General features: G+C 40.8%; 4 protein-coding genes across 8 annotated transcripts; 1 reads left to right on the top strand and 3 right to left on the bottom strand.

Annotated features, from left to right (window-relative positions):
• Window positions 1-48,952: 48,952 nt before the first annotated feature.
• On the bottom strand, window positions 48,953-84,211 carry opa1 (OPA1 mitochondrial dynamin like GTPase). Of its 4 annotated transcripts, XM_068320034.1 has the most exons (31): window positions 84,041-84,211; window positions 82,787-83,111; window positions 81,833-81,929; window positions 81,610-81,717; window positions 79,584-79,634; window positions 78,070-78,149; window positions 76,739-76,900; window positions 74,762-74,815; window positions 74,465-74,569; window positions 74,035-74,121; window positions 73,736-73,849; window positions 73,545-73,625; window positions 73,382-73,456; window positions 73,228-73,299; window positions 72,832-72,931; window positions 72,608-72,738; window positions 72,352-72,424; window positions 72,092-72,164; window positions 71,877-71,992; window positions 70,906-70,970; window positions 70,600-70,676; window positions 68,732-68,897; window positions 68,154-68,306; window positions 66,730-66,838; window positions 66,119-66,198; window positions 65,684-65,824; window positions 65,384-65,500; window positions 65,178-65,271; window positions 64,444-64,554; window positions 50,785-50,858; window positions 48,953-50,641 (listed from the first exon to the last, which is right to left on the bottom strand). In XM_068320034.1, exons 1-30 carry the CDS (start codon window positions 84,067-84,069, stop codon window positions 50,794-50,796), a joined length of 3,111 nt encoding a protein of 1,036 aa, XP_068176135.1. In that variant the 5' UTR covers window positions 84,070-84,211; the 3' UTR covers window positions 48,953-50,641; window positions 50,785-50,793. The 4 variants fall into 4 exon arrangements, with proteins under 4 accessions (XP_068176135.1, XP_068176137.1, XP_068176136.1 ...); XM_068320036.1 differs by lacking the exon at window positions 76,739-76,900; XM_068320035.1 differs by lacking the exon at window positions 79,584-79,634.
• Window positions 84,212-88,722: 4,511 nt separating this feature from the next.
• Window positions 88,723-123,800, bottom strand: atp13a3 (ATPase 13A3). 2 transcript variants are annotated; one of them, XM_068318920.1, is made up of 34 exons: window positions 123,630-123,800; window positions 114,055-114,134; window positions 109,540-109,626; window positions 109,280-109,453; window positions 108,923-109,126; window positions 108,473-108,543; window positions 108,150-108,233; window positions 107,828-107,897; window positions 106,854-106,988; window positions 106,150-106,222; window positions 104,590-104,721; window positions 104,294-104,476; window positions 103,823-103,980; window positions 102,638-102,826; window positions 102,213-102,274; window positions 101,806-101,956; window positions 101,463-101,582; window positions 101,242-101,259; window positions 100,766-100,919; window positions 100,500-100,620; window positions 99,484-99,608; window positions 98,713-98,873; window positions 98,243-98,371; window positions 98,042-98,121; window positions 97,795-97,837; window positions 97,574-97,683; window positions 96,954-97,050; window positions 96,778-96,850; window positions 96,440-96,617; window positions 96,158-96,333; window positions 95,993-96,072; window positions 95,751-95,831; window positions 95,012-95,104; window positions 88,723-93,081 (listed from the first exon to the last, which is right to left on the bottom strand). In XM_068318920.1, exons 3-34 carry the CDS (start codon window positions 109,618-109,620, stop codon window positions 92,884-92,886), a joined length of 3,804 nt encoding a protein of 1,267 aa, XP_068175021.1. In that variant the 5' UTR covers window positions 109,621-109,626; window positions 114,055-114,134; window positions 123,630-123,800; the 3' UTR covers window positions 88,723-92,883. The 2 variants fall into 2 exon arrangements, with proteins under 2 accessions (XP_068175021.1, XP_068175022.1); XM_068318921.1 differs by lacking the exon at window positions 95,012-95,104.
• Window positions 123,801-131,606: 7,806 nt separating this feature from the next.
• On the bottom strand, window positions 131,607-139,426 carry lsg1 (large 60S subunit nuclear export GTPase 1). Its single transcript, XM_068319108.1, has 14 exons — window positions 139,221-139,426; window positions 138,851-138,977; window positions 137,663-137,783; window positions 137,478-137,564; window positions 137,259-137,345; window positions 137,102-137,162; window positions 136,579-136,755; window positions 136,037-136,384; window positions 135,699-135,800; window positions 135,446-135,589; window positions 134,913-135,036; window positions 134,610-134,689; window positions 134,174-134,344; window positions 131,607-134,090 (listed from the first exon to the last, which is right to left on the bottom strand). The coding sequence occupies exons 1-14, from the start codon at window positions 139,311-139,313 to the stop codon at window positions 133,911-133,913; spliced, it is 1,902 nt and encodes a 633-aa protein (XP_068175209.1). The 5' UTR covers window positions 139,314-139,426; the 3' UTR covers window positions 131,607-133,910.
• A 1,291-nt stretch (window positions 139,427-140,717) lies between these two features.
• fam43a (family with sequence similarity 43 member A) lies at window positions 140,718-142,652 on the top strand. Its single transcript, XM_068319460.1, has one exon. It carries the CDS (start codon window positions 140,936-140,938, stop codon window positions 141,974-141,976), a length of 1,041 nt encoding a protein of 346 aa, XP_068175561.1. The 5' UTR covers window positions 140,718-140,935; the 3' UTR covers window positions 141,977-142,652.
• The last annotated feature ends 1,527 nt before the right edge of the window (window positions 142,653-144,179 follow it).

Below are 144,179 nucleotides of genomic sequence, written 5' to 3'. Positions count from 1 at the left end.
AGCCACATGACCAGAACACATTGCCTTTGGTCACCACTGACCTAAAACTCATCCGGGAGCATGGCCAGGGAAACAAATCATAAACTAACCACATGGGTCACAGGACTCATCATCTCATGGCACATTATCACAGATGTTATCTCTCACAAACCTGGCTGTCATGTTACCATGAAATGCGGGTCAGCTGAGGAACCGTGTGAGGTGGCTGAATAGACAGTGGTTCAAATGAAGGGTTCTGTTGCTACAGCATGGAGTTTCCATAGACATTGTGTACCACTGGGTTTAAGAAATGTAAATGTTTCTCACTTTCAGGCTGAAAACAGTGGCTTGACTCACATTTTCACACTAAAAACAGTTGCACCATCTTCTTTATCGAGTCATCATTCACCTTAATAAGGTCACTGCAAAGATAAGTGGCTGTTTGTGCCTGTGCACCGACCCAAATTTTATAACTTACATCTCACACTAGAAAAGATTTAAGAGGATGATAGCAAAAGTTCCAAACAGTCAGGTGACCATTTCCATATGAATGCATGGTCAGCTGAGAAGCACTGGGTGAAATAACAAGACTTGTGAAGGGACAACCACATGACCAGCATCACCAGCAATACTAAAGACGTCTTACAGCAGGAGAAAGCCGTGAGTGTCACATGTTCTCCATGTCTTATTTACCCAGGAGTAACTCGCTTCAGTGATTTCAATACAAACCTTAGTGGAAGTATTCAAATGCAGTAACGAATCATAATGATCATCAGAAGCCACATACAAAGATACTTCAGGCTAGTGGTTCCTTTTTTTTTTTTAATGTCTGGTAATGTACAGTATAGAGATGTTTGGTTGTTGGATTATAAGAAGACTATAAGTTATAAATTAAAGCAAACTAAGGAGAATTGTACTCTATGATCAATAACATAATAAAGTGTTTTTTATGATGACATTTTATAGTAATTGTATAAAAACCACGACTTTAACAGTCATACATTGTGTCATCGTGTTGGGTTGAGTCGTACTAAAAATTAATTATTTCTCTCTCTACTGGGAACTGCATGAAAACACTGAATAGCTCCCTTGGGATCGATATTACATGAGCAGCAATCATGATATACTTCAGCTTTGAGTGCTGGTGCTCTCCCAGTGATAGCTCTAAGTCCATAACTCTCACTTCAGACGTGTTCCTGAGAACTTGAAAAATACTCTATTCTGCTGGAAACGCTGTCATTAGTAATCTATTTCCTTTTATTACAGATTGTTTAGACATTGATAACTTGTATCCCGATTTTCATGGCCAACATTGATAGACACTCTGACTACCCCCAGGCTGTATTTCAGCTCATATATGATTTACATGTAAACGGAGGTGCCAAATATTAATATATGTATTTCCTTTTTACGGTGTAAGGCAATAAAAAGCAGGAAACAATGACTTTAGTGATGCCTTAAAATACATCATGAAACAATGTTCTGTGAATGGAGTCATTTCCTCAGAGGAGCAATAAGGATGTGGATAACAATAAATAAATGAACTCATTCACTGTGAACATTTGGTTATCAGAAAAGTCCAGTTTTTCATAGTTTTAGAAATATTCTATAAATATGCTGATCCTGTTGATTAACAGAGTAAGGGCTGAAATCTATAGTTTAACATTAATGTACCTGCAGGTTTTTTTGTGCTCATTCCACAATTCTGATGCTAGCAGCAGCGTCGTCCACTGAGGATGGCATTCTCATGTCTCAGTCAGTGTGCTGTTCACTGGGTCTAGCAGCTGCCCTCAGACATGACCACCCTGGTATGGCTTTCTCACTCTTGACACGTTCCACCAAAGAAGTTTTCACAAAAATTGTTCTATCAAAAGTGAACCATCTCCAGACATTCCCGAGACGTCACAATAATGCCTCCGGTCATTGCTATTACTGATGTGACGGCAATCAATAATATATCTGTGAAGATAAATAGATATTAATACAATATAATTAATAAGGCAGTTGAATATTTTACAAGATTATATGTCATTTGAGACAAAGCTTCAACTTTATCACAATGTTACGCATTGTGTCATCTGTTGATCAACCAGCTGAACAATTCATTATAATATGTAAATGAGCCATGTCTTGATTAAAGCTCACACCAGACCAGTAGCTAAATCTATGCAAACATCAATGTAAAAATATTTGTTGGGACATGTTAGCATGAGTTTCAGTCAAGCCTTTAAAGCACAAACTCCAACAGCCAATCAAACATCAAACAAACTCCTCTCACATCCACCAACCTAAGTCTAAGTATTGGAAAGGGGTTGACTGTCTCCATCCCAACTCGCCTTACACCAAAGACCTCTGCCTCTTATTGTGAGTGGCAGAGAATCCAGCGTGTTGACAGAAAGGATGTAGAAGGCAACACCTCAGGGAGCAGACTGGCTCATGTCCCACATCTGTCCTGCACACAGGGGCTGCCAACACACCAGGAGGATCCAAGTCGTTCTCAAGTGGGCTGAGGGCAAGCCGAGGTCTCTGCGCCGGCACAGAAAGTGATTAAACGCCAGAATTAGGAGGACAGCGTTACCTTCGAAACAGAGACAGAAACCTTTCCATCTGGGGCAATCTGAAAGGGTGAGATTAGGTGCTTTGTGTGCCTATGTGTGTGTGTGTATGTGTGTGCGTGCGTGCGTGTGTTTGTGTGTGTGTGTGTGTGTGTGTGTGGCAATGTTACAGCCTGTCACCGCTTTGCTGATTCCAACAGTCAAAAGACCTTGGATGAGAAAAGAGCCTGTTAATAGGTGGCAGTTGTTGTGATCCCGTATCTGTTCTCTGTACTGGATTATATTGGGGTAAATTAACATGCAAATATCTGCTAAATCCACCTTTGTCTGAGGCTGAACAGACCTTTCACAGCTCTGTGTAATAGCCAGTCAGAAAGGAGTAGAACCCACATGAAACTGATAACACTGATCCGCCGACAACATTTACAAACTACACATTCAACAACAAAGATTCTGAATAACTTTTTCATGATAATTCTCACAGTTTGTGCTGAATTCTTTCATATTCAAGACTTTGCAGTCTCAGCGTATTAAATTCCAGCACTCTGTTTACCGAGCGAGTCTTCTTTCTCACTTTGATATTGAAATTAATAAAATCACAAACGCAGAAACAAAACGGGTATAACCTCTCATTTTATCTTTAAAGATTTCACCACCCACTCAAAGGAGATCCAAAAAGGCGTTTGGCTGAGGGGGCTCCTCTGTTGACCATATCACTGAGAAGAAAGATAAAATATCTCCGTTTTCCATCCTTTAACTTAATGATGCCTTCTTATTATGTAGCCGTGCCTCTCAGGGATACGCCTGCTTCTCAGCCTTTGAAACTAGTTGCATTGTTTCAAGCAAGGTTCGTGCTAAGGTTATGGGTAATTGCAAAAGCTGTTTTACATTTCAATCGGTGGTATAATCTCCAAGTCCTCATCTTTCCAAACACAAAAACAGTGATATCCCCTCTACTTCAGCCATTTAGATCTGATAATGAAGGGTTCAGCCTTAAATTTGCCATTAGCTGCTCCACCGTTTTCTTGCTAAGGTTTACCTGGTGTGTTTGATAGATACAAATGGACATCCTCAGATTCTGATGGTTTATGGCTTTTACTGGCGATTTACGTCAATGCTCTTTCTTTCTTGTTGCTTTACCGTCTGAAGAAGTTGCATCAGCTAATATTTTTTTGTTCACCATTTCCAAGATGCCCTTTCCACATTATGACACCTTGTGAAACTTCCGAAAGAACAAGACTTGTCTGTGTGTGTGTTTTTTTTGTCAGTCCCCTCATATGATGTTAATCTGACACAAGGGTTTCTCTGTGAAGCTGACCACTGCTTACGAACTGGAACTGTCTTGACATGGTCCTCAAAGCTGAAGGTCCCTGAGGTAAATCGGATGGTCCCCCCGTTACTAATGTTAGAAGTTTTATTCATGTCTGGAGGAGGGAGATCCTTTTTGACATTCCTAGAGAAAGAAGACACAACACAAATCTTCTTCCTCCTCTGGAGTTTATCAGAAAGTTTCCTTACAATAACGACTTACCCCTATGTCAAGCCGCAATAAAAACCCTCTGTGATACAACTAGGGACCTGGATGAATTTGCATGGATACAATGTATAGTGGGCACAGTGGTCTGACCGCCACACTTTACAGTCCATCAGGCCTGACCAGCAGGGCAACTACTCTTCTTAAAAACCCACCTCTTTACATTTCTATGGGGTAACTCATTAGCTATGTGGAATTACCTCTTTCTTACTGCTCTCGCCTCTTTGTCCAAGAGTCAGTCTTTGTCTTTTCTAAATGATCCCACACAAGGCCCATTTTCTGGTTAATACATATTTACAGCTATGTAAGCTTTTTGTGGGGATCCTGTAGTTTTATTTTGCAGGCCATTACACCAGACACCATAAAACCATTACCAAGCTGTTTGGGGGTAATTGTTTGACCATATAGGGGGTTCAGCATTTGTGGCCAGATGGCTAGACAACACATGTTGGGGATTCACAAGGCCAACCTGAAAGGTTCGCTAAACCTGATTGAGCACATTTTTGTTGAAACTTTAGTTACCCAATGGAAAATAATTTTCTACAGAATATGACGTTTCAGGTTTTCCCACTTCGCTGAAGTTATAAAAGGAATTAAAGGTTTTATATTTGGTATATAATCATGAATCTTAAAAAGTACCATGTCAAATTTCAAGCGGTAGTGTACTATATTTCTTAAAAATTAAGAAGTTTATATATTAAAAATGACTTTTTTAGCTGGTTGTGCATGTTGATGTATGTTTACAGTAACCTCTTTGGGGGTAGGGTCATCCGATGTCCTGAGTGAATTAAAGAGGCCAGCTGTGATACTGCCTCAAAGGAACATGGAGGCAGACAAAAGAGGGGGATCCCTGCTCTACCCCAAAAGACAAAAGAGACGGAGACAAGCTCCTGAAACCACACAATCATCTCACCATCTACAATAGCCTAGCTCCTGTAAGAAGCAGGATCAGGGGGATTGGCAAGGGCTAAGCCAGCCGTGGCTACAGGTTTCAGTGCAAGCCATTAATTCCACTCTGCTTAACACACAATTAATTTCACTCTGAAGCAGCAGCTCAAAGCTTCGCAATAAAATGAGGGTTGATTCCAAAAGCAAGATTAAAAGGTGAGGCAGTGAAGACTTCACTAAGAAGAGCCCTGAGCAGATTGTCATTGACCAAAGAACTGAGAACAGCAGTGGTCACTCACATGGAGTAAATGGTGTAGTAAGTTGGAGTCAAATGCTGAGGCGCTTTAGTTAATGTTTCCCTCATCTGCGGCCATTATTTGCTACTGAAGCACAACGGTCTGCCAGACTATGCCTGCAGAGCAATTTTTCAACACATGCTGACTTCTTTAGTCTTTTCTTTTTGTTGACATTGCATGGAACAATCCTAAGGACTAAATCAGGATTTGGATATTATTAACATCCCAACAACTAAATCAAACAATGAAGTTAACCAAGCTGAAAAAGGTGCCCCTGCTGACTTTTCCATTTCAGTTAATGTGACCAGACTTAATGCTCCTATGGGCTTAGTTCAGCCACAAAAGTAGCCAAACCAACGGGGAAGGCTAATTGTTGGTGAACTAAAGCACCTGCCGGACCCCAAGGGAACTCAGGAACTAGTTCTTTCCCAAAGAAGAGCCCATGGTACCGGATGAGAACCCTGGAGTGCAGACATCCTCTTGGATCCCCTCGTCTTGTGCCCTAATGACTGCCCTGCAGGGCAGCATGACCGCTGTGTGAGGATTCTCAAGTCCCCAAAAATCTGGTTACTCCCATAACCTTATGAAGATGGAGTCTGGATGAGTCTTTCCATGAACATTTTATTGTTATAAGAAGATAAATGGTTGTTGTTTTTACTTCTAGTTTCAAACCTACAAAGTCAAATCAGCTTGTTTTATTATTTATAGGACAAATATTCAGTTTATTTTCCCTGTCTCTGAGGGAAACAAACTGAAAATTGCATGAAGAAACATTTAAATACACTTTTAGCCTTATGGAGACATTTACTGATTATGGTATATTATTCACATTTGAGGTGTGTCAGAGTCTTGATATGGTTAAATACCAGAGTAGCTTTCACTGAATAAGAAGTCTGATAATTTTCAAACCTGTCAAAATATAAAATTGGCAAAACATTTAAAGACAGGGTCTTTTGGTACAACCAGAAAATTTCCAGTTCTCTTTAGATATCTACATTTGTTTGAATTATGGGTAATATTACCCCCTATTAGGGTTAACTAAATTCATTGCAATAGAAATGAAGTCAGTTAAAACTGACTACATTTACTTTTTTCTTGAAAGAAATTAATTTAGTGTTTAGTGTTATTTCTAAACATGTTAGAGATAAGACACATATTTCAAGTGTTAATGCTTTAATTCAACCACAAAGGTAGTTGAATGAAAGCATTTACCTATTTACATGTTAACACTATAACATGTAAACAGGTTAAACAAGTAGCATTCTTTATAAAATCAAGTTACACATTCTGGTTTTCTTGCCATAATGATACATTGGAGGATTACTTTTTTTCCTAAATGTTATTATTGTATGATGCTTCTTTCATTATTTGATGATATGGATTTTCCTCAAAAAGTTTAAAACTTCTGCCAACAAATTTTCCCTATCAAACTATTCTTGGGAACACCTCACTATTATTCAGATATAAAGGGTTTTGAAGATGGATCAATGAAAACACATCATCCATAAACCTAAGCTCAGCGAGAGTGATGACCTGGACATCATTAGTATATTTTACAGTATCCAATTTCAGATCATGACGGTCTTCCTAAAATATCTCTTAAGCTGTTGCAGCCCTGCCATGGGCAACATGCGTGCTTGAACATTCATCCATCTCCATAAAATGGCACATGCACGACGGCTGACGGCTCAGCCCGTGGCCCAGGGCTGGAGAAGAAAGATGTGACCTAGGTTGAGTTGATGACTAATGCCCCACAACCAATCGATTGGCCAGCAAGGGTCAGAGATAAGAAGCTAGACCCGTTGGCCAGATGAAGCTGGTGACCTCTTCACCATCCATCTCTGTCCTCATCTGGTTCTGCTGAATGTTTGTCGCTGAGTTCTTCCATTAAAATCTCCTCTGTTGACAAAGCAGGCAGATGCTATCAGTTTGTCTGTCCAGCTTGGTCTATTAGGCCAAAATACCACGCCCATCTCTCCCTCTCCCCCTCTCTCTTCCGTTTTCTGTGCAGCTTGGAGACCCTGGGCCAACGCAAAAGACATAGACCACATTGTGTCAGTGTCAGAACCCCAAATTAAAGTTCTCAAGAGATGAGTAATGGGATCTACTGGCCCATATTGAAACTGCTTTGAAGACAACCCTGGGGCTTTGAAAATGACACAATGGTTAATTTTATAGTGAGGTCTCACTTTGGAATTTGAACTCCACATTTGTGTTCTGCCATTGGAATATTGATGGCCTTTATAAATTTAATTCACAAAATAGCAAAATTAAGGCAAACGTATAAATAAGAACCAATAAAACATACAATTATTTTTGAGAGAATAGCAGTTTCATAAAAAACTGTCATGTTGTGTTAAGAACTAACTCACTACAATCTTAGGAACTAATGTTTTAACATTGTGCATCATAAACCCAGTTCACACAGCAACAGTTTTGATGAAAATGTAGAAGGTTTTCCAAAAATAATTTCTGTGTTTACATATGTGGAAAGACTTTACATATAGTTTCACAAAACTTCAAATGTCTTGTCATATGTATCCCAGGCCAGTAGTTGGTGGTGCATCCTTACACAAGATCAAAAGTGGGCAATCCATCCGGATTACAACAGTAGAAGGTTCCAGATAGAGACAGGAACAGTTTTGTAAATAAATAAATTAGAAACATAAATGTCTTGTATTTTTTTTAGAGATTGATTGATGTTTCAAAAATGTTTAGGCATTTTACTAAATGCCTTCTCATCAAATAGTCTATAAATGACCGAATCGTGATGAGGTCAGGTTAGTCAGTGGTCTAAAACGATTCGAACCCTATGTGATGGTCAATGGCCAAATTATATTACATATGAACAACCACATGACATCACTGAACACAACACACAGCTGCTTTCAGGACAATTAGAACTGGTGACAACATCCTGTTTTATTAATTATTCATTACATTATATCAGAGATATTCGAGCATCTGGATGTATAAATCCAATGTATTAATATATTTTCTCTCAATTCAGGTGAGCTACATTCAGTTGCTATTCTTTCTCACGCTTATCTGTGACACAATCACTCCCGGCTGAAATTCACTCACCGTTCCTGTAAGCCCTCACATACTCAACCCACTCCCCAAACAAGTAATTTGCCTAAGCTGCCTGTCAGTCGGGCACATTTGTTTGCCCAGAGTTTAACTCTGCGGGGCATGGAGGATGCTAATTGTTTTGGACTGGAGGGAGTTCCTCAGGTGTGTGGTTGTTGAGGGGGAGGCACCTGTATTGAATACACTGCTATGCCTTCAGTTGACACAGAGCAAGGCAGGTAATCACAGACACACCTCTTCTCTTGATAGGCAAACAGCAGTTTGAGCTTCACGGGGTTTGGATCCTGCGGAGTCTTTCTTAACTGGTCCAGTGGTAGTAATTATACCACCAGTGTGAACCTCATGCCCTTAACAAAACAGAGGTGGAGATAGTAAGAAACATGAGTTTGGGCCTACCTGCTAATTGATAAGACCCAATAGTGTATGTCATATGTAAATTAAATACTGCATCACTCCTGTATTAAAACAAACTAAACAAAATAACATTTGCATTAACCATCATTAAAGAGGTTTAGGTATTGCCTTAATTCGACTGAAACTAGTAAGTGGGGTTTCACTTATAAACTTATAACATAATGCAGAAAGTTGCCTTGAACCCCTTTTAAAAGACTCAGAATAGTAGAATCTGAAGCACAATATAGATGTCAGGCCAAAACCAAAAAAATGCATCTGTGACGTAATACCAAATGGGCAATTTTCTAACATTGTAGATGGACAGAAGCCAGCGTTGGAACTGTTATGTTCAGCAGGCGTTGGAGTGGACAGCGTGGAGAATTCCCAGTCTTCCATCATTCTGATAGCTGTGTCCAATTGCATTATGCCTGAACAGCAGGTAGCCCTAGCTGCCGGGGTCGCAGCCTCACCCCATTGGAAAGGGGCTTTGGCCAAGGTTAACGGGTCAGATCCCTGTCCGGACACAGGCTTGGCTCCCGGCCAACGGGTCAGGCTGGTCAGTGGTGGTCAGTCGAATGATTTATAGAGTCACGGGATGGAGAGAATGTGAAGTTGTTGCACTTTAAACCGCCCTCTTAAAATGTCCCAGAAGGCTCAGAATGCGTTCATGCTTTGCTTCTCCCCTACTACAAACACTTGAATATTATGACTTGAGTTTCCAACTCTTTTTTTGTACATTTGATTTTGCAAATCAGATGACATTGAGTCATCTTTTATTGTTTGCCTGCATATGTTTCCCCTGAAACCTTCCGCTAATGAACAAAACCTGGGCTAGCTCACATCTTCAAATGTGGTTTCAAAACTATCTGGTGCCAAAAGTAAAGGATGAGCTTGATCTGTCATCCTGTTGCAAACTGTTTATCGTTTGCCAACCTATTTAAGTGATTCCATCAAACTGGGACACTTCAGAAGTTTAGAGCCTCATAAGTTTTCTTGTTATGGAAGGCAGACAAGCACTGATTGGCCTGGAGCATGTTTTGTTCTTGTTAGGGTATTGTGAACAGATGGACTTCATACCCACTTGCCCAAATCAAAGTTGCCATTTGTTTTTCATGTTGGATAATTTTAGGGCTGCATAGACAATGTGTACAAAGTCTTTCTTTAATAGTGATCTCACAGGAAAGACACAAGAAAGACATTTTGCTGTCCAGGATTTGCTGGGGACTCACGTTGGCCTCGCTTAGCTAAGAGTCTGTACTGGAGGAGATTGTTCAGAAAAGCAATATTGAAAAGTTGCAAAGCTATCAGCAGAAACAACAAGATTTTATTTTTGTTGACACGCAAAATTAAAGTTTGCAATTAAAAGACATCAAGGGAAAACAGCTGGTTGGTTCATATTGGAAACAATGTCAAGAAACTAAAAAAATTCTGTGTGCCCACAAAGACATATTATCAGCTGATAATTCTCACATTCAGTGAGTCATAAACTATTCCAGGGCTGAAGGAATGGCCCAGCATGAGGTTTATTTTGGCGGGACACAATTAAAGGTCAGCCAGTAATCCACAGAAATGTCTGTATTCTTTGGGCAGAATCACCAGCTGCTATTTGCACGTGGGTGGACAGTTTGTCTCCTCTGGCCTGCAGAGCTGAGACCTATGGCCACGACACCTCGGCGCCCTTTCAGCTAATTGTTTGTGGGTTGCTTTTAAATTTATTGACAGTCCTAGTGATATAGTGCTTCTATTGTGTCCTTAGCCTTTTGTGGGCAGCATTAACTGCGACTCCCGCTTCTCTGCTCTTGTGCAGTATGGATGACCGGGGGGCAGAGAGCAGCGTGATGCCCAGCGGGAGTGCCCTCTACGTGGGCAGGAGAGGAGACCTTTACAGGTGCCATAGCACTTCTCTTAGCAACGCCCTGCTGCTGAAATTTGTTGTCCCCCTATGTGTGCCTTTCTTGGAGTGTAAGCTGTGAGACCCCTGATGGGAGATTTGTTGATATGATAACTCAATTAGCCTCCAGGATGGATGACATGGTGGCAGAGAGCAAATCTACAACTCCCAGGGAGGTACTGACTCTTCTCCTTAACCTCTCCTCAGGAGACCAGCATTCTGCACAAGCCAGGCATGTGGCTCCACATAACCCTTGTTGAGCCTCCAGGACTCAGTCTCCCATGCACAATGGTAGAGCTCTTCATCCAAGCAAAGAATCCCGAATCCTTTCATAATTTAAGCAATAAGACAGAAAAAAGGTTTAATGACTTCAGACAAGTGAGAACTCACTAATGAAGAGCACAGAATGTGAAAGTTCCTTATTATGTGGTTTTATTTGAGGAATTATCAATCAAGCTGGACTCTCTCTCTCTCGTACATCTTATTTCCCAATTAAGTCTAAAATTGGTTGATGATCGCTCTAAATTGGAACCAGATATCAGCATACAGCTTAAGTAGGAGTTTGGGGATAAAGTTATGGATTCTGTAAAATGGTAATTAATTTTAAGTCATCAAAGCATGGCTATTTAGGCCACTGGGCAAGGGATATGGATTGAATCCCAGGTAGTCAGACAGGGATTATCTAGACTCTAAGGTACACTAATGTGCTTTCAACACCGCCTCATTTCCGAAATAATCTCAGCTCACTGGTGTTAACCGAGATTGCATTATAAACTCTTTTTACCCAGTGTTTAAGTTCGAGAATCCTCCAGGATTTAAATCAAAAGAGCCTTTTTCCCTCGATGAGACAGCTAAAAGCTTTGGCATATCCATGCAGGTGTAGAAGGGTCAATCAGTAGCCACTGGAGAGTTAATTAGAGGTAAAATATATTATAATGAAAAGACCTCGATTCGTTAACACATTCCAACACATTCAACTCGTACACAATTCTGTTTGATGATGTGTTGCTTATATTCTTCTACCCAACTCTGTAACTACAGTACTATAGACCAGTTCATGAATGGGGGGACCCATGCAGACACAAAGGCAAACACAAGGAAGGGACAGTTCAGGGTTTTTAATATTCAGGGTTTTTAAAGGTAATCTGTCAATCTGTAGGCAGAGATGAAACAGAACAGCAGTTTGTTTCAAGGAAACAATGGTTATACTGGGCAAGGCTCAGTTACAGAAAAGGCAGAGAAAAGCCAGCTAAAATTGGTTCATTACACAGGTTGGTGAGAACAACAAACAATGCAAAACATTCAGCAGTCCGAAGCAGGCAATGCAGAAAGGAAACAAAAAGAAGTCTACATATACTACCTGTAAGTATAGTAGTAGTACTGTAAGTATAGTTGTACACTACCTGTAAGTGTAGTCGTACACTAGCTGTACGTATAGTTGTACACTACCTGTAAGTATAGCAGTACACTACCTATAAGTATAGCAGTACACTACCTATAAGTATAGCCGTGCACTACCTGTAAGTATAGCAGTACGCTACCTGTAAGTATAGCAGTACACTACCTGTAAGTATAGCAGTACACTTCCTGTAAGTATAGCAGTACACTATCTGTAAGTATAGCAGTACACTACCTGTAAGTATAGCAGTACACTACCTGTAAGTATAGCAGTACACTACCTGTAAGTATAGCAGTACACTACCTATAAGTATAGCAGTACACTACCTATAAGTATAGCCGTGCACTACCTGTAAGTATAGCAGTACGCTACCTGTAAGTATAGCAGTACACTTCCTGTAAGTATAGCAGTACACTATCTGTAAGTATAGCAGTACACTACCTGTAAGTATAGCAGTACACTACCTGTAAGTATAGCAGTACACTACCTGTAAGTATAGCAGTACACTACCTGTAAGTATAGCAGTACACTACCTGTAAGTATAGCAGTACACTACCTGTAAGTATAGCAGTACACTACCTGTAAGTATAGCAGTACACTACCTGTAAGTATAGCAGTACACTACCTGTAAGTATAGCAGTACACTACCTGTAAGTATAGCAGTACACTACCTGTAAGTATAGCAGTACGCTACCTGTAAGTATAGCAGTACACTACCTGTAAGTATAGCAGTACACTACCTGTAAGTATAGCAGTACACTACCTGTAAGTATAGCAGTACGCTACCCATGATTAAATTAACTGAAGATTTTAGATGGAGCAGAGGAACAATGAATGAACAAATGAGACAGAGACAAAAAGAATTGAAAACAGATGACAAGCAGAACAGGGGAATTACATGGGGAAAATACATAATTGGTGATAAAGACAGGAAGTATAACCATATATAGATAAAAGGAAGAAATAAACTCTGAAATAAAAACAGTAAACAGACTAAGCCCAAAACCATAAAATACATTAGACAATAAACTTTAAAAAATAAAAGAGAACATCAAACTAAGACTTAGAGAGCATGATGGACACTCAGACTTAACCCACAAAATCTCTGGACCTCAAAATTAAACAGGCATTAAAGTAAAATTTCCCACTCATTCTCTGTTTCCCTACATCCAAGAATTCCGAAACAAAAAAGAAAAAGTCATCCCTTTGTCTTCAAGTAACAGCGGCTAAGCTGTCCTCATGGCAGACAAGTCATGAGTAAAAGCTACGTATGTGACGTTGCAAACACACAGATCTGGCATCAATACAGCATTCTGCAGAGGTCTTCACACATGCACATTGAAGACAGACACACACACAGACACACACGCTGCTCCCTCCCTCCGTTCAAGCCACAAAGCCAGGCAGTGGTTCAGACAGGAAGTCGCACATGTGTATCATATTAGGCAGGTCTTCCCAGCCGGCAGGTCCATAGGTGATATTAGATCTACAGCTGGTCCACTCCCTCCTCTCTTAGACTGATATTTCACACATCCCTTCACCCGTCTCCAGTCACAGGTGGGAATGCATTCACACATAGCAACAACAAAAGAGCCTGTTGTGATGAGTATGTGTGGGGTTTTTTTACCCACAGAGGAACTGCAGACAGGGAAAGCCATTCAGTGCCGCCCTCCGGGTCACGGCTGAGACGTGGAGGGGCTGACCCGACACGGCCCACTTCAAAGCCCCAACGAACACAACCCGGAGCAGGAGAGCTCAGGTGAGCCTCAATGTTTAGGGAAAGTAAGTAGAGTTTTTCTCTCTTTTTTTTTTGTATCCATGGTAGAGAGGAGCTGGAGAATGTTGCTGTATGCCAGCGTGTCACCCCTGAGGAGCTGCAGGAAGTAGCAGCGTGATGCGTAACATCTGTCCATGTCTGTAGGGATCATGGGAGGAAACAGCAAACTAAAATATCCTTGAAGACCTTTTTTTTAAAGAAACTTCTTCTGAGTACGAGCGTCTCAAACATCACAGCGATATCTCACACCTGAGCCTGAAATACTGGACTTCTGTGTTCGACATTCATCTGGAAACTGACAGGATCTGCAAATCTGTTTTTGTGTTTGTCTATTTTGTTTGGAGTTTTTTTTTAGTTGGGTTCATTGTTAAGCACAAATGAAAACAATTTGGAATAATTTAAATGAAAACTGTGTTTAAAGATAATCTTTTCACAAATTGTTAAGAACTCATGTCCAGTAGTTATGTCCTTTTCACCATCATGTGTTTCACAGAGCACTGTTCTTCAAGCAAACACAACTTTGTTTCAGTCTCCCCTCATCACTCATTCCCTGTGTGAAACATTTTACTGCAGAGAAGTTGAGAATAAAGAAATTAAAAAAAATTATCAAATTCTATTAAGATTAAATTGTACTGTAGATTAAATTACTGTACTACCACAATGCTAAGCACAGCAGGTAAGGGAAAATAATAATAATTTAACAACGGAATATTGCTAGATGGTGACATATCCTGACATAAATATATTATCTTTTCACAGTTTTTTTCTTGAGTACTGTATATACATCAAAAGGGAACATCAAATAGTTAATTTCATTTCATTTTTAAATTCATTTAATTTATAGAAGAACAAATTATTTTCATCAGGGCCTTAAAGCGTTTTTCTCATAGATAGGTGACCCACTCTGTCCCTGTATAATTAGAAGTCTCTGTTAATGAAGAAAGCAAGCAGCTCATCGAGACAAAAAACAAGGAATTGATTTTTGTCACTCTGTTCTAAATGGAGCTGCACATCAGACAATGAATGACTGGTGTTCTTATCAGAGCCCCCAAGTAAGTTGGCGGTCCCGATGAGGTCAACAGAGATTATTGGAAATTCAGTTCAGTACCATAAAATGCTTTTACACATATAACAACTAAATAATAAAAACAATCTATAACAACTTGACCCAAAACATAAACTGGGAATTATTTTTAAAGTTGAAAAACTCGAGTAACAGTAGAACACAAATGCATTTGTCTATAGTATGCAGGCAGATTGCTGCCCTAAACAAACACTACTTGGTGTATCGCCTGCGCTGTGATGCATTATTCACAACACATTCATTTCACATAAGTATGAATGGCGCTCTAGCCGCCCTCCTAGTCCTCATTAGAACACTTGCTGTCATTTTCACACACAGTAAACCACACTTCAGCTTGTGGTGTCGTAAGTGACGCAGGGAGGGATGTCGTCAATTAACTGCGGTCCTTTAAAAGATGAGAGGAGTCAAAAATACCGTTTTCCCAGAGCAGCATCTCATCTGAGATCCAGACACTCTTGAAGTTAGAAAACAAAACTCAGGACTGCCAACGACATTAAAAGCTTTCTGCCAGGGTTCTAATATTACTGGGATTAGATCATCACACAAATTAAGAAATTATACTGTTACAACAAAACATGAACTGATTTGGGATGATGATATATAAATGACTTACTCATGTCAAAAATGCAAGTTCTTTTCTAACAAATGTCTCAAAACTCATCCAGTTGTTGGATCTGAAACATTTAAGTGCCTCTCTGAGGAGCTGGTGTGAAAAGAAGGACAAATTAATTGCTCTACTAGAGAGTAAAATATACAGCAATTCCTGGATGTTACAATATTTTCATTACCTTGACAGGAAATTTATTGAAATAAAAGGGTTATGGCATCATTATCCTCTAATTGTTCTAATCTCCTAGGTTTATTACCTTAATGGAAAGTAAAGGCATTAACACTTAAAACAGATTGCTGACCTTCTCCGACTGTAGCCCTCACCCTAAATCTTTCTTAAACTTCAATGATCAGATTTTTTTAGCACTTCCATGACTCAAACTCACAACTCTCCTGTCACAAACATCTATCTTTGACACATGTGTACTTCAAAGCCTGAGTATTACCAACACATGCTGGTTTGTCCGATGTTTAATGTGGTCAAGACCAATCGTAACTTGTGCACATTACACACTGTGATATTTCAATCACAATTCATTCAAACGTTAGATATAGGAAACCAAAACCACAACATGGAGAATGAGGCTGTTGAGTTTGTGGATGCAGCGCTCTGGCAGTGAACATCAGGGATGACTTCATCCCTTTTCATCTCGCAGCAATGAGTGACTATATTAACAAATAGTTTACAGACGTCAACACCGATGAGTAGGTCAGACTCATTTGACCACGTGATCGTTAGCGTGTGCAAGCTTCTCCCGCTACTGACGGCGACTGATAGGTCTCATTTCCAACCTGTGTTTGGAAGCCATTTGTATCCCAGGCATGCAAAATTCAAAGTGCAATTCAGTGACATGCGAGGACGTGAAAGCCTCGGCCACACATAAACTAAACCATCTTCCCACTCTGCCATGTCTCCATTGCGATCCCTTTTTGTTAATGCAACCCGAATGAGCCATTTCAAAGTATGTAGAATAATCCCGCTATTCCTATCATCTATCAAAGCCATTTCAGAAATGGGCTGGCTCTTCTTTAATGTTCACATGGAACATGAATTACCTAATCACTCACAGACAATAACACATTTCTCTCTGCTGCTATAAGAAGCCCCCCTCCCCCCCCAAAAGTTCTGATCGGAGCCTTCACACACATGCACACGCACCACTCGCCAAACAAGAAAGTGTGCAACACGCTAGATGGTTAACTCAAAGAGGAATGTTTCCAATCATTATGAAGAAGAAAAAGAAAATATAATCATCTCTACTTTACATCAAACAAGTCAAACTGAGGAAATTCATGGGCCAACTCTTACATGAGCACATGAAACTGTTTTCTTTAACCAAAGGGTGTCTTTGCTGTGGGTGAATCCCAAATGAGGGGGGTCAGACAAGTTAAGGCTTGTCCTAAAATGGACACATGTTCTCCATTGTCAAGCCGACTTCTTTCCCAGCCGGAAGATCAATGCAACCTGTCAGAAGTCACCCACTTGCTGTCAGGCCTCAGAGTGATGCTTTAGGGGAACTGGGGGTTAGAGAAGGGGGAGGACAGCAAATCATGTAGAGGAATCTCATATGGGGTGTCTGCATTTTTGCATTTTAATTTCAGAGGAGGTGGGGGGTAATGGTTAAGAATTGGGCTCCTCTGCGTGTGTCCCGATCAGTCCTGCATGTCACAGCATCAGAATGGAGGAAGACGAGCAGACAGATGTGATACATACCTCATGTTGTAATCTGCTGCTTGTTACTGCCTTGTTACTGGATTATACTTTGTAATCAAATAAATTCAGAAATAAGGAGAATCAGATTATATCTATAAAACACGAAGAAGTGAAACAACCAGACCTGAAAACACACTTAAATAAATTTGTACTAACACCTTTCTTTAAAAATAATAACTTCCACCAGGGCACAAGAAACACCCGAAAAACACCTGGACTTCTGTCAGTAAAGCTACTGAAGGATTGCAGTGCTGACTCCAATGACCATCAGCCTGGCTGTCAATCATCCAGGCTGTGATCTAACAGCCATATGTGATGAGCTCAGCGATTTAGTGCAGCAGGTCTGATGGACAGCTGTCTCTCCTCAAGTCTAAGCTGCAGCACCTGCTTTGTCTGTCAACCCTGCTGACACGTGGCCCTCTTTGTGGTCCATGCAGCCCCCCCCCCTCCCCCCAATCCATGCCGAAAGGGGCCTCATCACGTAAAAGCACCCGGGGGCCTTTACCAAAGGTGTCGACTGACCGACAGGCTTGTGAGGAAGGGGTGTGGGAGGTCGTTGTTGATGAAAGAAGGATGGAATTTGAAATGTTGATTCCTGCAGAGGTGACGCAGAGGTCAAAAGGAGGAGGTGTGTTAAGGTAAGGCCTTGGGCAGGAGCCAGGAAACTACAGGTAAACAGCTCCACGCCGACTTCCACAGCACGGGTGGGGTGAGTGGGATGGGAGAGATAAGCAGAACAGCTAATCATCTGTCAACTTTACGGCCCGTAACAGATGAGCAAAGCTGTAGCAGGGGGGGGAGGCTCGCCGGGCAGAATGGCCTGATTGGCAGGTGGAGGGGGGGCAGTGGGCGGGCAGCTGTCAATCAGACACACAAGCAAGGCCTGGGGTTCACCTGTGCACCTCTCTGCAGGACAGCCTGGTGGGTAAAGCAGGAAGCGGGTGCTGCTGTTTTGCATGTGAAAGGAAGGCAGATCCCTAATTTAGATGAACTGAGAGATTGCAGAGCAGGTCAGTGAATCAAAGACAGAGTTTTGTTGTTGTTGTTGTTGCTTTCTTCCACATGTGGCTTATTTTATCGCCGATATTAACACCTTGAGAAGCAAACACTACTATCACTAGAAACAGACTGTTTTTATTCATCTAGGTGATGGTAACCCCAGCCTGTTAAAACAGACAATGCCTATTGGATAAGAGGTGAAACATCTTCAAACCCTAAACAGAAGCCCAGTTACAGTATTTTCCGCACTATAAGGTGCACTGGATTATAAGGCGCACCTTCAATGAATGGCTTATCTAAAAAAAAATCATATATAAAGTGCACTTAGATTACAAAGAGCACCAGATTATAAGGCACACTGGATTATAAAAAGCATCTGAGAACTCCTCTTCAATTAATTGTCTGTTTTAAAACTTTTTTTAAATATATATATATATAAGGCACATTGGATTATGAGGCACACTGTCGGGTTTTGAGAAAATTAAAGGCTTTTAGGTACACCTTATAGTGCGGAAAATACTGTACTTGAAATTCAACTTCAAGGATGAACATAAAGCCCATCTCTGACACAAATCAGTTATTTAACAATTATTTTAACTTATTCATTATCAATGAACCAGCCACAGCCCCTAACATCCAAACCTACAGGTTGACACCTAGACAGACAGTTTAGCGTACTGTAAACTCATATTACACACCCAAAGTTATATATTTCAAGTAAATATTAGATATTGCTCTTATCCGTGTTTTCTCCCTGTGGTGTTTTCACCAGACCGGTGTCGCTGTTCACGTGAAACAAAGAAACTCATTCACTAACCGCTGAGCAAGAGTGAACGACTGTACAGCAGGAGTAGGTGTGAGAACATGAACCCCACCTATCCTGTCCGTCTGTCCTCCCCCACAGATGAAGCAGCTGTTGAATGGTAAACTGTGCTGTACAGCTCCCTCCTCAGTCAGAGCACTTTCCCCCATTGTTAGGATGAAAAGTGCCGCGGCAGTGGTGGCCCCCGTCCTCAGGAGCAATGCCTGGCTGGAGCTTATTTTGGTTGGGCTTGCCCAAATAAACATACCCAGACCTCGCCATCGCAGCTGTGGGCCTTCCCCTGTCCGACCTCCCGTCCTGTGACTTCTCCATGCTCAGAAAAAGAGGGAGAAAACAAGTGAGGGAGGAAGAGAAAACTTGCCTGAGCCAGAGCTTTCAGAGGTTAGACGGGCCAAATGCTGCTTATTATCAGAGGCAGGTCTTTCCCACGCCTGCAGGCATCATGCATGCAACCATCAATGTGCCCACTTGCCAGAAAGTGTTTCGCTAACTCATCTACAGACATCTTCCCACAAAGGTAGGGGGTGGTGCGGTTTTGGATTCTCACTGTTGGATAGAAGGTTTATTCAGCAAGTTTCTGTGCAAAGACTGTGAAGTTTGAGAGCAGAAAAGTGACTGGAATGCATAATGCCTTTCTTCTTTTAACCCCCTGCTCTCAGGATGGTGGAGAGTGTGAATTTGAAGTTTGACAGCTGAGCAAATTGGACTAATGGGCTGAGCATTCTGGGATGAAGGTCATTGCGCCTGTTCTTACAGCCCCGCTTATGGGAATAAGAATACAAACACCTGGACAAAAACATCCCAGAGCTAGATTTTTATTCCAATTAGATGAGAGAACTAGAAAAATTATACAGTCAAGAAGACCCAAGGCAAGCGAGTAATTGTGCATCTATCTATCTATCTATCTATCTATCTATCTATCTATCTATCTATCTATCTATCTATCTATCTATCTATCTATCTATCTATCTATCTATCTATCTATCTATCTATCTATCTATCTATCTATCTATCTATCTATCTATCTATCTATCTATCTATCTATCTATCTATCTATATGTATACACACATACACCTACACACACGAAAATAACTCCCATAGCCACCCACTGAAATCCTCCCACATACACACACCCACACACACCCTCCACCTCCTACATGTGTCAATCCACTCAAACACCCACTCTTATCCATCCATCAACACTAATGAATGCTCAGTAACACACACACACACACACACACACACACACACACACACACACACACACACACACACACACACACACACACACACTCTTTACCCCCCGCTGTGCTCTGGCTGCACTGTCAGCCTGATGCAGAGCTGAGTCAGCGGTCACCCATTGGGTTGTGTGTTTGGAAGGCTGCAGCGTCTCTAGGAAAACTGTGGCCTCTAGAGGGGACAGATGGGCAGAGAGGGGCTCCTGGGAAGGCAGCCATCCCCAGAATGTGGGGGCATCCTTAGGGGGTCATGTCAGGGTCTAAAAGGCCTTTAAATGCCCCCACTAACACCCACGGAGAGCATATAGAGCAGGGCTATTGTCACTGAAGACTGGGCCTTCCTCCTACCCCTCCTCCTCCCACTCATTATGAGTGGGTGTATCACCACCTACAAACACACCTGCAGGAATGCACGGAAATGAATATGCACCATGTCACCAAATGGACCGACATCTGTGATGTGGAGACACAGCTTTGCTCATTGAATATGAATGTCACAGCTCTAAAATTCCCACTGTAGACATGAGTTCTCAGTCATTCTGCTGCAAAAAAACCCCAACCAAAACATGTGTGTTGCATACCTGCCAGGCACCATTGATTTGAATTCATGTCAGACTGCACCCTTCTTCTACCTAGACAGCCTCAGTTTAGCCCTGTAGAATCACAGCAAATAATTGAATCCAGAAATAAAAAAAAAATTCACCAATGAAGCAGAAAGACAGCAAGGAGCTGGGGAGAAAGGTGAGACTGGGCATTAAATCTCTGGTCCCTTAGTCTGTCAGCACCAGCGTTGCCACAGGCAAAAAATTACACAGCAGCTCCTGATAGGCGGCCGTTACGGAGTGGGGTCCGTGAGAGACACCTGTGTAAGACTAGCTGGCACTGTCCTTGCTGACATTTGTAGGTTATTATTATTTACAGCACAAGGTTCAAAGTCAGATAAAACGAGTCCAATAACCAGACCCACTTCCCTTGCTCATAATTACATTAAATACAATCATTTAGATTGTTAGAGTACGACTGTGGCTGTTTTCCACTGATGAGTGATAGATTTAAGAAGAAGGAGCAACAGGAGGTGAGGAGCAGAGAGATAAAACTTTGTTTGCCATGGACTCCGGGGTTGGTGGTGGGCCTGATGGCACCGTGTCAGTGTCATTAAGTGGGTGTGTGTTCAGGAACGATTTCAGCCCAGACGGACGTGACACACACATATTCAAACGCTTTCCGAGAGGCCACCCACGCCTGACACCATGAGAGTGCCAGGTCCTGACACATGGAGCGTGGTGAAGTGACAAGATTGTCAAGAGACAGATTAGTGCCTCCTTGCCACATGTCAGTCACCATCTCTCACAATCACGTCTCACTCTCTCCGTTTTTTTCTTCCTCCTGCCAAACTCTCTTCCCCCATTCGAACGTGTAAATTTCACCGTTTTAGCTTCAGATTAACACAGTGCAACCTCAGTGCAAAAACTCAGCATGTTCAAGTGTTAAAGGGTTTGACAAAATCTGACCCTCTCTGAAATGTTATTCCTCTCTAGATGGGAGGAAGCGCTATCACAAATAATTACACCTTTAGTCCCGACTATCAAAGTACACAAAAGGCACACTTACGCAGGCGTCTTTAACAAGATGAGGACAGCAGGAGGTTTACAGAAATAAACCAGAGTATGTAGTGAAATCACAGCTGAAGGAGGGTCAAAGTGTGCCAGATTTCAGGGGGAACCCATAAAAAGTCACAATATGGTTTTCTCATTTGGACGAAGGAGGCAAAAACGTGGCTGAGATATCGCACAAGTGCCATTTCACCAAGATTTATTGTAACTCAATCCCTGTTCATGTGTGGGTATTCGTGGCTCCTGTTAAATCAGCACTTTGCAAAACCTGCACTGATGAAACCGAAATAATGAAGGTTGTTCCTACAAGAGAGGAGTTTACTGTTTTCCATTGTGAAAAGCAAGAAAAGAGAGTAATCATTCATTCGATTGGATTTCCTCTGTCCTCGTGACACAGATTCATGCACAGATATTGTAGCTCACAGATCACATGATGACTGGTATGTTACACAGGGATCATTTCACCTGCACCATCCGATCAGGAGTTACCGCCTTCTTCGTGTCACCAGTTTAAAGACTCTTTGCATCATCATCATCATCATCATCATCATCATCATCATCCAGCATTTGCACAATTATGCCGGGAGAACATAACAAGTTTTACTGAGAAGATTTTTTTTTTTTTACCTTTTAGTTTAATTTAAGTTGACTGTACACACAACAACATTGTGACATTTTCTCGTGGGCATGAATCCAAAAACAGAAGGACTGAAAACACTGCATGCCAGTCCAGAAACTGCCAGTGTACCGTTTCAAAATCATCAAGACAGAATCACATGTCTGTATGCAAACACTCGTTAGACAAAGCAGTCAGTAAATAACCTAGAAAATACACGGATGCACGCTCAAACCTTTGTCTCGACAGCCAACGAAGTAAGGTTGTTACTCAGAGTTACCCTGAGTGATAAAAAAATCAAACTTTTAAGAAAATATTGATTGTCTGTGTCTACACTTCTCACAATAATTGGGCTTTTCCAGGTTAGATAGCAAAAGCCCCAAAACATGTCATGTCATTCCATGAAAGTCCAAACCACAATAAAAGGCTACTGTTTGAAGCAAAAAGAAAAAAGTTGTTGGGTAAATGATCCCCATTGATATCTATCTCCTTGGCCATCTAGGAGACCTCAGCTCCTAAACGAACACACCAAATGGGATAATCCCTTGTCAACATGTTGCTGATCCTGGATTGGGTTGCCCCCGAGCCCTATCTCCCCTCTGCTCCCTCCTTCCTTCGTGGCCAGCATTCCCTCAGGCCAACATGGACGCTGACAAAGCCCTAATCCATCACCTCCTGTCAGGAGGGGATGCACTGTAACACCCCCCCCCCCACATTTATGGGCCAGCATTTGCCTAATCCACTGGACCAGGGCTCCATGAGAATAGAGCAGCCACATGGCTTCACCGCAGTTCTCTTTACTCATTTCATCTGAGTCAACACACTCCCCTAAGGACGAACCACAGAAAAAAGGAGGCACACCGTGAAGCCTCTGCACCTATCCTGAACATCTTTGCACTTATCAGCAGCGGAGGTGGTGAGGCGGTGCGTCTTTCGAGCAGGCCTCTGGTGTGGTAATGTAATCCCTGAAGCAAACACAGGCCTGCTGACTTCTGAAAGGATGGAGCTGGCTGTGGATGCCCCCCCCCAAAAAACGTACACAGCCTTCTTACTGTGCTCACACCGCATGCTCACCTAACGGCAATCATAGGTAATGATAGTTGGAGGGACACATTTACTGTCAAAGTAATGAGTCAGCAACTATATTAGCAAATAGCTAAAAGGGTTCTCAAACAGGCCTCTACAAATAAAGAAGGGACTGGAGTTTGACTAGTGTGCAAGAAAAACACGTTACTTTACTCGTGTGTGAGCTGAGCACAACAAACCCACAACTAACGCTAACGCAAACCCTCAACAATCGCACCCCACCCCCCATTTGAATGTTATAATTTTCTGATTCAATGCATCCACAGACATCAGGGTAGTGGGGGTTGTCATTGCCTAACTTACAAGCAGTACCTGACACTGTGGGGGGACAAAAGAGGACATTTTTATCCTCCTAATGATACCGCTGTTGTTTCTACACCTAATAGAACCACAGATATTCTCTAATAAATATAGGATGCATTAAAAATATGCAGCGCCGCTCTAACATACAAAACTCAGCCACACATTAGCCGACGGTAACCACAGGCTAAACATCTCTTCTCACAAGGGAGCAGTCGGTCTGATTGGTGTCAGTTCTGAGTGAGGAGTACAAAGGCTCATGGGACTATTGGTGGTTATGTTAAATAATGATGTTGTACTTGTTTTAGTGAAGTTGTGTTAATGTTTTAAATGTGGTGCGTGGAACTTTAATAAATAAATGATTGAATAAGAATATGAATAAGAGAATCATGAAATAGAAAATACATTTGAAATATAAAAAGAATGAAGTACCCCATCTGTCTGTCTGTCTGTTGACGGAAGTGAAAAAATGATCCAGATTTTACATCTATACTGTCATCCACCTCACTGACACTTGCCAAAGATCCACTGTCATACAAATGTCATCAAAACCAGACAAATTTTCAAACATCTCCTGGACATCAAAAAGTGAAAAAATGTAAATAAAATGATATTTAATTTCACCACATAAAACAGTTACTTACAGTTACAGATGTTTTTATTTTGTACACATGATCGTAGCTGCTGACGGAGACTGACTGCTGTCATGAGGAAGGATCATCTCTCCTGCCTCCTGCCTTCATGCAGCGCTACAGTCACCTTTCAGAATCAACACTACCCTCTAGTGGTAGAGATCTGAACAGCACCCACTGATCCGCTCCACACCGGTGCTGGATCGATTTTGAACCGATGCATACCAGAATTGCAGACTCATACTACACACAATATAAACGAAAACTGTATCTTAAAGTAAAATAAATATTTTATTCTGTGAATAAATGAAAAAGTTAGTCCTATTCTACGGTTTAAGACAAGACAAAAGGCAATGGAAATCACAATTCATGCGTATTTGCCTCAGAAAGGTATACATGTTGCATTTAAACATATAAAAAAGTAATAATCTACAGTGTATATATATAACCCATTATCTGGAAATAGTACCAAGTAGTGAAACCTAAATTAAAATGTAAATATGTTTAAACACATTCAGGAAACCAGATACATATCAATGAAGGTCATGTAAATTAAAAGCCAGAAATTAATCTGGGGTCCCGGGTTCATCCCAACAGCATCCAATGTGCTTTCTAGTGTCTTTGTATAAATTTATTATGTAAGTTTAATATTTTTGAAAAGTTTGTTTTGATCCATGTTGAAATGTTTAGTATGCAGGACAAGATGTCACACCAATAAACAGTGTATAACTATGTGAAACCCAATGACATATATACCTGAAAGTACGTGTAAAGGAGAGAGTTCACTTTCTTCTTTACAGACACTGCAAATAACTGTAAATAAATTCAAACACTGCTTTTAGTGTTTGAAGTTATTTAAATTGATAAAGAGATTGTGAAGTACAATTCTTGTCAATTTAATAATGAGATTGACCCAAAAAAAATTCTTGGACTGAATTTTCCATGTGAAGAGTAGAAACAATCTTTCTAAAATAATGCTGACTTTATTGTTTTCTTTACTCATTTTTACATTCAAAGTGTCATGAATCCCCCAATGTGGAGCTTTCTGTGATTAATTGTTGACCAGAGGTCCATAATCGGACAAACTTCTCTCCTTTGTGTTGCCTGGATCCATCATTCCTGTCAGGTCTTCACATGAGATCAGATTCCAGCACTGGTCTGGAGAACCAGGAGCGGTGGACATCATGCAGGGTGACAGACAGAAAATTAAATGAAGATGGCTTGGTTAAGAAAAATGATCAGAAAGGTCAAAGAGAGAGTTAAGGAGAGTTTGATGACCAGAATGCAGTTTTATTTAATTTAAAATAGGGGGAATTTTTCAATAACTGACAATCTTGACTTAAATTCTGTATACTATCAGAACAGCACTCAGCAGAAGCAGTAAAAAATTACATGCATTTTTATCCTCACAATAACACAGGAGCAGCATGTCCAAACAATGAAAGAACATGCAGTCACATAGGATCCAAATATCCAAATATGTCTGAAACTATCAGCAGGTTCCAGTCAGTGTTAAAAACATCAAATCTGCAGTGAGAAAAATCAGAATATGAACAAGTTTGAAAATCATGTGACAAAAATAAACACAGATATGGTATAAATTAATTTTCCACAACAAAGAATAGAACCTGTGTCATAATATGTATGACCGCTCTTTTGCAGACTGGTTATTGACCATGAATTATCGGATATTACTGAAATGCATTGGGTGAATTCTAAACAAGGTGTAAGTCAGCAGGTTTTCTCAGCGCATTTGATAAAAGGTGACAAATATAAAGTGAGCTATACGTGCAATACTTGTGGTTTGGTTCAAACCAAGAGTGAAGTGTGTTTTATGGCATATATTTGCCAAACCAATGTTACAGGTATGTTTCAAATACATTTACAGCCAACAACTGACCAGGTCGCGAAAAGGTTTCCGTTCTTGTTTTATTTTGACCAACTAAAACCCACTGACAGAAATGACTGAATTGGCAACAAATTGACCCCAAGTTCTAGTGAATGCATTGCTGACACACAGACAAACAGTGAGAGCAAACACACCTGAGCCTGGAGGTGTGGAAGCCACGTGCAGAAGGAATTGAACCAGGTCTTATTTTCCCCAAGTACTGACTGCTTGGATGGTTCGTCCATTCTCTGTTTTCCATGCTTGAGTTACCTTCCCCAATCCCAGTGGGTCTCCCTTTATACTCAGCCTGCGTGATGAGCACATGTCCCCAAGGGCCCATCTGCACAGAGTTTCGCATTCTCTGCAACACATATTGTCTGGCCTGAGATGAACAGACAAGGTGTCCTGACAGGAAAGAGGGAGTTACTCCGCCTGAAGGGAAAGAGGGAGCTGGTGGTGGGATATTTCAGGATCTCTTGGGGCTTTGTTGGCAGCCCATACAGCTTTGTTATCAGCTCCAGTTGGGAATTAGGGGATATTCAAGGGGAATCCTGGGCTGAGGGTGGGGTGGGATAGACGGAACAGTAAAATATAAAACTGAAATGTGGATTTGATTTGAGCTTGTGCGTTGGGGGCTTTTATAGTTTTATAGTTTACATGAGGATTGTTTTACATTTCATTGTGAAATACGCTTCTCATTCCAGCAGGATGTCAGTTTGAATAATCGTCTTTTGTTTCAGTGCTAATGCTGATGTATCAGGTGAAGCAAAAGGAGGCAAGGGGCAAAGAGGCAGCCACACTTGGTTTCCAAACTACCTCAACTGGCTCCTCTTGGAGTCGATCAATGACGTGATTCAGAGAAGCCTTATTTTTATTCCAAGTCATATTTGTTTCACTCATTGCTCAAAGCTCGTGATCATGCAACAGAGTCAACTCAACTCAACTCAACTTTTGAGTAGAAATATGGTGTAACTCAAAAGTTGAGATTTAGTTTATAGCTTTGCTCTCTGTGTTGCTGTGGATGGGAGAGTGAGCCATCCAAGTGTCATTGTGCAAGACGTAAATCTCAATTTTATATCACTACATCATATCAAGATTTGCATAGTAGCTCAAGCAGAGCATGTGTGAACTAGCAATAAGAAGATAAGTGTTAAGTAATGTTTAAATGCAATCATGGTTTAGAGTAAAACCTGGATCTAAAACTGCTTGTTAGGTTTGGTGCATTTTCAACCCGACTTCTTCTTCTGGTGAAAAGACTTTTAAGACTTTCATCCTGGCGCTGTATCAAAGACGTCAGTGTCATCATTGATTCAAGCAAAATAGAACGATATGAGGTCATATTCAGTGGAACATGGAAATCTGTGAACACAAAAGATAAAAAAAAACAAAAAACCTTCCACATTAACACCATTGTCAAATCTGGGTAGAGAGGGAAAGGTTTGAACGTGGGCGACCCTTCAGCGACACCTCCGTACCCTTCAGGGAGTTGAACGCCCGCTGTGTCGACACATCGCGGCCTGCCGGCGCTGCTGCTCCTGTGGTGTCAGTCGCTTGTTTTGCAGCGGTGCTCTCAGCCCCTCAGCTGCCTCTTCTGCCCCGCGTCTCCTCTGCTGATGAATAGACACCAGCTACATTAAGCCCCTCTGCCCCACAGCACTTTCACCTGCCGAGTAAAAGCTGCCTGGATAATGCGGGATCACCTTGCACTGCCTGCAGTTGCATTGAACACACAGTCCAACAGATAAGCTGCTCCCTCTTCACAAGAGTGTGTGTGTGCGTGTGTGTGTGTGTGTGTGTGTGTGTGTGTGTGTGTGTGTGTGTGTGTGTGTGTGTGTGTGTGTAGCAGTGTTTAGTGGGGCTTGTGTATGCATGTGCTAATAAATGTTGTGGTTATTTCTTGGATTTCTCCTTGTAGGTGCAGCTTAATCTGAGGACAGCCCCATCTTCACATGAATGGAGTCCTGTGTGCTTTTCACTGTTGTTCAGAAGAATTTTCACATTACGAAACTTGCTCCACTGCCCTAAAATTACTTCACAGACTAAGCTGCTCTCGTCCTCACTTTAATCTACGCTTTAAAGTCGCTAATCATTATTATGGCACTCCCAGGCTCAATAAAGGCAATAGAGACACAAAGCCTCTCTCAGCAAGCTAGCACAACACTTTAGGACAGCTTCCACTCTGGCTTTTGTAAGGTTCTGGATTATAGATTCATTTTTGCTGGACGTGTGGTCAAATTCATTCCTGGGAAAAGCTCTCAGTATCCCCCTCTTTTATCTCAGTCTCATTTTCAGGGTATCTAATGGTCATAATCGAGGCGGCCATGCTGGGCGTGTGTTTGAAGGAGCGTTCAAAGAGCCCCTAATCCCCTCATACACAGTTTGTAGTGGCGACCCCCCAACACAGGAGGTGCCGAACACTGAGAGGGAGGGAGAGGGATGGATTGTAATTTTTGTTCCTACAAATACAAAGTCTCAATCTTACAAAGACACAAATACTCTGGTTGGAATCCTGGTATTATTAGTATAACAGCAGACAGACACTTCAATACACAAGGAAATCCAAGAACTATTGGAAACTTTTTTAAAAACAATTGTTATCAATACTTCAAACATAAAGAAATGATTGACTTATTTATTAATTATTTTCCACTAAAACCAGTAGAAATTTCCAACAGATGCTACAGACATTCCAATATGTGCCGAAGGATCTTGTTTTTAGGATTTTTTTGTTTTTAAATCAGTTTCTATCAAAGTACTCAAATTGTCTTGACTCCCCAGTGGCAGAAATGAAATATTTGAGGTGAATTATATTAAATCCAAGACCGTAACTATTAATGTAAATTCACTACATTTAGATCGACAGAGGCTGCGGCATCTTGCTGTCCAGGAGTCACGTGTGGTGCGTTTCTGTGTCCCGGAGAGCACTCCTCCACCAGAGAGACAGATGTAAAAGTCAGGAGTAGAGATGCTTTCTGAAGCAGCTGATGGTGAAAGAGTAGATGCTTTCACGCTGAGAGGAGAGGAGAGGAGAGGAGAGGAGAGGAGAGGAGAGGAGAGGAGAGGAGAGGAGAGGAGAGGAGAGGAGAGGAGAGGAGAGGAGAGGAGAGGAGAGGAGAGGAGAGGAGAGGACATCCTCCATCACTCCCATGTCTTCCTGTCCTGTGAGGCTGGTGGTTTCTGGTTCAGTGGCCTGGGACAAGCCCACCATTAACTACAGGGCAGTGCAGAGGGCACGAGGGACAAAGGGCCCAACACACTCGCCCTGCCCTCAGACAAGGCCTGAAACAAATGTTACAGGGCTGGCGCAGAAGGGAATCATCCGGCCGGTGTCACTGAATACATTTACCTACCTCAGAGCCTTTTCAGGCCGATGCTTTGTTTTAGCCCGAGACGGGGGGGTGGGGTGGGGGGTCATGAATGGAGCAGCGAGAGAAGGAGGAGGGGGATGTGTGTCTGTGTGTGTGTGTGTGTGTGTGTGTGTGGGTTTGTGAGAAAACACACAGGAAGGGAGGTAGGGAAGTGAACGAATGAAATCAACGAAAGAAGCTCCAGGTTTCCACAGTGACGGCCTGAGCTCCAAAAACACCACAGGGTTTGTAAGGGATGGGAGGAGGTGTCTGCGTGTGTGTGTGTGTGTGTGTGTGTGTGTGTGTGTGTGTGTGTGTGTGTGTGTGTGTGTGTGTGTGTGTGTGTGTGTCCTTCCCGATAAGGATGCCAGGAGGTCTTGTTGATTGTTGTGTTTTGTTTTTCTTTTGGCCTCCCACTCCCCTTTCTCCTCCTTTGTCTCTCCTGCCCTTCCCGGGGTCTTTTTAGGCTAATTGGAGACCTGGAGAGCAGAGCAAACGCCGGACAAGACCTTCTCTAAGCCCCTCGACTCCAGTTTGGTAAAATAATTAACAGCAAAGGAGAAGCATTCGGTCAACAGGAGTGGAAGTGGTTGTTCTGAGTGGCCGACTGTTGTTAAGCTTAAAGTGTTTGACTTCGGTTGGGATTCCTCACAAATACCAGAGTACGAACTGGAGTGGCGCAGAAGATACCTATCAGGAATTAGTTTAAGCTGCACTTTCAAGCTTTGAGTTGGTTTTAAGAGGTTGTTGGATCGTAAATTGATGACATGAGGAAGTTTCATTTCAAAAGATGCTTATGTATAATTGCTAGGTGAGTTACCTTGAAAACACAGCACACCGTATGTTTTACGGTTTATAAGTTAATTATTATTATAAGTTAGTTTTGCTAGTTATCATTTTGTGGGAAATGATTTTCACACGAGCTAAAACTAACCTGAGAACCCTCAACTCTCAGCTGACTAATACACAATACACCGTATTGTGTAGCAGCAGATTTTCATTCATTCTGTTAAATTCTGTCATCTTCACTGTGACTGTCTTACTGACAGGCAGTAGCCTAACATTGATATTCTGTTTACTAAATGATACAATACAAAGAAAATCAGCAAACATATACGAAGTATTTCAAGCAGATGTTTGCTACTTTTTTCTTAGTTTAAATCAAGTATTAAACTTTATAATGATTAATTTTTTTTGTGGTAACAGTTTCAGCTGAAATATTGTCGTTCGCTATTTCTTTGGTTGGCAGCTTTTAAATTAAAAATCTAACCGCCTAAATTTGATTTTAAAAAAGATGATCACACTGAAATGCAGTGAGGAGAAGAAATCATTTAAGACCATTTAAAACTCTTCTGATGCAAGTTATGCACAAAGCATCCATTGACTGCACACCTCCCCCATTTGAAACTCTTAAACAACTCCCCCCACCCCCCAACAAAAAGTAATTAGTGTGTCATTTTCCCCATAATTCCTTCAGCTAATCTCCCCCAATCCACTGGGTTTGATTCAGTCATCTTTTCTCTCATATTCTAATCCATTTTGCCTTTGAGTTTTTGTGTTGATGGCGGCGCGCCGCCTCGCTCACAAAGACCAGTCACTGAGTTGTGACATTAAAGGCATTGTTGAGCGGGCCTCGGCCCAGCAGCCCCCTTATATGGGCTCACCGTGGAAGGAAGTGCATGTTTTCATCCGTGTTGTCATGGGGATGAACACAGACACACACACACACAAGCACACAAGTGACTACCTCCCCCTTCATCGGCCTCTCATCACGTTGATTTTAGATGACATAAATTCACTCTTTTGCGCGGGACATGCTGGCTCATCTCCCACCATGTAGCGGCTTTCAGCACCTGAACTTTAAAATACGAACCAAGAAGCCGTGTGCGTCCATCACACGGGGGTTTGGGGTGGGGTGAACGCTTTATGAAGGAATGGCCTGGGGAGGAGAGGAAGGTCTTATGTATAACTCAGGTTGTGCCACCACACACTGCCAGCACGATTCATCAGGCTTTCAAGGGATTCACAGATGAGAAACAGAGCTGACTGCACTTTACCGTTGAACATGACCCCAGGAAATCACAGGCTGTAACCCCACACACACATACTATTTATCATTTATCAACTGTACATGAGAACATGTGCATATGCTAGTGTTCACTGAGCACACACACATGTCTGTGTGGATGTGGACATGGGAAAATGTTGAAACAAACATGTGCTACATGTGTAGCTTTAGTTGCATGATTGGATGTATGATGTATGAATTAAACATGTTGTCTGAAGTGAACCATGCTTTTTAATTTAGAGAATATATATAGAGTAAATCCCAGTGTCGCCGGCTAAACATGGGGTTATTTTCTCATCTCTTTTAACCTACTTATTTGGTACTTAGTATTTTTCCATCATTACAGGGTGGAACCTTCTTTTGAGATACCTTAAATAATGGATACTTGGTATATAACAGAAATCGTTTGTGTAGTGTATTCTCCTATCAGATGTAACTTTTAAGAGCAACCGTTACAATAATTGATAATGATCAATTTTAATTTTGCAGAATTGGAAAAAACATTTGTAAAAGTTGACTTGCTTTTGTTCAGACTGTGAAGTAGTGCAAGTTAAGTGGTTTTAAGTTAAACACCAGAAGAAGATGCGAGCTAGTGTAATGAGGCGGAGTCTAATTGAGTGAGTGATGCTGTCTGGTGACTACTGGGGAGCAGCTGGCAGCTGCTGCTCCACAACATCCTCCACTCCGATGGGACTGCAACCAAAACTTACATATCCGCTAGTTTGTGTGTGGATAAGAATGTGCATAACATGCTTTAAATTGATAACATGCAGTAGGATGTCACATTGATGATACACTACTTTTCAAACCAATAGAACTTGAGTGAATCCCCTTTTCAGATCATCAAATACAGATGTTTAATGAAATCCACTGTCTTCTTAGGCAGGAGAAGCAAGAAGTAATCTTTTTAAAACTGATTTGACAATGATTATTAAATTGTTTTCAAATTAGTTTCAATGAATCTGAAAGATCTTAAAACCTATTCATAAGATTGATGATGATGATGACGATGACGATGATGGTGAGGATGATGATGATGATGACGATGACGATGATGGTGAGGATGATGATGATGATGATGATGATGATGATGATGATGATGATGATGATGATGATGATGCTGATGATGGTGAGGATGATGATGATGATGATGATGATGATGATGATGATGATGATGATGGTGAGGATGATGATGATGATGATGATGATGATGTTGTTGATGATGATGGTGCTGATGATGATGATGATGATGATGATGATGATGATGATGATGATGATGGTGATGATGATGATGATGATGATGATGATGATGATGGTGCTGCTGCTGATGATGATGATGACCATACATTCTTCATACCCATATGTTAAAACAGGGCTCCTATGCAGGCTAACTGAGTTGTCTGTGAGGCGTTTATTCACTGCTAACGGAGCCAAGTCCTCCATCTTCAATCCTTCCTGAAAGTCGACATAGGTCCAGACGTGAACGCACACACACTGCAGCACACACACTACAATAGTGCACTGAGGGGATGTCTAGCACGCAGCATCCTGTTCCAGATGAATGGCTCTTGTTTAAAGGGCGGTTTGGCCCCTCTCTGGCCTGGCTACCTGTGTGGGATCTGAGTGCCTCCCTGACTGACTAGTGCCCTCAGGTTTTTGTGATTTATTTTGTGAATGTCTCTCCCTTCTTTCCCTCCTCCTCACACAGTCTTACCTCTTTTTCTTTTCTTCTCAAGTGACCTGCACAGGGTGCCCTGGGAACCTGGCTCGCTCCCCAGCCACCACCACACACTGAGCCCCCTTTTTTCCAGGACAGAACCCTTGAAGGAACCATTATTAACCGCTGCGTGACGCCCAACTGGGCACTCACTGCTATGCATTATGTAGTATGTTGGTCAATGACATCTGGAGGAGACGACACACACATATGCACACACACACTAATCTGTGTGAATACAAGACAAAATAAATATGAATCAATCAAATTAAAATAAAAATATTATGATTGTATAGTAATTTCATTTAGCATTGTCTGTGTAAAATAAAGATATCACTAACTATTAGAAAAGACAAACGAAAGACAAACAAAATTAACTGAATTTTCTACAACCCTCTAAAAACCCCATAAACAACCCCTTAAAGCTGAAAGGTAGCTTTACTAACTGTGTGAGATCCTTAGACACACACCTGCTGGCACTGCTGCTGTTACACCATGTTTTTTTATACAGTGTAACTCGGTAATCTGTGGGGTTTTTTTGAGCAATATCAACCTTTACTGTAACATGGACGGCTCATTCAAACTGAATCAGCAGTCTGCTGTCTCTACATCCTGTGTGCAGTGTCAGTGTGTTTGTGTGTCTGTGTGTGTCTACATGTGTCTGTGTGCCGCCTGTGTGTCTGCGTCTGTTTGTGTGTGTGTGTGTGTGTGTGTGTGTGTGTGTGTGTGTGTGTGTGTGTGTGTGTGCGTGTGTGCCTGTGTGCCTGTGCATGACTGTGTGCGCATGTAGGGAATGTGGCACATGCAGCAATGCCCCCCTGAGGATCCTCTCTCATTACCCAGAGGTCACAGCCCACGCCTGGCCACTTCCTGCCTGACCTCCCTCAGGAGAGCAGAGCATGCTGGGCCGTGGAGCACACGTGCTGGTAACAAACAATCCTACTTCCTGTCCCAGCTTGGGTTGGAGGCAGAGAGAGAAATAAAGAGAGACAGAGAGAGGCAGCGAGAGAGTCCTGGCTTCCATCTACCACTCGCTGTGCTCACTTCCTGCTCTCTCACGCTGTCTCCATCTTTTGCTCTTATTCATTGGCCTCCTGACTATTCACCCCGGCCCAGCCCCAGCACTGGGAACAAAATACTCACTGGCCATTTTGTTCCAAACTTCCTCCCACCCTCATCCGTATAAAGACACGAGTCCTATGAGCCAGAATCAAGTTTGAATAAGGAGTGTTTTATATCCAAGATTTTCTCAGTGTTCTGGAGGACGTTTGTGAATTGAGGACTGTTACATCTGTAGACCTACTTGTGCAATATTTTATAAGGGACATATAAAAGCTAACTCAATGATAGGAGAAAACACATTCTTATTAGAAATATATCCAATTTTGGTTATTTTTTTGGTTAGTGGAGATTAACTAGTCCTTTTTCAATCAAAAATGATAGTTGAGTGTCTTGTTAAAAAATGCTGTTAGAAGTTGAAATAGGAATTTTCTATATGAAAATGGGGTCCTGATTCACAAGACTAAGACAAATGATGTGATGTGATTGAATCTATATTAATTTTATTTCTTCATCAGTGCCGCTGTTGTAGAACGTGTTTGTTGTCATCATGTTTTATTCTTTATGCTGTTGTTTCTCTTATCCATAAGCCAATAGATGTCATTTCAGAACTCAGAATCTAGTTTGGATGTCTTAAGCTGTATTCAGGAGGCAACTAATGAGGTCTTTTCAACATGACAAAAGTCTTTTCACACTTCCACGCATGAAATCTTATATCTAATAATAGATAGATTTCACATATGCTCGCTTTGCCACCCAAACTTAAGATCTATAGCATCTGTCTCTTTATAAGTGTTAGCCAACACAGGGTATTAAGCATCCGGGAAGGATCTTTTATAAAAAAGCTGGGTGAAATGAAGACTAATGCTCTGAATAGCATCTGAGGACATCTTATTGATGCCAGATGGGCTTTGTGAGCTCCACATTGGCCCCAAGGAAGCAGAGTTGCACAAACATTATTTTTTACCAGCGCTTATCCATTGTTGGTCGTCTGTCACTGTTTCACCAGCATCGTTCCAAATTAGACTGTATCGGCAGGGGTGGCTCAATCCCCTCACTTTAATATCTTCTATGCATCCTTTGCTTGACCACAGACCCTTTCTGTCATTGGTCAGCAGCGTCCACAATGACCCTCCGGGAGACTGACCCCTGACTCACCATAGGGGGCCTAGTCATGCCAGCGGTTGCAGGCATCGCGCTGGTGTAGAGGCCGGGTCCACAGTTGTCCTTTCTGGATCCTGACCGTGACCTGGTACCCTGCCACAGGGTCAGCCTGAGATCTCAGAAGACTGGGGGTCTCCTGCAGAGAGCAGGGGATGAGCGACTATTCAGCAAGGCTGATCCCGGAGCTGTGTCCGGCTCAGTGCTGACCACCAGGGACTGAACAGGTCAGCCTGGGCCAGACTCCTGCTGGTAGCCACAGATTAGTGAAAGCAGCAGCGCTCATTAGGGAAGGCATTCTGTTTTGGACATATGTGTGAAAAGTCCCAATTAGCTGGAAGGAGGTTGAAGAGGAGAGTGAAGTTCAATGTATATTACTGATCACATTCCTGGTGTTTACTCCCACAGTTTACGAGCAGGATGGTGACACAGTGACAGCAAAATTTGGGAGGGGATGTTAAGTAGCATTTACGCCTGTTCAAGTTGGGACAGTTTAATGCAACTCACTGTTCTTGTTATAGCGAAGGGATGAGAGGCTACTGTTGTTCTGCCCTGAATAAATACAACAAAGACAGGATGTTGCATTGGGTGTGTGTCGACATGTAGGAAGCAGCCACTAGTAGCTAGCTGACAAGATGCTAAAAGCGTCCTTGTGGAGATCCTTACCCTAAAGATGAGATCCAGCCATCCATCCATCTATCCATCCATCCATCCATTCATCCATCCATCCATCCATCCATCCATACATCAATCCATCCATCCATACATCCATCTTTCTCTGTCAACATTGTGTGACTGAGCTCCGGCTTGGAGAGGAAGCCTCTGTCAAGTTAGGACTCTTATCACAACTATGTCATCCCCTCCAGTTCCCATCATCCATCAGGGGGGCAACCACCTGGATGACTGCTGACCCTCACTACAACCTGACTGGACAGGCAGTAAAGAGGACACACAGGAGTGGAGGAGATAAGAACTGATAACAAGCGTTAGCACATTCTTGCATGTTAGCCTGTTTGGCTCTGGACAAATAAAATAGGTTTATGAAGTCTATCGTAGTTTTTTTCACGTTACATACAATTTGCTTTTTCATATCCTAAATAACTGCTGTTAAACATATTAAAACACTTAATTCAAGCGTGTCAGATTTAACCAGGAAGCCAATGCTGCTCTAGAGTTCAAGTCAAACTGATCTCCTTTACATTGCCTTGGATTGTATTTTCACGACCCATGAAGTGTGGAAAACCCTCAGATTCTCCTCAGGGACTCATCTCATCCTATAAACCTCCTCCCATTCTATTTGTTTTGCCTGCATTAGTATCCCGGAGGGCCGAATTATGGATCAACAGAGGAACATCCATCTCCATCTTGCCTTAGCCTCCTGCTCGCGCTAAAATAAGTGGCCAATTAACTTGGCGGCGACCGTGTGTGCTTGTCCCCACCGGAGTGTAGATTAATGACAGGCCAGCGCTTTCCCTCCCCAGGCCCATTTATCAGAACCAGCAACTAGGTCACATGATGATTAAACAGCCGGACCGCCACAGCCTCCTGGGGCCCGGGTCCCACCATCGCTGTAGGCTCCAATTGGATTTAATTGCTCGCCTTCCTCTTGGCTGAGAGAGGAAAAAGAAGCAACGCGTTTGGCAGGTCCCATTAGCCTGTGAAGCCATGAGAGCTGATGAGTCTGGGGTGTCTTACATCCTCTGATTGTGTGTTTGAATGAAGTGGACTTGTAGTCCACTTCATTAAAACATATCCACTTAGGTGTAGTTGGACTTTCCTTAGACTCGGTGCGATGTCACCCATCTGCTATCAAACACTGGACAGCCTGTAATGAGTCGGTGCAGGACAGGGAGGGAGACAGGGGGTCCCATTATTCAAAGGGAATTTCACTTTTATCAAATTTAGTCTCACTTTTGTAGTTTGGGTCATCATTTCCACCAGTAATAATATCACTTTAGTGCACAATGTAATTGCTAATAAATGGGAATATACCAAGAAATGCAGTTAGAAGAATATTTCAGTCCCAGTGTTAGCTACTCCAACCTCAACCTAAAAAAAGAAACCTCACAAACTATAAATATATTATCTTTACTGTCTGCAAATGTCCACCAGAGTAGACTGATTTGACTGATAAAATAAATGGATGAAACCCTTTGTTTGACTGGCTTTGACTGGATTTTGAGAGATTTTATTCTCCTGATGTCATAGCGTAATGTAAGTTCAAAGTTATCATTTACAAGCTGTCACAGAGCTTTCATCTCATCAGCTAATAGGGCTTACTAAGTCGTTATTACAGGGCCGGGGCAATTCCAGTCAAATGGTAACAGGTGGATTTATAAGGGATGGGGGTGTTCAGAAGAACGGTCCGACAGATGAAAAAGAGGGAAAGAGCAGGAGAGTTGAAATTATATTTTAGTGCCTACCTCTATCGAGGATCTGATCTTTTTCATAGCATCGCTTTCTTTTCTTTCTTTTTTTTTTTTTTTTTACATTTGTCAGTTAACAGGAAGATACAAAAAACACCTGATAGATTTTGATGAGATTGGGCGAAAGGGAAAAGCTAACATTACTCATATTTTCCACTTTTTAAAGACCTTTATGATCAACTACAGGTGGGGTCAGCAGAGTGAACTAGCGAGCGCCGTCCAGAGGAATGTAACATTTAGTTTTGGAAACGGTGTGGATGTGTTTCCATTATCTTTTACATTTTCAAACCCTAAGGGAACCTTTATGATAGGGAACATGTCTTGACTTGGGCAGAGGGTTAATACTTTCTAGGTCCATGTATGAAACTGTCTAAACATGCTGAGAAGCCATGCCTTTGTCTTGAAAGCACTGTGTAGATTTTTGTGTGCTTTAGCTTTGCTTCCTTAACTACACCATCACCAAAAAAAGTTAAGTCTCTTTAAGTCCCATACGGAGTCCAACACACTCCTGACAACTTGTAAACACTGCACGTTTGTCAAAAGAGGATCTACTACCACTCATTAAAATAATGATTATTCACTCTGTGGTCGTCTGGAATGTGTCTCCTTGAGATTCCTGTGTTTACCTCCACAGAACTTCATCTCCCATTGATTAGCACAAAGATGCTGACGACGCGAGTCTGGCAGGCACTTATAATGCAATTAAATGTGTGTGTGTGTGTGTGTGTGTGTGTGTGCGTGCGTGCCTGTCTGTGCATGTGTGTGCTTTTGAACTCATCCGACACATAGAAAAAACTTTGAAAATGGAGAAAAGGAGCTGTGAAATTCAGGGAGAACCGTTAAAGTACCAACAAGCTGGTAACCAGTGTTTACTGTTTACTCACACTCTCACACTTGTTAAGTTATATAATAACTTCATTTTAACAGCCAAATATGTAAACATTTCTGAAAATTAAAATTATAGGCAGATGTTTGAAATATGTTTTTCTGTTGCTGGATGTGTTACACCAAAAGTGTCCACTACACTCAGAATTGGGTCATGATCAATTTGGAACAAGTTGACTTGATGCTTTAACTCACTGATCAAGCTGAAGGAAGAAGATTATGATTCATAATAATAATTTTCAAAACCAATCTGGTCTCCATATATGGATGAATTTACTTTGTAATGTTTAGCTGATGCGTCTAGATCCATGCCACCCCCGGGTTGTGTGCTGTCCATCAGAGCTGCCCAGAGAGTTAGGGGTGGCTGGATGGGTAGCGGAGCGTCGCGGTCAGCCTGACCCTGTCCTGCCCCGGCCTTTCAGCACCGGGCCTTTCAGACACAACTGGACAATAAAGACTGCTCTCCAACCTCTGATTGGTCTCTGAGCCGATTAGGAACCAGACCTGCCAGAGGGACGGGGCCATGGCCTGACACCACCCATACCAAACTACACTCCCCACGCCTTAGTGGACCTCCAAAGGGGCCACCAGGGGCCAAGGTCAGCGGCCAGGCTGACCTCTGGTCTCCCGCCATGTTTGGACACGTCCACATACAATATGAGGCCCAAGACAGCTGATTTGAATATGAGGGTCGATGAAAGAGGGCAAGAGGGCTCCGGACTGTTGCAAGCAGTATTTTTTTGTGTGATTTCTGTGTATGCTGTTGGCATGGCGACCTGGTCAGTGACTGTCAGATCACTGGACCTTTCCTGAAACCCTCTCCCTGCCCCCAGATATGCAGCTCTTGTCTCAGGACTCTTTGTTGGAGGTCAGGAGGGAAGAATTACACCAGGGATGATCCCGTATTACTGGGCCTGCCCGCCTTTCAGGTTGGGTTTACTTTTGTTGACTAGATCTGGTTTTATCCTCCTCCCAGTGTAGCCACCAGGGAGCTGATCCCTTTGATGTCCTCATATGATGACCACCACGTTGCAACAACTCTAATTTCTTGCTAAATTTTCCCCTAAAAAACTAGAGGAGCAAGATAGAATATGGTGCAAATATGCAGCACTAATATGTAGCCCAGAGGAAATACCTGTTAGGAGATGAGGAGTTTAAATACAATAGAGAGGTTATTTTACAAAAACACTCGCAAAATGTACTTTAAAGCTCAAATGATCAATAATTAATTTTATAGCACGTTTACCAGCATCAAGTTCACGTCCGCCGTAAGGAGGTGGGGGTGAACTCATACCCAAAACTGAAAAAAGAAATTCAATGTAAACTTGTGTTGTGTTGTGTCAGATACAAGTTGTAGAGACAAATAAAGACACACAAAGATTTCACATTAGTGCTGCTAAATAGACTCTTCTGTACACCGCCTTTGTTTATTGACGCTGGAAAAACAGACAGCAGCGTAAACGCTTCTCTGTTGACTTTGTTGCTTTAACTGTGATCTTCTCCTTCTCTCCATCGTTCCCTCGTCATTTCATTCTCTCGTCTTCGCCCTCAATTATTGTACATTTTGAAATTTTTAACCACCTCCCCACCAATACCACCACCATGAAATTTTGTCACATAAAGACAAACTTGTGCTCTGCTCCCCATCCTCTTAGCGCCCCCTGCATCTTGCAGCTGCCCTGTCCATTTGGACTGTATTAACCTGCGACCCACATCTAACCCCTCACCTCCCAGCTGTGTGTGTGTGTGTGTGTGTGTGTGTGTGTGTGTGTGTGTGTGTGTGTGTGTGTGTGTGTGTGTGCACGCGTGTGCGTGCGTGTGCGCAGGCATATGTGAAGGCAGACACCTTGTGTTTGACTGGTTGTTCATACCCTTTTTTTCTCTCCCCGTTGCAGAGCCATAGGGCGTGTGGGTGTGTATGTCATTATCAATGCGTGTGTGTGTGTGTGTGTGTGTGTGTGTGTGTGTGTGTGTGTGTGTGTGTGTGTGTGTGTGTGTGTGTGTGTGTGTGTGTGTGTGTTGGCGTATGTGCGATGATTGAGGATGGCCGGGGGTCTCGCTCTGACGCTCCTATGTGTACTCATTCAGTACAGGGGTCGTGTGTCAGGGGTCAAAGGGGTCTGTGGGGGGAGGAGGGGATGTTTTGTGCTGCTAGGTGGGGGTGTTGGGGTGGGATGGGGTAGGGCACATGCCCCAAGGTAGGCAGAAAGTCTTAATTGGTCTCTGGAGTCTTTGGGGAACACATGTGTGCAATGGGCATTTAAATAAGTAAAGAAATCCGCTGTACCTTTGTGGAGGAGGATGATGATGATGATGATGATGATGATGATGATGATGATGATGATGATGATGATGATGATGATGATGATGATGAATGTGTAGAGTGCTGTCTACAGGTGAACAGCTGATGCATTCAACTCCAAGGTAGAAGGAGAGCTCAGAGAAATAAATGTATTTAAAACTTGATGCTCTTGACGTTTTAAATGCTTTTTAAATTTGTTCTACCAAAACACTGTAATGATATCTTGGAAAAAGAAATCTTAAACAAACAACAACAAAAAAAGCTTGTTAATAAATATTTCTTCTTTCCATTTGTTGTACGCACACATACGTGTGTGTGTGTGTGTGTGTGTGTGTGTGTGTGTGTGTGTGTGTGTGTGTGTGTGTGTGTGTGTGTGTGTGTGTCTGCATGCATCTATGGCTCTGTTTGCTCAGGGACAGTCGGTCTTCTGGCCTGGGACACCATTATCCACCTTTGAATGTCCTCTTATTTACCTTCCTCCTCTTGAAGGACGGCGGTGTCCGGCGGATGAAAGGCTGCAGCGTGTTTCCCTCCAGGCTGGAGAGAGGATGACGACGGCTACAGTCACTGAGTGTTGGCAGAGCAAACATCTGAGAGTACCACATCACACACAACAGACACACAAAGACGTACGCGAGCAAACACACACGCATACACGCACACACACACACACACACACACACACACACACAAGGAAACAAACGTGCTGAGCCTTAAAGCATATGATGACAGTTAAATATTTTATAGGATTAAACAATTCAATAACTGCCATAATACACATCATTTTTATGATACATAAATTCATGTATATACAGTACATGTAAATGGTGTATACATTCAATTATACAATTATTATAGTTACGTTATAGCAGTCCATTACAGTTCATGTTGATAACAATGGCATCTGTAAAACAAAGCAGAATGCAATGGGTTCTAATCTGAACCTGGAAAGCCAAGGCGGCTCAGTTTACACCACCATTAAACGAGTTGTTCTAAAAAAATAGCAACATTTGCTTTCGAAGTAAAACAACTCAGGACAGAAACAAGTTATATTAAAATATTCATGTAGTCTGTAATCCTATTTCTTTATATTTGTGAATGACCCAGGCTTAGCCTAGATTTAAAAGTGAAGATTAAAGACGTACAGAGAATTTGGAAGAAGAAATATATTTATTTTTAGGGATAGGTTTAGGGTTCACCGAACTGATAAGTGATTGCTCACAAGATGATTGTGATCACGTCGTCTACACGAAGATGGATGGATGGATGGATGGATGCATGGATGGATGGATGGATGCATGGATGGGTGGATGGATGGATGTTTCAAACCATATACAGTGCGCCCTCGCACATTCACGCATCAACGCTCGCGACTTCACCTCATTGCGGATTTTTAGTAGGTAGTCATGTGATACCGTACGCGTATTCTATTGTCTGACGGCATCCGGAAGTACTCGAGTTCCCTGAGTTTCGGACTTACGTGAGACACAATAGTGCTTTAATCAGTCAATAAGAGTGTGGGAAAAGATAATACAGGTAGAAGGTGGTTTAAAAAGTGTGGGGATTCATAAACGTTTAAATTACCGTAAATAATTATATAACTAGTTTGTCATTCTATCTCGGAATTCGTTAATCACATGTGGTTCCTGGAACGCATTAACCTCGAGGAACGAGGGCGCACTGTTTGATGTTTTCTCATGACCTAAGGAGGCATAAAGGGTAGAGGGATGTTTTTCGGTCTGTCACACTGTTTCTACAGCAGTTCCGGATCACAATTCGGAACTCAGTTCCGAATTGTGATGAAACAGAGCAATGACATAAACCACAGTTAATCCCGGGTGGATAATCCTCATTGCCAGTGGTCACATTTCAAGTCCCGAGACAGATGCTTGCTCTTGTCCTGGCCTGTTTCTGCTCTTGTCCACCGCTGGTGAAGCTGTTCTTTAGCAACAGTCCAACACTCACTGGGCAGCAGAGAGACCCTGACTGACTGGTTCAATATTTGCTGGTCCAGAGAGGAGGCGTGTGGAGGCTGCAGGAGGTCAGGAGGTCGCTGGGGCGAAGCGTTGGGCTTTTAGGCCGGCCACAACTGACCTGCAGGTGAATAAACAGAGGCTGCAGCGAATGGGGGGAGCACAATGATGTCATCATATGAGATGGATTTCACTTTAAAAGTTAAGTTTGCAATAAGTTTGAATGAAGGATTCCACAAAAGATTACAAACTTTTTTTTGTTTTGTTTTTAGACAGGGGTTTGTGACCAGCATTACTCAAACAGTGTTTGCAATGATGGGAAGATGCAGAATCAGATTTTTTTTAAAAGCCATACTGATTGATGACTTCAGCTTTATTTCAAGTTTTCATTCAGTTATCCAAAGCTGTTTAAGTCAATCCAAAAGACTTCTTCAGTTCTGAAGAAGTCCTTTGGATGACAGACGAAATGTCCTCAAGAACTTTCTTAACGTCCAGTGGATCGACTCAAACAGCTTTTGATAACCATGAACTGGACAACTGAGAACCTACACAGACATTTTTTCATTCAGCTCTTCTTTCGTCTTCACCCCTCTGTGTCCATACATGCATCCGTAGCTCAAAACAAGATCTTTGCTCATGTTTTGTGCGCTTCTTTCATTTTAACATCTTTCTACATCCTGTTTCCGTCTCCTTTTATAAACAAAGCTATGCTTACAACAGCACTATGTTAAGCTTGTCTCAATCTAATGCGATGTCAGACGGGTTGAGATGGAGGCGTTGTGGGAAAGCACGTACTATTCATTCCTAAGCCTGTTTTACTGTTGAACACTGAGAACACAAGTAAAATGGGCTCATTTGAAAATTCAGATCTTATTAAAAGTATCAGCTCAGCCAAGCCAGATCAGGATTTCCCTAAAAGAACAAGAGCTGACAAACACGATTGTTTTACCAGGCTCTGCCTGCTGCTGACGTGACGGAGCACTGTCTTTAACATTCACACTCTGGCTCACTGTGTGTTTACTTTTGGTTTTACCGCCTGCTAAGATACTATTGATAGCCAGTCAAGTAATGTCACCCGACCATTTTTGGTCCGGCCTCACTGCGGCACTTAGACGATGAAAGACGATCCTCAGCGTCCTCCATCCAGCAACAAGTGCAGCCCCCTGTCAGCGCCACCCGGCAGGAGGAGACAGATCAGCCTGACTGACATGAGCAGTGTGGACAGATACAATTTCATCCTGGCAACACAGCCAGGATCTGGCAACCTCTCTCCATGTTTACCTAAAGGCTAAGGCAGCTGAGCCCAGACCTCACCTGCTGGCCTCACTGGTTTCCATGAATGCTCACATAATCCTACTAAGTCTATGCAAACTCAGAGCCTCCTCACTAATACTCAACTGAGAAACGTTTTTACGACGAGCGTTTTTACCCTGGCAACTCCATCCTGCAGAGGAGAGTTCCCACCTTGTCGTCCACGTTCACACACAATCCTTCAGTTTCCTGTTCAGCTATTAAGCGCTATGCCGACTCTCTGGTTGATAGCAGTCACACTGCAGATCCACCTGCTGTTTTCTGATATTGGTAAGTTCATCTGAATGTAAATACACACTAATTATTATATTTAATGTCATCTTTCACAGCAGTGATGTGTTCAGTCATATAGTATAAACAGAACAAATGTCTTAAATCATATAGAGGATGGAGATGACTGTTTCAAAGCTCCAAAGGAGGTCACACCACACACAAAGTGAGGCTGTGTTGTCACAGTTTTTGGAAAAACAGATACATCAAGAAATTTTCAAAAGACATGCTGAATAAATTTTGAAATGTTTGCGTTTTCAAGGAATAGAAGTTTATCTGTTTGTTTACACAAGAACCCTTGTGGCGTAAATGGACCCTCCAGCTTGGAGCTTTGGACACAAGACCTACTGACAAGCCCACAATAGGTCTAATAACAGGTTTATCAAATTGAAAATGTTTTCTACAGTGGATACACTGTATGGGAAACCTGATTTTGGGGTTTTCTAAGTAACTAATTTAAACATTTAATAAATTAGGATCAAATTCAATAACTTTTAATGAAGATTTCTGAAGATTTCCAATATGAGGGTGAATTGTAAGCAGCGATGTGATGACAGTCTGACTTTTGTGTTCTTGCTCTTGATGTGGGAGCCGGGGTGACCCTGTGAGGCAATGGACACCCGGAATCTTTTGGTATTAGTAGGAAAATATACAATCACCATCAGGGTTTTATATATGGAGGCAGTTTCCTTCACAAAGGGCTGATTCATTTATGAAGTCCCGTGCCGTGAGACCATGAGGTCATTTTATGTATTCTTTCAGGGTGAACGTCAGACTCCAATGGTGAGAACAGGCAGTAGTTCTCTACCCGGCCACCCCTGTGGAAAAACACACACACACACATCCACACACACAAAGAGATACAGGATTCACACGGCTAAGTCTCCTTCAATTCCTAACGTTTGAGGACTGAGTAATTTATAACTTTCACAAACTAAGAACAGGGCTCTGTGTGTGCGTGCGTGTGCTTGTGTGTGTGTGTGTGTGTGTGTGTGTGTGTGTGTGTGTGTGTGTGTGTTGGCATATGACAAGAAGGGTCACTGACCTTTGTGACTTGGCTAAAATCCCCATGGGTCTAATTCAGCGTTGGAATAGACCCCACAGAGGAATGGGAAGATGCCTCCACCATAATGAACACAAAGGACAATTGTGACGCTATTCTCTGCAGGGCAGAAAGCAGCGGGCCCCGGGGACAGTAGAAGGTTTTGTTGGAGAAACGGAGAAGGAAGCCTGTTGCTTCAACAAGCCTCTGATAAGATTCATCAGCGGTGACTCAACGGAGGTGGTTTGTCTCCCAGGGTGCAAAGCGCTAGATTTACATCCCCTGTATTTATCTGTGCTTGTTTACTGAAGTGTTGATAAGTCACTCTCAGGCCAAATCAGTGTGTCTGATGTGTTGTAGTGTCTAATATTAAAGTGTTTCGTAAGCGCTGACAGTCAGTCTATTCTCTTATAGTGTATCGATCCAGATCAAGTGCTCTGTGGGTTAACGCCACACATGAAAACAGACCAGTGTATCCTGGGGCTTCTATTGTCCACACATACCAAAAGCAGGAAAATAACAACAAAGGAATTAGATGTGCTATGCATGCATGCCAAATAATATTTATAACGGAAAGCGAGGGAAAGAATTGTTTACAAATCTATGCTATAGTAATCAAACTGTAAAAACATTATCTTATTAGTCTTAAACAACTTCCTCTGAGCATCTCCAGTATTTCTGTACAACACTAAGCATTCATTACTAAATTCACAACAGTATAAAGTAAATAAAGAAATAATAGACTGTTGTATGTTATTTAACAAATGTATACCTATTGAAGAGTAAGAAGAAGAAGTATACTTTATTAATTACGTAGTCACTCAGGTATACATGTTTTTGTGTAATGCAAGTGTTTCAACATGACACATAAATATTGTTTCGAGTCAAATCCTGCTAAACTTGGACTGCTACATAACTTTAATTCCACGCTTTTATCAGGAGTGGAATTAAAGGTATTTGGCACAGCGGGATCACAAAATATGACACAACTGTTTTTTAGTTTTTTTCTTTAATTTTAAATAAGCAAATGGAACAACAACTGCATTGTATGACTTTCTGATTAAGCTTCAAAGATTATGATCACATCCCACGAAGCGGTGATGTGTTGTAATTGCCAGTGTGTGTGTGTGTGTGTGTGTGTGTGTGTGTGTGTGTGTGTGTGTGTGTGTGTGTCTGCCTGTCCGTCCGTTAGTCCACCAAATACTGTATCTTTCTTGACAACCGTTGCAGACATAAAGATGAAACAAAAAACACATTACTCGGGCTGCAGAGGGGATGAAAATGAGATGATGACCTTGACCTTGAGAAAACTAGGTCAAGGTCAAATTTCAACTTTTGTACGCTCAGGAACCGGATAAGACGAGGGAGAAGGCCAGTGTGAGTAAGACCATAGCTCAAAGCTAGTGCTTTGATCTATGACAGTAGGCCAGGATAAAATTTTGAATTCAGGGGTGTCGAGGGATGTTGTAGTCTCTGACTGCCTTGGTTCTAGTTCTTCTTATGTTTCTCTTTATGACAGGAGAAAAATAAGAGTTTTTGTTTTAATTAATACCAAATATCCAGTTGAGGATGCTTTAAAGGAACTGTGCCGGTCCACGTGGCCAATATGAGTGAGGATTTCATCATCTGACAACCGTCTACATCGATTTGGTCGTTTCAATTTCAGCTTTCACACAACATCAGCTGACAAGAACAATGCCTGCATCTCTAACAAGGGGGCAAACAAAGGGTGACACCGCTGCTACTGCACAAGATTGTCCGTTCTCACAATTTGTTGCCACTGATAAGACTTCGTCAATGTTTTCATCATATACCAACCTGCCACACCCCCTGCCAAAAAATACTCCGAATTTGTCTGTGTGATGAGGTGGGGGATTAAAAAAAAAAACAAGCAACAAGATCAGCCCTTTCTTTTACTTAAGAAAGACTAGAAATGAAGCTTTGTGTAAGTCTGCTGCTGTGGCATATTTGAAAGGTCTGGCCTGGCTGCTTTTGTGTCACCAGCATAAAGGGGATTGAGGGAAAACACAAACTGAACCACTGTGCCGTTGTGGCGCTGGCTATTAGTCAACGTGACGGCCTTTGCAGATGCTAATAGTGTGTAATGTGTCCCTGTTGGCCCTCCCTCCTCCCAGAACGCAGCTATCTGATGGCACAAAGGCCTTCAGCTGGAGATTGACTTTTCCACCATTCTTTTGACGGCTGCTACAAAGTCATTCAACGTCTTTCACTCCGTTTAAGAAAATGAGGGGGGTAAAGTTGGCGCGCGGCAGCTATCTCCATGTATAAAGCTTCAGGTGCCCCCACTCCCTGCGCCTGCATCCATTCCCCTCTGCTGTGCTGCACTGACAGCAGTGTGGAGATATGAACTAACAACCAGGCTCTTGTGAAAGAAGAGAGGATGCCCAGGAGTGGAGGACCTCTGGACTCTGCCTTATTAATCAGTCAGGCCCTCGGCTGCCTGCCTGACTCTCCCTTAGCTGCCGCCTCAGGCTGCAACATGTCTGTAGCCCGCTCTAGATGAGATAACCGCCGGCAGAGTTAAATACTCCCAGGGTTTACCAAGACCTGGGGCAGAGGCCTCATCACATCAACACGTAGGTCACTGTATCCACAAGCGAGCGGCTGTATGATAAGAACGAATCATTCAATGTAAACAACTCTCCAAGGATGAGAGGAAATAATGCATCAAAGCTTTCTAGATTTTTATCACAGCAACTATTAAATGGATTGGCATGAAACATTTGTGCATTCACTCACTGGAATGCTGAAGTTAGAGTTAATTTAATTGTGAATTTAGTGGAAAAACAACTTGAAAATGACATGACCAGCTATTCTGACTGGATTCAACATAACCCCAAAAGCTGATCTTTTTCCTTCAGTGCGTTCTTTTTTGCCACCCCTGGTGCCCTACCCACTCTCAGAATCAAATGAGGGAGTGGGGTTGTGTGGTGTCACCTGTATAAAATGGACACGGAGATGGGACTAGATGAGATGAGATTTTTTTTATTTTTGTCAACTTTATTTTCACTTATCCTTTTCAACACAAATGCAATAAATAAAACACATCTGATGGGGTTCATCATGCAAACATTACTTTCTACAACATAAAACATTTTTTTGAACCATCTCACCAATTTTTATGAAGTGTCTCACTTCATGTGCTGTACATGATAGTATCTCAGTGACTTCCCATGAACTTTATCTGTACAGAATGCACGGCATACTCTAGTTTTATACCCTCATATAAGTGAATATATCAATGCAGCAGTCTCACTCCTCCGTTGGCCAAACAGGAGACTAGTTTTCAAGCTAGTGAGCGGCTTTGGTGATGATGAGCACAAAGAGAGCCGACATAAGATTCATGAAGACGAGAATGACAAGGAAGGATGAATTGTGAACTGATCAAAGCATTATTTTTAATTTCTTTACTATTATTTTTATTGCACAGTTACCCTGCAATCACCTACATACCACGGTTTCTTGTTTTGCTTTGTCTGTAATCTAATAATTCAACCACTTGAGAATTTGAATGATCACAGATGAGAGGAACTGGATCTTACCTTTCTGCAGACGACTAACTGACCCGCCAAGTTAACAACACTCCAGTGAACCAGAACCATCAGTCCTAGTGTGGACAGAACGTACATTAAACAAAAAACCCATCTCCTTCTGTGTAACTGGTAATGAACTGGACACTAGACTGGGAAAGATACTGGAGCAGATACTGCAATGGCTCTCTTTTGAAATGTTTTTCATAACCTGATGATTCAATAATAAAGCTCTTATTTATTAAACATCGCAATATCAGTTAAAATTCCAGCTCTTGTGTGTATGTTCATCTACATTTTGGACCTTTAATTTTTTTTATATTCTACTATAAGCTGTTTATTAAATGGGGGATGAAATGTTAATGTGCAATGACATTAAGTGCATACACCTCGAAACGTAAAAAAAACAGAATGTGTTATGTGCAATTAACAAAAATGTCCTAATTTCAGTAAGATCAAAATAATAAAAAATAAATCTATACATCTTTCCAACAGCTTCACAACTGACTGTATTCTGTTGAAGACCAGTTGATCTGTTGTGTTGATGAGAAGGAAGTTGCATTCTAAATCATCTCATTTAGGGATACACGTGAAGGACAAAGCTGCAGTTTGGAGAGAATATTTGAGTGCTTGGAATCTTAAGAGCCAGGAAAAGGAACTAAGTAAATGTTTAATGGAAGCAAATTCTTGTTTTCCAGGTAGGTATCATGGCATAATGTACGAGCACCAGGCAAAATGAAGGAGGAATTTCTAACCCATTTCACACTTCCAGTGGTCTTTCTTTGATTAGAGATGAGTGAAGACACACACTGTCTTATAACCACATGTACACAGACACAAAAGCTGGGAAAAATAAAAAAAAAACTGAAGGATGAGCATCACACACAATTCTCATTTGTTGAAAATTAGTGCTCAGATGACAAAAAAAAAAAAAAGCTTGAGAAGTGTTCTCCTTCTCGTTCATATGTTCAGGTCCGCGTCTTCATCAGCATGAAAGGAGGACAGGCAGCCAAGATCAGGGCAATAAAATCAGGGGAGTAGTGGAACGCAGCTCATTTATAGACTTTGTTGTCTCTGCTCAGTGCGTTCCTCTATTTGGATCCATATATTTACGGTCTTTAGTTCTGTAAATAAATGGGAAGACAGAACAACAGATCAGTTTTTCCCATCAACAGCACATTTTTAGTATCTACATTTATTGTAATCCAATGAGCATTCAGTGGTTTCAGTATAAGGATGGGGTTGTTATCAGTACACAGACAAATACCTTGTTCTGTTATTTTTCCTTGTGAAGAGCTTCGATGAAAGCTTCAAGTTTTTCCTGGATCTCACGAACTTTCTCTGCATAAAAGCACACAAAGCACAATGGTTAGACAGATCCCCCATTAACAGGAGACTATGTACAAGACTTTGAACACAACACTGTACTGAGAATCGAATGGGTACATTTTTTTGAAGACAAAGTTATGAAGTGGTTGCTCTCAAGTAAAATTCTTCTTAATTGTATGTGAGATCAATTATTAAACTAAAAAGAGAAATTAAATTCAAAAAAATGTAAATTCCAAAAATATCTGTGTCTATAGTAGAAGGAAGATGTGTCAATTACACTGGGTGAAAATATGTTGAGTTACGTCACAGAATTTTCATGTGGGACCAATCCTCCTCACAGTCTAAACTCCAAGTATAGCCACAGGATAAAAACAAAACAAATAAAACAATTAATAAAAATTCCTGATTGGGAAAAGTTACCACTCCATTTTGCTGTGTGTAGAAAGTACCATAAAAAAGGACCAGAAATTCTAAGTGTTGACAGGGGGCCAAACCCTTTCCTATGTTCCTGTCCGCACTTTGTTTGTGGACAGACATAACAACTGACCAGCTGATCAACAGGAAATTGGAAACCATTTTAATTACTGTAGGCTTCAATCAAGTCATTCATTTATTTCTCTTTTACAGAAATGATGATTTGTAACTTTTCACTTTGGATTATTAACTGCAGAGCAAGTATAGTTATTTAACTGAACATTAATCACCTTGAGGGTTAAACAATAACTTCAATCATTTTTTTAAATTTAAAGCCAAAAGTGAGGATTTACAACTTTTATGTTATAAACCATTGTGAAGCCATTCAAATGAAAGATATTTGAGGATGTCAGCTTGTCCTCTGGGAAACTGTGATGGGCCTTTTTAAAAAAATAAAAAATAAAAAATAAAAGTCTGATTTTTAATCAGACTAGATCATTAATCAGACTAGATAATTTTGGAATTTACAGTCATTGGAAATACCAGCAGTGAAGACAATCGTTAGTTGCAGCCCTTATAAGATGAATGTCAAGAGGGTTTTGGACTGTTCTAAAACCGCAATATCCCTAAAGTCAGCTTAAATATCAAATATTTTTTACAGTCCTTGATTTTTCTATCATTCCTGTTATGTAAAGCATGTATTGTCTAGATCTCTGAAAATCTTTGATTTTCATTTACACGCTATAAAAACATGAATAACTAGAAGAAGTAACATTTTAGCAACAAGTGGGTGGGCAACAAGTCATAAGTCTGCTATTTAAAGATCAAAACAATTAAACAATATTCCCAGCCCTTCCTTAATTGTGCAGGAATTTCCCACACCAGATGGTCCCCTCTGACAGTGAGAGCCAAACCTCAAGGCAGACCTCCATCACACATGTGATGGTAAAGGCTCTCCCAGTTATCATAGACCACATCAAAGCTCTGGTTCTCCCCTGTTCAAGGTATGTACCTCACGGGCACATGGATAATGGACAGGAGGGGATACCATAACTCCAACTTTTCACATGAAAGCGGGGGATCGACTGGAAGTCAGTCACCTCTTTTCATTATTACACTTCTATTGTCCAGAGACTGCATAAGACAAGCGATCCTTCCACCCAACATGTACTGTCACACGAGATGAGCGAGCAATCTAAAGCAGTCCTAATCGCTGATTAAACAGTGGCTGAAGGAAGTCTGCGGGGCAACAGAGAGCAAAGGAAGCTGCAGCTCCCAATGCCAGCTGCACCTCCAGCTTCCCTGTCAACCTCACTAATCTGTCTGGATTTTCCCCAAGCACAAACTCAAACACCGACTGAAAAACAAACTCACAGTGCTCTGATTTGATCAGCCGCACGAGGCAACCTATTGTCGATTGTTTCTCTATGAGCTGGCCCAATGATAACAGATTTAAAAAGACCAGCTCATTTTCAGGATGATAAATCACTGGTTTTGGACCTCTAAGCAAGTGTCCCAAGTGTCCATTTCAGGTCAGAACAAAGGTGATAACTGTGCGTGCTTTGGAGTGAAACTAAATATGGTACTCAGAGGCATGTGTGCAACCCCCTTTCATGAGAGCACTGCTGCTGAGGTATCCTTTTCCTGATGGATGAAAAGCACCTAGTTGTGAGAGTTGCAGGCACACCCCCTGAAATGTCTTGAAACACTTGCAGAACTGGATAACACAAGAAGTCCACACACATAGTACAGGTAGGCAGGTCTGGGAAATAGTAACTGACATTGGCCACACAGACACACAGACCATTATATATTGAAAACATGCAAAAGTCGCCGACTCATGTCACCTCCACCTCTTTTCACCTTCCACACATTCGCTGCTGGCAGATGGAAAAAATGAGGATAAAAAATCCCCAGCCTTTGATACTCTTAACACACTCAGGCAAAATGGCAGGGTGTTAGGTGGAGATTACAACACCTAATGGAGGCATTAAGGGGGCCTGTCGAGAAGCATGCTGACAAGTCACTGCAGCAGGTGTGAGTTTGAATGAAATGTAACACTGTGGTATGCCATTCCAGCACACATCCCACCGCAGGGGAAGCCTCAAAGGCAACTGAGAGTTCAGGCATGTGGGCTGTGTGCCCTGGACAACACAACTCAATCCAAGCCAATCAGAGCAGGATTACCAACATCTGTCCAACCTGAAGAAAGACAGACGTGATGAATGAGGGGGTGAGGTTTTTGTTGGTGTGCGGAAAGGAGGGTACTGACTGTCAGAGCATCCAAACATGGGAAAACCCCTGGCTCAAGCTTCAAAGTATCTAACCGCATTTAGATGTGGCTGATAAGGTGTGTTGTGGAGCCTTGGTGTTTCAGATGCAGGCCGCTTAGCACAGGTCAAACCTTAAGACTCCTGCCAGCTGTCAGGCAGAGAAAACAAGCTCAGCTAAATCACTGGAGGCAGCATCGGGCTAGAGTTCGATTGGAAGGCTTGTGATGAGAAAACACAGATTTGATCCTCCGCTCTGACGAAGAAAGCCCATGATAGGTGGCTGAGCAGCACTCATCTTTGACACCTGCTGCTGAGGCGACTGCAACCCATCTTTAGAACTTTGACGATACACAGCCATGTGGTTTCACTGAGCAGCTTTTGTAAAGTGTAGTAATTTTCTACCAAAGCAACCATAAAAAGTCCCACATGTGCCTGAGAAGGCTTGAAAGTCAGGCTGCATTTACAATCACTAGCACTGGAAGAAAATATGGGGAAAATGCATGTTTCAATACAGAAAGAAAATGCAGGGTTGTCTGGTAAAAAATCAGACTGTTTAGCTACCTGTACAGTTAGATTTTGACAATAATATTTTAGCTAGGAGGCAGCATATATATAAATTATTGCCTTATAGTGTACGACTTAATGATTTTAAAATGAGTCCTCAGCAGCTTTTGTGAACAAATCCTTTCAAAAAAGCCAATATTCTGTCGACAAAAACTGTGAGAAACAGATATTTATTTCCCCAAGCACCATCTGCTTGCCACCAAGAGCAGCAACTTAAAAAAAAGGCCACAACAAGGCTTTATTTTCACAGTTTAGTGGAAATGCAACTAAAAAACAGTGGACGGAGTCACCATTGCCCATTCCTTACAGAGCAGCAATGGGAGTAACAATCTAAAACTCCATTTAGGCTCATGTTTACCTAAGAGATGAGCCCCAAAACACAGTCATTCAACCGCTCACCCCTTTATCTGGTCATGAATATTCCTATAATCCTCTGGCCTCCATCCCAGAGGCCCCTTCTTCACCCCTTCTTGGGTGTTGCATGGGTTGGTGAGGGTGGAGGAACTCTCGCCCATTGAGAAAGAGCGGAGGGAGCCTTTTCCCTCCTCTCCCTTTCAAGGCCTTCTTTCGGCTGATCTCCACATGAAATGATATTTCACTCACTCTCACTCTGAGCCCCCTAAGCCTGCAGTGGCCGAAGCACTGACAGAAGGAGAGTTGAGCCACAAAGCCTTTAATTGACCTGTATTTAAACTGTAAAACTGCCTGGCCTCACTGGACGAGTAACCAATGCAGATGAGATGGAGAAAAGTGAAGAGAGATCTTTAAGGAAAGAGTGTCTGTTTTGAAAAAGTGGCAACAGAAAGATTTCAGGCTAAATAGTTTGGTGTCACTCTTGGCGCTAGCACACTGTTCTTACGATTTTCTGTCGACAATCAGTTAGCATTTCATAGCACTAGAGAGGGGAAGGGGTTTTGGTTCCTGTCTCAACTTGTCATCATTCACCAGGAAAAATGTTATATTGCATGACTGCCAGGGTCATACTGTAGGTGGAGACACAGAATGTTAGAATATTCCCCTGTTTCTTTCTCTGAAAGTCGATCTAATAATGTAACAAACAGAAAACCCTTTCCTCGGCATGTAGGGTGCTTGATTTGTCACTAAACCTGGATTGTCATGCTATAAAAACTGGGCCCTGTGAGACATGGGCCAAGGGAGAGTGGAGATGTCAACGGCTGAAACGCCATGTTGCTGACAGAACAATGAATCAGCTTCACGTATCAAACCTTATATTTAGAAAACAGATGCAGGAGAGAGAGCAGACCAGTCTGGGAACAGACGTACGTAGGTTTGAACAGGTCAAAGCTCAGGGTCAGCCAAAGGGCAGACTAAACAAAAACAAAAATTCAGGGGGAGATCCTTTCAAGAAGCTCTTGCTGGGCTATATAGCACAGTTTTACGAACAAGTGCCGTTTTTTTTTTGCCTTTGAAATGACAGACACTGCAGAAAGGGGTTATAAAGATGAGGACTGGATATGGATTTAGCTCTAGGCCTGATGGATCTACCTGAGAGAAGAACTACAACAATTATTGTAAATGATTCTGACAAAAGAGGGGAGAAGACAGACAGAAGTAATCATCACTTTCACAACCAATACCAATTCTTTTTTTTTGAGACAATACTTCTAAATTTGACTACGACATGATCGAAATCAAACAAATTTAGGTTTTTGTAGGAAGCCCAGAGTTGAGGGTCAGTGGCCATCAATCTTGAGTAGCCACTAGGGCCTGAGGATGTGATGTTGACAGGTCTGCTTTAAACTGAGATCCTGTCATAATCTCTCAGAGAATTGCCCGTCTGCTGATTCAGGCAAAGGTGGGTGGACTGAGTTAATAAATACTGAACTTAGATAAGCAGACAAAACAAACACACTCTTGAGTTTCAAAATGCATCACATTCATTCAGACCTGTTGATACCTGGGTCTAACTGGAAGGGATTGGTTCTTAATCACCTTCTCTCAGTTCCTCCTTGACACGGCGCTGACCCCAAACCAGCCGATCAAACAAGACGACAGAGAAGAGATAAGAGAGGTCATTTCTCCTCTTCCTTGAGCTCCCCTGAAGTAAATACGTGTTTCCAGCTGTTACAGACCCCACACAACAATCACCACTATAGAAGACAAAGTAAATGCACCTGGAATTCCTTTGGGTTCTTAAAAAAAACGCCTAATCAGGCCCATAGGCAGGAATCTCTGGGCAGCAAGCATATGTCACCCAAAGGCAGACGAAGTTATACTGGTAGCAAAGAAAAAGTCACTGACAAAGTTAATGCTCTTACAGAGATGACAAAACACTTCATTGTGTTGTCAACAAACTTGTTTGAAAAGTAGAACATTTTTGTATATGGCCATAGATTCTCTAACCACTCGAGAAAGTTCTTTATGCAGATGTTTTGGGGGAAGTATACAGACCATACCTCATTGTCTACGTACTGTACTTCTATGCTTTCTTATTACCTCATCCAAAACAGTGTCTCATGTCAGGTCTTTGTAAGTGTTTGCATGTTCTGAGTGACAAGAGGATGAGCAGGAATGGGCCCCTGATGGACACACCACATTGGAAACGTGAAAAGAAGGTTTGCTTAAGTTCGATTCCTAGAACAAAGCTTCTCCTCTGCTAAATTTTCCCACACTTGCTTGTTTTTATTCCCCCATACAGAATGAAAAATGGCTTCACGTCCTCAAGTATTTATTTCTTTATGACCTCGTCCATTTCTGCATCTTGACTAGTTGTCATCTGAAGCATGCAGTTCCCTTTTCTTGTTTTATTAGTTGACTGAATTTACTTCCTGCATTTGTACTGTATGGAGGATAATGAAAAGCAGTCATACCAGCTATAAATGGTTCATCAGCACCTAAACCTGATTATCAACACTAAATAGAATTTGGACAAATCGTTTACATTCAGATGGAGTTTAGACACTGAGTTAATTTCAAATGAAACAGTTTTAGCAATGTAATACTGTATGTTTTGCTTAACTTATGGTGTTTTTAACTTATGACAAAATATTAAATTATTCATAAAAACACAGAGGACCCAAAAAGAAAAAATAGAAAGAAGCCATAGAAGGAGAAAAGACATGTTTGAAGGAGTGATGTGGAATTAATGAAGTAAGAGTGTACAGTATACAAGGAAAGTAGTGCCCTCATTTGAGAAAAATCTCACTCACAGAATGAGTCTAAATTCAACTGGAAGTGAAAAAATACAAAAATTGCTGAAGGCATTGCTTCAGTACCTGGTTGTTGTAGGTAAAAAGTTTGGTTCCTGTATCCATCTACTCTTTCCTTGATAAATCACAAAGAAAACATGAACCAGCTGTGAGTTCTGTGCAAGAGCGAACCAGGCACATGTGAACACGACACCTTCAGATATGTCATCCCTCACAGAGGAGCACAACTCACTGAGCCCTCACTAATCTCTCTGGAGGAAGCTTCTCTGAGGAGGAGAAGGGGAGAAGATGAAAGGAAACGAAGTGAGTGTGAAGCTGAGAGGGCATTCCGGTGAGCAAGCCCAGGCAACCAGAGGTTTATTGTATTCTGCTTCCAGATGAGAGAAAGAGAAAGGGAAAGGAGACAGTGACTGCATGTGCAAACACGCAGACACTTCACACATCCTCACTGATCTCCAGAGAATCTTCTGATGACACCTTCAAATCCTTACCCAGTTTCAACACAAAGACATAATTTACTGCATGCTGTTTTGTTTTCTTTTGGTCACAACCCCACACTGAAGAAGAAGGTCTGTGGTGACCAGGTGTTCATGTGAAGCATCAGGACACTGTTCTGCTGTATAATGTGGACAAATGAAGCCAGCAGAGAGAATGGTCCTCCTTGCAAGCTATGACACTTTGATTAGACTTATTATATAAGGGTTGCTAATAATAACTGCCTTAGCGTTCATTCATTCTTTCATTCATTTTCTGTAGCTCTTTGTGGGGTTGCTGAGGCCTATCCCAGCGGACTTCTGGACACAAGGCTGGGAGACGCTCCAGGCGCAGTGCCGGAGCATCATGGAACCACACAAAAGACGAACAATCACTCATGCACATACACACACGGACAATTTAGAACTGACCAATTCACCCAAGATGCATGATTTTGAAGGTGGGAGGAAGCCGGAGAACCCAGAGAGAACCCGTGCAGACACGGGGGGAACATACAAAATGCAGCACAGAACAAGACTCGAATACAGAACCATCTTACTGTGAGGTGACAGCAGTACCCACCTGAATGATTTACAAGTAACTGCTTTTGTTGCTATGAAAAGTAGAGGGAATACTCAAGAACCAAGAAACTGCCACAAGCACAAGTCTCACAAGCACACACACATGCGCATGAATGCACACACGAACTAAGGTAACAGCTGATGTAAAAAAAAGTGTCAATAGGGACCAAAGTTTATGTATGTCTGAATGTACCGAACACAAACATATCATCAGCCTGACAAAGCAGATAAAAACCTGGGAACCACCTGATTCTAGGTGCTAACAGCCCATAAATTCATCGATGAGGAGGTGGGATCAGAAAAAAGACAACAACCCACATGTAGAAGTGAATGCCATGCATCACCGGCAGTCAGAGAAACATATCTCATAGTGTTGATATACAAAATGGCTCAAAAAGCTGTAAACTTTGAAGTCAACAAAATTATGTTCCACAAAAGCTCCCTTGAAAAGGGTTTCTATTCATTATAAACTATAAAATTGAGCAAAATGGCGCAGTCATGTTTACGAGCATCAAGTGTTAGAAGCTCATAATGTGAAATGTGGCATCCAAGACTTCACTGGATGCAGAGCATTTCTCAACTCAAGCTGCACGATACAGAACAGCACGCTCAAAAACAAACTTTTTTTGCCAGGGGTAATGAAGCAGTTAAGTGACGTCCCAGTGGTCTCCTAAGAGGCGTGAGCTCCAACATTAGTCCTGGGCTTTGCTCCAGAGGCGGCACTGTGCCATACAGCTGGTCTGGCACATGCTGACAAACACGCACACACTTCTTTGCTATGTACATTGTCCTCCTCATTAACAGCACGTTCACGCTCTAACTCACTGATGCACACACCTGACCTGTATTTGTAATCTGAGCAATTCTGAACATGCCTGCAAGTAGAGGCAAATTGAGCTTAAAAACAGTCTGGCCCCTGGGAGCACATTTCTGCCTTTGTTAAGTGTGTTTATCCTTTCTCCCGCCTCCTATCAGGTCCCTCTCTTCCCTCCTTTTCCCATAGTTTGGGTATAGATAACCAGTTCCAGTTGACAGCTGAGTCCAAATTCAATTCCCAATGACATGCCTCCAGTCTAACCAATTTTTTAAAAATTAATAATGGCATCATTTATTGACAAACAACATCAAAATTGTGAGTTAAAGTTGTTGGGAATTCAAGAATATAGAGCTATGGCAGAGACAGATAAATGGCCTGAAAGTATGGTTTGATTTTGATGAAAATAAAAACGCTGGATACATTAATGTTGGAAATATCAGAAATATTCTCAAACATCTACACAACTTCAGCTCCAAGAATGTAGTGGAACTCTACACAGGATATCCTATCCATATTCCTTACAGTCATCAACAGAACGCTGAAAGTATTTTATAACTACACTTGACTAAATGCTAAATGTGTGTGTAAGCCTACTTTCTGATCAATACGCAGAATCAATAACGAAACAGATGTCATTAAAATATTATCACTTTCCATTCCTGTGCAAGGGTACGGGTGAGCGGCATATGGGCCCCCACTGTGTTGTTTCCTTTAAATATTGCCCCCATCTTTCAAACAGAGCGAAGGGAGAGGGACGGGGTCGGCTGACAGGCTCTCACAAAGGCGGTGAAACAACAGTGATCCAGAAAGATTTTGAAAAGAAAGTAAGCTGGATCAAGTAGCCTGAGGAATTAGCAGGCTGATCTGTGAGGTCAGGTAATAGTTTGACACGAGGCGATCTGAGCTGCTGTACCTAAAAGGCTGAAGTGTGAGTGAATGATGCTGGTGTAGATGGTAGGCATACACGCCAGCTGGAACAGCAGGACATGTTGTTATAGAATGTCTCCGACCGCGTGTCATCTCTCCACTACCTGAGAAATTTTATTGTGCATTTTGTGACAACATGATTGGTGAGAATTGTGGAACAGTTCCTGTTACACATCGCATTGCTGGAAAGAGGTGGTAGAAGCTCCCTTTAAGCTCCCTAATTTAAATTGATATGAATATTTTATGTTTAATGCTGAACTTTCAAAACCAGTGCTTTGACTGACAAACCATTTGTGTTCATTCCAAATTATTACATTATGAAATTAAATCCCAATTAATACATTATGAAATGTATTCAACTAAGGCCCAAATGTATTTGTAATTGTGTGTATTTTGAATGTTCAAAATTCCTGACGATTAAGAAAGCACATGATTATGCAACATCATACTGCAGTCACAAAACATGGCATAACATAAGGGTGTCAAGAATTAAGGGACAATTTAGAATTTAGAGTAGCACGAGAGGAAAACGTTTGCTTTGAGCCGTATCACATGAAGCATCCACTGGCCAGCAGTCTAGACTGATGGAGCCACATACCCACATCCACAGGTCTAGGCTGTCTTAAACAGAAAGGGTTGTGCAAATCATCTGAAAGCCAGTGACTCATTTCCTCCACTTACCCTCTGACTCAATCTGAACTTTGGAAAATACATTGTCTGTTTAGGAAAGGAAGAAAAATATATCAACATAATGATAGGTTGGAGGCAAATTTGAGGAAAATTGCAATATTGAAGTGAGAGGTCAAACGAATTAGTTCATTTGTTTTTAAAAGTTTCTGTCAGGACACAACTAGAAAAAGACTACTTCAGAAAGAGCAACATAAAGAATAATTTGAGACAATAGTATCCAGGAAGTAAATGATCAAGAATGTCACAGCTGTTAGGTTTAACAGAGTTAAACCTATGTGTCTATTCTTTATATTTTGCTTAATTCTCAATATAACGAATCACAAGCACAATACTGTGCATATATTTTTATGTCTATAAATAAATAAGTAAAATATACAAACTATTACTTCTGATGACAAAACAATCTACTTGACAATTATCATAGTGAATATGATGAATAAACTGAGCTTTAAAAGAGGATAACATGTTATCATGGTGTGTACAGGTGTGGATCCGCTCGATACATCCCACGACAAATTTCAACCATGTTCCCACATTTACCAGCGAGTCTTTGGAGGTGGAAATTGGGAATGTCATGTCCCTTTGGGAAAGTTTGGGATAGACTTGCCTTATAGGATTTGCAAGGCCAGGCAGGTCTGGGCATTCCTGAGTGTGTGTGGGAAGGACAGAGGAGTGTTTATGTGTTCTCTTGTCTCTCTCTGGAGAGAATTTGACTCCACTGAAGAGGAATTAAAAACAGTCCCCTGAAAATTCAATTCATTTTCATTCTCCTGTTTTTAATAGCTGTTGCTATCCCTCTTTCTCCTCTTTCTGAAACCAGTTCTTTGTAGAATCAGTGAATAGACTTGCAGATTTGTGTCCTTGATACCCAATCCAGCATTCCAGGATGCAGCAGAGAAATTTCCGATATTGGAATCTGAGGCTGTACGTACAACTGAACTTTCCTGTTGAATTTATGGGTGCACATGATTGTTTACATTAGAAGTAATGGAAGGAAACAATCACTGAAGGAGTGTGTTTGTTTTCTCAGGGTGATAACGTAGTTCAATCACACCTACCACACATTGACAGATGGAACAACCAAACTCTCTGTCATACGCCTCTTGGCCTTCACAACATGCGTACTTGTCAGACGGCTAATAAGAAGTGAGCAACACTGTTTTGCTGCACTTTTACCAGTTTTAATACACGTAGAAAAGGAAGCACAGTGTTAACTTTGAATATCTGAAGGTCAGCGACGACCATAAAATACATCCAATAATAATCAGAGGTAGCCCCCTCACACCCCTTCCACTGAAAAGCTGTGCTTTTTGTCAGGATGCTTTTGTTTTTAAGAATTTGTTCTGGTCCTTTCTTGGTCGCTCAGTGAAGGCTTTTTTTAAACGGTGTTAATATTGCTGTGTGTGAAATCACGGTCAGTGCGTGTGTGCACGTTTGTGTCATACAGAGAGTTCTGAAATGGTAGCAAGCCTTGCATGCTGTGCTGCAGACTTTACTTGAAACTACAGATTTTCTGAATAAAACTTCAGCTCAACCTTCATTGCACCAGCTGTCAGTACAAGCCACCAGCAAGTACCCAGGCAAAACATTAGCATTTGTGTAGGTCTCACCCCCAGGAAACATCACTCAAAATTTATTGTGCAGATAGAGTACATGCACACAGGAGATATATTTAAACTTTGGAAATGAGACAAATTACTGTTGTTATACGCCTTCAGGATCTTGTATGCATATTTGTACAGAACAAGTGTATACTAGTTTCCCATATCATCATGCTACTGTAGGGGAAAAGAGTAGTGTTAACAGCCTCACTACTATATGACTCTGAAATGAATCCTGTACCAACAGGAACAGGAGGTATAGTCTGTCTCTCTGACTGACTGTCAAAAGGGTAGACTGTTATGCATTGTACAAAAAAACAAAGAAATCCTTGCCATGTCTGTCTGTTTCCTGCTGGGTCAAACTGAGACCAGAACCACATAGTTGGTCTGCCTCAAAGAAGTCTGATCCGACTCAAACACAAATAAAATTGTGCAGTCACAGACTGCAAAATCCCGAGACACCCCTGAATTCAAAATTTTACGCTAACCTACTTGCATAGGTCAAAAGACCACAGCTAGTGCTCTGACGTGCTTTGATCGATGGTCTTACTCACACTGGCCTTTTCCCTCGTCTTTCTATCCTATCCGGTTCCTGAGTGTACAAAAGTTGAAATTTGACCTTGACCTAGTTTTCCCAAGGTCAAGGTCATCATCTCATTTTCAGCCCCTTTGCCACTCGAGTAATGTGCTTTTTGTTTCATCTTTCTATCTGCAACGGTTACGAAGATATTTGGTGGACTAACAGAATAATGGATGAACAACGAACACTGACAATTACAATACATCACCACTTTAAAGCGGGATGTAACAAGCATGCCAGCCATTTGTGATCTTATGTGCTTGGTTTGGATTCATGACCTTTGAATGACAAACATTGAAAATGAGAAGTGTCATAGTTTTTAGAAACTTCAATGAACATTTAGAAAAATGTGAGACTTGCTTAAAGAAAAAAACCTGTTGCATAATTATGTTAACTAGCAACAAGTCCATAACATCCCAGAGAGCCTGAATCCTTCTGAAGTACAAAGGTGAGGAGTTCACCCTCTGTAAAAGACTGTGCTGGCAAATAAAGAATGATTTAAGAAAAATGTTTCTTAACATAAATTTGCAAAGAATGTGGGGATTTCATCATCTACAGTCACAAAATCATAGGAAGAATCACAGAATCTGATGAAGTATAACCAAGGCGCAAGACTAAAAGCAGAACTGGTTGGTCTTAATCTTCAGACCCTCAGACGGACCTGCTTTGAAACCAGACAGGATTCTGTACTGATGTCACTGCTTTGAAAACAGACAGGATGAAGGAACCATTAATGCTGAAAGAACGTTTCTGTCAGTCAGTTTCTGATCCTGTCACATACGAGCAGGAAGATGGGAGAGGGTAGACTGACATGCCCGATTTTGTGGAGAAATAACATTTGACAAAATTCAGATGGGTATCATCTGGTGAAATCAATCAATCCAGTTTGAATGTAGTGACTGTCTCTGAATCAGTAACAGTTACCAGGCTTTGGTGTACATGTGTGTTTACATGGGATGGCACCATGTTTGCCTTTTACTGTCTAACATTGTCAAAGCATTAACAAAGCCTTGTGTGGTGCTTCCTCCCGTAGAGTCGGTTGTGTATGATCAGGTGGGGACGATGAAATGATACTGAGCCTACGTCACACCGGTCCAGGATGTTGAGAGTCTAGTACATGACTAGTCCCCCAGACTTACTGCTTAATATATGAACAATGTTTACCAAGTGTCTCAAAGCAACAAAAAAGGCGCTTGAAAAAATGAACTTTTAGATACGATCCCGGTCACTTTATCAGCGTGAGGGTTTAGAAGAACACCACTTCATCAGGCTGATCGATCCCATTTCCTTTAGCACTACTGCCACCTGCTGACAACTTCATTCCTCCAAAAGGTCTATTTAATCAATACAAAAAAACAAATCATGAGGAGTGGACGCTAATATTTATAGCCAATGGGAAAATTAGACAACAACAAGCTGCCACCTTTTTCACTTTCCCTTTGGTCTTAAAGTGTAAATTTCATTTTTATTGTTAACTGTTTTTTTGTACGTCTCTGTGTTCCTTACTGAGATCCTCGGCGAGCTGGACTCTGCGACCAGTGATGAGCTGAGTCTTCTTCTCCATGTCTTCTCCAAAGTCATCCAACACCTCCTTCACGTTTTTCTCCAACCGACGAACTGAAAGCACAAACGCACAACAATCAATATTCAGACCAACAATGCATCAGATTTTTCTCTCCATGGTTTCATTGAATTATGTGATGCATGCATTTTATAGCATCATAAAAATGGTTGAGACATGATATGCCTATTTTCATAATAGCTGTAGCTGTATATTTGATGAGTTTGATAAGTAGTTATGGATCTTGGGTGAATTTTAGTCACTGAGCTCAGGCCAGAAGTAAAGATTTCCCAGCTGCTTTAGTTGACCACATTGAGACTACTTTGAACTATTTTCCTTAAAGAATCTCATTTTGAACAAAATCACCTAAAGAGAGTAATAAACTCTATGCAAGTTTGTTGACTTCTCCTCCTATATGGACAAAAGTGCTACAGTTTCAACAAGGTAATGAAAATACTGATGAAGAGAAAAATCAAGACTAGTGTAAAAATGTCAAGGATATATGACAAGAAGAGCAATGCAGCACTGACTAAAACAAGTGGGTAAATTAAAAACAATGGTAATGAAGTTGCTGGTAATTGAATTCTGATTTCTAACTTTTCATATGTGATATTTGCCTTATATTAATTGGTTACTTTGGAATTGAAACTTCCATTCAAACAAATTCCACATTCCTTACCCTCAGTGTTGGTAAGCTGCTGTCGGAGAGTGTTGGCGGTAATGACCAGCATCCTCTGGATCCTCCAGAACAGGACCACATCATTGCACTCCAACTGGACAAAACATGAGGAAATTCAGACTTGTTTTTTTACACAGAGATGTTAAATATAGCTGAGCTGAGGTAGAAAGAAAGATAACCCAGGGTTACTCATCCCCTCTACTTACCTCAGAGTCAACAAAATGTCTCTGATAGTAGTAGAAACCTCTCTTGCACAGGTTACAGTGGGACAGAGCATTCTGCAAGAAGTGTCTGCGATACAGTTGGTGCCACGTGTCCTTAATCTGACACAGTAGGAAAGTCAGTAATTTAGAGGTAATAGAGGGTAGATATACTGAAAGACAAGGAATAATGACACTAAAAAGAGAAAAGTCATAGATTTTCAACGTGTTGATATTTAGAGCATATATTTGTATTTCTCATGTCCTGATTAGAAGGTCAGACACAAAAGAGTGTTTTGGGCTCACCAGTACAGGGTCAACTTCAACCCCTCGTCCTTCCAGATTCTTTCTGACTGTGGTGACTTCGTCATTGGCCAAGTAGGCTGTGTGATCATCGTGTAATTTCAGCAAACGGTCCAGCTCATTTTTTGTTTCATTACGAATGTGCTAAAAGGTCAAAGACAATGAAGAGAGTGGTGCTGACATGGTGGCAAAATGGTGTTTAGATTTATACAGTATGAACATTGAATATATTATGAGCTTGTATTGAGATTTTTTTTAATTAATTGAACTGGTGGTGAAACTGGTGTTGTATTGGTCAATAAAATGATACAGATCAATTGATCTATCTATTGTAATGCAACCAACCCCCTCCATTTTCAAGTGTTATTGTGTCTTCTAAAAAAATAAAATAAAAATGTGGTTATAGCCATGAATTTGGAGAGATCCTCAAACCCTGACCTGTTCTGGAGTGCGATTCTTCCAGTGCCACCACCTCTGTTTCCAATCTGGACCCACCATATCTCCGATTACTGACTCAGCTGAGACAGAAAAAGGCAAGAAAGAGAATAACATGCACATTGTGTGATCAGTAACTGTAGTCCTCACTTCAATCAAGATCGTACTTCATACATAACAAAGGTGCTACAAAACACAGATCTAAATGTGATGCTCTATCATACTAAACAAGATAACATAAAACCATGACCATCCTCTTCTAACTTTTGCCACAAAATCTGCAAAACATGTCATAGCAAATTCAAGATTTTGTTCTGTAATTAAATGGATCTGATCCGATTTTGTCTGTGCTCTAATCTTGTCTTTTAATGGGGCGAACAAATATGAACAGGATACCTTTTCCAACATTCCAGCCACTGATACGTATATCTATTTTTTACACGTTTCTTCTACATACTACACAGTATACAATAAATACATAGAACTATGATAATGTCAACTGATTTCCACATCTACATGGACCTTTATACTTTTTGACAGGCAAGCTGCATGAGGTCAACACTAGAAATTGAATGCAGTCATGAGTGACACCAAGGGGAAGATGGCTAGCATACTGTCTTTGAGGCGCGTCTGTAGGGTTTCCTCCATGAACTGGATGGCTGCATCCCACTGAGGCTTGTCTGTAATGGAGCGGTCTTCAAGAGCATTGTGCTGGATAACCCTCTAAATCAACACAAACAGTATAAAAATTTAATTAAATTGTTGGAGTCATAATGCGATAGCCAAGATCTGCTTCAGATTTTCCCAATGTAGCATCAGTGGGTACTTAAAATCAACCGGAACCAGTTTAAAATCAATAAAAGTTTGAAATTCTAAATCAATAAAACCAGTTTCTATACAGGCGTATCTTCATAAATCCAAATATCATGAAAAGCTCCTTTTTTTTCTGTAATTTAATTTAAACAGTGAAACTTCTACATATTTTAGGTGAATAATACATACAATTAAACATTTCAACTCTTTTCTTGTTTTAACTTTGATCATTGTGGATAATTGTATTAAAAAAAATTCATTTGCATACTCAATATTTGGTTTAGCCCTTTAGTGCATGAATGACTGCATCAGTACAGTGATGCATGGAGGTTAAGGAAACCGAGCTTGCATTCACAGAGGCCTTCAGCTCCTCAGTATAGGGTGGTTTGGCTTCCCTCATTTTCGTCTTGACAATACCCCATGGATTCCCTACACAGTTCAGGTCAGGTGACTTGATTGGTCAATCAATCATAGTAATATCATGATCAGCAAACCAGTTCCCTGTAGTTCTGACACTGTGAGCAGATGTCAAGTCTTGCTGGAAAAGAAAATCAGCGTCTAAAATCTCTAAGTTCTCTAAAATCTCCCTGTAGACAGCCATGTTGACTTTGGACCAACACCAGCAGATGCCATAGACACCAAACCATCACTGACTTTAAACACTTCACACTGGACTTCAAGCCCCTGGGATTCTATGCTCAACCAAGTATTTGCTTTTCCATGGATTTCCATGACAATATCCTCAAGGTTGAGGTCTTTCAAACCACACTTCTAGTTAAAATTCTATGAATATGCTTTGATAAATCCCTCTATGAACAGACAGCCTTTCCAGCAGTGATATTCTGTGACTTCCCCTCCTTGTGGAGGATACCAGTAAACGTTTTCTCGACAACTGTCAAGTCAGCAGTCATCAACATGATTGCAGTAGTAGTTTGCAGTTTACTTAGTTTGACTGAGAGATTCATGGTAATTATCACAATTAAAAAACACATGTTTTAAAAAGTGATTAAAACATTTAAGTTTATGAGTCTAGAATATACAGCAGTTTTAACTTTTTAAAATAAGTGACAAAAAAGTTAAACTTTTCCATGTTATTCTAATTTTTTTTAGATACACCTGCATATTCATAATAAATGTCCTGACATCTTGCTCACAGAGGTGTTAAATCAACTTTTCATGCTTTCATGGTATCCCTATCGGGTAAATTTGTTTATTTTGTCTTTACCAGGCTGTCCTTTGCCCTCTCATTCCACTTGTGTCTCTTGATGCTCTCATCCTTCACAGCCTCCTTCAACTTGTCAAAGATGTCGTCCTGGTCTTTGCCTCTGTATTCAGCCATGAAGCGGGCAAACTCTTCCTGCAGCGTCTCCCAGGCAACCTAAAGAAAGGCCAAGTGTGGTGGAAAGAGAGAAGGATCGTATTGTCATAAGGCTTTTGCCTAAATTCCTACAGCTTGGTACAATTAGCATTTTGGCCAAATTAGCCAAGATGCTAAATTATGGACTAAGTATCACAAAAATGACATCATTCATTCAGTTTCATTCACTTTCTACCGCTTCATCCGCCGTAGCGGGTCACGGGGAGCTGGAGCCTAACTCAGCTGACATAGCAGTGATGAGTAATTTTTGCAACATCAAAGTCTGTTTTGTAAAGTAAGTAAACATGAACCTTATGAAAAGAATTAAAAAATGTTTTCACATCAACAGAGGGAAACTTAATGATCTGGTTTAACCAATATTTGATGTGATTTCAGGGAGAAGGCAACATTTTGATAAACTGTTGTATGAAGACAGTGTTTGTTACCTCCAGTGCTTTATGTGGAAGCTGCTTGTCGGTCCACTGCTTCAGCTTGATGTCTACAGTTGTGTTAAAGGTACCGGAGTCCATTGTTTGAGCAGCAGGGAGGTATATGTTTTCAATCACATGGGTGGAAACACGTTCCCATAGCTTCTTCTGCAAGATGGACTCCCTGGAATGGTAAAAGATAAATTCGATCATTTCAATATTTTTGGCCTTTTCGAGTTTGGTTTGGAGTTGTGACTTCAAGAGATTTACTAAAGATATTTCAACCACAGAGTAGTTAAATATACTTAATAAATTCCAATTATCGTCATTCTTATAGAATGTTTAATAATTATTTTAACGTTTTTAGCGGGTGCTGAACTGTAACAACCCTGGTTCCAGGCATCCAGCTGAGGTCAGAGTAGTGCCAAGTGAAGGAAAACATAATGAGTGAAGACGACTCATTCTGGCTGAACTGTTTAGTATAGACAGTGCTGCTGCTACTGTTGTACTTGACTGCAGATTCCAATACAGCTGCAGGCTGACCCTGTTAGCATCTACCGGCCTCCACACTCCATGTCTCAACAGCTCTGTGGCAATAGAACAAAACGCTTCCCAAGTCCCACTAGACCAAGCCAGCCCTCAGCCTCTCTCATTTATCATAACCCATGGTCATATTTCATTAAGCCTGCCTTTTGTTTGTCCTAGCACTCCTCACTGTCAATAAGTGGTATCTCCAATAGTGCTGGCTGGATGCTGGCTGGCTAACAGGGCCACCCCTGTTCTTGTCCATGGGCCATTTATCAGAGCATTGATCTGAGAGAACTGATGGCACTCACAGCGGGGGCAGCCACAACCCAGTACATACACCTCATTTAGCAAGGTTTTCCTCATTGTTGGTGAGGTATAACAATAGATTAATGCACAGACAAATACACACACGGACGGACCTGCAGTACGCTGTAAAAATAGCTTCCCCTTCATGTTAAATTGAACGTTTGACTGTGGCAAACACACAATCTAATTGACTTTAACCAAAGATACAGCAGACAACTTTACAAAGCTCAGGCCTCATGAGATGACACGTCATCACAGACAATATTCTACATTGAGTGGATCGTTATTTATTAATTTATATAGTAGTTACTACCATTTATTCATTACTTTTGAGAGTTGCACTGAAAATTGTTTTATTCTGTCATGTGCTTTTATATAAAATGCAATTTTGCTTTTCTGTAGCACAAAGAAATATGAACAGAGATCTACAATGAAACCAGCACATTCATTTACAATGTCATAAATAAAGGACTGAAGGACAGGAGGAATCTCTGTGCCAAAAAAACCATGATTGATTGATAGATCGATAGACAGATCTTTTATTTTTCCCGAATAATATAAAATTTTTTTAGATAGAATAAGATAATGATAAAAATAAACAATCCTTTAATGATCCTTTTAGGGAAGGGGATCATACCGGCCTGTATACACACGCACACGCACACACACACACACACACACACACACACACACACTTACACACACACACACACACAGGGCCTATAGGTATGTAGATAAAAGGAGGTAGAGTGGCGGGCAGCCTCACGTGGGGCACACCATGAGCAACTTTTAAGGAACGGTGTCTTGCTCAGGGGCACCTCAGCAGTGCTCAAGGTGTGAACTGGCACCTCTCATTGCCAGTTCTTACTTCAATATAATTCCAACAAGTTTAAAGAGATTACATTTCAGTTTCACCATTTTTCAATATATTCATGTAATTTATTTAGCAACAGAAAAAAAGATTTTCTTCTTATTGAAGATTCTTATTAATATATCAGCTCTGAGTAAACAAAAATGATTTAGCCATACATATGAACTCAACCATAACTCACCAGTGTTGTGGAGTCACTTGACTCAAACTAATGACTTCATCCAATATTTCATTTTTGGCCTTTTCAAAGAGTTCATTCTGCAAAGAGACAAAATAATCCTTAACATCCATATTGCTACTGCATGCTTCTGAGGAACTTTCAATGTGTGTGTGCATTTAGCTGTAACTTGGTTCAATCAGTTTTTTTTACCTTTTTACATGAATCATTTGATTTTATGTAAACAATATTGAAACAACAGAGGCACTAATGAACTTCATTATTTAATCAATGATTCTGTTGAGCAATGTCAATGGTCGTGTTTCTCACCCTGTCCAGCTCTCTGAGACGAGGATAGTTGTTCTTCCATTCAGTCTCAAGGTTGAAGCGGGATGCTGGGGTGAAAAGGAATAATGAAAGTTAATTTTAATCTTATCACAAACCTTTAATTCCTCAATATGAACAATTTATATCTTTAAAACATCATATTACACCATTAAAGGTAAAATCTTAATCAAATGAATTTGTCTTAAATTATCTGTGCTAGTATGTGTCATTTCACAAAGCGCTCTTCCTCATGCCTGAATGAAAGTCATTTGCTTGATGTTGTTGTTGCTTTTTACATCTTTATGTAGTCCATCAAGAGGTAATTCTCCATAATCATATAGAGAGGGAAAGAGCATGCTTTGTTTTGTCCTGGTATGATTTAAAGCAGCTTTCAGGCCAGTAATAGTGCTAATCCATTAGTAAGGACTGTGTTAACGGGTCACTTAGGTGGTGAGGGGACAGACGGGAGCAATCACACACTCTTTTGAAAAATATTTTTTTACTCTTCACATATGTAGACACACACACACACACATGTGTAGCCACTCACACCTATATACATAAAAAAAAAGCTCACTGCCACAATCCACACAGGGGATTAGGCTAATTGCTGGGTTGTGGGGCCATGGTGGCGCCAAGAATGGAGGATGGAGACCGGCTGTATGTGAGTTGATGAGATATGAATCAATATTACACACAATAGGCCTGTGGGAACTGCAGTATCAAAGTCATAAATCTCTTGTGCAGCGAGCAATGTGCTTGTGAATATCTAGAATAATTGCAGTTGGAAGGAAGAACCATGAAAGGTGTTGCATAGTGAGCCGAGTGAAGCCAATACAGGGAGTGGAGAGTCGGTGGAAGCAGCAGAGCAACTGTTCCCAGTACAGAAAATGGAAGAAATCCAGCCTTGTCCATTAACACTATTAAAATGCGCTTGAGACTGTGTTTCATATAAAAAAGTTGTGCAGTCATACCTTTAAAGACATCAGCCTGCTGCTCAACGGACTCCCTCACCATCTTCCAGAAGCAGTCAGACACGGCGAGACTTAGATTCTTCGTGGTCACCTGGTGGGCCTTCAGCATGCCGTCCCTTATTGCACAGATAAACTCAATGTCAACTTAATATTTATGCCTTTTAAATGTATTTGATGAAGGAGCATTTCAGTTAAACGAAGCAAGTGTAGCTTGCCTCAGTAATCTTGAATTCTGAAAGAAATCTTCTTCATAGTCTTTGATGGACTCTATGCTTTCACCACTGCTCCCTGCACACAAGTTGACAGCAGAACAACATTTAATACAGTTCAGTTAGACATTTCTTTGTTTTTTTCCCCTAACAACCATGTTGGAAAACCAAAGGGACCCTGGCCAAGTCCGAATTAATCTTGACTTGAAAGTTAAATGATGTTAAATTTAGATTAACACGATGGACAACTCAGTAGTGTATGTTACCTTTTCCAGTGACAACAGCAAAGTAACCCAGAGCCTTCATGGGAAACAGCTTTCCTTCCACTATTTGTTGGATCTATAAGGAAATTTGAAATAGAAAGACTTGTTTTTTTCAAACAGACAGATTGTTTGATGACAATAAACAGCAAGAAGACAAATCCCTGCTGTCATCAGAATAACTTCAAGAAAAATAATGTGAATAAGCACAGGAAGATCAGTGGTCTGAGTGACCCTTCACATAAGATTTTTGCTGCCTTACTCGACTCGGACTGGCCAGGTTCTTTTCAGCCAAATCCACCTTGGTCAAAACAAAGATGGTCCTCTTCCCCTGAGGGTCCATCTGGCTTACCAAATCTGTCACAATGCTCCGCTCTGCATCCACACTGCCATCTAGAGGCACACAAAGAAAATCGCAGACAACACAATGAGACAGGGGAAGATTACGAAAACAATGAGAAATCTCACTGCTGACGAGTAGCTCACCCTGAATACAGAGAATGATCGCATTGGGGTTCTGCATGTAGGCCTTGCTGATGCTGAAGATGGTTTCCTTGGTGTCTGTTGCCATGCCTGTAGTGACAGTCTGAGAGAGATTAAAAACCTTTAAAAGACTATACTGTGTTTCTGTATTAGTAAAAATAAGTGATGGTGTTCATTACAATTTTAAAGATAAAAATATACAAAATTTTACAAAATCATACATTTGGTACACATTAATAAGCTTACATGTTGCACAATTCGATCAAACAGCACAAGAAAAAAAAAAAGAAACCTCTAACTATAATGTAAAATAAACAGTTCATTTGTTACAAAAAGCATGAGGAATACAATCACATCTGTAAACATTCCCTACATAATGATGTAAAAATGCATACTCACACTGATGACACCTGGTAAATCAACCAGCACCATCCTCTGGATACCAGGCCCTTTCACACTCAAGGATATCGTCTGACGTGCAAATAACAAACATCGTTTTTGAATGAAACTTTCTTGAAGTAAATCAAATATCTGTGCAGGTGTGATTTCCAACCTCAGAGCTGACTGTCTGTCCTTCCTTTACACTCTTCCTCATCCTCAGTTCAATCTCGTGCCTCAGAGCAGCCAGCTGTGGCACAGACGATGAGATGTGACATACTGGTGTAAATAGCTTGGAGTGAAAATTCACATTTACTAAAAATGTGTTTTTCACTTACATCTTCTTCCTTGGTGAGGTCAAACTCACGGCCACTGTCCTTAAATATGGCCACGTGGTGGGGGCCTTCACTTAGTGTAACCTAAACAGAGAAAGGTTCCAAGAAATAAAAATCCAAGCAAGCTTGGTTATGACACATTTCCCTCTCCCCAAATACCTTAAATGAACAGCATCAAGGCTGCTCACACATACCTTGACAGGAGAGCGAGTCATCATCTCTCCTGAACCCCTGGGGAAGATCCTTGCTTGAGCAATCATTTCCAACACACTGGTCTTCCCAGCACTCTGATCCCCAACCACAACCACCTAAAACAGAAGATCAAGAAATGACTAAGGCTAATCAACTGTGTGAGGATGAACTGGAAAATGAATAAGGCGGTATTAAATTAATGACTTCAAAAAAATGTTTCCATGAAAACTTGTGAAAAAAAAACAGCCCATTGCTCATTTTGACTGACAGCATGGCAGAATTAGATGTGATCGCGTCCTACCCTGGGTAAGTGGTCCTGGGTGTTGTAGTTGGCATCATAGTCAGACAAGATGTCCAGGACTTCAGAATACAGGTCAATGAGGGACTTCTACACACAGGGAAACAACAGGCATATACATTCCCGAGACTTACAGCACACTTGTAGGCACTCCCGTCATTAAAGGAAACATTTGTATACAGTATCTGCAGTACACTGTATTATACATATATACATATACATACACATATATGCATATGCATACACATGTATACATATATGCATATACATACACACACACACACACACACACACACACATATATATATAATTTCAGATATATATATATATATAAAATCATACACACACACACAAATCAATAAACAATCCAGAGTTGGATAACAAATAGATTACTCTTTGATATTGTGTGTATGTATAAAATACACAACCTCACCTTTGCTTTCCTTTGGTGAATGCCCTTGTCATCTTTTTGCAGCACCACTTTCCTTAACTCCTTATTCTCCTTCTCCAGTCTCTCCAGCATCCGTTGATATCTCAGCTGTGGGATGAACAATTAAATACATTATACAAAAAACCAGACTTTTGTGAGCTTTGTTGGTGATATTTACTCTAGTAGGAATACAACATAACTCGCTATTCATTTGGATTTCTTTTTCTTTAAAGTAAATGCTTAGAGATATGAATAACATTCCTCAGTTCTGATTTCATTAAAAGTAACCATCTACTATACCTGTGTTCGGAGCAGCTCCTCCTGAAGCTGGTCTATTTTTTCCTTGTCTGATGACTAGAGGTTACGGTGGAATGATAAAAAAAAAAAAAACAGCAAATCTGATTAATTCTTCCTTCTATTTTAAAATGAGAACCCTTTGTTGTTCAATTGCACAAGCATGAAATTCCACCAGCACCACAAAGAGAATTACATGCAAGTCATATTACGAAGACAACCACTGTTAAAATGTTAAGAGAAAAAAGAATAAACGTGATTTCAGGTATGCAGTACTGATTCTGATATTACTCAGTATTGATCAGCTAGTGATTCATACAGACACAAATCACAAAGGGAGCCCTGAAAAATACAGCTGATAATAATTACAAGTACTTTCAGCACAGAGATTTTTTCTATGACTGGGTTGCACTCCTTTTAATAGATCATTTGCAGGCTGAGTTTCAGGATGAAAGACAGAGACGACATTAGAAGACATACTATACAGGAACAAGCAGGATCACCAGCAAAAGACAGTAAAAAAATGACACCAAAATACATCTACACTAAACGACAGGGACAAAAAGTGTGCCATAAACAACTTTCTGAAAATATTGCATACTACAATCTTTTCAATTAACCCTACAGACCTGTTGAAGCACTTAACTATCCATAAGTTTAAGCCTTTCATTTTTGCCTCATATTTACGAAGCGGGGTCCGTTTGTTGTAGTTTCAATGAATGCAGCTCACACCATGCAGTAGGGTGCCACATCACTCCATGCAGGTTCCAAGCATGATGTTCTGCTGATTAACTCTCCATTTGCATGAAGACGTGAGACTTGAGTTACGTCACCGGCAAAACAAATCTTTGCACAGGCAGAGTATGGGATGGTTCTTTGAAGGTTGTTGTTGGGTATTGTCAGGGAATATTTTGTAGGGGAATATTAAAATTTGACAAATATCAAAAACAGTTTTCTAACGCCTTTGTACTACACTGAGGCCTATATTAAGATGCTGATAGAATGTCAGTGTGAAAAACTGTTCGTGCTCCATGTGTCAAACAGTTCACTTGTGAGAACATCCAACTGCACCCATTAGTGATGCTGGTTGTGGACACAGGTGGACCAACTGTTAAATCAGAAAGGGGAGTGAAACACTGCTCTACAGCCTGATGTTGAATGACTTTCTGATTTTCTCCAAGCAGAAAGAACAACCCCATTTCCAAAAAAAAATAGTCAGGACGCTGTGTAAAATACTATTACAAAAAGAATCCCTATATTTAATTGAAAATAGCACAAAAACAACAATGAAAAAATGAGAACTGTAATTGCTCATTTAAGATGGATGTTCTCTGGCTATTAGAGGTAAAAGACCAACCAACTAGTTGTCAGTACACACACAGACACACACACACACACACACACACACACACACACACACACACACACAGTATGACAGCATGCAGTTGCATTACTGCACCTAGAAGTAAATGCCTTTTTTATGGAGTCCTTTCCTCTTTCAGACAAACCAAACCACATTCTGCTGGTATTACAACAGCATAGGAAAAGAGTCTGACCCACCCAGGACTCAACTCATCCCTCACTAAAAATATTTGGCTCATTACGAAACAAAATATGACAAAGGAGCCCATGAGCAGCAGAGATCCTGCATTACACAAGACTGGGAAGAGAGTCCACTTGAGAGAGACAGAAGTTGTTCTCCTCAGTTCCAAACGCTTACAGAGTGTCAAGACAGAGGTGATGCAAACATCAAGGTAACACGTTTCTGCCATCAAATTCTAAATAAGGATATAATTTTTTTAAAATAATGATGTGGTTCAACATGAAATGTTGCCGTTGTGATATTTTCAATGTTTTCAATGGGGTTTTTTTTGGAAATGAGTTTGTAAAATTAAATACTGGAGAATATTTTATGTTACTTCTCGGCAGCTGTGATCTTTTGGTTGATTGACAGGGCAGAGCTAAGTGGGATGGGACTTTCACCTTGCGTTTCTGTTGAGGGGGGCTGGGGTTCGGGTTCGGAGGCGGACTGGGAGCAGGCTCTGGCGGTGGGGGGCGCGCATTATTGGCTGCTGCGGCCCGCCGGACCTCCTCCTCATGCCGCTGGATCTGCTGCTGAATAAGAATGAGCTCTCCGAGCAGACCCTGCTGGGGTATGTCATATTAAGAGACAGGTAGGAGCAGCAACAAAGGCAACACCAGCCACTGCACTGATGTGCCACACAGGCAACTGCTGCATCCAAACACAAGGTGACAAAAGAGGAAAACTGGCCTGCCTCTCAATCAGGGATTCATTGCAGATAAAAACTTTGACTTTGATAATTTTGCCACCATAGTCAGTACAAACCAACAAAGTCAGTTTCTCGCAAACACAAAAAGGAGATGCCAAACTTTGCCAGACTGAGGCAGAGGAGGTGACTAATACCACAACCAGCACCTCTCAGCCAGTGGCAGCAGTGACTGTTGTCTTTCCTGATCATCATGCAACACAGATTAATGACTCCATGTTCATGAGGATTTAACACTAGAACAAAATTAAAAAGCAAAATAGCATCTAAGTGCAGAGAACACAATATTTTAACATAATATACAGCACAGGCATTATTGGTCTTGTGACGCTGACAATGATGGTGGTTAAATGAGGAAAGCAGGTACTGGGATATTGATTAACCAGCGGTGAAGCCCAATGCATATTGGGTAGCAGGATAAGCTTTAGAGCACAGGGGCCCCAACATGAGATCATCATTTGGTTTGCTTCTATAGCTCTGTGGTATGCACATAAATAACTGCTCAATATAAACTGAATTAAAATTTCAACCTTCAAGGAATGTTCTGTGCTTTATGAGCTCATGTTGGAGATTACAAATGCCTGAAAGCAGAGTAGGCAAGGAGAGCTGGAATTAGTTTTTTTTTAATTGCTCTTATTCATATTCTCTGTCTACACTTCACATCATATTTTCACTGCTTGACTTTGTAAAATAATGCAGACACTTAAAAAAAGAATGATCCTGAAAGAACAAAATTCAAAATGTACAAAATACAGAAGGGACAACATAAATGAAACACTTAAACGTACAAAGTTTTCTGACAGAGGCCGCTGTGTAAAAAAACAAGCTGTAGCTGCAACGTTTCCTCTGGGTTTGTAAATTCTGCTTTAATGTTTCAAACAATAAATACTCATATATCTGGTACTATGATTAGCTTTTGGTCCAATCCACTGCAGTTTTAGCCAAAAGCAACCAGGAGCTGATGGAAATCAAGTGGCAGAGCAGAAAACACAAATCTGAGAATATCCGCAAGTTTCAAAGACTTGCCTTCTTGTATTGCTTGTCGCTGCCTTCCTGAGAGGCAGCAGAAGAATCTGTGGCTTTCAGTGAAGGATCACCTGTGGGTTCTACCAAAGGAGACACAATAACACCAAATGATGATAAGTCTGAAAAAACAGATAGCACTACTGACTGATTAGCAACAAAAAACTCACGAAGCTTATGACAAAAAATGAAATCAAATTATGATAGGAAAAACAAAATTAATAGTAAAACTGTAAATGTTTGGAAAATCTACAAAATTTTAAGTAATGACAGGAATAAAGCCGTCTGATCAAGATGCTGGATTTTTTTGGTGATAATGATAGCTATCAACCTCTATAATTTATTTTCATATTCTTTGCATTAAAATGCCATTGACCCACAAGTCACGGGTATTTCAATGCAGCTGTAGATGAGATGATTACGGTTGTCTTGTCTACAAGAAAATGGATAGATGGATGAAAAGTAAACACCAAGTCTGAGTTCACTATTGGAACTCACTGTTAAAATGTTTTTTTTTAAACATTTTTGCAGATCATTCCGTCATACTCGAGTCAAATGTAGGGACCCAAGATCATTAAATATAAAGATAAAAAACCTAAAACTGTTGTGGGAAACCTTTTTTTCATAAGGTGTGGCACAGAGGATGAAAAGGAACATGCTTGAAACGTTCCTTTGCTTATTTTATGAATCACGGTAGAGGTCAGGGGTGTGGTCCCATCTGTGCTAGCAAATAACTCAAAGGTTAACTTTTTTTTTCTTTCTGCATGAAATGTGACCTTATTATAAGGTTACAGCGTAATAACAAAATCAGTAATAATAAGAAAAATTACTATCATTATTACAATATCACTAGTTGACATTACTTGAAAAATCGAACTGTATTTTCCAAACATTTGCGAGAAAGCAACTGAAAGTTGAGTGAGTTTACCCTGGTGATTAGTGAATGTTATTGTGATTAAAGGAAACAGACCAGGAGAGAGAGGGTGGAAGTCAAAGGAGGCACAAAAGCAACACCGGAATAAAGAACAGGAACACTATAGTTAAACAAAGTGAAAAGATAAGATTAAATATCAAGGGAAAGGGAAAGGCCTGCATTATGAGCTTTTCAGACCACAAAGGAAAGATTCAAAGTTAGAATGGCTCACTGGGCCTTTTTCAAATACTTTTACTTTTCTTCTGTCGTGTTTTTTTTCTGCACTGAAAATTTTAATGATTCATATCCACACATGTCAGCCCTCCATAAACCTGGACGTCCACATAAAGAAGAACGTTATGCTTCTGAATAGTCCAAAAAGACAATACTTTCCTGGAAACAGAAACTGTGTTAATCAAGAACATTGCCATCACTGGCAGAAACATTCCTTTTCCAACTGGGAAAGATGCTTTACTACCACCTCTAGGGCCAAACCACGGTGGTTAGGAAACCAAAACCACACTGATACCGTGGCAAGATGGCGAAAATTGTCAGAAAGCAAAATGAGGAGAGGGTAGCGCTAACGAGTATGAACTTTACACACCTAACAGATGCAGACCAGAAGCTCCTTTGACTTCACTACCCAAACTCACACCTGCGAAGATTTGGAGAGGGAGAGGAGGGTTGGGGAGGGGGAGAAAGGAATAACATCACAAGATAAAAAATCATAAAAGACAGAAGCAGAGGGTTGGTGGTTGAAGCAGAGACACAGCTAGATGACGTGTATTAAAACAAAGCTGCTGCGCTAGAGCTTTGAATGAAGCAGATGCTTAATAAGAAACAATTAAGAGAATACACCAACCTGCGCTGGGTCATCAAGAGGCCTAAAGCTCAAATTTAATCTTGACCAAACAATCTAGAACTTCAGTTACTTCAAACGAAGTAAAAATTTTTGGCAGACTAATTTTGTTGGTTGTGTTTCATTATGACATAATTTCACTGTATTTTCCTCCAGGCTGACACAAAGTTCTCAATTCCATATAAAGAGATGAAACAGGCCTTTTAGAGGAATTTCACATTACATGTTACTACAACCATATTTGTACAAAAAACATTTTAATTGAGATGATCTACAGTGGATCTTTTCATTCCACAGTTCCACGACATCACAAATTAAATAACCCCAATGACGGAATTAAGGGAATGGTTGTGCAATACGGGTAAAGGAAAACAAAAAAAGCTGAGGTTCATCTAATTTAATCAGAATCACCCCCTCTTTTATTATCTTTACTGTAATTTCCGCACTATAGGGAGCACCTAAAAGCCTAAAATTTTCTCATAAACCCGTAGTGCGCCTTATAATCCGGTGCGTCTTATATATATGGCATAAAGGTGAATCAAAAGACCCTCAAAGCTGAACTTCCAGCCTTTTCTGAAATTCTAAGAGCAGTCACTGCTAGACAAAGGTGCCAACGGATGTGCTGCAATTGATTTACAAATGTAGTTGATAGCTCTGGGCGGGTGGCGGAGGGGCGCATTCAGGCTTGTGTATTCTGTCTGCAGCGACGTGCGGTGAGATTCATGGCAGTGAGACACCGACGTTAAAGTCAGTTCTAGGAGTAAAACAGCATCATATTTGCCAGTAAATTAGCAGCCTGACATTAAAAACTAGTTAAAAAATTGTTTAGGACACACAGCAGCACATAGCTGCAACTCACCCCTGACTGGACTACTGATCGATCGAAACAATATTTAATTAATAAACGAAGACGAACGTCAGAGCTTAAATATCTGCTTAGAACTTCAGATCAGGAAATAATCCGCTCTGTTCGCACTGACTGCACTCGTAATGAATTTAACCAGTTTTTAATGTCAGGTTTTTTAATACGCGTGTTGACTTCTTTCTAAGATGGCAAAGTGATCAAGTGATCAGGTTTCCTTGATGAGGCTCAGAATGGCTTATTGACATAACAATAGGGGCCATTCAAAGGTAGTCAGGAAGTCATGAATGCAATCATTACTGCCTGAGCAGCGCGGCTCTATCTAGTGGACGGATTGCGCAACTACAGCCGCTGCAGTTTATCAAATAAACTTTATTTTTTATTGTGTGCGCCTTATAGTTCAGTGCGCCTTATAGTTCGGAAAATACTGTACACATTTGACTTGCAAAACACTTCTGATTAAGGTGAACTTTGTTCTCCTTAGAGAGCAGACTGATGATTCGGTAAAATGTCCCACTTAAAATTAGAACAAATATTACATTAGAACTAGTAATACATAACAGATTGGTTGTATCTTGCATGGTGCCAAGCAGGGTCCCAGAAAGTGACTGCAAAAAGAAAGGCACTGCAGAAGCAGCATAGAGTATGAAGAAGACTGCTTCTGCCTGTTGTTTTAACTTTGACCTTATGTGATCTCACTCTAATAAAGCCCCTTTGAGGTAAGTAGAAGCACAGATAACATGGCATATAGCGCCCTGCCAAAATGTCAGAAATAAGATAATAGAAACAAATTCAATGATGAAGACCATTTTTGGAAATGTACTGATACATTTTCATGTCTACAAATATGTTGATGATTTTTGGTTCCAATACCGTGAATGTACATAGATAAAATGGAGGTTTACTCACCAGAGGACAGGAGGCTTCTAAGGAACGTGAAGTTCTCTCCTATCTTGTCAAGGTCAGGTAGTAGTTTGGCAATTTCCTCCATCTCTGGTAGAGCTTTGGCTAGTTTGTCTGTTCAAATAAAAAATGAGAAGTGAAGAAGACAGAAAAGTCAATGTTGACAACACATGATACACAATTTTTCCAAAAAGCTTAAAGTAAAACCACATGACATTAAATCACTTACCAAAGTCAATCTGTTCACTTAAGTCTCGTACAAAATCAGGAATGACCCAATTGTATTGACTAAAATCCGGCAGCATGTCCTTCCATTCATCATAGGTCTGAAGATAAAATAACAAACTGAAGTTATTCTGACATGATAAAGTTTATTTTCTTGTTTTTCAATATGCCAGCATAGCCACAAAAATACAATTTTATAGTTGGCTCTTCACAGAATACAGAGAACTGTTTTGCAAGTTCTGTAAATTGTCTGTTTCTTTTGTATCATCCATACACTATTTGTGTTTCCTGCCAACTCTTTGCTACTTTTCCTGAGCCTTTCTACCACCAACAGCAGGCACTGGACATGTAACAGCACTTCAGTCAATGACAGACATCTCAGCCATGTGATCTTAATCAGGTGATTCATGTGTAAAAGCCTGGGAGAACCTACCAACTTTGGGGCATTGATCCAGATGCTGACGCTCCGTCTGTCCCTGACCATCCTCAATTCTAATGTTAACTCTGGTTGGCATTTTGTGAACTGGAGTCAGCCACTTCAATGGTGTTTGTCTCAAGGAACTTATTAGAGAGGTGACATTGTGTTTTGTTAATGGTATATTTTATTTGGGGAAGTTAGTTTATGTTTTTTTCCAGTTGAATTAGTTTAGCTAATTTATCGGTTGTCTGTTTGTTAGGTTCTCCAAGGCTGTGTGTTCTTGTTTACTGTATTCGTTTTCTGCCACACCTTACCATCACTTTTAGTTATTCTCTAACCAAATTCAGCGTTCTACATTTTCCCCTTTTATTTTAGGAAATCTACACTTGTGTTTCACAATTAACATCATAAGTTACGTTATTTCCCTTTTCCCCTAACAACTCAGGTCATAAAAACTCCTCTACCATGAGGTAAATAACGTAGTCCATAGTGCAAAGAGCTCAGTTCACAAATTCTGAGTTGAAGGACCTTCACACTGACCTTTTTAGCTGTATATCCTCCTCCTACTGCTGAGCCCAGCAGAATATATCGAAGCTTTAGTAGTCGGGAAGCGAGACGGATCACCCAGAAGTTACGCTGCTGCTGGTAGCTACGGCCACCAGATCCTGAAGAAGATTTGGGAGGTCGAACGGGCAACCGTGAAATGGAGGTGAAATAACGGCTAGCTGCGCAATGAGGGGGTCGCTGAGAGTTGGTGTTCCCCGAGTAGCGGTGATGGATGGCACGAGACAGATGGTGCAACTTCTGCAGCGGTACACGAAATCTTACCCCCATGTTGGAGGAAACCAGGTTCTTGCAGGCAATGCTGTGAAGAAAATGAAACTGCAATTAACAATCAAAAACAACAAACAACCCTGTAAAAAGTTAACTTTCTTGTGCAAATATAAAGCCACCCCTCATGGAAGCTTAATGTTTGCCATCTCTCCATTTCAGTCTGATAATAATGGTTGAGGTAAAGACTAACATAAAATGTAACTTGACTTCATTCTAACAAATACAAAGGCAACATATTAGAACATGAGAAAACCGAGTTGGTACGTGAATATTGGCGTTGTAACAGCAGTGCGTTTAAACTTAGCACGTAAAATTATATTTTCATTTCCTACTTGTGACACCGAATTGGGGGGGTGCACTGTGGTGATGAAATGGATCAGTTTATAACATATTGACATTACGATATGTTTTAAACGTCTGTTTGTTTGTAGGAATATGCAAAACTACTGAAGGATTTCCACAAACACGGAAGAAAGACGAGGCACGACAGACAAACACAACACATTACATTTTAATGCATATTTGGATAAAGACGACACCCTGGAATTTTGATGAGCCTTCATTTTGACTAGCTACGTTGATACGTTTTTTCTAATGACGTGACTGATTATGTAAAGTGGCCCTTTTAAAATAGATAGTTGTTTTTTTAAAATGTACATTGCATTGTACAAAATAACTTAATACGTTAGCTTATTAAGAGCTAACTAACTTCACAGGTTATTATCTCGTTAACAACGCATTGATTTCCATTCTTACAAGTAAAATTTGGGGCATGTAACAAATGTCAGTTTCTTTTTGTGGAAAGATGCTGTGATATATAATAGGTCATTAAATACATCACGTTTCTAGGTTCGCTCCTATCAGCTGTCAAAATGAACAGCTTTCTTCTTTCCTCATACAGCAGCTAACACATCTAGCTTAGCTTATGTGACCGTTAGCCGTAGTTGAATGGAAACTTACCATACATGTTTTCTCCCGACACGCAACATGGTGTTGTTATTTACAGGGGGCAATCACAAATCTCTGTCAAATCCACTCTTGGGTAGAGCTTAATTCATATTTCTAGAAGATACACATTAGCTTGCCTGTTACAGCAGCTAACAAGGGCACAGGCAAACAGCCCACTTCCGGTAAGATGTCCTACCTTAAAATAAGCACTGATGGAAAACGCACTAGTACATTAGTTCCTCTACATCCTGCGCTGCTGTGAAATGAGCTAACTTTCATGGCAGATAGTGGCTGGCAGATGAAGCTTCATGAAGCTTTGAAGCCTTTCATCCAATGTGTTCACTTCAGTGCAAAGCTTCTTGAGCCTTCATTTGCTCTCGTAGGAAATCTACTGGATGCAAAAAAATATCAATTGGAATGATTTTGTAGTGTGTGGCATTTTGCAGAGAGCCTGTGAATAAAACTCAGCAAAATGAAGAAGTATACAAAGCATGTACATTTCAGTGATGGCAGTACACTGCGTGGGTGTGTATACTACACACCCGTAGTGGCAAGCTCGCCCAGGGTGCAGCAGCTCAGGACCAACTCTCTATCTAACCTTGTAATTTTGTTGTACAGTTGTGTAATGAAAATAAAAGCTTCCTTCTTTCTTCACATATTTTCAGTGGGGACTTACTCTACTTATTGTAACTCTAAATATCACCACTATGAAATCAAAATTTTACATAAAGTATATTATATATGTAACATAGTACATCGGTCACACACACACACACACACACACACACACACACACACACATATACTGTATATATATATATATATATATATATATATATATATATATATATATATAGATAGATAGATAGATAGATAGATAGATAGATACTTTATTAATCCCGGAGGAAATTGCATATATCCACTGCTCAGGCATTACTTAACAAATAATACTGGATAAACACCAGGAGAAAAGGAAACACTGACATCACAGGACATACCACAAGACATACATTACACGAACAGACAGGCACATGCAGCACTAACAGGACTTATATACTAAACTATAACTAAAAATATAAACAGTATAAAATTTAAAAATATTACAGTATTAAAATATAAACAGTATAAAATAAAATCTAAACAGTACAAAATTGAATTAAAATATAAAAACAGTATAAAAAATAAATAAATAAATTTTATATATATATATATACAACAGTATAAAATTAAATTTAAATTAAATTAAATCCATTTTCAACCCCGTGCTGACCTCGCCACCTCCCCCCCGCTCCTCCTGAGAGAGTCATTGTACCCCCTGATGGCACGGGGCACGAAGGAGGACCTCAGCCTCTCTGTGGAGGCGCTGTGTGACAACAGTCTGCCGCTGAAGGTGCTTCTCTGCTGGGAGAAGGTGGTGTGTAGGGGGTGCCTGGTGTTGTTCATGATGGCCTTAATTTTAGACATGGTCCTGCTCTCCAGAAGCATATCCACAGAGTCCAGGCTCAGCCCTACCACTGAGCCCGCTCTGCGGATGAGTCTGTTCAGACGGTCCATATCTCTTTTCCTGGCCCCCCCACCCCAACACACAATGGCGTATGACAGCACACTGGAGACTACGGACTGATAGAACATGAAAAGGAGCTTAGGACAGATGTTGAAGGAGGCCAGCCTCCTTAGGAAGTACATCCTGCTCTGCCCCTTCTTGTACACACAGTTGGAGTTGAGTGACCAGTCCAGTCTGCTGTCTAGCTGCAGTCCCAGGTACTGATAGTTTTCTACCACCTCCACCTCACTGCCATTGATGATCACCGGCTGTGGAGAGGGTATATATTTATATTTATATACACCCCTCCTTTAGTCGTCACCTTATCATGGTGGAGGGGTTTGTGTATCCCAATGATCCTAGGAGCTAAGTTGTCTGGGGCTTTGTGCCCCTGGCAGGGTCAACCATGACAAACAGGTCCTAGGTGAGGGACCAGAGAAAGGACGACTCGCAGACCCCTCATGATGAAGAAAAGCAATGGACCATGTTTTCCCTTGCTCGGATGCGGGCCACCGGGGCCCTCCTCTGGAGCCAGGCCTGGAGGTGGGGCTCGAAGGCGAACGCCTGGTGGCCGGGACTGCACCCATGGGGCCCGGTCGGGCGCAGCCCGAAAGGACAACGTGGGTCCCCCTTCCCATGGGCTCACCACCTGTGGGAGGGGCCATAGGGGTCGGGTGCATTGTGAGCTGGGTGGTGGCTGAAGGCGGGGACCTTGGCGATCAGATCTCCGGCTACAGAAGCTGGCTCTTGGGACGTGGAATGTCACCTCTCTGGCAGGGAAGGAGCCCGAGCTGGTGTGTGAGGTCGAGAAGTTCCGACTAGATATAGTCGGACTTACCTCCACACACAGCTTGGGCTCTCGTACCAGTCCTCTCGAGAGGGGTTGGACTCTCTTCCACTCTGGAGTTGGGAGGAACGGCCCCCCCGATCAGAACCCGAGTGGTGTTCAGTTATTGGACTTCTGTGCTTGTCACGGATTGTCCATGTCTTGGACACTCGGGTGAAGAGAGGGGCGGAGCTGTCAACCGATCACCACCTGGTGGTGTGTTGGCTCCAATGGTGGGGCAAGATGCCGGTCCGACCTGGCAGACCCAAACGTATTGTGAGGGTCTGCTGGGAAAGCCTGGCAGAATCCCCTTTCAGAAGGAGTTTCAACTCCCACCTCCGGCAGAACTTCACCCACGTTCCGGGGGAGGCGTGGGACATCGAGTCTGAGTGGACCATGTTCCGTGCCTCCATTGTCGAGGCGGCCGACTGCAGCTGTGGCCGTAAGGTGGTTGGTGCCTGTCGTGGTGGCAACCCCAGAACCCGCTGGTGGACATCGGTGGTAAGGGATGCCATCAAGCTGAAGAAGGAGTCCTATCGGGTCCTTTTGGACTGTGGGACTCCTGAGGCAGCTGATGGGTACCGGCTGGCCAAGTGGAATGCAGCTTTGGTGGTTGCTGAGGCAAAAACTCGGGCGTGGGAGGAGTTCGGTGAGGCCTGGGAGGAAGACTTCCAGACGGCTTCGAGGAAATTCTGGTCCACCATCAGACGTCTCAGGAGGGGGAAGCAGTGCAGCATCAACACTGTGTATAGTGGTGATGGGGCGCCGCTGACCTCAACTCGGGACGTTGTGACTCGGTGGGGAGAATACTTCGAAGACCTCCTCAATTCTGGCGACACGCCTTCCCATGAGGAAGCAGAGTCTGGGTTCTCTGAGACGGGCTCTCCTATCTCTGGGGTTGAGGTCACCGAGGTGGTTGAAAAGCTCCTCGGTGGCAGGGCCCCGGGGGTGGATGAGATCCGCCCAGAGTTCCTAAAGGCTCTGGATGTTGTAGGGCTGTCCTGGTTGACAGGCCTCTGCAACATCTTGTGGACGTCGGGGACAGTGCCTCTGGATTGGCAGACTGGGGTGGTGGGCCCCCTTTTTAACAAGGGGGACCGGAGGGTGTGTTCCAACTACAGGGGGATAACATTCCTTAGCCTCCGTGGCAAGGTCTATTCAGGGGTTCTGGAGAGGAGGGTCCGTCAGGAAGTCAAATCTGGGATTCAGGAGGAGCAGTGTGGTTTTCGTCCTGGCCGTGGAATAGTGGACCAGCTTTACACCCTCCGCAGAGTCCTTGAGGGGGCATGGGAGTTCGCCCAACCAGTCCACATGTGTTTTGTGGACTTGGAGAAGGCGTTCGACTGTGTTCCTTGGCGGGTTCTGTGGGAGATGCTTCGGGAGTATGGGGTACCGAACCCCTTGATAAGGGCTGTTCGGTCCCTGTGCAACTGATGTCAGAGTTTGGTCCGCATTGCCAGCAGTAAGTTGGATTCGTTTCCAGTGAGGGTTGGACTCCGCCAAGGCTGCCCTTTGTCACCGATTCTGTTCATAACTTTTATGTAGATTACAGGTTCTCACATTCTTTTTGGAGCTCTTTGTCTGTGTGTGTGTGTGGGGGGGGGGGGGGGGGTCTGAAATTAGAGAGTACTCCAAACTTCTCTATCATATTCTCATATTCTGAAGTGTGGTAAATGTTTCCTGAACAACTTAAGCTGTAGCATCCACAACACTGAAAAATGTCCCCCCCAGCTTCGTCAGAGCACATCAAAAGCTCATCAAATTCCTCATAGCACAGGTGGCACTTTGTGGACCCGTCTTTTCTGTTACAGAACAGCCTCAACATTCATTTCTTCACAAACATCATTGACTGACATCTGTTCTGTCACAAGATCTGTTGCCCTGTAGTATTGAAGATATTTCTCAGTCGCATTGATAACACTCACATGGTGTACCTAGGTCAAGATGTGGTACCAGACCACTGTACAGATGTTGCACAGGATGTAGGTTTCATATTTAACTTTCTGTATTTCTTTGCACATATTGGTATACCTCAAATGTTCAGTAGGCAGGTAGGCAGAAAATAACTTGGTTTTAGAAAAAGCTTGTTTGATAAAGAGCGCAAAGGCTTGAAACATGTTCAAGCCTTGAGAAAGTTCAGTTGACTGCCCCCCCGTCCTTTTTTTTTTCTCCTTTTGACTTACCTTATTTTGATAATTTTTTGTAGTTTTGCCAATCTGAGGTCTGTTCCTTGTTTTCTGATGATTTTGCATTAGTTATGAATGTATGAATAAACTATGTATATGTACGTATGAATAAAAATAAATTAGTCAGACATGTAGCAGACTGGTTTGAGAACATTTATTCAAAAGAAAAAAATCAAGGTAAATCTGGAAAGCAATCCTCAGGAAAAGGGGTGAAAATAAAAAAAATAAATTAGAACATACAGAAACTGCCAATAATATGTACTTCTATTCCAGTAAAAACAATAAATATACCCCAGATGTGTCTTCTTGAAATGCGGTAGATGTGGTTAAAAAAAAAGGACATCTGAAACAGTTGACTTAGAGATGGATTGAAATAAGTTTTGTTGACGGTATATTTTCATTCAGTTTCAACTTTTCTTATTTTCACTTTTCATGACAAATACATGTTTTCCTGAGGAGACAGCTGCATAAGGTTTCATACACTCAGCGGCTGACTCAATCTAAATGCCATTAGACAGTTTGTCTAAAATACTTTAAGAGGCCAATACTGTCAGTAATCAGGAGATATTGTACCTGTATGACAGCATAGAGGGTTTAGCATACAATCCATTGCTTTGACATAGCTGTTTCTGAATCAATGGTAAAACTGGAGCGCAGCTGCAGAATTTACACTAGGCATGTTATTATGTCGATGACTGTATCAAGGTACACAATTGAGACACAGTTGAGACTGAATGAACATCTAGCAGCAACATAATCGCATCTACAATAGAGAGATGATATTGGGAAGCAATGCATATTTTCTCTTATTCATTATATTCTGCTTTTATAACGACGCAAAGTCATTCACAAATTACACGACAATACATTTACATGGAGTTATCAGACAGCAACATATGAAGATTGTCAGATTTTGCTAAAACTAAGAATTTTGTAAGAGCTAACTATTCAATATCAATTAAATTCCCTTCTTGAGTCAGCTCCTTGGTTTCACACAAAAGAATGGGACAAAAGAGAAGCAGAAGAAAAGCAGAGAAGTCATACATGCAGAACATTTTTTTAACCCAGACGCTTACCTTCCTTTAAGCACTACAGTAGATTTGCTGGATTTACCAAAGTACAAATTTACATCCAACTGCCCTTATCATTTTTGAGAAATAAATGCCCATGATTCATTGCCCAATTAAGAAGATTCCAACTAATAAAACATAAGTTTTAAGTACAAATAAATCCAACAGACAACACATTTTAAAAGTACAGTACCAAAATAGTAGAAAAAGACATATCAGCCCTTTGATAATCAGAAAAACAATCGATTTCTAGAACATTTATGCACATCTCATATATACAGATTTAATCCAACTATTTATATTATCATACATTATCTGTTTAACACAGATAAAAATAAAACCTTCCTTCCTGTTCCCCCAACGTCTTTCAACACCCAATGCAGATGTCTTTGGAAATCTACTAATTAACATTAGCGTATCATTCATCCTATTGATTCACTTATCCAAACTTACAAGTCATGGATTCTGCTGGACACAGGGAATAACCCGGATGAGACACCAGCACTCATCGCATGGCCACACGAAGAAGACAATCAGTCTCACACACACACACACACACACACACACACACACAATTTGGAGTGACCAATCCATTGAAATTACATTTGGAGTTGGGAGAAAGCCAGAGAACTTGATGGCATGGGGAGAACATAGAAACTTTACACAGGCAGGGTTTGAACCTGAAGCCTTCTTGCTGAGAGGCAACAGCACTACCCACTGAGCCACTGTGCTACATACATTAGAAAATCCTTCAAAGAAATTTGTTCCATACAGAATTTTCAATTTCAGCCTCATTATATGCCTGGAGAATAAATATAATCTTCAAAGAAATTGTACATAATATAAAATACCAACAAATATTTATAATCCACAAGAGTGTATGGGCCATAGTTTTTTGCAAAAATCAACACTGTTGAACGCCAACAGTAATTTAGACATTTAGGCACAAGAATGTCAGTTTGATGTATTATCTCTCTATTCTGCTGTTACCAGTTAACCCACAAAAATACTGTAGCAAATAGCTAATAAAGTTCCTCATCTAATAAACCAGTCAACACTATGATCACACCCATTTATGCTTATCATAAAACTTTGTACAAGTTTCGTAAGCATTTATAGTAATTTCTGAATCGACAATGGCTTTGGATTATACACTAATAGTCCATAGAAGGTAGAATATGATGAAAGGAAAACAGTCATACCAACACTGTTCACCCTGTGTTTGTTTTAAAGAGATGCCATACGAACCACAACTTTGAAAATCAAACACTGTGGTTACTTTAAAAAGTGGTAATAATTATTTATTATTTCCAGATGGTGCATCTTGTCAGTTTAAATTGAATTAAATCAATAATGCTTTCGACTGACACCACTTTTCACTTTGTCCAGTAACATATATATGAATACTCCTGACTTTATTGGGTCAATGTTACTTCATAAATTAAAGATGTTTTGATTCCTATGGTGTCCATGCATGTGAGTAACTGTATGATACCAGTCAGATTCATGCAATTATCCTGATTTTAAAAAAAAAAATTCAATAGAACGCTAACTTATGTCTTAATTCTATAGGAAAGCCTCATTTGTAGTAATGTTTCTACTGCTAAGTCTTCAGAACATGACAGGGAACTGGCTTCATGCAAGTCGGACAAAGGTTTTCAGTGTAGTTATCAGCTGCTGATGAGAAGCTCCATATACCAAAAGTCTGAGGATTAAGAACCACACTGGCAGCCATGATGGTGTAAAGCACAGTAAACAATATCTCATTGATGAAAACCAGACAAGTTTGTTGTTTTTGATATTCACCCCTATAGATTCAACAAATGTCTTTAGGGGACAAGGTAAAAGAACATGTTGTCAGTTTAGATAATGTACAATACCAGAACTTGTCATGTGGGTAAGTAGTACTGAGCAACAATATGAAAATTATCTGAAGCTGAGAAGAATTATGTAATTTTTAAATCACCTGTTACGAATTAAAGATCTGACATTTTGGTGTCATGACAAGAAAAATCAGGACTGAATTAATCAAATCTGATCAATTTCTATTTTGATGTACATACAAGCGACATAAAAGAGTTTTTTTGAGATACGAGCTGTCACGGTCCGTATTTTTGTGACATATGAGTGAACATCCGTTTTAGGAATCATGTTTCCGGACGCCACCACTGGTAGATGGATACAGCATCACCTGAGACCGCATCTCATTCTTTCCCACGTGTTGTCCATGGAGTAACGCTCTAAAGTTTCAGATCTTATATCATTTATCTCTTCAAATAACTGTGCTTGAAAGATTATTTGAGTGCTGGTCTCAAATCATTAATGACATTCTTATGTCATTATGTTTTTATGCTCACAAACAACTGACAACCAGGTTGTAATGCTAGCTTCTTAAAACGCAAAAAAACATTACAAAGTAGATCAGACCTTTGAACACTACCCACCAGAACACATCAGACAAATGAAACAAGTTTTTATGTCTTAAAAGCAAGGTGGTGCCTACTTATAAATTAAACTAAATTCAGGGGGACTTTTTTGGATTTGATTAGTGGAGCCACCTACTGGTGGCTCATTTTGAAACCACAACCACATGCTAAAGTGACACCTCTTCATTAAAGCCTGTTAAAACCAGATTTGTTTTAATTATTATTTCATAATGAAGCAAACATTGTCTTTTTAGTCATAATGGATACACAAGGGCAACAGCACAACCCCTATCCTCAGATAGTGTTTGCTTTTTGTGCATTACCGGTGAATAAAAAGCAATTGTTTTAACATTTAAAAACCTTAACCCATAAAAGCCCCATTCAGACAGACAACAATAGAGGAATTAAACAACCAACAAAATTAATTGAACTAAATGAACAACAAAATGTGAAAAAAATTAATGCAAAAATGCAATGTAGTTTAAAACGTCTACCAGCTTGCTTAAAGGTTGCTCCACTTCAGTGAATAGACATAGCAGTAGAGAATGGGAATTACATTCATTTTGCCGATTTTTAACTGACATTATAAAGAAAAGCAAGAAACCTGAGAGCGCTTGAGAGGGCGAGCCAAAGAAAGCAGAAGTAATGAGAAAACTTTTTTTGGTAGTAAGTCTCTAATCACTGATACTAGACAGCTGTCCTGTGATGATTGTATTTGAATGTCCATTTATTGAACATGTGTCATATGTATCTGTTGTGTGTGTAAAAGAGGTAATCTAATTATACAAGGGGAGTGGGGGGGTGCTAGGATATGTTCAGAAACTGACAAGTGGAGCCATTTTCTGGGTGGGGTTTGGCTTCAGTGGTGGTGGTTGGCTTTGGAGGCCAGTCAGGGTCTACACTGAGCTCCTGGGCCAGATGCATGTAGCGAGCCTTGGGTGGTGTCTTTTTTCGGCAGCACAACCAAGACAGACAATTGAAATCCTGCCGGTCAATGCCAACCTGAAATGGAACAGCCACAAGAGGAAACAAGTAAATTAAAAAACTGTGTAATGTCTGTACTACTTTAAAAGACAACAAAGTGGGAAGCTGATGAAACTATTGCATGCAAAATACAGCCATATTTCTTTGTAGAGCAACAAGTGTGCATGAATGCCGGTCATTCAAACCAAAACTGCATGGTCTTCGTCTGAAGGACTTGGCAACAGATTGTTTTAAGAGTCTTTAAGGACAGCAGGTATTTATGTCCATCATATTTACATCAAAATAGATAAAAACTCAAGGAATGTGATTTAAATGAATAGAAACCATGAATCAGTTATCCTCAAACATAGCACAAAAACTAAAGTTCCCTTTAGTATTGAATTATGTACAGTAGGTATTCAATCTAGGTCATTTGGCAGAGTTCTAACATGAATCAGTTGTGCTATGGTACAGATAAGACTAGGCGGCGTTCTTAAGAGTTTGGCAGCCAACCAGGAACTTACCCACTGAGCAGATGCAGGTATCAACTACTTGATAGAGCAGCAACAGGAAATAATTGTTTCCATTTAGTGCCATTGTCATTACTTACTGTTCAAGAGTGCTGGATGACAAGTACATTACATATGCAGCAATATTTTGATCCTATTGTGTTATACATCATGCCTTTGAAGAAAACAATGGAACACTATCTGTAATCACATAACGTGTCTGCTCTGTCACAATATTCTGTGAAAGAGGGCTTAAGAGTTCAATGCAGCAGTTTAGAATAGCAGACCGGCAGTGAAAACATCATGGAATACAGGTAGTCGTCGACTTACGACCTATGCAACTTACGACCGATCGACTTTACGACCACAACGTCCGGGTAACGCGGGCATTCCCTCCAGCCACAGTACTCACGCTCTGAGACTCCCGCGCTCTCTTCAGTCCCCACGGCGCACACACGCTGTTCAGTCACACTGAGATCAATAGCCCAGCCCACTACTGATGGGCTGGGCTGCTTAGGAGGCTGTGACGGAGAAATGTATGAATGGCGTATGGAAAAACTGTCAAGCGTTACGTGAACTCTTCTGCTGGATTTGAAAGTGACGAAGAACTTGATCAGATTCGGGAGAAAAAAGTGAAACTGGCAAAAAACCTCTCCTTGGAGAACTCACGAATGATCGCGCTGTATGAAGAACTGATCGCGCTGGAAGAAGAAAGAGTGGAAGAAGAAGAGAGAAGAGAAGCAGAGAAAGAAGAGGAGGAAACAGAAAAAATGTTCACCACCAAAGGCTTGTCAGAAGGCTTTTCCCTGTTAAATAAACTCCGTGCACACTTTGAAGAAATGGACATAGAACATAGAAACATTTGCAAGGATTGAACGGATGGCAAATGACGCTTTCCGTCCATATCGTGAAATTTATGAGGAGAAAAAGAAACGAACAATTCAGACAAAGCTCACAATGATTATGAAAAGATCGTCTCCCGCTCCCACCAACCCACACGCTGCCCCAGCTGACGATCCGGACGACCCACAGCCAAGAACCAGCGCTGCTGGATTTAATTTTTACTTAAGAGTCGATTTACGACCAAGTCGAGTTACGACCGATCTGTCGGGCCCAATCGCGGTCGTAAGTCGACAACTACCTGTAATGGCAACAATACTAAATCCATTCAATGTAAATTGATCCAATAGTATCTACAGAATAAAGAAACTACATAAGTGATTTGCCTACACTACAGATTCAGTTCAGAGTCATTATGAAGCTACAGAACAAAGTGGTTTGGAGAAGAGTGCAATGGTTATGGGGATTTGCAAAAGAGTAGACAGGTTAGAATGAGATGTGCATGTCTAAGTTAGAGGTTAGACATGAATGGTAAGGGCTATACGAGGCAGAAATAGAGAGGGACACCACACAACAGGAAAATGAAAGAGGTTAAGAAATAGGTTTCAGATATTTCCAACCTGTGGTCTCGGAGTGGCAGGAGTGAGGCCAAAGCTGCCTTGTTTGTCTCGGCTGAATACAAGCTTCCATAAGACGATGTCAAGGATGAAGGTCTAAGAAATAGCGCAGTGGGCAAGGTAGTGAATTACAGAGAGGCGGATTTGATTTCACAGAGCCATTTTAATTTTTTTTTTTAGAGCCAGATTCTGCCAAAGCTCTAGATTTTCTTACATTTAGCTGTGTATTAAAGCATGTGAGATCAAAGTTTTACTTAGAAAAATTAGTAAGAAGGAGGTGCTCGGTTACTCTTTTCTCCAGATACCAGAAACTGCAGAATTTACCATGTGCTAGTTATGTTGATTTTTTTTCCGATTAGCACCAGTAACATAGGAAATGATATCACCTGATATCACCACACAGACCAGTGTTACTCACAAAGTTTTAGTGTAAGAAATACTTTCATCAAAGAGCAACATTCTATCCAAAATTATTCAAGACATACATGTTCTGTTACAGGGAATTCATCAGCCCTGCAAAATAATCCATTTGAGTTATAAAAAAAAAACATCCCAAAAAATGTCCCATTAAGCATTAACTATGACATTACTCCTGTTTTGCAGGCTTCTTTCAAGAAGTAATTTGTTCTCAAAACTATGATTGATGCTGCCGTGAGCTAAATGAGACAAAGATGAGAACAATGCATGAAAAAAACAAAAACTGTAAATGTACTTTCAACATATGGTCAAGTGTGTGTCTTACCTCCATCAAAACAGACACTGTTGCATTGACTAAGATGATGAAAAAAAGTTTCACTCTCCAATCAAATGGGACACAAACAATCTGTAATGAGAGAGGAAACAAACCAAACCTGAGCAATAATTGCTGTCTCTGACATTGAAATTGGTAACTAATGAAATTAATGACTGGCCCATTATGTTGAATATTGTAATATTTAAAGAGTCAACAGAAGAGCAAGTTGCTGATGTATGCTACGGTCTTACCTCTGCAATGATTTCCGTATGGTGGAACATGATAAATAGTAGAAAAAAATATAAACCTAAAACAGACACCACGAAAGGCCCTGGGGAGAAGAAAAAAAAAGCTTAACCACAGAAATTAATTCAAATATGAAATAATGCCAAGTACAAAATCTTCAAGGTCCATACAGTTCTTGTAGGTAGGCTGCCTGAAAGGTTTGCCCTTTGAGAAAACGATGGCGACAATGAGATACTGAAAGCAGGACACGAAGAAGAGGCTGGTGTTCTCGAAGTTTTGGATGTTGTGGTCATCGAGCTCTGTCTCGTTGTGTTCAGATAAATTATGTGATGACTGGTTGCACACACTGTGTGACGAAAGTGTTTGAATTAGGAACAATCGAACATTTTCAGTCATCTTGAAAAAACTAACCCAAACCCTGGTGTAGAGTAGTGATTACAGTCGTTACTCACTCTGTCAGCGGTGTCCAGACTGTGTACCAGGTCTGCTGCTGGACCAGGAAGAATGTCATGGCCTGGAAGCCCAAGCAGATGAGGATCTGGGTCAGCACAGAGCACAGCAGCTGACCTGAGATAAGACCTGATGGGGGGCGCCGCGACACCAGTTCTTCCCCTGCTGGGTTCAGACTCACTGAAGAACAGCAGGAGGGAATGATGTGGAATACAGGCATTGAAGATGACAGGAAAACAAGGAAATAAATATTCAAGGGATGAAAAATTGGAGTGAGAAAATTAACATATAAAAACATATCACTTGATCTTTTTTTAAATTTTACATATACAGTACATACTGGTAAAGACAATGAGGAGGATGATGGCAATATCAATGAAGAGGAACTGGAAGTCTCCAAGGTTACTGAGGATCTGAAAACCAGAAACAACAAACAATCCAGTTCAGAAACTTGATGAAGAATTCAATGAATTCTTAGCTGAGGAATCCAGTGGCTACCACCAGAGCATTACGTACAGAGTAGAGGAGAGTGACGCTGATGTACTGAATGATACTGTAGAGGGCCATGTACTTAAACACGCAGAAGGAAGTGATGAGAGCAGCTCGGCCCTCCCTGTTAAAGAAAACCCAGTCATTTTATCTCTCTACCAACAATAAAATTCCAAGTAACATTTTGTTATACAGACATAAAAATACAGCGTGAAACAAAAAGTATTTTCAGGCTGAAACTTGTGTAAATTATATTCAATTTCAAAGCAGAATATTGAAACTAGTCCACAGATCTGGCTTGTTGGACTGAATACTGAACGTGGGCAAGAAACATAAAAAGCACTTCAATTCCTATGCTCCAAAAGAAGAAATAAAAAATAAATTACACTATCATAATAAGTAGTATGGAATATATGTATAGTGAATATTACATCATAATAAGTCAAGAGATTACAAATAGTATGTGTGCTGACAGCAGTAGGATAATCTTGTGCGTTTCTGTGGTGAAAGCACAGCTACTATCGAGCTAATTTCTTGGAAGATTTCAAGCAAATTACTTGCAGGTTAGTAAGTTAGTCTTTATTTTTCATTATTACCATACCATGTTCACCACTTTTTGTGGCAAATAACAAGAAGGGAAGACGCACCTGATGAGGTTGGGGACACAGGAGATGTTGGGGGTCCTGGAGGTGAACGGAGAGGCTACTGAGGCTTCGAGCTCCGACAGACTGATGCCACCATGAGCCCTCTTCAAAGCCTGGCCAAAGAAACAAAAAGAAATATAAGGCATCAAGACTACATTTAGCGAACAATGATTGAAACCTGTTGTTGTCAAAGCAAGAATGACCTTTGAGGCGACTATACATACCCCACAGTCATTGGCTCCATCCCCACACATCGCCACAAAGTAGCTACAAGCAAATCATTATTAGGAGTGACTCAGTCCAATGCATGCTTTTCTTTTGTTTGTTTTACAGTTCTAATCAAACCAAGATTCTACTGCGGTTTATTATCGACTGGCAATAAGATGCATGTAATGTGATGGAACACAAGCTTATACAACTCGTCAAAGTCATTTTTCATGGCCATATCATGTGTTTGATTTAATCACTCACTCTACACCCTGAAGGGCCTCGATGAGCTGAGTTTTCTGATCTGGGGCCATTCTTGCAAACACTGTGCCACGCAGGACGAGCTACAGGGAAGAAAACACCATTATTGGAACGATCATCATGATTCTTAAGATGAGAAGAACATTAAGACCAACTGTCACATTCCTGTTCCAGCGTTGTCCACTCTCAGTCAGAGATATATACCTTTTGGAGCATGTCAGGGAAATGCTCTTCAATGATCGAAAATGATTTTCCATTCATAGCAAAGTGGTACAGCGGTTGGGTTTTGAGCTCATCCACGTTACAAACATCCTCCAGGCTGATGTTCACTTCCTGTACAGCAATATATGATGATGCAATACATAAGATACCATATTCCTCAAATTCTTAAATATTTTCCATAAATTACGGGTAAAACAAGGACTTCATAAATGACCATGAAGGTGTTTTGATAGACAACATAGCCTTCATACATCAATGTATTGATACAGGTCATCTGTTCATCTGCTGATTGATTGATAAGAGGACATGATAGGGAAATGGTGTTCCCTTTCACTCAATCTGGGCCTCAGGATGTTGTAACAGCAGCAAAGTGAAGTAAAACCACAGTAGGCCTCTGGTATATACATATTTCTCTCCATTGTGTCTTGTTTGTATGAAAGACTTTGTGTTACCTCCATTCGAGGCATCTTGCTTGGCTTGTCAGCATATCTCCATGTGATCTTGGCAGCTTGCCCATTATAGGGAGGTATAGCATCAGCAATGATGATTGTGTCTTCAGAAGGGATCATTCCACAGTCCCGGGCCACAGAGATTGCAGTCAGTATATTGTCTCCTGCAATATAAATTCAGGACGAAAGATTGTGTTTTATGATAATCAGCACCAACTAAAAGCAAAGGAATCATGTGGCTCAGTGTTATGATCGTAATAACAGTGAAGACTATTTAGTTGGGCAAGCTAAAATCTAAAACCACTAGGATAACAAAAAGGAGGGATCATAACACTTGGTATCCAGGAATGCATTAGAGAATATAAATTACTAACATGCGTATTTATAGTTCTTTACTACTCATTAGTAACACAAATATTATCAAGTTTTTCAATTCCCTGCGGGAAAAACTCCTTTAAAAATTGCCATAACAAAAAGGTCAAATCCAAGCAAGGAATTAAAATCTACTGGTTGATGTTGTATTTGTGTCAGTTACACTGAGCAGCCAAGTACATGTAGATAATATAGTATAACTGAGCAAATATTAAATTGATTAATACTCACTAAATGTCTGTATAATGGAAATACAAGAGCATCGACCAACATCGTGTATAATGTAAACTGCATTGTTGTCCATTTATAAATCTATATACAGTATGTCTTCATCGACTGTACTAACATCATCACTGGGCTCATTAGTTTAATTGTACATATACACATATTACATGATCTCACCAGTAACCATGACAGTGCGGATTTGTGCTCTATGGAGGTCATGCAGCACCGCTGAGGTTTCTGTCTTCAACTTGTTTTGCATGATGATCAGACCCAGGAGATCCATGTTTGCCTCGATGTTATCCCTGGATTGTAACAAAAAAAAAAAAATTAAAACATGGTGACTTCCATAAGTTTCATCCAACTATTTTCAGAAGTACATAAAATGTCAGCTTTATTAATTTGAATACAAAAAGAGAAAAACCACCACAAGGTTGTGAGTAAAAGTAAATTGACAGGTTAATGTTTACATCTGTCTGTCCAGACTCCTATGTGGTAAAAAACTCATTGGCTGCCAGCACTTTGTATCAATTGATCTCCTTCGGCATTCTTGCTCCAACGCTTCAGACATGGATGTTTTCTTTCTCTTCTGGGCCGATCGCAAGATGCTTCGCTCAGAGCAATGGTGTGCGCTTACATGCAGAAACCATGTTGCAATGTAAGCTGCCACAAGTTCTGATTTGCCATCCTCTGTTCTGTAACTGGATCAGTTGTCATGACGCAAAATTCCACAACTAGAAGCCTGATTTTTACTGACAAGCTCTGCCAGCTTGTCCCCCATCTCCCCACTGAAAAACATAATTGACATCTTTAGACATCAGTAGCTGCCAGTGAGGTAATGTGAGGCATTGGGTGTAGTTTCTTGCCTAAATGGTCTGATCACTATGCTGACATGAAAAACATGCGGCTTCCCCTTCAAGATTATTTTTAAAAAAGCTTACAGTTTCATCACATGACAAAATGACAACTAAATGGTGGATGACTGCTGGCCAATAAAGCAGATTCTGACTCAACAGAAAGTCACAATAACCCCGACCACAAAGTGAATCCGTTCATCCTTGAGTCAAATTGGATATATGAGCCAAATCTGAAGATTATCTCTCCCTTGTGTTTGTAAAAATAGAACATGTACAACTTTTAAATACAAAGTGTTAGTTCCCTAGACAGGTTTAAAATTAGCTCAAATTGACACTGACCTGTTGATATTTTGGACTTTGTGCCAGGTGAGTTTAGATTCAAGTCGACGATGAGCCATAGCAATTACTCTGAAACCCTGCTTGGTGTAGCCCTCCAAAACCTCTGCAAAGTTTTCTGGCACTAAAGCAGAAAGAGGGGTATTAAACAAAGTTGATGATGACAATTAAAGGAGTTCCTAGTCTTCAACCATTCTCTGCATTGTTGGATGCAATTATTTTCTGTGCTATTTAAGACCTTGGCACTTAAGACCACCGAGACAGCTCACCTGTCTCCCTCTTGCAGAGACTAGCCACCATCTCTGGTGCACCCTTCATATAGGCATCCATACGTTTCTCCCCCAACAAGCGAGCCACGACAGTCATCCTCTGGAGCGATGAGGAAAATGGAAACTGCCGCACAATACCTATTTCATAGGCTGACTGCATGTGCACATCCACATACAAACAAACAAACGCAAAGAGTCAGATCTGATCATTCATGTCAAAGGTAAAAAATTTAAAATGAATGAAAGTTTGGATAATGGTCATGAAAGGCTAATTACAAAAATCATGATGTAATACATTAATAATAAACAATACAGGGATCTAGAATTGCATAAATTTCCACTAATTGTGAAAGACATGAAAATTACATTAACAGAAGGCCACAAATTGTGCTAAAACTTTAAAATTTGGACTGCTTACTACGAAGGAAAAAGCATAATGACACAGAATATTTTCATACAAGAAACAATCTACTTACCGAGAGTTCATACAGTTCCTAGAATGAGAAAGAAACATAAGAGTCATAATAATTTTGTTACTTCTATGGTATGGTGGCATACCATAGTCTATAAAATCTAACACTGAAGCGCTAGTCTGGCATCAAAGAGATTCTTTTTAAAAATGGCCAAATATCGGAGACCACGGGCCACCTATTGTAGTAAAAAGATAAATCTGTGAGCCACCACTTGCTGTTCATACCATGTCTTGCTCTGGTGACGCTGCAGGCTCTGGGGGCAACAGCTGCTTTGGCGGGCGAAACACAGTGGGCATGATATGGTTATGAAGAGCTGTTTCCTCTTCTGTGGCCTCCTCCATGATCTGAGCAGATGAAGGAGGACAAGGGAATTTTGTTAATGCGACATCAGTATGAAAACAGAATATATACAATAACATTCTTTCTAATGGTGTCACGCATTAGTGGCTTAGGAATGAAATGGATTGCTCTCGGCTATTTTTCTCCATTCATCTGATGAGTGGCATGACTAATCTAATTCTCAGTGTTCCTCAACAACATCATTCTTTTGAGCAATACAGAACTCACCCAGCCAGTAGCCTCAAACATCTTGAGGTCCAGCGGGTCTCCAGACAGTTGGCCCTCTATTTTGGTCAGGGAGTGGCATGTGGCCATACAAGCAACAAACTGGGACTTGACAAGAGTTTCCTTGTAGGCATTTTCTTCTGACAGGTGAAAACTGGAGGAAAACCAGGAGGAGAAACATGTGTGTAGAACCCAAAGGTGTTTAAATCAATCCACTGGACTTCCAAGAAACTTTATTTAAGGAAGTCAAAATCCCTTCCTCCAGCTAATCAGCAAAGGAAAGTCAGCTGAGTAAAGTCTTAAGTAAGAAAAGGGCCTCAGATTTCTCAATTGTGTTTAGGATGCGGGTGAAATGCATTTAAACAGTGGTGGTAATACCACTTCAGTAAACTTGTAACAAACCAGCTTACCTGCCATTCTCAACTCGTTGGACTCCCCATAGGTCTAATCCATCCTCTGTCAGAGTACCAGTCTAAGAAGAAAGATTGATTTAATCAAGACAGAAACAGCCACAACTGTGTCCTACAAGGTAATATTCACATTTACATAAGTATTATCACATAAGTCAATGTCAATCATGTACGCTTTCACATCAGCAAAACCAATTGGGTCTCCTGCAAAGAAGCTACAACTTCTGTGCCTCTTCAACACAGAGTCACAGAACATTATCAGTTTCAAGATAAAAACAAAACTGATTCACTCACTCCTTCTGAGTGAGTGAATCAGATGAAGAGTTGTTTGTGCACAATGGTCCTGACCCTGACCCTGATGCTGACCCTGATGTCTGTAGTTACTTGTTGACATGTCAAGTTAGTGTTTTTATCATTAGACTAACCTTGTCAAAACAGACCAGGTTTATTTGTCCACAGATATTGATTCTCTGTGGACTGATGCAGAAAATTCCAAGGTGTTTGAGGCGGCGCTGGGCATACACTATTCCGGCTGTCAATGCAGCTGGCAGCGCTGGTGGAACCGTGATGGTGATGATGTCCAGGGACTCAATGATGATGGTTTTAGCTGGCACCTGGTGCAGGCAGAAGGGAAAAGTTCAGGACACTCTGGACTTTTTGATAGCCCCTTGTCATTGTTATCTTTGATCTCAAGCTATGCAACGACATCAACCATAATATTTCCCTTCCGGAAAGGGTTGCTGAAATTCAGATTAGAGTCAAATATGTGACAAAGCAAAGCCAACATTTCTGGGATTCTCCTTTGATTGCGTGAGCAAACAAAAAAAGTCAAAGCACGCTTAAAGAGTTTCGAATCCTCTTGGTTAGATGACAATCCTACAAATGGGTGTTAATGAAAAACATACAATTATTCATCAAGTATGTTTTGCAGCACACGCTGAATCTGAAACACGGTTATTACAAGGGCTTCAATATCAGTCAGTTAATATTAGGATAATTCAGGTGCAATATTGAGGAACTGTTTGATGACATGTCATTCAAAAGACCCCCAAATGCTTACTGTGCATTTAATATGAAACAATTGTGCTCACTGCAGGTAAAGATATCTGTCATATAGTTGTAAGTTTAGGCCACAGCGAGCAGGTAAAAATAAAAAAGAACTGTTCTGAGCAATTAAAACGTGCTACTATGTAAAAGACAATGCTAGATGGGGCGGCAGTGGCTCAGTGGTAAAGCGGGCGGTAGAGCGGGTCGTCCTATGATTTAAGATCGGCGGTTCGATTCCCGCTCCCGCCCCCCCAAAAATACCCGGAGGTGAGCTGACAGTGGGAGGTGTCAGCTCATCTCCGGAGCACTGCCGAGGCACCCTTGAGCAAGGTGCCGTCCCCTTTACAAATTGCTCATTTGAGGCACACCAAGAAGGAGCTGCCTGCCACTCTACCTCCCCTGCATGCCTACAGGCCCCTTTGTGTGTGTGTGTGATACAGGGGCCTGTATTCACAAATATATATGTATGCATGCGTTTGTAATCAGTAGCTAGAGTGTGCGTTCGTAATTTCCCTTCGGGGATCAAACCAGTATATAAAATTAAATTAAAAAAATTAGATTACCTCGTTCATAACACTGAAGGCAATGGAGTAGATAAAGCCAATTCCTGCCACCCCCACCAAACATAACAGGAAGAAGTAGGCATCGCGGTACAGCTTGAAGTCAGTGGGTTTTGGGTAAAGGATGGAACGCACCAGCTGTCCTTTGGCTGTGCTGAAACCTGGGGGAAGAGTTTATAAGAAAGTGTTTCAGTGTTTAATCCGTGACTCCTATTAAACTACGGATCTAAAAGCATATTTAAATGCAATTTAATCATACATACATACAACACAGGGAAAATAAAAAGGAAAAAAAACAGCAAGGATGACAGAATTTGGACTTGTTGACCACCTTACTGCACTGTGATGAAAAAAGTTCTCATATATATATATATATATATATATATATATATATATATATATATATGCAATGCATTTACACAGCATTCCAATAGTCACACTTCTTCATAAATTTGTCCAGACACACACTCCTACCTGTGCGCACCACCACAGCCTTGACCAGTTCATCTGTGTAGTAGCGTGTCTGGATGATGTGAGTGCCACAGAATAGTGTATGTCTTTTGTGCTCCTCTGTGCTGTAGACATCATCAGTCACCTCCAGCCTCTCCCCTGACACCGGGTTGGGTAGATTGGTCTTTGTCACAGGAACACTCTCACCTGATGGGAAGTAGAGATTTTATACCTGAAGATTTACAGTACGAACAAGCTGCTGTGTCTGTAGTTGGTGGTTATCTTCATCAACAAATATCAGCTATATCAGAAGTTCTCACCTGTAAGCATGCTCTCATTGACAATGCAGGTGCCGCTGACCAGCACGGCATCGCATGGCATGATGGTCCCATTGCTGGGGATGACTAACAGATCACCAGGCACTAGATCAGTAGACATTACCTCTTCGATATCTGCCAAGAACATGGGTTCAATGGAGTAGTGAGATGGTAAATGAGTTTATGAAAGATAAGACAGGTAGAAAAGGAGGTAAAAATACAAAAACAGAAATTAGTAAGTGTGGAGAAAGGTGTAAATGAGCTGACAGTAATGGATGGTTAATGTAGATAAGGTGTGAGAAAGGAGATATTTCGTGAGTGTTTTTCAGCCCAGCTCTCATTCGTCACATCGCTTTAGGCAGCAGAAAAGGCTACAGCAGAAACAGGAGCCAGTATAGCAGGTAAAGGCGTAAACTAAAATGTGTGCGCACAATCTTCAACAAATATTTGTCATTGATTCTGAGTTCAACTAATACGACACCTGGTGAGACTGTCAATTCGTCCGGTTCTAAGGTTCCAAGGAACTTTAAGTTATGTTGGCCCGTAGTGGCAAGCTCGCCCAGGGTTCAGCGGCTCAGGACCAACTCTCCATCTAAACTTCCAATTTCATTGCACAACTGTATAATGAAAATAAGAGCTTCTTTCTTTCTTCAATCACGTATTTTCAATGGGGACTTACCTGACTAAATACCACCACTATGTAATCACAATTTTACATGCATTACACACACACACACACACACACACACACACACACACACACACACACACACACACACACACACACACACACACACACACATTTTATTTAAATTAATTTAATCCCTAATCCTGTTTTTCATGCAGGACATCAAAATCATAGTACTGAAAGAAACCAACCATGTGCACCACAAAACTTTTACTAAAACACAAACATTTGACATACGTTAAACAAGACAGGTCTCACGCCAGTCTATGATTTAAAAATGGGACAAAACACCAGTGACCTGAAAACTAAACAATGGGTGCCAAACTTTTAAGATTGATTAAAAGCTAAAACCTTAGTCCGAGCCCTATCGCCTAGTCCGTCTGGTCTTACAGATCTTCATTTTCTATGCTGGGGGTCACTCTGGGCACGACGCCAGAGCCACACACAAAGACATACAACCACGCACACACACACTCACTCCTACGGGCAATTTGGGACCGGCCAATTAACCTGAAGTGCAAGAGGTGTGACAAAGTCGGAGAACCCGCAGAGAACCCACGCAGACATGGGGAGAGCAAGCAAATTCCGCACAGAGCGGGACTCGAACCTGGACCCGCCGTGTTGTGAGGGGACAGCGCTAACCACTGCGCCACCGTGCCATCTTAGAAATCTCTGAAACTAAATTCAGAGCTGGCTGATTTTGACACTGAATCTGCTGAACGCTGAAATATGGTGATGGTCGGTTTTGAATTGGAAAGCTGGAAACTGAACAGGCAGTTATACTGTAACTATTATTATACTGTTAAAATGAGTCAAGGCAGCGATCAGAGAAATAAATGAATGAATGAAAACAGCATAATGACACGTTGACTGACCATTGTTGGCTCGGCATACAGACACACGGACAATACTGTGAGCTGCCACCATGTCATGAAGCATGACGTATTGCTGGGGAAAAGGAACAAAGAACAGATTAAAACTATTCAGACAGCTGCTCATTCACCTGTAAAATCGTAAGGTTGAATCTGTTTGACTTTGTAGGCAGCAACCATCAAATGAGTCTTTTTGCCGTGATGAGAAGCTTGGATTAACATGAACATAGTCAATAGACCATGTGTAGAGTCTAATGCAACAGATTAATATTTCTGTGAGGAAAACCCAGACTGAGCTGTGATATAACACTTAACTTCACTGCAAGGCAGACAGACCATGTTTTCACTGGTAGTTATGCTTTTTTCCCATTTGCATTCCCAAGATTAAAAGAAAAAGTCAATGCCTCTGAAAAGTTGCTTCACTGAAATTTGGACTATGAACTATCCTTCATAAAAGCTCACAATTCTGATTATTTATTTGGATACAAAAGAAAACATCACAAAATATCTAAATGCTTTTATCTACCTAGACAGTAGCATTGAGGTGTCTTAGTACAAATGTCTTAACATGAAAGTAAAATGGGAAAAAATAATGTTTCAGTAAACCTGGATTAAACATACATTTAACATTACAGTCAAGTTGTGAGACAAAAAATTGCTGAACTTGCTAAATTTTCTGAAACTGTGTTAACATTTATGCAGCTCACCTTTTTAACTGTGTACAGAGAGGTAGCTATGGATATGACTGACATGATAACAATGGCCATAGCATAGTAGTAATACTCATCGACAGTCCACAGGATCACACTAAAGAGCTGGAAGATGTAGAAAGGGTTGAGAACCTGCAGGAGAGAGGAAGAGTGGGCATGAAGGTACAACTACAACTAAGGTGATCCATACCCAACCACGCCCCTAAAAATTATATGACAAGCCCATTTGTCTATAACTTATCATTACCTCGACCTGGATAACTGAGAACCTACGCAGACCCAAATGAAGTTTCGCTGAGTTAGTATTAGTCTTTTTTCACTCAAGATGTACAAATATAATTTTTAAAATTACATACACACAAGCCCGCTAGGTAATGAAACTATAGTTCTTCCAGTATGATCTTGTGTTAGTCTACAGACCGGTTCGTGCGGTATTCATTCCTAATCATCAATCCTCTTCTGATGATATGTCAGAAAATATTCCAGATATTTTTCTTTATCACGTCTGTGCGTAACTGAAAACAGCAACAAGTAGATGGAACTAAAATGTCATTGAATTTGGTCAGAAGCAGCATGGACTGTAACAGATCCTGTCATTGTTTACTTACTGTTAAGTATATTGATAACAAAATGATGTACAAAGATTCATCAAATAAATATTGTCTTTTCTGAGGCATTCCTTTTGGACACGAGACGCTGGATCAATATTATTGCAGTAACTTAACTGAACAACCAATATCTTGCTGCTCGACCAAATAATTGTTTTCTATCGTTTTTTCCTCACTTAAATTATTTAATGCTTGACATGGAATACAAAATTTTCAAAAATCTTGAAAATTTAAAACATTCCAAGGATATTCAACATACAGTCAATGAAGTCTTAAATTTCCTAAAAGACTGAATATCTTTTAGGAAGTTTAAGACTTCATTGACATGACATCTTTTATTCAAGGCTGCAGGCTGAGACTCACCTCTTTGATAAGCAGCTTGAAAATAGAAGGCACTTTCACTGAAATTTCATTCACTCCAAAGAACAGTTTCCTGAAAAAAGGTGAAGGAAATAATTTTGAGAAAAGGGTTGCAAACCAGACCTGCGTATCGGAAAACACAGACACCTATGTACTAATAAAGTGATTACATGGACGCTGTACTTCTTTTCAAACAATTTCAGGATAACTTAAGACCTTAACAACTGCAGCTCACATACACAACATTTTTACAACCTGTCTGTGGACCATCTACTTGTCTGGCTGTTTAAAGGTTTTGTGACATATTGTTAAAAACAGATGTTACCTGTACTCTTGCTGGTCCCTGGTCAGGCCTGCACTGTGCTCCGAGTGGAGGGTGGAGCAGCTGACCCGCAGGTCCTCCACACCACTGTGGAGGTCAAAGAAGAAAACATCACTCACAATATTATAGAACAGAGTCAAAATGTCATAATATTTACAGATGTTGTAAAAGTAAACACTTGGTTTGGTTAATTTATTTACACCTCACTATGAATGCATAAACAGGGAGATACAGACTCATTTATAATTCATACTAGTCTACCCTTATGGAAAGGGCAGACTAGTATGAAACTGTTTAATGAATTTTTTTACAGATAGAATGCTTACATTAAAACTTCAAAATTCTGCAACTCGTCGTTCCAGTAATATGTTGAGCTATGAAAGCAAAAATAGCGAATCTGAGGGGAACAGAACAGAAAAGAAACAAGTTGACTTCCAGGTTTATTTCAGATATGGCAGCATTATTTTTGTCCACACGCTTATTAATTGAAAAAAAAAAATCTAACTTTTGCTATGGTAAGACATCATGTAGTGAATATCATCAATGGCAGGAGAGAAAGGTGAATGGGTGTGTCTCTCTCAGTTTGAAACAGATTACAAGGGAAGCAATGTTTCCAAAAAAAAGGTCTAATACTGAATATAATTCACACAAAGAGAACATGGCTTCAACTAACTCTGGAAACCATTGCAGTTGCCAGTGTATTCATTGTTTCATGTCAGCAGCGGTGTGCTCAGGACATGTGTGCGATTACAGCAAACTGAAGCAACGGGGCGTACTTGTACTGGCTGGTAGTCAGCAAATCTTTTGATGAGCTCCTGAGCAGGGCCGTTGCTGGAGTGGTGGGGGTTATGTCCGTTGGCCATAGAGGAGGCAGGGGAGGAGAAGGGGGAGGTGGTCTGGGTTTCCAGGCTGTGGAATGGGTTTCTCCCTGGGGCCAGCATAATTTGCACTCTGGCCATGAACCATGTGCGGAACTCATCCTAGTCAGGCAAATGCAAAAAACACTAAACACTGATTGACAAAAATGATTAACACCACATAATCCTTTCATTTGTAAGAACACTGAACACTTAGATCTACCAAATCTATCAGTCATGGATCATTTCATAACAACAACTGTAACGGTAACCTACTGTGGAGCGCATCAACACCACTTCTGCATCGCGGGCTGTGGTACGAGTGCAGGTGAATTTGACACACCACTGTGGCATCCAGTAGAGCAGCAGCAGGAGGAAGCCCCCCGTACACAGCACTCCAAGACCCACCAGCACTAGCCGCCAAGGACAAAGACAGTAGCCCTGCAGCTCCTAAAAGGTAGAAGTAAGAAGGGCATATGGGCCTTAAGTTGAAATGCATGATTGTGACATTGACATGTATTGATAAAGAGTCATACCATCTCCTCATCTTCCCCTTTGTTGATAATCTTTAGGTCTTTTTTCTCCATGCTACAGGAAAGTTTGCCAAGGCCCTCCATTAGTCACTGCAAACACACAAGCAGAAAATAATGGTAAACAGCATGGAAAGCATTTGAGCTTCACAACAGCTCTACTAAACATTGGCTCCACAAGAGTAGGATCCGATACCCCAGGTGTGGTCACAAGATGCTTATGATTCAAAAGGGCATTGTATGGAAAATGATGTGTATGAGAAATTTACACATCTGTTTAGCCTTCATTATGCAACAATGTTAAATGGCCCAGAGATTAAATCCACCAACAACAGAAATGTTAGCTCAGTTATAAGGAAAAGCTGAGGATCTTGACAAAGTTTAAATTCTATCAAGCCCCCTCTGATTTTGAGCAGATAATTCTTGCATTTATTATGCCTTGGTTAGACTACCGCGGTTCCATTTATCTTGGTATCAATTAATCTATTAAGTTGTATATAGCTGATGCAGAATGCTACAGCACATCTTACGGGAAGAACATGAACATATCATGTACTGGGCCCCATCCTTGGATATATATGTCTTTCAAAATTGATTTTGTTTGATTGAAGATTTTACATTGTAAATCTGTAAATGAGCTGGTGCCTCAATATTTAACAGGTCTGATTAATATCCATGCTGCTGCATGAGCACTGAGATCAGCCAATTAGTTGTTTCTCTCTGTCCCAAAGACCAGGTGACCAAGATTATGGAGCAGCTGTTCTCTGGAATAACTGTGGCTCTGGAATAACTTTCCCTGGACCATCAGATCTGTTCAGTCCCTAGAGGTTCTTAGGTCCAGTCTGAAAATGTTTTTATTTTCGAAAGCTTGTAACTAACATTGGTAGAGAGTCTTAGGCAGTGTTACATTTCTTGCTTTTGTGTTTCTGTTCCTTTTATGTTAGTCAAGTATTTTATGTATGCTATTTTATTTCATTTACTTTGTAAAGCAAATAATTTTAACACTTTACAAATACAGTACAGTTTGAGTTGAAAAACTTTGGTCTTAGAAATAGTTTTATTTAATCATTAACAAAAGACTTGGCAGAACTTGGGGTAGATTTTATTGTTTGAAGTATCACTTATCTTCGTGTGGAGACAGTGGCCTATCATTGCTCCTACATAGTGGAAAATACTTTACCCTTTACCTACTTGCAAAGCTAGTGCCCTGACCTACTGTCATTGATCAAAGCACTAGCTTTGATCTATGGCCTTATTAACACTGGCCTTCTCCCTCATCTTTCTAGCTTATCCGTTTCCTGAGAATACAAACGTTGAAATTTGACCTTGACCTAGTTTTCTCAAGGTCAGACCAGAACGTATTGTCTGCAGGTGGGAGAAAGCTGTGATTGTCATCGTCCTCCGGGAGGAACGTCCCAGTCCTCTCTCCTGTTGTTCTAAGTTGTTCTACTCATTAACGTGTTGATCAACACACTTATGTGGTTATGTGTGGATTTTTTTTGAATACGCTGCTGTGTGGACGCTTATTTTTTTCTATGCAGTTTCAAAAAGACCAGGCTACATGTGGATGTAGCCTAAGTAACATACATCCAGTTTTCTCATCCAATATAGCCTCCACACAGAAAATTTCTCAGATTTTCTTTTCAGGAGACATGCTAAGAGCATCAAGTCCTCCCCGTTGGTCTTTCACTAGGCTCAAGAGTGAATTTGAAATGCAGTTGCCTGTGGGTGCTCAGGAGGCAGGGTGTCCTGTAGCCTCATAGATCAATGACTGGCTTATTGTGGTATTTTTCCACTAGGAGGCAACAGATCTACAAAATTACTCACACAACACAGAGTGAGTATAGGTTTCAAAACATATCTAGAAAAAATGTGTTCTTTCTTGTTAGAGCATCTCCTATATAAACGGAGATATATATGACTATATGACAGACTTGGCTCAGGACAAAGTCTGTCTGGCTGGAGGGACTATTTAACTGTTTTTAACAGGTTGAAGCTTGTGTCTCTTGCCAGAGGTTGTCAGGGCTGATGGCTTCAACCCTGGTAGTGGTTCACATGGGATGCTTGCACTTCAAAAGAGTAGAACGCTGGGTGGCTTTACATAGGATAGATCTGTGCCTCAATGGCTCTCACAGGATTAGGATCTGTGTTGCCTATACAGCACCACTAGTTCCTCGGAGAAGCATGTGCTTCCTGACTCAGTAAGTGCCTCTGGGGGATGTTTGGCATGGAAAAATGACTACAACCCTATTAGACATGTTTCTTCAACCCCCCATCCTCCCTGATACTGGATTGTTTAATTCCAGACAAACCCGCCTGGAAGAACGCATTTAGAGTTTCTGATAAGGTCATGCCATGGGTGTTCCCAATGTGACAGTCACTCATGCTACTATGGGAACAGGCATTACACAAGTAACCTAAAATTTTCATGTGGGTGCCTGATGCATAAAAAGACTCATAGAGGAGCAGAGTCAGGGCACGCTGTTTCATTAAATTGGGTTACTTCATATGGCTCTGTGGTGCACAGGTGCCGTGCCCGGAGTGTACCCTGTCTCAAGTCAACTGGGACAGGCGCCAGCAAACCCCGTGACAGTCGAAGAAGCAGGTACTGACGATGTATGTATGATAGTGAATATGATAGCTAGATAGATAGATAGATAGATAGATAGATAGATAGATAGATAGATAGATAGATAGATAGATAGATAGATAGATAGATAGATAGATAGATAGATAGATAGATAGATAGATAGATACTTTATTAATAGCGCAGGAAATTGCACAGGAAATTAGACACAATGTAGATAAAATGATTACTGAGATCTCATTTTGTCTATTAATTTACATGTTTATGTTAATATAACACACAATACTAAAGTGATACTTGAATCTCAAACAAAATCTTAAAAGGCTGGCTGAATTTTCAACTTTTCAAACATTTTTTAAACTAATCCGCTGGTCAATGCTTTGGTGCACCTTCAACTTGTAAAAAGCGTCAAGTTTATCTCAGCTTCAATGGTAAAGAAAACACAATCCCATAACACATATACAACACACTGGAGGAGGATATTCACTTCTTTCAACAGATCTACAAAGCTTTAGTGACTCCTTTAACATGGAGTCATTAAAGCTTTGTAGCTTTAATGCATTGGTTCTAGTTGCAATTGTCTACTGCAATCTCAACTAGAACCAATGCAGTCAGACTGCAACATCCCGCAACACCCCTTAATTCAAAATTTTACCCTGACCTATTTGCATAGGTCAAAGATCAAAGCTAGTGCTCTGATCTACTCAATGATCAGAGCACTCAATGGTCTTACCCACAGTGGCCTTCTCATTTTCACCCCCTTCGCCGCCCAAGTAATGTGCTTTTTGTTTTATCTTTGTATCTGCAACGGTTCTCAAGACATTTGGTGGATGGACGAACAAACAGACGGACGGACGAAGATAAAATTCACTCAATGGACAACAAGCCTAAATTCAATCTGTGAACTGGCATTAAAAAAACAATTCATATTCTGTAAAAAAAAGTACTTAAAATTCTACATCCTGTGAAACCCTGACAATGATGAAAAGATTTCAATAAATTATTAGAAATTATTATGTGTCCATTACTGGACTCAATTACAACCAAAATAATTGTAAATGTTGTTTTTGGTAGTTCTTAAAAGTCTACACACAAAAAGAAAAGAAAACCCACACAATTACTTGGAACAGTAAGAGGTTTCGACCACAGCTATCAACTACGGGGGCCTGTGTCAGGGAATAATGTCAACAGGACCACCCTCCAACGCTCACTAACCCTTATTGCTGCTCCTACACAGATTTTATCTGCCAACTACACCCGGTGTGATTTCTTTTTCTCTGGCATACAGTGGTATATTTTGCTTAGGGCCAAGCCCTTCCTAGAATTTTACAATGGCGGTTCCCTGGCTGGTGCTATGCAATGGTAAGATCACAACAGAATATTCACTCCCAAATCTGTACTATGGCTGGAAATGCTGGATGTGCTCTCATGCATTAGGCACACACTGACAAGTTTGTTTTTCAGTATGGGGAGTAGCAAATACAGCAGTCAAGAAACTGAAAGCCGAAAAACATTGAAAATATCAAGCTTGAGGTGTTAATGTAACTGACAATTATTTCATGGTTTGTAACATGTCGATAACAAAAGGTAACATCAGCAGACAAAAATAATTCCCAAAATTTAAAGAGGGCTAATTTTAAAAACTTGTTGAGAATCAAAATTTTTTAAACCTAAAATGATTTAAATATCAATGCATGATAGATCAACTTAGGTTGGAATCAATTTGAGGTGAAATTGATTAAGAACAAAGGCAGGTACATGGAAACAGTCACAATCTTTAATGTGTAATGATGGCATAACATAGTATATGTGAAAATCAGGAGTTGCGGTTTGGGTGACCAATCACTGCCATGTACGACGACAGTGGGGGAAATGGCACCTGGGTAAGAACAATTTGTTCAGGTTTGGCTTCTATTTGATTGATGGTCTCCTACCTTAAGAGCCAGGGAAAGAAGGCCCAATGCAGTTGCCCTCGCTGCAGTTAGCTTTCTTTCTCACCACAACAACCTGGAACCTGGGTGGGGGGAAAAAAAATTATTTGGACATTATGAACACAGCTTTGACAAAATGTAAGTCTATCCACTTAACAACTATCACAACTTAAAGATTAACTAGAATGGAAATTTCACCAAACAGTAACATATCACTGAAAGAACAAACAATGGTTAATGTGTACTGAGCTGCAGCAGAATTTGTCTAATCCACCATCCAAAAACAGACCATGGTGTTCACTGGTGTATACTGGAGAAGACCTTCAAATGAACTCAATATGACAAAGAGAATGCTGAATCTGAAAGACCAATGACTAGGAATTGATAAATTACTTCAAATAAAAATTCAGTGACTCAAGAAATCCAAGTTTCAACCAATACTCATTATTCACTTTACTCTAGCTGTCATATCGGTAACTTTTTCATCATCGTGAAATACGGCTGAGAAATCAGGTCTTTAACCATGAGCAATTTTTACAAAACCCAAAGGCACAAAAGTTATTGTTCAATACATTATGTGATTGATAATTCATAATCAATGGACTTCTGTTTTGGTAAGAATCCGATGAAATAATATGGATCACAATACACGATTTTCAATTCAATATAGGGTAAAACACATATTAACAAAAACCTGCAAGCATGAAACAATATTGTTTCATAAGTCTGCTGTTTCTCTTTGATGTTCTGATATTTATTTTTTCCTCTTGGCTCATTTGCCATTATGATAGAATGAAAGATTCAAATAGCTGGAGCTTTCCCACTCCTATTCAACAATGCTGAGTCATAAAAAAGTAAACACACAACACCGGTGTAAACACCAAGAACGCAGAAAGGATGACTTGCCATATTTACAGCATTGCAATTTATTGCAACAGGTGTAGCCCATGCATCATGGCATGTATTCTACCAATTGATCCTGTCCATCACACAGTCCTATCAAGCAAGTGGATGTGCTGTATATCTATAACCAAGGATGTTGATTATGCTACTGAGCCCCTAGGAAATTAATTACTCTCGAGTAGAAGGACGAGACATATTCACCTCTGGGCTTGCACTAGGAGGTAGTAAGCCAAGCCACTGTGGCTCGGTGTAAAAGAATTGAGTAAGCCACAAAAGCCACATTCTGTGTCCAAGACAGCGGCGCAGCACGCTGACGACCAACGCTTGTTGCAGGGGGTGTAGGGGGTATACCCCACCCACAGGGTGGGTACGGGGGGCCTCCCCAGGGAAATTTTTTACAAAAATACACTAAAGTCAACAGTTCAAGCTAAACTATCTTTATTTCTATCCTACTTTATGCAGGTATAAATGTGAGATTCAACTATTGAAAGCTTGCATTCATTATGTGAAGATACAAGTAAACATTGATTAATAGTTTGTATGACTAAGTTTTACTTGGACTAGAAGACATTTTAACTTTGACCACCACCAACACCATTGGTATGCCATAGTTCAGTTTTGTTTTGTTTTTAAATTCAGTAACAGGATTTTTCATTTCAATTTAAAAAGGAATGAAAAGTAGAAAATGAGGTGAATACACATTTACATACATCGCTGGTTATTCCTGCCGGTCATAGGGATTAAAGTCTCAGACTACAAAAAAAGTATTGATAATATCTTTCATTTACCTTCTGATTGGTCTGTCACCACTCCTATCCCCTCTCAGCATTCACCTTTTGTTTTTTAATTAGGATTTTAACAGAAACTCTACTATACAACACTGGATTCTTAATTTCTTTCGATCGATCGTCCTCGCCTTGTCACCAATTAGCTTGTAAAAATAGAATCTTTTGGTTTTTCATTGGACGAAAGGAGGTCATGACCAAAGTGCATATTTAATGATTGGGAGCATTCGGGTCACTTTGTGTGTTTCCGTCGGCATGCGCCGACGGAAATAGGGGGAGCTCCCGGGGAGCTGTTGGTCTGTCCGCTGGAGCGTCGGGTCTGTCGGGGGGCTGCTGGCTTCTGACGGGTCGTCGTTGGTCCAGCCAAGCGGCGGAAGACAAAGACGCATTTTGGTTTTGAAACGGTGTCAGAAGACGAGAAGGCGCAGAGAGTGTATAAGGTGTTTGAAAACGTGGCGCAGACATAAATGCACCAACGGAAAGAGCGGCGCTAGCGAGAGAAAAAGTTTGTTATCACTCGGGAATTTTCGCAAGTCCAAAAAAGTTGTACGTTTCAGCCTTTTTGTCCCTAAAAATAAGAACGTCACTGTGGCTACACAAGCTAAAAATCTTGTAGCCAATCTGGAATTTACTTCGCCTATGGCGATGTAGCAAATGGCTAGCACAACCCAGCGTCTTTCCTTTTCTATTCTGTTGCTCAACACACAGACAAAAAGGAACAAGTGAACAATGAACCATGACCTAATGACACAAGTTCATAATTCATGGAAGCATTTGGAGGAAAAAGTGTTTTGCTGTCATCTTGCTGTGAACTCTATGTGCTTTCTTTATCACTTCCTCTCCTACATGTGGGGTATAATAACTAAGCTTTGCTCACCATCATGACCCATTCAAGCTGTTCCTTTGGCCACTGGCCTGTACATCTGTGTCTACCTGCCCTTCCTCTTCTGTCTGAACAGCTAAAAACTCTCAAATAACAATTCCTTCTTATCAACTTGCTGAAAGAGAAACCCTATGATCAAATTCCATATTCATGCATAATAATTGGTGAAGCTACACTGTGAAAGGAAAAAAACCTCGGTGGAAACAAAATAAACTCAAGTGCAGACAAAGCTACAACTACTGGTGAAAACTGGCCCTCACCCTCTTGCAGTGCTACTAGTGCAAGATATGCTCTGGTCAGTCAGACAGATGCACTGATGACAACATTCCTGTATTGTTTTTTGATTGATGGGACAAAAAGCATATTGATAACTAATAATAACATTCAGCCATGTATAATATTCATCACAGATACATGGTCTGTATTTATTGAGATAACTTACAAAACTCACACTTCAGAACACCACCCACTGAGTTATCATTTAAGAGGATATAAAGGGGAGTTGAGAAAAACAAATATATATATATATATATATATATATATATATATATATATAGCAGCGCTCGCTATTTCCGTTAGGATATTTCCGCTAGCGAGCACCGCTATAAAAAATGAAAATACAAAAAATATTGTTTTTTTACAAGCTGATCCCGCGAATTGGTGTAAGACAAGGCGAGGACGATCGATCAAAAGAATCTAGTGTTTTATAGTAGAGTTTGTGTTAAAGTCCTCATTAATAAACAAATGGTGAATGCTGAGGGGGGGGGGAGTGGTGACAGACCGATCACAATGTAAATGAAAGATATTATCAATACTTTTTTAGTAGTCTGAGACTTTAATCCCTATGACCGGCAGGAATAACCAGCGATGTATGTAAATGTGTATTCACCTCACTTTCTACTTTTCATTCCTTTTTAAATTGAAATGAAAAATCATGTTATTGAATTAAAAAACAAACCAAACTATGGCATACCAATGGTGTTGGTGGTGGTCAAAGTTGGAATGTCTTCTAGTCTAAGTAAAACTTAGTCATACAAAATATTACTCAATGTTTACTTGTATCTTCACATAAAGAATGAAAGTTTTCAATTGTTGAATCTCACATTTATACCTGCATAAAGTAGGACAGAAATAAAGATAGTTCAGCTTGAACTGTTGACTTTAGTGTATTTTTGTAGGTAAACTGAACAGAAGATTTTGCCCTCAGAATGCAGGAAAACAACTCCATTTTCTAAAAAATTTCCTGGGGGAGGTCCCCCGGACCTCCCCACGCCCCCCCCCCCCGCGACGAGCGTTGGTCATCCGCCCGTGCGCCACTGTCTTGGACACAGAGTGTGGCTTTTTGTGGCTTGCTCAATTCTTTTACACTGAGCCACAGTGGCTTAGTCATACCAGCTCCTAGTGCAAGCCCAGGTTTGTATATAATACAGGCACAGATAAACCTGCCTAAATCAAATAATGATAAATACTTCTAAAGGTATGGTTACATCATACCAGTGACACGAGATGGATTAATGGTATTATCAGCAGCTGTGGTGCTGTCATCTTTTTGCAGATTTTTGAAGTGTGTAATAAGAACAAATGGCTATTTTGATATCTAATCTCTTGAGTTGCTCCATGATCATCATAAGTCGTTGCTTTGGCCAACAGCGTTTGACATGCCACAAAAATCCCAAATGTTCATCTTTGTAATGGAAATTTGTATTGTGTGTGTCCTGATTGACTCTTATCATGTCATTACTGAGAACACGCTTCAAAACCTCAATGCAACTCAATGTTTGTTTGAACACAGAGAGGTCACAGCAGGTCACAGCCTAACCATATGGGGAGCTGAGATGCTGTAAACCCAGTACCACTCACAAAGGAGAGCAGATAGAGAGGAGATGGAGACCTGTTTACCTTCCAAGGTGTAAGATGTTTTACGGTGCATGGAAGCCTCTAAATTGCATTCCCAGGAGTAGTGAAAACACAACTACATTCCAATGTGTAATAAAGATGTTTTGCGGTGCGTGAAAGCCTCCTACACTGCATTCTCGGGGGTGGTGATGTTTATCCTCAACTGGGGGTACCACCAAAGGGAGGGCTGCCTGCGAGCTGGAACTGGCCATTCCTGCTCGCATGCAGGCCTTGCTTCTTCAAAGGTATAAAAGGTGAGGAGTTTCATACTCCAGTAAGAGTCAGCTGCGGGTTACCTACAGACGCCCCTCCGGTTGAAGCTACTCTGCCTGGGTTGTGGGCTCTCCTTCCCTGTGTCAAGGTAAGCGGCGAAGCATATTTGGAATGCCACCATATATTGTCTTAGCTCAACCAAATATTTGTTTGTTTATTTCTATGCTCTGTGGGAATGAAACTACCCGTTTATGCTAGCATCATAAAATTGTTTCTGTGCTCTGTGGGGAATTAAACTACAAGTTTATTCTAGCATCATAGAATTGTTTCTGTGCTCTGTGGGGAATTAAACTACAAGTTTGTTCTAGCATCATAGAATTGTTTTTTTGCATTGCTATGCGCTGCGGGGACTAAACGACACATTTAGTCCAGCATCACAGAGGTCTTTTGACTTATTGTTTGTTTGTTTGTTTGTACTTATTGTTTCTTAGTATTTCTATGCTCTGCGTGTAATAAATCACACATTATATTCTAGCATCATAGGAGCCTCGTTGATCAATTGTGTGAGTTTTCTGTGTACCCACCTCCGTGGACCTGCATTGAAATATTTCACAAAACAATCTTCTATACATATCCTATGTAATGCAAACAAAATATTCTTGTATGTGGAATGAATTGGAAATATAATTAACGTATTTAAGGTCCAGCCACTGCAGTCTTCAAAAGTTCTCAGTAAAACTATGAAAATCAACCTTAAACCAAAGAGAAACCAAGCAGCTGCTCAGCAGTATCTCAGTCTTGGACTGGGGACCGGAAGCTGCCGGCTCAAGTCTCTGGTGGGCCAAAATATTTGGAACGACGAGGGAGAAGGCCGGTTTGAGTAAGACCGTAGATCAAAGCCATAGCTTTGATCTTTGACCTATGCAAATAGGTCAGGGCAAAATTTTTAGTTCAGGGGCGTCACGCGATGTTGCAGTCTGTGACTGACTAGCCCAGTCTGTTATTGTTGGAGGCAAACTGTTTGACTGACACAACCAAGATCTGTTTTTGGTTATACTGTTCAAGCCTACTACCTCAAACAGAACTCAGCTGCTGAGAGAACTTTTAACATGTCAAGATACTTCTCATGTCCAATATAACTACATTGGCAGTCCTTCCATCACATGCAGAAGCTCACCTGTGAATACTCGAGACACTGGTTGAAAAGCTTGTGAAATATAACCGTCTATCTTCTTATGAAAACTACAATGTCGCAATCTTCCAGTTTGGCTAAGAAGTCCAGCACTCATGCCAAAAGTACAATGTTCAAAGGTAAAAAAGGTAAAATCCATTGGGCCTTGTCTACAGGAATTTAGATTATAATGGAAGTTATAATCCCCTTTGAAAATAATTACCAATGAAAACTTGACTACAGGCAACAACCAGATTATTTTTAAAAAAGTAAACTCAGAGTTGCATATAACATAATGTATTAGAACACATGTATGAATTGGAAACACAAATGTGTATCTAAACACAAATGTGTTTCTAATACATATTTTATGTAGTATCAGATTCGTTGTAAATATTAATAGACGGAATTCCAACTGATGAAAAAGGCTAAATGGCAACGCTACGGCCTGGCAATGACTAAAAATCAGTAGCACAACAAAGCAGTCAGAGAGTGCAACATCCTGCAACACCCCTGAATTCAACATTTCACCCTGACCTACACATTTTTGTGACTTATTATCTTTTCCCACACTCTTATTGACTGTTTAAAGCACAGAACGTAGCGCACTTCCGAATGCCGTCAGCCAGTAGATTACACTTACGGTATTACGTGATTGCCTTTCAAAAATTGGCGATGAGTACAAAAGCTGAAATTTGACCTTGACCTTGTTCTTTCAAGGTCAAGATCTCATTTTCATCCTCTTTGCCGCCCCAGTAATGTGTTTTTTGTTTCATCTTTCTATCTGTGAAGATATTTGGTGGACGAACGGACACAGGGATGGACGGACGGTCAAACACACCAACACTGACAATTACGATACATCACCGCTTCGCGGGATGTAAGTATTTATACTTTTAACTTGCAATCAATGAATGATTATACAAGACTATTTTTTTATTTCGTTTTTTACAGCTGGAAAAGTTGTTTGATGATGTCTGTACAGTAAACATGCTTAACTATTAGACTGGGATAATCTTTGTAATGAAAAGGATTTTTTTCATCTTTGACAGAAAAATAATAAGTACTATTTCACTATTTATGCAAAAATCATAAACGTGTTATGACTCTAGCTTTTCATTTTTGGCCTACTAATGTAATTACGTAATTATTTTCAACTGGCAGTTAGTGCATTGTCTTAATGAACGTTTTAAAAGAAAAATGAGTAAACAGTGGAACTATTTGTTCTGACTAGCTCTGTACAGCTTGTACTTGTGCTACAGAGATAATTTGCTTATTTATATATTGAACTTGCAGTACATCAGGTCTGATGTGACACAAACACAGGTAGATTAATAGCAGCTGAAAGTCCAAATAAGTAATACATACATTAATGAAATGTAGCCAATGGCAATCAACATAATAACTCCAAGACCCTAAAATATCCAAATTTAAGTAAACCTTCACAATTTCATATAAAATAGCAACAAACATGAGTCAAAAGTTTTCACGAAGTAGGCTAGATGTGTTTTGAAAAACTGCTCAAGGTTTATAATTTATACAATGAATTCCTGTATGTATTTTAAGACACAAGGTTATTAGTTTATAACACATCTATCTTCAGCGATTAAGATTAGATAGGTATGACTATATTTTAGTAGTCAGCCTTGTAATGTTTATTACATGTTTCTTTCCCTGTGAAAAGAAAGCTGGAATGGTTTATGCACAAAAAAATATATAAAAAAAGGAATTGACATCCTTACAACGTTAAGGCATTAAGGGGAAAAAATATTGTAATAAAGACATTTATAATTATGAATAAATATGCTTAGTAGTTCATGACATAATGTTAACTAAATGAAAAGGGCAGAGCCGACTGGCCTGCACAAAACAAAAGCATGCTGTGAAGGAGGCTGATCATAAGATCTGACCAACACCTCCTGCCTTTGGCCTTTAATGAAGCTTAAAGAAAAAGTATTTTCGAAGGAAACCTAAACCATAAGCAAGGTATGTCTAACCAAATATTGAAATGTTTCAAGAGCCTGTAACGCAACATCTGAATCCTAAGTAACCTGTTAAACTTGTTATGAACAAGAAAAGCCCAGATTAATTGGACGTTAAGCTTTGTCTCAACTGGTCAAGAGCAAAACATTTATTGCCAAGTTTTTCACTGGCTAAAAGCTTTCGGCCAATGCTGACAACTTTATAGCTGAAACACAATGTCCCATCTTGATGGTTGTTTTTTAACAACACAGCGTTCCCCTCACTGCACAACGCAACCAAGTCAAGTCTTAGAATCACTGCAGAAAATGGATAGAATGACATAAACAAAGGTTGGAGAGCCACTGTGATCAAATTGTAAATCCTTGCACCCTTGCACTTTATCAATGACTGGCTTCTGGTATCTTTTTTGCTCCAAACAGGAGTACCAGAGCCATGAGCATAAATGTGGCTAAACATTTGCATAATGTACAGCAGAAGAATAAAAGTTCACCAACAAAAGCTTGTATTCACGGATATGCTTTACTTCATTTCGTTATAATATGATACTGCTACTGGCACACACGCTAGAATACACTTAAAAAAGCAACAAAAAAAGTTTCAACTAAATTATATACCGACTTCAAAAACACACCACTCTCCTGATTTATCATGAGAGGAGAGGGATTACTGCAAAACAGGGAAGACATTTCAAATGATTTTTATACTCACTGTGGAAAGGACAGTTGACAGATAAAGAACATTCAAATGGTTGCTTTTTCTAAACATTTAAGACTGTTCTTTCTTTTAAAACGTGTGACCGAAAACTATATCATGAAGAAACTCACTAAAATGGGAAGTGCCATAGTTTCTGTATCTCCCCTTGCCAGACAGGAGAGACCTCCATGAATTACCAATGTCAACCTTCTGAGTTATGTCAGTAAGCACACGTTCTGTTTCGGCTCAATGCAGGTTTCTCTTGTTACGCTATAAAAATATTATAAAATATGTAATATGATAAGATGCTCTCCAATACATTGACAGATTAGATAAATCATAAAAAAATGATTAAAATAACAGTGTTCAGTGTTAACAAGCTTCACTATAATGTAAGAACAAACGAAGAGTCAAGCACTATTGTAAGGAGTTATGTTACTGGGGAAATGTCTCCAGTGGCAGGTGTTTCAGGAGGAATGACGCCAAGTCAGCAGGCCAATTCTTAGATTCTTTCCCTTATTTTAATATCACTGACTGCAAAAAAAAATAAAAACAAAGCATGAACTCCATAATTCACGACGAACCCCACGAAATGAACCTAACATGCATACCTTATACGTCAATACTACTGTAAAAGTCTCAATGTAACGATCATGGTACAGATGTCTCAGCTGATTCAGGCAGAGATTACCTTTCGCTCTGTCATGTAAACAATTTCTTAACATGTTTCGTTCCAACAAGCCTGACGTAGCCGGCTAAGGGTTTCAACGTGAAAACGACAAGACGCTGATGTTTGCTAGTCTGCTAATGTTAGCAAAAGGCTCACAGCTAGCCAGCTAACTCGTACGTAGCGCTATAACCTCCACGTGCCGTCCACTGGCTCCACACACTAAAGAACCGACGCAGTCATTCAATATCAACATTGACCAGTTCTCCGTACAGGTATCGGCTAGCTAAAATTAGCTTTCGTACAGCTAAGACAGTAACTGACACATGGGTGATGATGACAGCGACGTGGGGCAAACTAAACGTATTACAGAGAAATACTCACCCAGAACCACCTGGACACTGTGAAGATCACCTTCGAGCCATGTTAAAGTGGGAGTAGCTGCTATCTGAAGGAAAACGTCGTTGAAAATGAAAATGGACTACGTTTAATAGACCAATGTTGTCGCAAGGTACAGGCAGAGCGTGCGGCTGTTCTGTTGACAGATCTGCGGGGCTGACTGAGTACTAAAGCAGAAGTGAACTGGCCCGAACTGGCTGTCTGACGGCAGGAAGTGGTATGCTGTGACGTCACAGGAGGAGGACCACGCAAGGTGAGCTTGATATTTTATTTAACTGCATTATGTTTATCGCGCGTCTGTTGTGTTTTTATCTAGTTACTGTGCAGCACTTTGGAAACCTTGTGTTTATTTTTAAATTTTTATTTAAATTGTGCTATATAAAAAGAGTGGATTGGAATGGAGTGATATAACGATATCTTTGCATCGTGGAGGTTGGGAATGGACTCCACTTTCCCATTGGAGCATGCCCCCTAAATTAGACTGAGCCCGAAAACCTCCTGTACTATTGCTTTATTGGTATGGGGGAAACTAATAGACGGCAGGGATAACTTAAATACATGTATGGAAGCAGAAATGTTTTAAAACACAAGAGAGAAAAAATCAGAACTGTTATGCAAAAGGTTAAAGAAGCCAGGGGGAAAAAAACTCTGTATATTATTTAAATGAAAGCAAACTTTTTGTTCAAACCAATCTAAAAGCAGTTCTTGTTGCACACTTGCTTAGTGCCCTTTTCTCCTCCCCAACTGGACAAATATATGAGGCAAAGGAACTAGCCTGCAGTCTCAAATCATCCAGCATCTTCCAGTCCTCTTCAGTGGAGCGGTCACTGACGCACGGGCCAAAAAAAACAGAAAGGCCATTTCCTGCTGGTGCTTCAGATGTACTAATCCGTGCTCTTCATCACCTCTGCAAACAGAATTCCACCTTTTTATATGGGACATGCAGTTTGTTTTCCTTTGACCCCGTCTGAGAAGGCCCAGACGTGGAGTAATGCTAGCTCAGCATTCGCCATGACATCATAGAGCATTAATGGAGTATTTTACCTTTTGTTGGTAGATTGGTTAAAAACCACAGATGAAAATCAGCAATGCCTGATTGTCTACATTCCTAAGATGGTTTACAACATAAATAAACTTGACCTAAAAAGTTCCTTCTCGTAGTGAAGGTGAAGATATATTGTAATATGAACTTCAGTAACACAGTCACCGTGCATTTAATGGTTAATCAAAATTTGGATTTCAGCTTTATGCACAACAGAAAACAGCTGAAAAAGATGTAATGTAAGAAAGTGACTGCATTAAGAATGATAAAAGTAGGTATTGTAGTTTACACACTTCAAGATATACATGTTAAAATTACATTAAACAATGTAGATGAAAGCATTTGGTTTTCCAAAGTTGTGCAGTAGAGCAGACAAAATGAGAAGACTTTGTTTTGTCCAGTATCTGTTCTGTAAACATTGGTCCATAGTACTAGACTTAAATAATTACAGTTGGAAGTAAGATCAAACTATAAGTCAAGAGCCAGGATACAAACACTTAAAAGTGCAATCACACAAAAATAACTTCTGCTGTAGGTGACATAAAGAATTTGGTCCCCTTAAGTGGAGGTACCAAATACCATCACAGTTTATTAAAAATTGCTGCTATTGAATGACAAATATAAATTGCATCGCAATCAAATTTTTCATGTTTTCAAGGTGTCGTGTTAGCATGATTTCAACAACTGCACTAACATGCGACTGTTTTATTCCACATAATTAGTCATTCATTTCAGACAGACATGTTGCTTGAGGAAATGTAACAGGGAGGAGCAAAATGTGCTTCATAACTTTGTTCTTATCTCCGTATTGTTTCTCATATCAGGTTCTAGGAAGTTCCCTCAGTTGTTCCAGCATCATCTAAAGCACGTAGAATTCAAATGGTCAGAGGTCAGAAGGATGACTGAGACGTCCAGAGAAGACCTGGACGTCCAGTCTGGCGCTTATCAACTCCAACGGGCCTTTTCCCAGTCCAGCCCTGATAACCTGGGTCGACCAGCGAAATACAGGATATGACCCAATAACCTTGCAAAGCAGCAGAGGAGTAGTAATCTTTTATTAGGGGTGGTCTTGTCCGTCAAATCTGGCTTGATGAATGCCATCCATCCATCCATCATCTACCGCTTATCTGGATCCGGGTTGTGGGGGCAACAGTCTCAGCAGGGATGTCCATACTTCCCTCTCCACAGACACGTCCTCCAGCTCCTCCTGGGGGAGCCCGAGGTGTTCCCAGGCCAGCCGAGAGACATAGTCCCTCCAGCTTGTCCTAGGTCTTCCTCAAGGTCCCTCCCGGTAGGACAGGAGCAGCGGCTCTACTCCGAGCTACTCCCTGGTGACTGAGGTCCTCACCCTATCTCTAAGGGTGTGGTCAGCCACTCTACAGAGGAAACTCATTTCAGCCACTTGTATCCGGGATCTTGTTCTTACGGTCATGACCCAAAGCTCATGACCATAGGTGAGAGTAGGAACGCAGATTGGCTGGTAAAACGAGAGCTTCGTCTTGCGACTCAGCTCCTTCTTCACCACGACAGACCTATACATCGACTGCATCACAGCAGAAGCTGCACCGATCCGTCTGTCAATCTCACTCTTCATTCTTCCCTCACTTGTGAACAAAACCCTAAGATACTTAAACTCCTCTTGGGGCAAAGACTCTCCACCAACCATAAGGGGGCACACCACCCTTTTCCAGTTGAGAACCATGGCCTCGGATTTAGAGGTGCTGATCCTCATCCCACTCGCGTCACACTCAGCTGCAAACCGTCCCAGTACACGCTGAAGGTCCAGGTTTGATGAGGCCAACAGGACAACATCGTCTGCAAAAAGCAGAGATGAAATCCTTTGGTCCCCAAACCGGAGTCCCTCCGGTTTCTTTTGTGATCCAGACTGGATCAAATTACCCATTTGTAATGGGAATTTCACCTGTGTGGATTTGAAGAGAATGGAGAGGCCTGTTCTCAGGCAACTCTGCTCAGTTAAGTTGTTTTGGTACATTCCCATGTGCAAGGTCACCTTATAAATATGTTTCCCTGCACTGCCTTCGCCGGTGCAGCGAGATCCTCCCCACGCTGCCTGAGAAACCCTGTCTTTCTCAGACAGTGTGGCGCGTTGTTTATTCCGGCGTATAAAAGTAGAGGGTTTCCGGCGCCTTGTTAGAGTCAGCTGCGGGTTGCATACGAACGCCCAGCACGGTTGATGCTACTCTACCTGCATTGTTGGGCTCTCCGATTCGTGTGTCAAGGTAAGAGACTGAGCACATTTGGAATGCTTTAGCTCAACCAAAGAATTTGTGGGTACTGTCCTATGCTCTGTGGAGGGAATGAACAACACATTTGTTCTAGCATCATAGGGGGTCCTGAGACTCAAAGTACATTACTATGCTCTGTGGGGAATGAAACTACAAGCTTACTCCAGCTGTTCTTTGTGGAGGATGTAGCTACCAGTTTATTCTAGCATCATAGTTGTCTATAATTTACTGTTTGCTGTTCATTATCTGCTGTTTACTGTTCATTATCTGCTGTTTACTGCTCTGCAGGAAATAAACCATTCATTTATTATAGCATCATAGCAGTTTTCTGCCTGATTTATTGTGTGAGTTTTTCTGTGTACCTACCTCCGGCGGACCTGCAAAATTTTTCACAAAACACCATTGTGATGGGATATCAAAACCCTTGCATGTTTAAAAAAAAAAAAAAAAGCTCTATCACAATGTTAATACTGAAGATTAGTCATCCAGAATCTGTCTATGACCAAATAGGCCTCAAAAGTTAATCAACTGTTCTTTAAGCGTTCTTTAACAGCTGTACAAAATTTCATCAAAATCCTTTGACAAAATTTCAATATATAAACAAACATTCGATCATATGAGCTTCTCCAACTCTTGTTTGCAGAGGTGTTTGTAAACCATTTGTAGAGCTACTTTATGAAGCTACTTTGTAACTTTATAAACACTGGCCAGTTGAAATGATGAGAATGATGCACTGTGTCACACTCCCTCAATCTGAACTGTAAAACAACACAGTACAAGAAAACAGATGTCAGGTCGTTGTGCACTTTTTTTCTTATCCTTCATTGCACCAGATGAGTGAGAGCAGCATTCCACAGTTATTTCTGCTTAGCTTACATAAGAGCGCTCACCCTCCTCTGTGCCAGACAGAACTTTCTGTAACAGTCCAGACATGGTGCAGGTGCAGATTTTGAAAGGTTGGGGGTGCATTGGCCAGCCTTTTACTGTTGCTTCCCTCCAAAGGGAATTTCCCTTGGCCAAAACCCACCGAAAAATACAAATATTTCAAAATATTATAACGGAGAATTGCAATGGATTATGATACTATATGTAATGTATTGTTTATCAAGTTAGTATTCCATAAAAAGTTACGTGGTGTCAGTTAGCAGAAGTAGTTTGCTCAAATTGCAAACAGGCATCAAGTACTAGTCTTTACTTCATATGACCTCATAATCTGGACCAAAGGAATATTTTTGTTTTTTCTTAGGTCCTGATTCCCATGCTAGCCAGCGCTGGTTATTTCTAATGTTAGAAAGAATTTGGACATTGAAGTAAATTACACTTTTTTTTAATGAAGACATGGGCAAGAGAATCAGATGGGTGTCAAGACTGAGAAAGACTTTAGACTTGATCTCTCTTTCTCACACACCTACGGAGACATGCACACACAAAAGAGACCATAAACATTTCCCGAAATAGCAGAGAGTAACATTGGCCCCCTATTGACAAGGCAACCATTTTCCGCTACTTCCTAAGCAGACTGGCCCAACCCAGAGCTTGTCTTTAATCAAAGATTCTTTACAGCAGAACAATTGGGCCACAAGGCAAATTGTCAAACAATTCCACCCTTCACTGTACCCCTCACCTCCACCTCAGTCAACCCAGTAAAGAACCAGAACTCAGCAGAAATGTACAAGAAACACACAGCACAATAGACAATTCAAGCTGCTGGCTGCAGTGAACGGCTCTGTTTATACAAGCAGCATTCTCCAAACTGTGTTAGTTTATCATTAACAATGATCATTTTGCAAAGCAGAAAAGAATACCTGAAGTTGTTTGCTAGCATTAGCATCTTTTTGTCAGTCTTCAGGTTGTTCTAAATATTTAGCAATTATACCAAAAAAAGTTTTTTTCATGTGACACTTTCACGCAAAAATTATTTTCTGTTGCTATGGGTTTCTCAAACAAACCAATTCTATCTAGATGGGCAGTCAGAGAGCACTCATTTCTGTCAAACCCAACTAGGTCCTCTTATTCTATCCATCCATCCATCCATCCATCCATCCATCTATCTTCCACCGCTTATCCGTAGTCGGGCCTCAGGGGCAGCAGCTTCAACAGGGAGCCCCAAACTTCCCTTTCCCCGGCCACATCCGCCAGCTCTGACTGCAGGATCCCAAGGCATTCCCAGGCCAGTGTTGAGATATAATCCCTCCACCTGGTCCCGGGTCTGCCTGGAGGTCTCCTATCAGCCCCAAAGTCTCCTCCCCAGGAACGCCTCCCTAGGGAGGCACCCCTGAGGCATCATGCCCAAACCACCTCAAATGACTCCTTTCCACGCGAAGGAGCCCCTCGCAAATAGCAGTGTTTCTCACCCTATCTCTAAGGGAGACTCTATCTGCCTGGGAAAGCCCATTTCCATCGCTTGTATCCGCGATCTTGTTCTTTAGGTCATGACCCAACGCTCATAACCATAGGTGAGAGTAGGAACGAAGATTGAACGGTAGAGAGCTTTGCCACTTGGCTTAGCTCCCTCTTTGTGGCAACAGTACGATAAAGCGACTGCAAAACTGCTCCTGCTGCCCCAATTCTCCGTCCAATCTCACGTTCCATTGTTCCTTCACTTGTGAACAAGACCCCAAGATACTTAAACTCCTTCACTTAATGAAGGACCTTGTTCCCCATGCACTCGGAGAAAGCTTTCCACCGGCTTCCTGCTAAGGACCATGGCCTCAGATTTGGAGATGCTGATCCTCATCCCTGCCGCTTCACACTCGGCTGCAAACCAGACCAGTGAGTGATGCAGGTCACAGGCCAATGATGTAAACAGGACCACATCATCTGCAAAAAGCAACCATGCAAGATTTAGTGTCTTGTTAAATCAAATAACATGGGATGATGGGAAATGTTGTTTTTTCTGTTTAAGATCAACCACAGCTGATGAAAATATGACTGACTCACACGGAGGGGGTTATTTTTTATAAAATTTGTTTGCATTATGTTGCATTATTTTCTCACTGCTAGAGTGTATTATTAAAAGTGCCTCATGTAACAAGTAAATGCATTGTTACCTTGAATGAAATTGGGGGGTTTCTTTGTGATTGTTTATTATTTGGAATGATCCATTTTACCTGATATATTTGTATAGAGACTACAGAATGAAGATTTGTAGTATATTGCAAAGCAATGATTTGTTACTATTACAGTATTAGGAATTTAGAGAATTATCGTTTGTTTTTGTTTTTTTCAGACTAGTCTGACCTGAACACTGAACATTTGTAAGATCCTGTCCTGTTCTGGACTCAACCAACTGAGAATGGATTAAGTTCAAGAGTAGGAGTTTTCACACAGCCAGATGAAGTTGTATGCTCGATCACATACAACACGCACACGTGGTACATTTTGAAAGTTCTTGGACTTCACCATGTTAACAGCACAAAGGAAATTCATGTGATTTGTTTTTTCCTGTTTGGTAAGCATTAACAAGCTGTAATTGTTTGTGCACGTACCATTTGCCTTTGTTTGTGATTGAATTACATCCTCCGTTGCTTGGTTTCTTCTACAAGCAAAGTAAGGGTGTTTCTCTTGTGGCTGTGAACATCAGAGCTTGGGAACAAAAAGCCTGTAATTTCACTCCCCCTGCAAATTCAACTGTAAACCACTCTCAAAAACTTCACTCATTTTGCTGTGTAGCTAATTTTAGACACAAAGAATGTAGAATGAAGCCGGATTCCACTTTAAGTCAAAACTTACTTCACACACATCAGTGTATTTTTACCCATGACTCTGCATGCACAGTACTACTACCCAATGTCACATGAGAGGGAAAGTTACTTGTTATAAGCCTACTAAGGAAATGTAATCTCTTAAATCCCAGAAGGAAGATATATTTCTGGAAGGTTTGGCTAAAATACAAACACAAAAATAATGTTGCTCTTTCAACACTGAAGACAGTCACTGTGATTCATTCGAGAAACTTCAATTCAACTTAGACTGTGGACATGTATCCCAAGCTTTCAACTCAGAATTTCTTTTTAAATTCCTCGGTTGAGAACGCTGATGGACTCTTTGTGTCAAAAGTACCATCTTGGGTGTGTTTTTGTAAGATAACATGATAAACTATCCTCTAGTGTGCCCTTTCATGCTTGTTGGTCTGTGCACTAGAAACTGTACCCTGAGCTTTTAAATTGCAGGGGTATCTTTATTATAAGACCTGAGTTGAATCATAAAACAATTTAACCTTATCCAGGGATCAACTTAAATGCCTCTCAACACAAATCTGTGAATGTGTTTTGAGGTCATCAGGGCACACAATCAGAGTTCTGTGATACTACTAAGCACCTGACCCTCAGATAAAACATTCTTTTAGTTAAAGCAGTTAATTTGATAATAACTTCACTGGTGAAATACACATTCACCAAGCACTAACATCTTTCACATCTTCGTGGCCTTCAGTGCTGTGTCATTCTGGGGAAAACGACACAGCACTGTCAACATGCTGTCACCACCTAGTGGCACTTTATCATACTCACAAATGTGAGGAGTGACTCATGACTACTGTATACAGCAATGAAAGGAGATATATTGATTCTGGAGTATTCATTTTGTAATAGGCTTGTTAATGTATTTATTTTCAGCACTTCTTTCTTATGAAAAAATGTCACAATAAATGCATCAGTGCATTAATACACATCCTTCATTCCTTTGTGTGAATTAATTTCCCTTCATTAGATTGATTCTCTTATTCAGATGACAATGAGACAGTCTGGCTGCTTTCAGAGGTTTTATTCATAATGCTAAAAGGCACCATTACTCTTTATACATGGTTAAATTGTCAAATTTAGCAAAGAAAGAATGTATTGTTTGAGTACCATTCAAATAAAACATGTTTCTGTGGCAACAACACAAAACAAATGTTGTTGAAGATTCTCAGTTATCCAGGTATGGTCTTGCTCTGTTGAATAAAGTCAACTGGACTTGCAGAAAAAGCTTTAAGACATTTCACCTCCCATCTTCAAGAAACTGAAGAAGCCTCTCGCATGTGACACTTTTTCTCCAAGTCCAGATGACTTTATTTGACAGGTACATTACATAAATAAGACGGGTATGAGTGAAAATCAGGTTCTGGCCTGGCCACGGGTGCACCACAGCTACTCTGAAGGTTCTGGATGATGTTATTACCTCCTTGGACTCCAAACAGATCTGCATTGCTGCCTTAATTGACTTACCCAAAGCCTTTGACTCTGTCATCCACTCCATCCTCCTGCAGAGGCTCACTAGTATTGGTCTGTCATCACACTCCTGCAACTGGTTCGCTAGCTACCTAAACAACAGACTTCAGCAAGTAAAGTCTGTAAATGTCCTGTCTGATCCTCTTACCATCAGGAAAGGGGTGCCTCAAGGTTCCATCCTGGGCCCAACGCTGTTCTCCATCTACATCAACAATGTAGCCAAGAATGCCGGCAATTCCAATTTTCACCTATATGCTGATGATACCATATTATACTCAGAGGGCTCTTCTCTTCACTCTGCAGCATCCACACTACAACTTAGTCTTACTTCTGTCGATCAGTACTTTCATGGCCTTCATCTTTCACTCAACACCAAGAAAACCAAATGCATTATTTTTGACCGGAAACATGATTCTACCACTGTCCCCCTAAAATCCTCTCTGCCGATGGCTCTGGACTGGAGTTTGTTACCAGCTATAAATACCTCGGTCTCTGGTTGGACTCATCCCTCTCCTTCACCACCCACATTAAGCACCTGCATTCAAAAGTCAAAGCTCGCCTGAGCTTCCTCTACCGGAATAAGGCCTCCTTCACCCGTTCAGCCAAACACATGCTCATGTAAATGACCATCCTGCCCATATTTGATTATGGTGACACCATCTATAGGATGGCTTCCAAATCTACTCTTAGCAAACTCGATACTCTCCACCGCTCTTTGTCATCCGTTTTGCCACAGGCGCTCCATTCAGAACTCACCACTGTGACCTGTACAACCTGGTAGACTGGACATCCCTCCACACCAGACGGCTCTACCACTGGTTTCACCTCATTTACAAATCCATACTTGGAAAAACACCTCCCTACCTCTCCTCCCTTCTACACCTCTCCCATCCTGCCCTCAATCTTAAGTCCAGTAAGCTCATCAAACTCTCCATCCCTAAAGCCCGTACTGTATTTGGTCGCAGTGCCTTTCAATTTGCTGCAGCTAATGATTGGAAAACTTTTCAAAACACCCTCAAACTCATTGTTCCCATATTACTCTGCTTTTATACAAAACCTGCACAAAATTGTAGTTGACAGCTGCACTTGTTGTCTCTCTCTTTCTCTATCTCGCTCTTTGTATTGTATTTATTTATATCTCCTGTATAATGTATAACTTTGTGTTTATTTCAGCCTTCCTCCCCACCCCCACACCTCTAAGCGCCTCTGCTCTTTGTTCAGGCTGCATTTGTAAATAAAAACCTGTTCTTAATTGCTTGCCTGGTTAAATAAAGGTTAAATAAAAAAATAAAAACTAATGACAATTTAACGGTTCAGTAAAGAACCAGAATACTGACATGAAAACATCCAATTTATTTCATAATTCATCTTCGTTATATTAACTGTATAGGACAAAATATGGGAATTTATTGGGTTCATGAAGACTTGTCTTTTGCTAATTTTCCACCTGAACATGAATAGAAATCACACCCTCAGGATGAGTGTTTCCAAAGACTGCAGAGATCTGCTGTACAGCTGGTGAACCAGTTGATGGAATGCAATTCCTTACAATGTTCTAACGGGAAAAGTGCATAAGACATTATGTTCCTTGGTTTTTTAATATCAAGACAGCTTGACCCTTCCATACTCACAGGATTATAGAGCCTGAATTCATCTACAGATTCAGCTCATTATTAAATCCTTTGCAGTCATGTGACTTGTACAGTGGGGTTTTTCCATTCCAGCTGAAACAATCTGTCATCAAAAGTGCTTTGATTTCAGATCACCCTCAGGCATCCAGATGTTTATTAAGACGGCGTAATTTTTCCTTCTTGTTCTTGTTTCCGTGTTTTTTCCAGGGCTTTCCCACCGCTTCTTCTGATCCAGCTCTTCCTGGGCCGACGGGTCCGCTGCCTGGTTTGTAGCCCATGATGGCCTGAACCCCCTTAGTGAGTGCCCGCACGTTCTCCTGAAGATAGAGATCCTGTCAGCATTCATTCAATTTCAACATTTTCCTACAAATACTGTATGATGAGAACAAATTCATCACACCTGATGGAAGAAATTCTTGTCCACTACATTTTCAATTCTCTTTATTTTATGTTTGTTGGTCATTGCAGGGACGTCGCAGCACTCGGATTCTCTGTCCTGGAACTTACTGTGCTGCGGCTGGAAGTCTTTCGGGTTAATATGTGGAGGAGGGTGGCAGTAAAGAAGCTTGCCCTGGAAGAAGTCAACATTGGTGTTTTCAGGACAGGTAGTTCTCAAGTTGCACAGCTGATTCATGAATACTGCGGCAGCAGTTGGCCAAAGACATAATAAAGTTATTTTTCTCTCATTGTACAATGAATGATTTCATAATATAAAACAAGTTCAAGGAACAGTGACAACATGCAGCTCATGGGTACCGAATTTTATAGCATGGTAGAGTTACCATGACACCAGGTTATGTTGTAAAACATGGACCATCCTCTCTGTTCTCACTTACGCTGACAAAATCCTTCAGGATGTACCGAGCCGATCTGGACTGATCAGGCTGACCGTGAGATGTCATGAAGCCTCTCATGTCTGCAATAGAAAAAAAAAAAAATCTATGTACCTATTACATAAGTCAAAATGCTTCATTATGAAGTGGAAAAAAATTACGTAGTACCTAGGCCCTTAGCTATTTCACAAACTGACACTAAAGATGGAGTTGGTGGATGTCTGTCATAGCTCATCTCTACAGATACATCCTTTGGTCTATTTATTTATTTTCTGGAGTAACACTCTAACAGTCAGGCGTTCTCACATCCATAAGCCATCAGGAGCTCCTCGGAGGTGGGATGCCTGTCAGGGTCTTCATCTTCTCGTGGTCGGATGATGTTGATCCCATACGTGCCTTCCAACACATACCGAGGGATCGTCTGACATACGTGGCAAATCTGTTAAGAACTAATATCAGCATCCAGGTAACTATTAGGAGAGGACCTGCTCTCTAGATGTAATTTCAGGTGATTATACACCTATAAAAAATGTAAATAGAATTTTCAAATTCTGCTAAAATATACCTTAAAATACTAAATGTTGTTTCAAGAATTAGGACCACATTTCCCATAACCTCTACTGGTTCCAGCTACAAATATTTTCTGCTTTTCCAGCTCTTGTTGAAAGTTATAATCCTGTTTTCTCCATCTTTTAATTAAAGTCCTACATGACTGAACATGACTGCATGTCTGGTGTACTATCAAATCTATTCAATGACATCTTTACAGCGTATCTTTTCCAAAACTAAAGCTGCTGCTGGATTCAATTGATGGTGTGAAGAAAATACACAAAGGATATCAGTGAGACTGCAGGTACATGATCCCTCATCTGATCGATGGGAAGGATTCCAGAGCAGATCATCTCAGCTTTGGTGGAAACAAAAGAAGGCATGACCAGACCTGGGCAGTCACAGAGGCACAGTCCTGGCTCCACATACAGAGTCTGTGATACATGTGAAGAAAAGGTAACATAAGCAATCACCCCAGGTTTTTCTCGTGATGGTCTTAGTGGTTTCAATTCATATTGAATGGTTTAAAGAGTACTCCCTTACCTGAAAGTGCTTAGTGTGTCCAGGTGTGGCTGAAACAGACACCTTCTTATTTCTCAGAATAGTGTTGATTGTCGAACTCTTTCCAACATTAGGATACCCGACCTAGTGGAGTCACACACGATAAAAGCAGCAATTAATTTCTTTATCAATCATAAAAATGAACTTGAATATTTTATGTGTAAGAACAGAAAGACCCGCTCTAGAAAAGCATTCTATGGATTTCAGTGGTCTTACTTTTCAAAGTACAGGCCAATCGAAACTAAACACGTAAACAAACAAAACAAACATTGAAAAAAGTATTTTCTGGGTAGACTGAATAATAGTAAATTGTTACACACCAGTCCCACTGTCAGCTGTCCTTCTTTACATCTGGGCCCAATGTGAGCAGCCTTAAACACATTCAGAAGCTCATCCTTATGCAGCAGATGGCTGGAGTTGTGGAAGAAAGACTTATTGGAGGAACCACTCATCCTTTCCTCTTCTTCACCATCTTCTGAGCAGGTGTGCCAGTCTTCATCTTCTTCTTCTTCTTCTATGGGTCCCGGCTGCTCATCCTCTATGCCATGCTCTTCATCTTCGGTTTTTACAACTTCCCCTCCATCTTCTCCCATTTGGGTCAAATCTTCATTGTCTGGCTCATTTTCCGAGTCACTGTCTTTAGAATCTGGATCCTCCAATTCCATGCCCTGGGAGACATTTTGCCTTTTTATACCGAGTTTAATACTAGAAGCAAATCTGCAAATTCTAAAGAGCAAAACTGTTCAAAATCACTATTCCAAAACAATATGAGATTGAATGTGACAGTATTCACGTCTCCCAATGATGTATGCTCTCCAAGGAATATATATTTTAACACTTGCTCAGGATTTCACCTCCTCACCTTTTCCTCTGCATCCAGTCTGTTGCTCTCAGCCAGAGCAGACCAGAAAACCACCCTCAGCCCTTGTTTCTGGAAGTACTTGGCCCACGCCAGTCTCTGCTTCCTGGTCAGCAGGTCTGCCTTATTCACCAACAGCATGTTGACCTTATGCTCTGACACTTCCTTTACATATGACTCCTGGGAGGACCAAAGAAAAGTCAAACAGAACATTCAATATTTCTGTCGATTATACTGTATGTGATATTAGTTTCTAATCTAATTAATTTTATTACCACAAAATTAATTACATTAGGTCCGAGGTTGAAAAAATTTCTATTGCAAAAATTAAGATACAAAACGAAGGAAGCAAAACTTTGTGAGACTACAATGAGTATAAAAGTTCACAAAGACATTTGAAACATGTAGATTTATTCTAGTACAGAGGGAAATATAATTAAAAAAATTAAATATGTAGTCACAGATTAGTTACGCCAAATTGTAGACATGCCTTCTCCACCAAATCAAATCTATCTGATGTACCTACCAGGTCAGGACATCTGAACAGCAAGGGATTCCTGGCATCGACAATTTGAATGAGGATGTCGCTATAGAAAATAACAGTTCTGTATTAAGGATTGCACAAGGTGGAATTGGAGACAGATGTGAGCAGAAATCTGGACACAGACGTTAATGGTTTTTACCTCCTCTCAATCACTCGCCACAGTTGTCTCCAGAATTCCAAGTTCCTTTCAAAGGGGGTTAAAATCAACTTTTGTTCCTCTTCCAGCCTTTAGAGAAAGCACTTGCAGTTAGATTGATGATGCTGATCATCAAACATTGATTAAATATTACAAATGCAACTCGATATGAAAGAAACAGACAACAAGAACAAAATAGAGACAAAATTCAGAGTAACACACTGTGCAAGCTCTCGTCTCCACTCCAAGAAGCTGTCCTTCTCTGCTTGCTGAAGTGCATCAGGACTGGTGCTTTCATCCCAGTGGGGGCTTGATATTGGGAAATTCCACAAAAAAAGAAAAACTGCGTAAAAATATTGCACAGTAATTTCATGAAATTATATTTGAGTTAAAGCTTTTCTATTCACCGTCGAGGAATTCTGAGAAAATGCTTGTTGTCTTCATGTAGTTTTGCCAGTCGGGTTCTCTCTTCAGCTGTTATTAAGCCTGCTCTAGCTTCAGCTGGCACAAACTTGATGTTGAGTTTCTCTAAAGTAAGAGACAGTCAGAAACAACAGTTGTATCAAAGGACAAAGACAAATAAGTATAAAGTCACATTTTTGACAACATTTTCATGCACTCTAGATGTACACATTTCAAGTTCCTTCAGAAAACAGGAAACATTATGCGTAATCATTTAAAAAGTGAGAATAAGTTCAAATGTGTCTCTTCCAATAATTGATTAATTTCGTGCCTAAAAATAGAGCAGACATGAAGTAGCTGCCTTCAGCGCAGCATGGTAACATACAATAAGAAAATATTTGTCCAGTAAACAGTGGGAATTTGATTGGAAAGCCAACAACTGACTGACCACATTTACAATGACGGGGACGACCCAGGACACGCTGGAGAGACTATGTCTCCCGGCTGGCCTGGGAACGCCTTGGGATTCTCCCGGAGGAGCTGGATGAAGTGGCTAGGGAGAGGGAAGTCTGGGCTTCCCTGCTTAAGCTGCTGCCCCCGCGACCCGACCCCGGATAAGCGGAAGAGAATGGATGGATGGATGGATGGACATTTACATAAAACCACTGTGTTAGAGAATAGTGTGTGCTGGATGATGAACATCTTGATATGTGTTTGACAAGGAGTACTGATAAACATATGCCACAACACACAAAAGAGACAGGTCAAATATTACATCCCGCTTCAAAGCGGTGATGTATTGTGATTGTCAGTGTTCGTCCGTCCGTTAGATAGTCCACCAAATATCTTCGCAACTGTTGCAGATAGAAAGATGAGACAAAAAGCACATTACTCGGGCGGCAAAGGGGATGAAAATGAGGTGATGACCTTGACCTTGAGAAAAACTAGGTCAAGGTCCAATTTCAACTTTTGTACACTCAAGAACCGGATAAGATAGAAAGACGAGGGAGAAGGCCAGTGGGAGTGACACCGTAGATCAAAGCAAGTACTTTGATCTACGAATGTAGTTCCGAGCACTAGCTTTGTTCTTTGACCTATTTAAGTAGGTCAGGGTAAAATTCTGAATCCGTCAGAGTTCAGAATTTTGTCATGGGATGTTGCAGTCTGTGACTGCCTTGGTTCTAGTTTTTCACCTGCAACAAACTCTGTTCCTGCCAATTCTGCAGTGGCCAGAAAGTCATCCATTGAACTCTGTTCTGTGACCGACTGCAGGTTCAACCGTCCCCAATCATAACCATCATTGAGCTCACTGGTATGAAGCTGAAATTAGACACAAAGAAATACCATTTCAAAAATATAATTTAACAGAAATGAAAGTACTGTAACATCGACGTTTATTAGAGCACGATTAAAATGAGCTTAACACTTAATATTAGTAACGTGCTGAGGATCAGTTAGAAAATAGACAACAGTGAACTCATCTTCAAAATATTATAAAAATCTATGTCAAACTTTTGTTTTTTGTCTCTTAATGTCCGTTATGAGCTTGCTGTCATGTCATACCCATGAGTCGCCCCTCTTGTTTCCCCGGCCTGCGTGGAGTTTATCTTTTATCAGAGCCCTGCCCAGTCCGCCTCCTGCCTTTTTCTTACCCATACTAACGTTATCTTTTTTTCAATTCACACAAAACATATGATATAATATATATTGGTAGGGTAACAAAAATGTTATCTGCATTAGCCACTGCTACCCATGTGCAAATTGTTGTTGTCGAAAGAACCGGAAGTGGCATAAACCAATCGAGTATCATATCCGGAGGATTGAACATCAACATTTAGAACGAATTTATTCGGAACAATGACTTCTATACAATTTGGTACCATTTCATCTATATTCAAAAACTATAATGAATATTCTGTCTCAAAGGCGCTGTATCTAACCCGTTCTATCTCTCTATTTAAGCACAAATAAAACATGCTTATGGTATAGTCCGCGGGTTGGTCCAGCTGTCAATAATGATCTGGCGAAAATGAGACCGTAATCATTAGTTCCTTTTAGCAATCTTGTCGTTGCTAAAAATTATAGTTTTATTTTATTGCTAAAATTTGTATTTTAGAAATGTGTTAATGTAGTTGCTAAAATATATAAATATATTTCAACAATAAGTTGAAATTCCTGCATTTAAGTTTAATGTAGCGTAACTAGTAACAATTTATAGTTAGTCACACACGGGCACTTCGAATATAAACCACAAGAGGGCAGCATGAACAAGCAGTACAGTATACCAGACTGCACACCGCTACTAACAATATTTAGACGTCGGCGGCTTTTTTAAGTTTTACAATTTATGTATTGTGTAATGTGACGCAATGTTAACTCACTCCGGCCACTACGGTTTGTGTATGTGTGTAGTTATTATTACATCCCACTTCAAATCGGTGATGTATTGTAATTGTAATTTTCAGTGTCCGTCCGTCCGTTAGTCCACTAAATATCTTTGCAACCATTGCAGATAGAAAGATGAAACAAAACATTACTCGGGCGGCAAAGGGGATGAAAATGAGATGATGGCATTGACCTTGAGAAAACTAGGTCAGAGTCAAATTTCAACTTTTGTACACTCAGGAACCGGATAATAGAAAGACGAGGGAAAGGCCAGTGTGAGCAAGACCATAGATCAAAGCCACTGCCTTGATCTATGAAAGTAGGTCCGAGCACTAGCTCCGATCTTTGACCTATGCAAATAGGTCAGGGTAAAAATTTTGAATTCAGGGGTGTCGTGGGATGTTGCAGTCTGTGACTGCATTGGTTCTTGTTATCATCATCATCGTCATCACCACCACCATCATCATCATAGTTATTATTATTATTATTATTATTATGAGTAGTAGTCGTATTTATTATGTTTTATTTTATTTCTAAAGTATGCCTGAATGCCTCGATGATCAGTGTACCACAAACCAACACGTCCTTTCTCGTTGCGGACCTCCCCCACAGCATATAAAATGGTCTCTCCCAGTATATAAACTGAGAAACTCGCCTTACAGCAGTTTATTCTAGCGTACAACTGAGAACGATGAGAACCAATCAAAATGGGCAAGAGGACAGTAGAGGATGAGCACTTGAAGGACAGAGTATCTGCGTTCTCTTCTCATAGAGTAGGTAAACTACCTGTCAGGGGAGTAAACGCCTCTGGAATTTAACAGAAACACAAAAGTGTAGTTTTTTTTTCTGCGTCTCTCAGTAGACTTTTACTGTTGATTTGAAACAGTAGTAAAATGCTGCCGTGGAAGAAGAATAAGTTTGACCTAATTGAGGAAGACAAGCAGTCCAAGCAGAAGGGCTATGCGGTGAGTCTCAACTACTCCGCGCTCACGTCCTTCGCCAAATCCTGCCCTGAGAGCGCAATCAACAGGGTAGGTAACATGTTCAAGTCCAAAAGGAAAAAGGTGAAGATCACCAGCGAGGACCCCACGTACACGGTGCTCTACCTGGGGAACGCCACTACTATCCAGTCCAAGGGAGACGGCTGCACGGACGTCGCGGTGAGCAAGATCTGGGGCAAAAGCGAAATGGGCAAGAACGGCACCAAGATGAGGCTGACCATCAGCTCGCAGGGCATCCGGATGGTGCATGTGGACGACAAGGCGAGGAGACCGGGACACTTGTACTTGCTTCACCGGATAACGTACTGCGTGGCCGACCCGAGACTACCCAAGGTTTTCGCCTGGATTTACCGGCACGAAATGAAACATAAAGCCGTGATGCTGCGGTGCCACGCGGTGCTGGTGTCCAAGCCGGAGAAGGCAAAAGCCATGGCGCTGCTGCTGTACCAAACTTCTGCCACGGCCTTGGCTGAGTTCAAAAGACTCAAACGGAGGGACGATGCGAGGCACCAGCAGCAACAGCTGATAGGGGAACAAACTATCCCGTTAGTCCCGCTCAGGAAGCTGCTGAACGGACAGTGTTACTACAAACCCCCGGTGGAGCGCAGCCGGAGCGCGCCCAAGCTGGGCTCCATCACTGAGGACTTGATCGGGGAGGAGGAAGAGGAGAAAGCAATGCACTTTGAGTGTGAGGACATTCTGGACACAAACGGTGATTGTGGAGCAAACGGAAAACAGGAGTTAACTCAGATTATTAATGATTTAGGAGAGATGAGCATAGGAAACGACGTGCAGACACTGAAGGCTGATCTCCGAGTCACCAGGCTTCTATCCGGAGAGAGCACAGGGAGTGAATCCTCCATCGAGAGCAACCAGGAGCCCCCTCTGCTCAGTAATGGGTTTCAGGAGGTCAAGGTGCAGGAAGTCTCCTGAATAATATTAGACATTTCTGAGCCTCTCTGACGCATTGTTTTGTTGTCTCCGCAAGAAACATTTCCTCTGTCGTCAAGTTAGTTGTTGGAGATTGTTTGTCAAATTTGTGCCTCGCATACTGTGATCCAGAAAAGGTCATCTATGGTTCTGGAACAATTTAACGTTAGAAAAACACTGACGACAAATGGAAAGACAAGAGTGTGTCCATTTGAGAGATGAGTAGTGGAAGCAGCAAAATCCTTTCTACACAAAACGCTAATTCCATCCCTTTAATTTAAGAGGATTTTGTTGTTGCCTCAATCCGGTTTAGCACATTATTTTTCTCTTAAAAGCTGAAAAAGATAATGGAAAACATTCTATTAATAAATTTGCCTCAGAAGTGGGTTTCAACAGGCATTCTCAGTTTTCCTGTCAGGGGTCTTTTGTAGCCTGTTCATTTATTTTATTTTGCACCATTGTAGAAATCATTCAAGTACCAATGCTGACCCCATGTACATGATGTTTGTTGGTATGTTGTCTGAAACATAAAAGTCATATCTTTGCTGTGCAAAAGAAAAACAAAAGATGTAAATAAAACATGTTTTAAGAGTACATATGTTATTTTTAAAGAATACAAAAGAATAAATGTTTGTTATGTGAACATCATAGAATTATCAATAAAAAAAAGAAAACGACATGATGCTTTTGACGTTCATTCTTAAATTACCACTGGAAAAACATGTTAGCTGTGTTTTTCACGTGCTTCCTTTTATGTGACTGGGGATTTACCTGTATCAAATCAAAGTGAGATATGCATTGCTCACTAATGGCAAAAAAGTGTTTCTCACCTGTGTCGTTTTATATAGATATTAGTGGAATGTGTTTTTTTGTTGTTGTTTCTTTTTCCTTTTGTCATATTTCTTAGAGAAAACAGGCTGTGGAGTCTATTGAGTTAAGGTCCTGAACACTCATTCATTGTTATTCGCCTCGGGGAGGTTGGCCACACAGAAGAACATCACCATGAGCAAAAGCAGTTAACATGTTACGTGGCTCTTTGATGACAAGGCAGCTGAAGCACCCAGGGTCTTTAAAGACCATGATTATTTTTATTAGGTGGTACATCTGCCCTCCTTCAAAGAGTATGCACAGGGTCAGAAACAGTAAAGTACAGACGTGTTCTCCTATGTTGCATTACATGTATAGAAATCTATATTTAAGTCATGAAGATGAAGAAAAACATTTCTTCTCATTTATTTCAATTACTGGACTCAGAACAGATGAGCTAATACTGCCAGTTCAACTGTCCAAAGCATGCAAGGACATCAGGCTAAAATGTCTGACACCTACAGCACCTGAGTTCTGAGATGTAAGTCTCTTGACAACGTACATTTTCATGCAAAGCAACATTTTCACACAGTGGTCATTTGGCTGAGACAGATGTGACATTATCAGATGGAACACACAGATATTAATACACTGATCAATGTCGGCCAATAATACCAAGCATCTGTCTTGCCAGAGCCGCTCCCTGAAGGCCAGACAGCACACCAAGATTCTCTTCCTAAGCCAAGTTTATTCCAGCAACATTGATGGTCTGGTACTCCACAATAACAAGGATGAGTAACAGATGCACAGCGTGAAAACAGGCATGCCGTTACCCAGAGGATGCTTATGTGGATGGAGATTGTTATCTGGACTGAAATGGTCACCCTAAGCCATGCTAAGGTATTTGCTGAAAACGACACACTCCTGCCATGGGTTAAGAGTGAAAACCAGACACACAGGGTTAATATATTTCAGCCAGCAGTTGGCGAGTGCTATAAAAAGCTTCTAAGCGGCTCATTATGAATTTATGTGCTTTCAGGAGGTGAGCACGCACGCTCATACGCATGCTCAAGTCCAAACCTGTTGTCGCTTTTTCGGCTTGTGAAATGGTAATTGTGCGAATAAGTTTCAACAGAAACAAGATGTAGAAAGTCACGCTAACACTGGAAAGACAGCGTGATATCATCAGCGTATGAACAGCTTGACGTAGTGTGTGGACAGCCACATAAACATATAGACTAGAGGCACATGCCATATATCTGGCATTCCTGCTTTTCACAACTGCATTTATCTGTGGATATTTCCCTGACCTTTGAGAATTTAGGCTGGAGACGATAGTCACCCACCCACCCCCCCGGCCTTTGCAAAAACAACAGCTGTCTTGGAATCCTTCAAGGCT

The sequence above is a fragment of the Antennarius striatus genome, chromosome 7, assembly GCF_040054535.1.
Source record: "Antennarius striatus isolate MH-2024 chromosome 7, ASM4005453v1, whole genome shotgun sequence".
NCBI lineage: Eukaryota > Metazoa > Chordata > Actinopteri > Lophiiformes > Antennariidae > Antennarius > Antennarius striatus.
This window is presented reverse-complemented; position numbering and strand designations above follow the sequence as displayed.

What these genes read in the sequence shown, in the direction of transcription:
- opa1 (XM_068320034.1), bottom strand. Translation starts at nt 84,069, where the DNA reads ATGTTGCGTGTCGGGAGAAAACATGTATG. An exon ending in CCCCTCAACAGAAACGCAAG is followed by an intron (nt 74,816 to 76,738) that starts GTGAAAGTCCCA and finishes CGTAACCTCTAG; the next exon opens with TCATCAGACAAGGAAAAAAT. An exon ending in TGCTGTTGTCACTGGAAAAG is followed by an intron (nt 72,165 to 72,351) that starts GTAACATACACT and finishes ACTTGTGTGCAG; the next exon opens with GGAGCAGTGGTGAAAGCATA.
- atp13a3 (XM_068318920.1), bottom strand. Translation starts at nt 109,620, where the DNA reads ATGGAGGGCCTTGGCAAACTTTCCTGTAGCATGGAGAAAAAAGACCTA. An exon ending in TCCCTGACATGCTCCAAAAG is followed by an intron (nt 98,122 to 98,242) that starts GTATATATCTCT and finishes TCTTCCCTGTAG; the next exon opens with CTCGTCCTGCGTGGCACAGT. An exon ending in ATGGAGCCAATGACTGTGGG is followed by an intron (nt 97,684 to 97,794) that starts GTATGTATAGTC and finishes TTCTTTGGCCAG; the next exon opens with GCTTTGAAGAGGGCTCATGG.
- lsg1 (XM_068319108.1), bottom strand. Translation starts at nt 139,313, where the DNA reads ATGGGTAAGAAAAAGGCAGGAGGCGGACTGGGCAGGGCTCTGATAAAA. An exon ending in TGGCGAGTGATTGAGAGGAG is followed by an intron (nt 137,163 to 137,258) that starts GTAAAAACCATT and finishes TATTTTCTATAG; the next exon opens with CGACATCCTCATTCAAATTG. An exon ending in ATGTACCTGCAGTCTCACTG is followed by an intron (nt 135,037 to 135,445) that starts ATATCCTTTGTG and finishes CAGATTTGCCAC; the next exon opens with GTATGTCAGACGATCCCTCG.
- fam43a (XM_068319460.1), top strand. Translation starts at nt 140,936, where the DNA reads ATGCTGCCGTGGAAGAAGAATAAGTTTGACCTAATTGAGGAAGACAAG.